The sequence below is a fragment of the Prionailurus bengalensis genome, chromosome A1 (assembly GCF_016509475.1).
Source record: "Prionailurus bengalensis isolate Pbe53 chromosome A1, Fcat_Pben_1.1_paternal_pri, whole genome shotgun sequence".
Taxonomy (NCBI): domain Eukaryota; kingdom Metazoa; phylum Chordata; class Mammalia; order Carnivora; family Felidae; genus Prionailurus; species Prionailurus bengalensis.
Window position 1 is genome coordinate 147,650,174 of NC_057343.1, and position 144,179 is coordinate 147,794,352.

General features: G+C 37.6%; 1 protein-coding gene across 4 annotated transcripts; it reads right to left on the reverse strand.

The window, feature by feature from the left end:
- Positions 1-13,166: 13,166 nt before the first annotated feature.
- On the reverse strand, positions 13,167-86,151 carry HAPLN1 (hyaluronan and proteoglycan link protein 1). Of its 4 annotated transcripts, none has more exons than XM_043593256.1 (5): positions 85,763-86,151; positions 47,769-47,897; positions 27,226-27,594; positions 18,723-19,025; positions 13,167-16,732 (listed from the first exon to the last, which is right to left on the reverse strand). In XM_043593256.1, exons 2-5 carry the CDS (start codon positions 47,869-47,871, stop codon positions 16,443-16,445), a joined length of 1,065 nt encoding a protein of 354 aa, XP_043449191.1. In that variant the 5' UTR covers positions 47,872-47,897; positions 85,763-86,151; the 3' UTR covers positions 13,167-16,442. The 4 variants fall into 4 exon arrangements, with proteins under 4 accessions (XP_043449191.1, XP_043449189.1, XP_043449190.1 ...); XM_043593254.1 differs by having other exon boundaries at positions 27,226-27,597; positions 85,763-86,147; XM_043593255.1 differs by lacking the exon at positions 85,763-86,151 and adding an exon at positions 57,648-57,843 and having other exon boundaries at positions 27,226-27,597.
- Between the last annotated feature and the right edge of the window lie 58,028 nt (positions 86,152-144,179).

Here is a 144,179-nt window from a genome sequence, read left to right on the forward strand (position 1 = left end):
AAATCCTGAGCAGGCTCACAAACCATAAAATCATGACCTGACCCAAGTTGGAAGCTTAACTAACTGAGCCACCTAGGCTCCCCTGACCTTGCCCCTTTCTTAATTTGGGAAAGCCATTAATTCAGGAAGGTCTATCCTAGCTCTTAAATGTCTGTGGGGTTGGCCTAGGCCTCTACTGCAAGTACCCGGCAGTTCAGCTTCTCCTTCTGTCCAGCTCTGCTTGCTGTGGCTCCCTCATAAATGTTATTCCTGAGACCACTGCTCTGTCCATTTCCTGTGCAAATTTGCATCTTAGAATCTGGATGGTTCCAGGAGAAATAGACCTGAGACAGCTGCTGCCAGGACTAATCCACAGAAGTGGACTGTAAAATGAAATGCTAGACCTGAATCCTTCCTGGGCTGCTGGCTGGCAGTTAAAACCCAACCTCCACTTACAGGTAGAATTTGTAGAGCCCTTGGCTTATGGTGTTGCAATTGAGAAGACTTTCACTGGTGTTGAAGTATGGACTTTGGCGAAGGAAATGCACTTGTGGGTGCAATATCTTGAAAGTTCCAGAGATTCGGGGAGAAATGATAATGATAAGGGCTGTGGGACGGGATCACTGTTGCTACTGGCCACTGATACATTAGAGAAAGACAAAGAAAAGCTGAGGGTGATTAATCACCACTTATTGGCAAAGTGTGAGTCAGAAGGTGTTTTTGGAAGCATGAAGGATTGGGCTCAGGACTTAATTAGAAGAGTAGCAAAGCTGCAGAGAAGGAGTGTGGAAATCCCACCCCTAGCAAGTCTGTATGTCAAGGTCTGGCCTGCCAGAGGGAAAGTACCGGACCCTGAGACTTGTATTTGGTTCACTGAAGTACCTTAAATCTCTGAACCCTCTGAGCCTGTGGAAGTGACCCACCCCTCCCCGTAAGAGGCTAGTGCTCTGACCTTGTTTTGGAGATGACACACAGGGGTCTGCCTCGGAAGATAACAAGCACCTCATTTAGGATATAACCCCACCTCTGCTAGTGAAAACCAGATCAATTGCTAGAGTTGAGTCACAACATAACCTGGCCAGAAAGTGCCAGGCCAAAGAAGGCAGGAAAGACACTGTACTTTGAAGAAGCTATAGGACTTAGCCAACACATACCACCAGGAGTCGGGAGACCATGGATTGGACCAGATTCTGAGGGTGCTGGAGCACAGGAATAGAATGTGAAGTTGGACAAGTGGAGTTTTTCAGTATGTGACAGAGGAAGTAACACCCTGACACGGACCTGGGGGATGGTGCCAATACGTTCTGAAGACAGCTCTTAAAAGCTTGGAAGAAGTAATGGCCCAGACTGAGTGAAGGAGAACTGTGAGAACGGCTGAGACCAATGGTGGAAAAAGACGAGATACAGGCTAGAGGTGAGTGTGCTCTGTGGATATATCACGTAAGAGCAGAAAACACTGGCTTAGTTGAATTTGTGAAGAAAAGCAAAACAAAACTTGTGCTGTATTCTTTGAATTCCAGGGTAGAGGTCATTGGCAGTCCATAATTATGCATTACATTCTGGGTTGTCCCTATTAGCATATGGTTCGCAGGCTGTTTTTGTTGGTGGTGGCTTGTTCACCATGTGTGTCCTGAGAAAGAGAGTATGTTGGGGGCTGTGTGTTCCACCTCAGAGCCCATTCTGGGTAGCCCTCTTTGCTCTGGGAAGGGGCTTTCCCTCTTTCACAAGGTGTAACACATCTCCTCTGTTCTGGATGGGATGGTTAGGGGGCTGGGAAGTCTTGGGGTGCAAACCATAGTGGATGGTTGATGGCTAGGCAGTGGGCTGAATGATGCAGATTGGTGGCATCAGTTCTGCCCAGACCAGAGCCTTCCTGTTTTTCTTCATCCGTTGTCTTCCATCATTTTTCTAATCCTGGGGAGCAACCTCTCTGCAAGCATCCATCTGAAGCTCTCAGCTCCTATTTGGCCAGAGTGTTGTTGGAGAGTTGAGTATCTTAGCTTTCTTTTAGGCTCTGCATTGGTGACTCGTGTCTGCCTCCGAGCACTGGGGTGAGAAACACTAGGGGGATGTAAGTGAACAAATTGAGTATTTAGGCAGAAAGATGCAAACTGATACTTCAAAATCTTATTGCACCATTTCACGAAACTCTTGATTGTTTGTGGTATGTGAGGTAACAGAAAATAGTTTGAGAACTGCTGAAATACATAACATTGTCAGACTGGACCAATCAGGAAACATTTCAGTCAAGTTGGAAAAATTGGTCTGCTCTTAAAATTTGTGGACTTTTGTAAGTTCCGCTGGGACAAGTTACATACACTTCTACTCATGTATTTACCAAGCTGAGGAACACTTGCAGACTTGGAAATTTATCTTATGACCCTAATTTCTTCTCCTATTTACCAAGACTAACTCACATTAAATCACCCAACAAAACTTGAACAAGCATCAATAACATTTTCCCCCTTACACAATTTCATTTTCATTAAAGGCTACATCAAGAGGAGAAACTCAATTATTTCAAGATAAAAAGTTAGGTTAGGTGGAACTCTGCATATTTGCCAGCCATCTGGTTCAGTCACAAACACCCCAGGGATCCTGACCATATTTGCAACTGAAAAGAATTTGAACTTGAATGACTTTTAAATTGGGACGTAAAATGTGGCAACCCAGACTATGCACAGATACTTAGCAAGGACTAATGAATAAATCTGTTGTGAGCACTATGCTCCATGATGTTGTCTTTTCTTCAGAGAGAACTAGAAGGATGCAAACATTTGTGAATAATTGAATGAAAAATTCTTTCCCTGAAATTAAACCATAGCTGTAAAATACATTGTAAATCAATCTACTAACTACCTATACTGCATTTACCTCCTCTAAGGTCTTGACCAACACAGGCTGAGACAAGAGATGTCTCAGGATTATCACTTAATGATATCTCAAACTTTTCATGCAATGTCTTTGACAGTAAACAATTTTGAGACCATTGATTCTAATTTTAAGTCCCAGAGAGAGGATCTTTAGTCAATGAAAAAAAGCTTCACTTGCTACAGGAGGATTTGCTAAAGCAGGAAAAAATATTTTCAGTTCAAATGTCACTTGTTTCTTATTTTAAGAAACTTCAGCCAGGTCAGACCATGAGAAAACTTTTCAGAGCACGTGTTTGATACAAATTTGACATTGTATTTGGCTTCACAGTTCAATACATGTTGGTAAAAACACGTATTTATTAAGAATTTTGGTAATTTTTTTGAAAAATATATTGCCAAAGCCAGATTCATTGGGTCTATTAGAAATATGAGTACGACTTGCAAGTTTCACATTTTGACCTTTGGGCAAAAACTGTTTAGGTCTTAAGCTGATCATTGCCAGATTGGAGAAGGAATAACTTGCTTTGTACACGGCTTGGCATATAGTAGACTGAAGGGTAATTATTTTAAGCTTTAAGGCTTGGACCTTGGGAAAAAATTGCTACTTGATGTACTGTGCCTGCAAAGGAAATCACAAATGATGATGATGGTGGTGATGATATTGATGATGAAAATAGCATTAATTGAACAGTTGGTAGTGCCAGGCATTTTTAGAGGCGCTTACACATTAACTCATTTAATTAACAAATAATCTTAACCGATGGGATAAATGCTGAGATGAGTTCATTTCTTTCATAATGGAAGGCACTCCTAAAAGGACTGCCCAGATAAAAGATGAGGGTTGGGTAAAATATCCACGGGCTTCCTGGAGACAGTCAACCTTGACAGAGCCACAGAGAGGTGGCTGGTTGAGGGAGGAGCACTCCCATCCAGCTCTGGTGGACATTAAGGCAGTAGATTCGTTGTGGTCATTTAGCAGATGGAACAGCTCCACTGGGGAACATTACAGTTCCTTTAATCCCCCTTCTGCTCAGATCATCCACCTTGCAATAAAAAAGGCAGGCATTTCTTTAGAAAGGAACTACTGCCTACCTTGGGGATGTACGGAAATGTGTGGTGTGCTTTGAGTTGTTGCAATGATTGGAAGGGGGTAATCCCTGGCAATGAGTGCCTCAAAGAGTGGGGGGTGTTAAGTGTCCTGAGAGGTGAGATAATCCCATACAGTAAAGAATTACTTTATCTAAAATGCCCATGGCCCTTCTTGAGAAATGCTGGAGGTAATTCAGGTCCTTGTGGCTTTACAGTGGCAAAACTGCCATAGAGGATGATGCGGTTGGAGGGGGGGGGGGTTTGTAGAATTAAATGTTGAATGTTTTTCCAGGTTTTTGGGAAATTGTTAGGCTCCAATGACAATACACTAAAATTGTGGCATGTCACTTTGTTAAATAATTTTTGAAGAATATATCTTTGCTGTGGAAACTTTAGAAGTAGTTTTACTAGGCATGTGAACTGACTGATTGCAGCTAGTTGAGATCATAAAGACAACAGACTTTATTAAATCGACATTTTTGTTACTTGCATAGAAGTGAAGAACTCTCATAGCCTCAGATCAATACTGTATGCTTGTAAATTTTGGAGTTTTTTTGAAGGTTTCTATATGTGAAGAGATAGAGGTAAGCTTTAATTATATTTTCATTATTTTATTTATCTCTGTATTATTTCAAATAGATTGGAGGGAATTTATTTACATTACACATCAAAACTGACTTGTGCAGTAAAGCTTTACCTTGTGAGATGAGGGTATTTCTGCAGAAAAATTGTTACCTGATAGCTTTCCTCCGTGGACTCTTAAAACATAGGCAGCAGTTTCTGGATGCTGTGAAGCTATATGCTGGCTCAATGTTTCTGTTTCCAAAGTCCATCCTGAACAGTGTTGTTCCGCCAAACCCTCCAAACACTGATGCCTGGGATTTCCTCCACTAGGCCTTTAATACGGAGTCACCTCTCAATGAATGTCATACTTTGGTGGTTTCCTGTATCTTTTTGGTGGCAACTAACTGTTGTCATATGGTTAGTGCAACTTTCTAATTAACGTTTATTATTTTTAATCCATCCAAGTAATTGGTTATCATTCTTTTCTTGGAAATTTAGTTATTCTTCCCAGTGGAGAGGATATAAAATAGAAGTTTATTCTTTCTTTCTTTTTCATATAGGAAGTATTCTGATAGGAAGTCTTCATGTCTTTAGCCATTAATCTTTCCTTTGTTTTGTCTAAAGCTAGGGATGAAGGGGCAGGCCTTTATCCCCTCTGCCAGGGTCAGATGGTTGGCCTCTGTGCTCTGCAGAAGCCATAGAATTAAGGAGGCTAAAGGGTGGCTAACAGAATTTCAAGCTATGTATTGTTCATGTCTTACATTTGCCTTGGAGTATGTTGTAGCAGATTCAAGTAGCTGTACCAGAGACATAGGCAAATTAGGAAATCACTCAATAGATTTATTAATGACATAGTTTATATGTTTTATAATTTGTAGAATTGATTAATCAATTAAGTGTTTAAATAAAATCTATAATTTAATTTTATTAAAAATTATGACCTATTGACATATACAATGGAAAATACGATACTATAAGGCAAAATTTAACAGTGATTTTGTTTTCTCCCTCTGGGTATTTGGATGAGTGATCTCCATTGTTTGGATGCTTATCTGTATTTTCTGGAATTTTTACTATCAGTACATATTAGTTTATGATAAAGACATTAATTATCAATTTACACCTAATACTAGCCTTTGAGGTGAACTATTATTAAAACAGCATTTTATTGTCCTTGCTTTTGGAAGCTTATAATGTAGCATATTGTCCAAGAGTTATGCAAAAAAAAATTTAAATAATTATATATTAAAAATTTCCATAGTAACAAAATGAACAATAAAGATATTTCATGGTAGTATGTAATGATGGGTGATAAATAACTTTATGCCTTTAGATAATCTCATTTAATTATGAGAAAAAAGAAGTTGTAATGGGTATTGTGACCTTTTTTCTGGGATGAGGAAACTGAGACCCGTTTTTCTCTTTGATTTGTGAGTCTGTGTATAAATTCTAATATAATACGTAATACTTACAGAGTGCTTACAATGTGCCAGGAGCTGTTCCATCATTTTCCATGAGGTTACGTATGATACAGTGGTTAAGAGGGTGACTCTTTGGACCATCTGCTTGATTTACATCTTTTTTTGCTAGTTCTAAGAAACTCTGTGACTTTGTGCAAGTCATTTAACCTCTCTGGACCTCCATTTTCTCTTTGGAAAAATGTAGGTAATAATACATGTATCATTATAGGGTTAAGTGAATTAAACAGATTGTATATGTAAAATACTTTCAATATAGTGTGGTATATTTTGTTAGCCATTACCAAAATATATTCCCTCAATCAAATTCTATAACCCTATGAGGCAGGCATTTATGAGATCATTAATATTAACATTAATATCTGTACTTTAAATGGGGGAAATCAACGCCAAGATGATTTTCCGAGAAACAGTAGTGGCAGAGCTAGATGTGAACTGAGGGACCCTGGCTCTAGTGTCTGTGCTTTTAACCACTGTATTGAACTCTGTCTTCAAATTATAAGTAGCCCAATATGTTTCATTTGATAAGTGAATTCGTGAGGGGGGTTGCGGCAAGATGGCGGCTTAGGAGGACACTGGGCTCACCGCACGTCCTGCTGATCACTTAGATTCCATCTACACCTGCCTAAATAACCCAGAAAACTGCCAGAAGATTAGCAGAACGGAGTCGCCAGAGCCAAACGCAGACGAGAGGCCCACGGAAGAGGGTAGGAAGGGCGGCGAGGCGGTGCGCGCTCCACGGACTGGCGGGAGGGAGCCGGGGCGGAGGGGCGGCTCGCCGGCCAAGCCCCCTAGTCTGGCTTGCAAAAGCGGAGGGGCCTGACGGACTGTGTTCCCACAACAAGCGCGACTTAGCGTCTGGGAGGTCATAAGTTAACAGCTCTGCTCGGAAAGCGGGAAGGCTGGAGGACAACCAGAGGGAGAGCTGCTGAGCCCCCTGACAACAGAGCTCAGTTTGGTGGGGAACAAAGGCGCTCGCCAGCGCCATCTCCCCCGCCCATCCCCCAGCCGAAATCCCAAAGGGAACCGGTTCCTGCCAGGGAACTTGCTCGCTCCACTCAAACACCCAACACTGCGCTTCTGCGGAGCCAAACCTCCGGCAGCGGATCTGACTCCCTCCCGCTGCCACAGGGCCCCTCCTGAAGTGGATCACCTAAGGAGAAGCAAGCTAAGCCTGCCCCTCCTGCCCCCGAGCACCTTGCCTACCCACCCCAGCTAATACGCCAGATCCCCAGCATCACAAGCCTGGCAGGGTGCAAGTAGCCCAGACGAGCCACACCACCCCACAGTGAATCCCGCCCCTAGGAGAGGGGAAGAGAAGGCACACACCAGTCTGACTGTGGCCCCAGCGGTGGGTTGGGGGCAGACATCAGGTCTGACGGCGGCCCCGCCCACCAACTCCAGTTATACACCACAGCACAGGGGAAGTGCCCTGCAGGTCCTCACCATGCCAGGGACTATCCAAAATGACCAAATGGAAGAATTCCCCTCAGAAGAATCTCCAGGAAATAACAACAGCTAATGAGCTGATCAAAAAGGACTTAAATAACATAACAGAAAGTGAATTTAGAATAATAGTCATAAAATTAATCGCTGGGCTTGAAAACAGTATACAGGACAGCAGAGAATCTCTTGCTGCAGAGATCAAGGGACTAAGGAACAGTCACGAGGAGCTGAAAAACGCTTTAAACGAAATGCATAACAAAATGGAAACCACCACAACTCGGCTTGAAGAGGCAGAGGAGAGAATAGGTGAACTAGAAGATAAAGTAATGGAAAAAGAGGAAGCTGAGAAAAAGAGAGATAAAAAAATCCAGGAGTATGAGGGGAAAATTAGAGAACTAAGTGATACACTAAAAAGAAATAATATACGCATAATTGGTATCCCAGAGGAGGAAGAGAGAGGGAAAGGTGCTGAAGGGGTACTTGAAGAAATCATAGCTGAGAACTTCCCTGAACTGGGGAAGGAAAAAGGCATTGAAATCCAAGAGGCACAGAGAACTCCCTTCAGAGTTCTTGAATCGATCTTCTGCACGACATATCATAGTGAAACTGGCAAAATACAAGGATAAAGAGAAAATTCTGAAAACAGCAAGGGGTAAACGTGCCCTCACATATAAAGGGAGACCTATAAGACTCGTGACTGATCTCTCTTTTGAAACTTGGCAGGCCAGAAAGAATTGGCACGAGATTTTCAGGGTGCTAGACAGAAAAAATATGCAGCCGAGAATCCTTTATCCAGCAAGTCTGTCATTTAGAATAGAAGGAGAGATAAAGGTCTTCCCAAACAAACAAAAACTGAAGGAATTTGTCACCACTAAACCAGCCCTACAAGAGATCCTAAGGGGGGCCCTGTGAGACAAAGTCCAAGAGACATCACTACAAGCATAAAACATACAGACATCACAATGACTCTAAACCCGTATCTTTCTATAATCACACTGAATGTAAATGGATTAAATGCACCAACCAAAAGACATAGGGTATCAGAATGGATAAAAAAACAAGACCCATCTATTTGCTGTCTACAAGAGACTCATTTTAGACCTGAGGACACCTTTAGATTGAGAGTGAGGGGATGGAGAACTATTTATCATGTGACTGGAAGCCAAAAGAAAGCTGGAGTAGCCATACTTATATCAGACAAACTAGACTTTAAATTAAAGGCTGTAACAAGAGATGAAGAAGGACATTATATAATAGTTACAGGGTCTATCCATCAGGAAGAGCTAACAATTATAAATGTCTATGCACCGAATACCGGAGCCCCCAAATATATAAAACAATTACTCATAAACATAAGCAACCTTATAGATAAGAATGTGGTAATTGCAGGGGACTTTAATACACCACTTACAGAAATGGATAGATCATCTAGACACACGGTCAATAAAGAAACAAGGGCCCTGAATGAGACATTGGATCAGATGGACTTGACAGATAGATTTAGAACTCTGCATCCCAAAGCAACAGAATATACTTTCTTCTCGAGTGCACATGGAACATTCTCCAAGATAGATCATATACTGGGTCACAAAACAGCCCTTCATAAGTTTACAAGAATTGAAATTATACCGCTTACTTTCAGACCACAATGCTATGAAGCTTGAAATCAACCACAGAAAAAAGTCTGGAAAACCTCCAAAAGCATGGAGGTTAACGAACACCCTACTAACGAATGAGTGGGTCAACCAGGCAATTAGAGAAGAAATTAAAAAATATATGGAAACAAACGAAAATGAAAATACAACAATCCAAACGCTTTGGGACGCAGCAAAGGCAGTCCTGAGAGGAAAATACATTGCAATCCAGGCCTATCTCAAGAAACAAGAAAAATCCCAAATACAAAATCTAACAGCACACCTAAAGGAACTAGAAGCAGAACAGCAAAGGCAGCCTAAGCCCAGCAGAAGAGGAGAAATAATAAAGATCAGAGCAGAAATAAACAATATAGAAACTAAAAAAACTGTAGAGCAGATCAACGAAACCAAGAGTTGGTTTTTTGAAAAAATAAACAAAATTGATAAGTGAATTCGTGGTAATGTGATAAGGAATGCATGCCATGTGCACCCTTAGAGTTTAAAAAAGTAAACAGTTGTCTCTGTACTTTATCAAATAACTGAATTACCAAGTAATTGAACCTTATGTCCTTACTTAGGGCAGGGGTAGAATTCTTTATCTTCTCTCCTCACTTTCCTATATCTTACTTATTCTCTGCCCCCTCCATCCCTGTACCCTCAATTCTCTTCTTTCTCTTACTGGCATTGTGTTGTCTTTTTTCTTTCCTTTTGTTTTGTTTTGTTTTCTTTCTTTTTTTGTCTAAGTGTCCATGTTTGTAAAGTAAAGCTCACAGTGGGCTTAGATCTTTTTTTTTTTTTTCTTCCTGAGATAGAACTGAAATCTCAGAGGCTGTCAACTTCAGGGTGAAGTTTGAATTCTTGTCCCCAAAATATTCTACACAGTTATTGTTATAGCCCAGTACTTTAAATAGGATAGAGTTTGATTTCAGGATGACATATAAATGGCTTCAATTAGTTTTTATAGAAGGAGTGACAATAATAGGGCAGGCAGGCAGACAGATAAATAGCTTACTAGATACACATTTTCTAATATAATTGGAATTAACACTGGAAGACAAAGAGCAAATCTAATGAATAAAATATTTATATTTGAAGAATATTCTAAGTTCAATAAATTCAACTGAATTATACTAGTTTAAAAATTTTTAATTGTGAGTTATAAATATCAATTGAACCATGTATCACTTGAATGGCTTAGTTTCTTAATCGGTTAAGACTGGTAGTTCTCAACCATGGTTGCATATTAGAATTGACTGTGGTTTGGGGGAGGGGGGAGTGGTTTAAAAATTCCCAAAGTCCAGGGACACCTAGGTGGCTCAGTAGATTATCTGATTTCTGCCCAGGTCATGATCTCATGGTTCTTGAGTTTGAGCCCCACATCTGGCTCTACTCTGACAGTAAGGAGCCTACTTGGGATTCTATGTCTCCCTCTCTCTTTGCCCCTCCCCAACTCACACTCTTTCTCTCTGTCTCTAAAAAATAAATAAAAATAAAACATTAAAAAACTTAAAAATAAAAATTCCCAAAGTCCAGACCGCACCCTTCACCATAATCTGTTGGGGAGAGATGCAGATCTTAGTGTTTTTCTTAAGTTCCCTAGGTAATTGCAATATGTGAATACAACTGCTTTAACAGATTACTAAGTTTTCATGTACATTGAACTTAAAGGTTGGATTTAAAAACATTATTCCTATTAAAACAACAGAATTTGCTTCTCAGCCACTTGAAATTTGACTCTCCTCACAGGAATAAGTACCTTCCAATGGAGTAAGGACTTAATTCATCTTTTCTCTGGGCTCACAGCAATCATTATACACAAATGTGCTTATTTATCAAAATAGTAAAAGACTCATTCTGCAAGCTCCATTTTAGATTCACATGCAAGATTCTCAGCATCTTCAAAGAAGAGCCATTCAAAGACTCTAAAACCTCAAACTCACTTGATTTTTATCTTTTTCTGCGCTCTTGCTCTCTCGCTTGTCCTCTCTCTCTCTGTGTCTATATATATCTATATCTATATACACACATATATATATGTGTGTGTATATATATCTATATATACATATATATATGTGTGTGTGTGTGTGTGTGTATACACACACACACACACACACATATATATATGTGTATATATATATATATATATATATATATATATATATATAGGTTTTGGTAGGTAGAATTTTCATTGACCAAAATCAAAAGGAGAAAAATTTTAAAACAAACAAATTTTAAAAACCCAGATATTTCAAGCAGGACAAAGAACTGGCAATGGGGCCCTTTCCTTAGAAAGAAAAATATGAGAAGAAAACATTCTTAGAATTCCTTGTCATCCAAGAATCTTGCATTTGTTGTTAAAGCCACTAGCTTTTCATTGTTAGGTAAATGAAGAATCTGAGCTTTTTCCTATACCTTGGGAATACTCCCCTAGATAAATACAGCTCAGCCTGTAGTCAGATAACAACTAAATAAAGAGCCATCTTTTAATAGCTGAAGCATGTGATACTGAACAGCCCCAGTGGACAGAGATAAACGGAGAAGGAAAATTGGTTGATTTCAAGAAACACATGGAATCATCTTCTGGGCTGACCCAAGTTGTTTAAGATGATGAGTGGCCATGGAGGTGACAAAATTTATTGGCCTGAAAGAAATATAGAGAAAATAAATAAGCTTTGTTAGCTTCTTTAGTGAAAAAAACTGTGTGCAGTGAATTTCCTCCCTAAGATTGGTGTGCATAGCCTGATGTCAGTTTCCTAAATATATCACCTTATAGAGAAGCAAAGACTCCGGAGCCACCTTAAGCTGTGTCTCTAAGCAATTCTAAATAGAAAGCCCAAGACATTGAGACAGGAAAGGAAATATCCTTTTCTTACACTTTTGGTATCAGTTTCTTCTTAGTGCATCCGTAGCTCCCTCATGCTACCCCATAATCTTTTACTATTTTTAGTCTCCTTACATATCTGACCATAGTAGACAGGGTCCCTTTTACTTCAGAATAGTCTCAGTATGAGGTGTTAACACTTGGTAGGGGACTAAGGACATCACATGTGAACAGTTTAACTTGTTTTTTTTTTTTAATTTTTTTTTTCAACGTTTATTTATTTTTGGGACAGAGAGAGACAGAGCATGAACGGGGGAGGGACAGAGAGAGAGGGAGACACAGAATCAGAAAAGTTTAACTTGTTTTTAATGTAAGTACTATGGAATTCCATGGGACCCTTCGATGCTAGTACCAACCAGGCTTTGTGTTTGACCGGGCAGTAGTCATACATGAAATTTGCTGGCAAAGTTGAAGATGATATCCTTCATCTCTGCCAGAAGTTAAACACTTAAAGATTATGTAATTTGATATTTACCCTTGAACTTTCTTTTCCAAGGTTGTTCATTGTATTCCACATAAATAGGGGTAAAATTTTAAAGGGCTCTTTTCTATTTGAATGTCAATGCCTCAAACTATTTTGGGTGTTTGAATTCAAGTCATTCATTGTACCAGCAACAGCCTCTGTATCCAAGAATCTATTTCTATATACTAGCACTCTCCAGAAACTATTTTCCATGTTGAAAATTCAGGGAAGGGATGGAAACATCGAAAAGTACATTCCTTGTTGCTAGAGTATAGAAACTTTACTATGAAAATAAAGGTGTTTCTTTTAATTCAGTACTAATAATTGAAGTCATAAAGTGTCTCAAGTACATTAATTGAATCAATACCACAGATTTCTGCGATTGCTAACCTGGTGAAGAAAATAAAATATTTGAGTTATATAAAAATATTTTTTAAAAAGCCAATAGATTTGGGGACATACTATTGCTGATTTATCATTATTATAGATATGTACCTTCCCCCCCTTAGCTTTGCAAAAATAATAGGAAATGGAAAATGTTACGTGTTTACAATTTGAACTGAAATGTATGAAAACAAGAATGGGTTAAATGTCTTTTCTTGAAATGATGTAACTTACAGAGTTTCACTGAAGAATAATAGCTAAGATTCTACAACTCAGAAGAATCAAAAGATACTGCAGTAACACAAAATTGACTTTTAATGTTTGTTTACCAGTTCATTGTATCTTACAGAAAATGAAAACATTTTTTTTTTTTTAGTAATACAGATTGGTTTTTCTCCTCAGATTTGTACTCAGTAGGTATTAAATGCCTTTAAGTACTGATTGTTCTTTTAATCAGGTGGTTTAATGACTTTTGAATTTTGCATTTCTTTTGTTGTACATCGTTGCTGCTCTGGCAGTAGTGAGCTATGATACAGTTCACTTATCAACAAAATTATGTCAGTTATCCATTGATTGTTCTTGATGCATTCTATGCTGAAAACTGACAGGTCATTCCCTTTTAATCCTCCCCTCCTTAGTGGTCAGCTACTCCATGAGACCACCATATTCTTTGGAGCACTGAAATCAAGAAACCCAGTATGGCTGCCAGCAACCAAATCAGAATCTCTTTTGAGTCTACTTCTAATTGCCAAAATAATAAGCAACTATATTATTGCATACAATAAAACTTTAACAGGTACCGGCCCCCTTTCTATGACAGAAAGTTTAAATTTACAAATACCATATTTGACTAAAAATTACTGTGATAAAATATGGCAGCAGTCATTTAAAGATGGTTTCCAGTGTTAATGTGACTTATTTTCATTTCCATTCCTTCTTTTCATATGAATCATTTCTTTTTGTTTGTGTTTTCAAATGTAGGTATCTCAGTGGAATTTTCAAATCAGCTTTGTTCTTTATATGGGCCACAACTGTTAATTATGGACAAAATGATCAAAACAGGATTTCCTAACCCAGACTCCCATCTCATCCCTCTGATACTCTTGGAACCCTAGTCTGAGGAGTAATTTCTGAATTTGTCAGTGCTATACTGACTTTCTGTTAGGAATTGTATTTGGATAACTTTCCTTTTTTAGAAATTCTTAATGAGATATCTTGGAGAATGAAGTAGGAAAATAGACATTGGTGGAAAACAGCAAAATAAGAACATTAAAAAAACCCTTACTCAGGTAGAAGTCCAAAGGGATAAGAGGATTCTGATCTTTTGAGGGAAGTCAGAAGATAAAAATTCTGCCCAGCAGTATTCATTCTGTTAAGGTTTTTTTTTCTTTCTTTTTTTTTTCTTTTTTTACAAGCATGGAAAAATGGTGTGCAATCAGTATAGATTTTATTTAGCTAACAGTCACTCCAGAGATTTTGATCAGCACCAATTCCAATACTAGTAAGTATTCAAAAGTTAAGAAACACTACTATGCTTAATATTATAAAGGTAGATTTCTGCAGCAATAACTGAAAATAATATATCTGCCTCAACAGAAATTTGTTCCCACTTGGATTTCCAATAAAATTCTTGTAATGTGGGTCATAATCATTCAAGTATGGGCTTCCTCCAATAAGCTAAACCCCATATTGGAGGTGTTAAAGTCGTTATTTTGGAGATACCCCTCTTTAAATAATATATTCATCTTTTCCTAGACCGTTCAGGTATTTTTAGTTTTGAAGTTTGAGTTCTAGTTATATCAGCAGTGTGTTTGAGTTGAACTTCACAATCTCTTTGGATTTATATTTTTGTACAATTTGCATATCCAACCTAATGTAAAAAGTGCATGCATACATTGTCCTCTTTAAATATTAAAGCATCGGGAATTTCCCAGATCTACTTCGACAAAAGAAATGGCCTACTTTTATTTACAATATTTTGTCTAAATAATGTATGGATATAATTATGGTTTCATGGACTTCCGATTGTTCTATACCTTCCACATATGTAACTCTACATTTATATAGAGTGAATTTATTAGAATTATTACAGAGCTTTAAATGCAACCACAATCAATTCAGGAAACAGATTTATTTACTCATGTTCATGGGAGGAAAATCTACATAAAAACATTCATGAAAGCATACCAGCTATGTCATACTTGGATTATTAGACTAAATCCCATTTATTAGAACTCATTGTGAAACAATGGGAAACCATGAAATGTAATTTGAATACAAATATTGGTCCCTGCGGGGTCTCAACAGTCATAAAAATATAGGAAAACAGAGCTTTATTTAATATTGGAGCTGCTAATGTCTAAAGTTGTTTTTCTGAAGCTGGTCTTACCCTTTCATTTACAGCCTTGAAGATTTTAGTGTAAACTCTTTCTTTGCTGAGAGCTTCCACATTTCATTTGAGCCTAATGACGACCAGCAAGGAAAGTGATATCATTGACCACATTTTCTATATGGAGGAAGGTTTAGAACCACTTGTTCACTTTTTTCCTCCCACACAGGCACCAGTTGGGCTTTCTAGTAAACATACAAATAAGAATAGTAAGAATTTTGAATGTCGGGTCCGTATTTGTTTAGGCAAGTGTATAGTTATACATTATTTTGGTGATTTAAATTTTATTCATGTAAGGTAAGTAAGGAAATATTAAATAGTTTAAAGTTATTTTTATAGGACAATAATATTTCATAGGCTAACATAAAATCAAGCTGCTAAATTTTACAATTTTTCTGTCCAGCAGTTTATCTATATAACTGCCCTGAGTAGATGCTAATGCTGCTTAGCAAACGGCCCTTAGAATTTAAATATAATTCAGTAAAGCTACTCAAAAGATAGAACAATTCTTCTCAGGCGTGTGTAATTTTAATTAAAAGAAGATAGGAATCTTTCACTGGTTAAATATTATCTGCTTATTTACCTTTCGTACTTCATATAAATGGGGTTATTAAGGAGTTTTAACTGTGCTTGTTAATATGCATTGGAGTCCATATGAATTTTTTTTAATTTTTATTTCTTGGTCAAAAGGCAGGATTTTTAAGAGTAAAACATTGTGTCTATTGCAGACTTGAAATAATACCTTTTAGAAAAGTGTAGATTGTCCCATGTGTAACTGAGTTTTGTGCAATCTCTCAGAATCTCAGTTTATGTAAAGAAGCCTGTATTTCAAATCTGTTGCTCTAATTTGCTGATTGTAGTACATTTCACAATTGTACAAATGTGTAAAATTTGTGCTTGTGGGAGCTGCTGCTCTGAGTAGCCGTGCTTCCCTTAATTTAATCCTAGCAATTCTCAAGCTATCGCGTGCCCCATTCATGAAAGGATACTTCGCTGGGATGATGTAGCCGAAACAGTTTGGCTCTAAAGCCTCCTTGTGTAGCACTTCCCTTAAAATTATATTAATTTATAATATATACTGAGTGATAGCTTTACAAAAAAAAAACAAATTGATGAATTGGTCTTTATGAAAATGACTCTTTACAGTAAGTAAAAAAGGGTTATCACAGTTTTGGTAAAACTTGCATGAGTTCGTATTGAAAAAAAAAACACCTTTCACATGTTCTCAATGACCTTGACACTGGCGTGCTCTAGGGGCACCCTCAGTTGTATGCTCTGAAGCAGTAGACGCCATACAGCTTATGCTTTTTGTCTGGGAAACCCACAAAGCGCACGGCAGCCTCAGTAGGACTGCAGCGCCTTCTTGGCCTAGAGATGGGGTAGCGGACACTGCCATCCGCCAACCAGCCCGCATCACAGCGGTCGTATCCCAGAAGTTTCCAGGCAGCGAAGATCTGGCCCACTTTGGCAATCTGAGCACCATCGTTGAGACAAGCCTGCACCGCTTCATCATAGGTCAGCTTGGTGGGGTGGATCAGGTAGTAAAAACGGCCTGTGGAGGAGGAGAGAGAGAGCGCGTCAAAGGCCTGTCTGCGACTGCGCCACACAGAGACGGAAGGAGCCCAAACGGAAGCGTTTCTCAAGGAAGGGGGATAGAGAGCAATGTCTATAAAGCTCTGGGAACATAGGATTGTCACTTTAATGTAGTGCCCCTCAGTCATTTGCTGTTAAATTAACTTATTCCTTGCCCCTTAATATGTGTTCAGACATGCCCTTTCATAGCTTGAAAACAGAAAAGGGAAATGACAGTTGCAGTTTCTGTTAGCTAATTAGTGACTCAAAGGGCCCTTCTGTAGCACTAGAGCGAGAATTCCATGTTAAAAGCAAGAGCTATTTAAATTCTAGCTGTAGCAAGACTGAGCCCCAGCACAAGTTTCTGGAGAGGCAAAATTTGAATGTGAAAAGATCAAAACACATTCCTGACATAAAAGTCCATTTAAAAAAACTCAAAAGCCCTCAAGTCCTTTTCATTACAGGTATCAATAAGACATTATTCTTATTCAGAGACTACAGTATGAAAATGCAAAAAATACAGGAAGTCACTTGCCATAAATAATACGGACTCAGAATGTGAATCCAGTCTGTTCACCTACTAGCAAAGAGAATGAATTATTTTTTTCAACTTGTCTCCGTGGGAGCCCTGACACCTAACCATATCTTGATTTCACAAGAAAGAGCAAGTTAGTCTCCACCACTTACTGAGTAAAGTTCATTACTGAAATGCCTTCAATGTGTATTAAATATGCATACAATGTATGAAGTATGACACTGACTGCGGTGAAACAATGAAGATTATCTTAGACTTTTAGTTTCAGGTAGCATACAGTCACACTCTTTTATCTGATTACCCTTTGCAATGTGATGTCTTCTTGCCCTCCATTACCTACAGATTACTGAAGAGTAAATTAATGCTTGCCAATTCTTCCGTGACTAAGACAATGCGATTTGGAGGGAAGGTAGAGGCCATCGCAACATTAGCTACAAGGTTCGTTCTGTCATCCACACCAGAGGTCCCCAAACTGGAGCACAAGAGTCCGCTGAAGTTTTGTTAGAACACAGCCACACCCATCTGTGTAGAATTGTCTATGGCTGTTTTGTGTTACAGTGTACAAAACCACATTGAGTGGTTGCAACAGAGACCCTGTGGCCCACAAAACCAAAAATATTTATTATCTGGCCCTTCACAGGAAGTTTGTTGATCCCTGATCCCTTGCTATTTTTCCTAAACCATGTCATCAGGGAGCAAAAATATAAAATGATGGGGCCAGTGTTGGCTTTATGGATGTGTGACCTGTACAGTTACACAGGGCCCCGTGCTTGCTTTAACCTACTGCTGTCACCATCTTAAAATTCTTAATTTTTGTATGAGGAGCCCACATTTTCATTTTGCACTGGGCCCCACAAACTATGTAGCTGGCTCTGGATGGAGCAAGACAGGGCTGGGGGTTACACGGAACGCAATCAGCAACACCGAGGCAACCTGATCTCTCTTCTTCTGCTTTCACCTCCAGTGTTACTGCTACTTAATTTTTCTTGCCAAGTTCTCTTTACTCTGAGCTCTCTCCTGATGGTGCGCTTTGCTGACCAACCCTGAACATAACTGGCTTTGTAATTTAGAGAAGGAGAGTATGACTCGGAAGCTACCTTCACTTCATTAAGAGCTCTGTATCCCAGGGCACACATCTCTTTTGCGCACAGGGGCAGCAGCATCTTTGTCAATAAGAAAGAGAACCCTTACAGTTTGAACTATTTTATGATAATCTGATGCAATAAAACCTAAGAATAGTGGAAATAAGCATTTTTGCTTGCCCTGGGTGGATATTTTAAAAAACTATGACAGTGAAGAACTTTACATGTTCTAACAGGAACAGTGTATCAAAACCATGTTCTTTTCTAATTGGTAAGATTAAAAGTTGAGTGTGGCGTCATAGTATGCATTGGTCCCCGGGATAGGAAAGAAGGCAGTACAGTTAATAGCTTACCATTGAAGTTAGATGTAAAACAGAAAACATCGTATCTGCTTTTATCTTTGTCCCAAAACCCGTAGTTCCTGACACCGGGCACCGTGTTCTGGCCTCCACAGGGTTCCCTGGGCTTTGTGATGGGATATTGCACAGACCCGTCACTGAGCCAGCCGGCGTTGCACCAATCCAGCCCGCCCCGCCAGGCGTCGTACAGCTGGTCAAAGGAGGCAATCACAGCATCCTGGTCCAGACAAGCCTGCTGTGCCTCGTGAAAATTGAGATTGTAGCGCCCCAGTCGTGGGAAGTAAGGGAACACCACACCTGTCCAAAGGAGAGGCCAAGGGATTAGTGGTACGAAAAGGAACAACCCTGAGCAAATGCCCCTTGATTGGTGAAAACCTAATAGAATCTCCATCCAATGAAGTTGCAGTTTTTGATCAACCTGAAATGGTTTCTCACGGTCCCTTTTCCTCATCAACAGTGTCTCAGCTATGAGCATGTCATAGTCAGCTATGCGGTTTCATAACTTCGGTGATTTTACCCTTTTGCTAAGAGCTCAACCCAAGTCTTAAAATTCTCTTTGCTGGAATGATTCATCCACAGGTTATATTTTTCAAATAGCCCCCCTTGAGAATTTACCTTCTGCTACTAGTCACTAATCTTAAAAAGGGATTTCTACTGAGTCCTTTTCAGCTGGGAAAAAGTCAATATTGAATACTAATAGTGGTAGAGGGTATAGAAACAGTGCTCAGAGAGAAGGTATTTTGTTTTTTCCATGTTTTTCTTAGTAATCTTTCTTATATAATTAGTAATTTGCTTAATATAGCCTTTTAAATGTATGAACAAACACGGTAATAAATGATTCAAATGTAGATATATACTTGCTTTTACACATGTTTCTGAAAACTTACAGAGAAGAAATTTTCATTTAGGAGGTTTCTTATTTGGAGAAACTCTAAAGTGAGTTTACATGTCTAGCAAAAACCTAATTAAGCACCCATACTTCATATTAATAAGATAATTCTTTCCAGTATAGCACAACTTCCATTGAGAGTATCCTGACTTTATCCTTTTTTTTTCTATGTTTATTTATTTTTGAGAGAGAGAGAGAGAGAGAGAGTGCACGCGCGCACGGGGGAGGGGCAGAGATAGAGAGGCAGAATCTGAAGCAGGCTTCAGATTGTGAATTGTCAGCACAGAGCCCAACATGGGGCTCGAACTCTTGAACGGCGAAATCAGGACCTGAGCCGAAGTCAGACGCTCAACCAGCTGAGCCACCCAGGCTCCCTGTGACTCTTATCCATTTCAACTTTTAGTGTAGCCCTTAATCTTATTTTATTTTTTCTGTCCTTGAATGGTGCAGCTAAAATGAAAGGTTTCATTTAAAAATATTTCTATTACTATTTTTCAGCTTTCATATTCGTATATTGAAAATTGAAACTAGCTTTTAAAAACATTCTTTATTGCAAATAGAAAAACAGAAAAACCTTCCCAAAACTTGTCCTATACAAGGCAGATACAGAATAAACATCTTTTGAGTTAACGCCAAAGAATTAAGTAAAATATTTGAGAATGCAAAAGCACTTAACGAAAGTGAACAATGTGACTTCGGCACTTGACTTTGCCTGGGAAGATGCAATTACTTTCCAAAAGCATTCTTTTTGGTCAGATCATCACTAGCAGTCATTGAACCCTCGCATAACTTTCTGTACAATTTCCTTAAAGGATAAGAATCACATCATAAGGAAGCAAAGTTGTATCATTTGCCGGACTTTAAGAAAGACCACTGCATCAGAATGTCTCCCCATATAAGACTGTTAATTTATAAACATTAGAAAAAGGGGGTGCACCTGGGTGGCTCAGTCAGTCGAGCATTGGACTTTGGCTCAGGTCATGATCTCATGGTTCATGAGTTCAAGCCCCACTTCAAGGTCATTGCTGTAAGCACAGAGCCCTCTGTCCCCCTCTCTCTGCCCCTTCCCCACTCATTCTCTCTCTCTCTCTCAAAAATAAACATAAATACATAAATAAATAAATAAATAAATAAATAAATAAATAAATAAATAAAAGACTATTAATTTAGAGTGGTTATTCAAGGCCTTACCTTGGATTTTTTACTATAATTAGAAATGATTAATACTTGAGCATGTGGAATATGAAAAATTGTCCCACTGACACAGTAATTGGTAGGTTATATCACAAGTGCTATTTTATGAGACCGCAGACCCTATTCAAGATGAATCTACAATTGACTAATAGTGTAACCAGGACACAGGAAATGTTTTCTTTTATAAGTTGTCCTGGAAGACTCTACAAGAAGAAATTTCAATAGCCTAAATCAAGTCCTGTCCACCCAGGGCCTCTGCAGGACACGTTTGTCCCTCTAGGGCAGTCCAGCTGGCACTCTTCACTGGAGGCAGAGATCCAGGAAGGCTTCCTGATCTCATCCTGCCTTCTCAGGTTCTTGGCTGAGGGATCTGTAAGCTGAATCAGAGCCAAAAGGAAGGAGGAAAAGACTCTGTCAGTTACCACTGCCCCCTGCAGTGATGGGGGTGGAGGGGAGTCTGAGATGGTTCTATCTAAGAAGACCTATTTCCAGGCATCCAGCTAAGAACCCCAGTTAGTGCTGGAAGGATCTGCTGTAGCCCTGCCTGTCCCTCATGCCTTTCGTCCTCTTTGCTCAGAACTCCAGCAATGCCAATGAAAAGAGAAATAATTAATTTATCCAGTAGAGATTTCCTTGGCAGCTAGACCCCAAGTGAAAGGAAAATCTCAAAGTGTTTCAATCTGGAGAAAGAAACCATTTGGGTTGGATTTCGTTTCCCAGATGTCTCAAGATGGAAATAGTGGAGAATGTAGGATATTTTAATTTGTAATAATTTTAAAGACCTAGACAACCTTTCTGGTTTAAACTCACTGTGGTATATTTGGTGGACTATCATGGACATTAGGAAAAAATTTTCTTTAGTGGTTATTCTTGATTAACAATTGAATGTTACTGAAACACAATTGATTCAGCTCCAAATTTAGTGTACTGTATTTTTATTTAAGTTCTTTTCAAATTTAACATAACTTCATGCAACCCCTTCTTAAAATCAAAGTGAAACCCTATATGACAACTTTATTATTTTTTAATTGTAGGAATAATTGGTCAACTTATTGTTATACCAATTCAAAAGATTTACTTGAATTTTAATGTTTGATGATTATGGAAATAATACATTCCAGGGAAATAAGGGTCATTTTCTATGTGTTAGCCAAAGTGGTAGAAGTTTCACTGTATTGAGCACATTGGGTGCACACATTTCAATAATCTTGATTCTTACAAGCAGGGGCATTTCTTAAACTACATGTTTGTTAGCATTTTATTTATTTACTTGTTTTGCTTCCATCGAGTTAATATTTTAATATCTAAGACTATAATTGCAGAAACCTTGGCTCTGTGGAAAAATGTGTAATTCCTACAGCTGAATTCTGGAGCAAATGGTTATTGCTTTCATCCAGCATTACAAAAATAAGAAAAGTTACACTTACACAGGTGACACCAAGGGTGTGTGATTATTTTCCACGTATGATTATTTTATAGTTATATGTCAAAATGTTATCAAAAACCATATCTTTTGCCATGAAGGGCTGGTATCTATCATGACAAAGGAGATTAATAAGAATGATATATTGTATGGAAAAGAATAATATCAAATGACGTGAGAAGTTCAGTTGTTGAAGTGTGTTTTGAAAACACATTCCTTAATATTTATAATTTTGCAGTCCAATTCACCCTAGTTGTTGGCAAATAACAATTTGTTAGACACATAAGATGTTCATACCATGGCCCATATGAAAGCTAATGTAAATTTCAGTAACTTTATAAAGTAAATATATTTAGTAATAAAAAGACAGAGGGGCACCTGGGTGGCGCAGTCGGTTAAGCGTCCGACTTCCGCCAGGTCACGATCTCGCGGTCCCGGAGTTCGAGCCCCGCGTCAGGCTCGGGGCTGATGGCTCAGAGCCTGGAGCCTGTTTCCGATTCTGTGTCTCCCTCTCTCTCTGCCCCTCCCCCGTTCATGCTCTGTCTCTCTCTGTCCCAAAAATAAATAAACGTTGAAAAAAAAAAATTAAAAAAAAAAAAGACAGAAATCATGGAGTATAATTTTACTGTCTTCAGTGCCTATTAGTTCTGTACACATCCTGTACACATACATATCTGAAATTATTTTTCTATTTGTAAAAGTTCTCATACTATATTTTTGTATATTTGGAGCTGTTGTCACCAGTGGAAAACCAATACAGTGGAAGGTCGGAAGCACAAACATCATGTTCTTTTTCGTATCTTTATTTATATATGTGTTGATTGCTGATATGATTTCTGCAGACCCAGCTATTCATTAATTTCTGGTGACATGAATTTCTTCATTATATTGACATGAGGCTATTCTCTTGTTGGGTGCTGTTTTGGGCATGGTGGGTAATCGGGAGTAATCAGAGGGTGTTACCCTACCCAAGATTCTATATGAAGAAATTGTTTGCACGGCTAACTCCAATTTATATGTAGTTCAGTCTCTCAAAAAAATGTATAATTTTTTTTTATCAGTGTGATTCAAAAAGTTCATAAGTCACAACTAAGAGCAAGGCACTGTACTCGGTTCTCTAGGATACAGGTTTGGGTTGTGCCTGTTACTGAAGACAGCTCATGATTTGATACGCAATTTGAATCCAAGACAGAATAAAATCTTGGAACATAAATACAAAGCATCTAATTTGGACATCTTGAAGAAGAACGATTTTTTCCTAATTAGAAAAATTCTTTGGAGAACATAGCATTTAGTCTCTAATAAAGGGCCAATATAATTTAAGACGTTGTTACAATTACAGTTGAAAAGGCAGCATAGTCATGACATTTAAAATGATATTAGTTTTTGGTGCTCTTATTTATGCACATGAGAACATTGACAAGGAGCTTGAGTGAAAGCTGCCTGATTGGTAGATGGTCACATTAAGAATGTAAATGATAATGAAAAAAAGTCAAAAACTGGGGTGGAGCTAGTAAGTGATAACTGCAAGCTTGCGTTTGCACATGCAGTTTATTTGAGCCTTTAAAACACACCTTGCTCCTCTATCCCAGACTATGTGGAAACTATCAAGTCACTTTCAGGCAGCAAGCAAGCTCCTGAAATTTTATTCTCCAAGGGTTAGCTTAAATTTTTTGTGTGCAATTGCATTTTAAAATATGTGTCCTTATCTCTTCTTGCAGCAGGTATAGATAAAATAATATGCTTTCTGAGTTTTTCTTGAAAAAGATTCAGTAGAAATAGGGTTATATAAAACAAGATAAAATGAGATGCCATTATCATAATTTCTGAAGCTGGACAATAGTATATGGGGGGTCAGTCTTTCTACTTTTCCAAATATTTGAAATTGGCTATTATAAAAATTTGTATCCCACCCTATTATTGAGCTTAGAGCCCTAAACCAGTCCAGGTGGATGCCGACTGTCTATGGCATCTGGTGTTCACATGTTTACCTTTCAGGAGTTTCTCTCTCATACCCACAATGCCCTCTCCCTTGCTTTTTCACACTCTCTACCCTTTGGAAGGACCCTTTCATCTTTCGTGGTCCAAATCAAGTGTTGCTTCCTACTTTCCATGGCCCCTGCATGGCAGGCATTTTTTTTTTTTTGTTCTGTATTTAAAAGTTTAAACGCATTTTATCTAACATTCAATCATTTGTAAACTATTTACTGAGCACTAATTTTATTCTTGGCACTTGATTGCCCTCAAGTAGATTGTAGTTAGCAAGTGGAGACAAGAAAGTTTACAAATATTTACAAGACAAAATGTGATGAGAGCTAAATGGAAAGCTGTGTAAGGTGCTGTGAAAACATCACAGCTTAGGAGAGGAGGCAGAAGGTACAAGATAGAACTCTGATCTTATTCTTTGAAGATTTGTATTTTCTTCACTTGTTTGGAAATGGATTCATGTATATGAGACTAAATGTTAAAATGTTAGCTTTTTCAAGGCAGGTCCGCTGGTTACTGATGGCTCCTACCCTTTCTGCAGCACACAAGAAAGATGGAAAAACACTACCTGCAGTGAGGGGAATTTTAACAGCTACCATGAGTACACCAATTAATGCAGTATGACCAAAAGATAGTTTGTCGGTTATCCCCCAAATAACTCTGGGACCTTTAGGAATCCTCTCACGCTGGGAGCTGCCAAAGACTGCTGTCTTTTTGAAGCCTCTGGTCTTCTCTCCAACAGAGAATTTCTCCTTCCTGTGAATCCCTGGATCATAGTGGATAAAGGCATAGGCTTCTTCCAATGTCTTGGTATCAAATTCTAATTCTAGCTCTTACCACTGGCCATGTTACCTTAGAACAGGAGTTTTCCCTAGGTCTCGTCTCTCAAGTGGGATTACTGCAAGTGGGCAAAATACATAGTGAGCACGATTATAGCAACTGGTTTGTACCCACTTTACCAAATTCTACCTGATTTCATTTATTTATTTTAACTGAAGTGTAGTTGACCTACAAAATTATAACTTCTGCCTTATTTTAAAATACTTACTTTGTAAAGTATATTGGGATCTTTAATGGCCTGTAAGACTTTTGAATTAAAAGAACCAAGACTTGGAAATCTTTATATCTCCTGGCACCAAAACAGTCCTTGGAAAAATATTTATCAGTTAAATTGGTTTCTTGGACACATTTACTTGGCCCGTATGCTTATGGGTTATATGGTATGGAAGTGTTCCAATAGGGCGGAAAGCATGATGATTTGGGATGGTGCAGGGCCTAGGCAGGAAAAAATTATTCTTCTTATAGTTCCTTTTCAGCACCTTTAATTATGTCTTGAATACAGTCTCAGCTTGACCTTAGAGTGCCTCATCCTCTAACACATGAATCTCCTTTTCAGACAAGGGTAAAGCAGGTTTCATGCTCAAAGCTATTAGCACGCAGGTATCCAGGTGGAAGATAGAAGTATCTTATATTAGTTGTATTTATTTTTATGGTGTCCTTCTATTTCTGGTGAGTTATATGGGTTTCTATTCACTTAAAATTTCATTTTAAAATAAATGTGGGGAGACAGTAAATATGGTATGTGAATTACTTGGGTTTAGGAAATACATGGTATAGAAATAGAATTTTAGAAGAAAAAGTAACTCGATGGGTAGTAACAGTTCAACCTATTATTTGTAGAAAAGGAAGCCAGGTACAGTAAGTATAAATAACTTTCCCCAGTTATAAAACTCATACTGGCAGAGCTGGGACTAACCTAAGAGTCTTGGGACTACTAGCTCAAGGCTCCGTCCACTGTCTGATGCCCCTTTGATAAAAGAAATTGGCTGTCAATTCATATTTGATGGTTAACAGTCTTCTCTAAGCCAATCACTTGTTTTATCTTGAATAATGCTAATGTTTATGGATATTAATGTAAATCAATAAAAACTGAAAGTACAAGGTGACATATAATCAGGAGCCAAGAAGTACAACTAAAACACACAAGAGAAGGTCACAAAAATGTACTTTATGATACTGTGCAATTTATTAGATACATAAAGCTAATAAATCTCCATACATGTGATGGGATTCTACGGGATTCAGAAGGTCACATCTTCAGTGATGTGTTAATGAACCAACACACGTGTGGAAAAGGCACAAATCTGTCCTAGGATGTGAAAGGAGCTTCTGACAAACATATACCTATAGTTTATGTGCCTAAGGAAGGAAGTATTCCAACAATATAGCCATTAGTCATCCTTCAGTGTAAAGAAACACTGAAATTCATGAATATGAGATATTTTGAGATATGAGAAACAGAGAGGAGTTTCCCTGTTAGTGGGGCATATAGACGGTGGGCTTTGGGCAGAGGGGAGGTGGGATGGCGAGCACACTTTTTATTGTTTAGCATTCTTCACATTTTGGTTTTTAAAACTTCTGAAAAGATTGCCTATTTAAGAAATAAAATTCCTCCAGAATGCCTTGAGTATGTGGTATTTGGTGTCTAAAGGAGTCTGGACCATTAAAAATGTTTACTTCTTTACTTATTTATTTAAGTAAATCTGGAGGGCACTTTTTTGTTAAATTAAGTTTTCAGTTAGTTGATAGATTGCAATTACATGTATTTTAGCTAGCAGATGTCCTTCACAAAAGTTGGCATTATTTGAAACTGAGATAATTTTAGAAGCATAATAAAAATGCATTCAATCTGAATTTCTCAATAACTATGTAATGAGATTTAAATTTTGAATAGCATAAGGCAGTTTCCAAGTATTGTTAATTCAGTTCCACCGCACGTTTCTCCTACTGGCAAATAGCTTCACTTTTACGTCTAACCATTGTGTGTACATTTCAAACATGAAAGCTGGAATCAGTGACAGACTGCAAAACACAAAAGAGCAGAAGCATTCCATTCATGGGCTTTTGAGTTCTCACATTATCACTGTGGTAACCACTAGACGTTACTCATCATGAAAAATGATTAATTATCATTTCCAAGCTTAACATGATTTATAGGTACCTACCTTGCAAATCTAATGCTACCACAGCAGTATCATCTTCTAATCCTTCAATCACCTCACACTTATATCTCCCATAATCCTCCAGGGTGAGGTCTGCGATCACCAGAGAAGCATCATTATCACTGCCTCCCTTCAGAAACACTCTGCCCTGGTAGCCTGCATAGGCTTTCTTGTGATATCCCATGGAAACAAAAACGTCCACTTCCTTGAGGTAATCTGAAGTTAGCTTGGTCCACTTGATTCGGATTTTGTGGGTTCCTGAGCCAAATGCTGTAGGGTCTCGATAAAATTTACATGGCAGTGTAACATTGCCACCTCTATGTGAGAACACCTTGGTTTGTTCTGCTTCTACGAGTAGACGGGGGCCATTTTCTGCTATTAAAAAAAAAAAGAAAGAAAGAAAGAAAGAAAAGAAAAGACCATTAAAATGCTTGTAGACTTTAAAAAAAAATAAAATGAAATATGCTATCTATATATCTATACAGGGTATCTGACAAAGCTTCTCTGCATTCTTGAACACAATCTTTTTTGAAGCACATAGAAAGGTTCCTCTAATACCTAGAGGGCATCTATAAGGGAGTCATGCATTTGAAACCACTGAAAAAAAGAAGGGTGTTAATTATACTAATTGAGAAGTATTGAATAGAAAACTCCACAGTCATCAAAATTTGATAATTTAATAGCAAATTCCATTTACTTTTCTCTACATTTCAATATCAAAAATGTAGAAACAAGACCAAGAGAAATGGCATAGTTCCATGACTAATTTCATCAATATAAACCAAAACATCTCAAGATTTCAAACAAAACACCTAAGATTTCTGATATAATAAATCTCTATTTTATTTATGGGAAGAATATAAAACTACATGATCAGTTTTCATTGCACTGTTCTGGGCAAAGAACTTGGAATATCCTCACATATGTGGCTTTTATTCACATATACATTTGTAATATGACATTCTGGAGCATTTCAAGCAGTATGTATATATTTTATTTTCATACGAAGACTAGACATCGGAAAGGTACTTTCAGCCAATGCTTTAAAGAGATTCAGGTTTTGAAATATATCCCTCAAAACTTGAATGTTAAAAGTATATCCAAAGTTACATGTTATTTTCTGATTAACCAAAAAATTACTGGTTCTTTTGTACCCTTAAAATCTCCTTCTACTTCTTGTCTTTGCTTTCTGCTACATTTTGTTTTATAGTTTATCTTATCGCTCCCACCTTTCTTCTTCTTGCCCTGTGGTTTCCCTCCTCCCTCCCCCAAGAGCAAGAGAGCCTTCCAGAGAGCACCGCAAGAGTCCAAGCCTGCCAAACCAGCAAGGCTCCTGTTCTCTAGGGAGCCAGCTGTTATTTTCACATCTTGGCTTTCTCTGGGGTTTCCCCTGGTTAGCTCATTGTGCTCTTTGACCTTGACAAGGTCTCTTGAGGACGTGCAACATTTGAAAATGAGAAAGCAATTGAAAAACTCTAGGACACACACGCCTTCTCATCTCCACACAGCTTTCGAAGCTTGCCAAAAGCTACCTTTCACGAAGTTCTGCAACTCTTCCTGCCTGCGGCAGCAGGTAGTGAACAAACCTTGGCCATCAGTCATTTAACATATACAGGTCAGGAAGAGTACCCACTCACCTCTGGACAGATCCATGCCTTACTTATTTAATGGCATACACAGGATTCAGATTTTAAAATAAAAAGCGTGAGGAATAGAGATGGTAGTTTTATTTTTATCATATAGCAATGAGTATTTTAAAATGAATATATTTCATTTAGAAGTCAGCCCAATGCTCAGAAACTGAAAAGTTTAAGCCATTAATGCCTCCACTTGGAATAGATAATAAATTAAGGATAATGGCTTAATTAAAATGAATCATAAATCCAGCTCATTAAGCATTTCCTTTAGATTTTATTCTTTATCTTTTTATTTAGGATCATAGAATCATAAGGGATGAATGGTAAATCTACCCAACTCTACCCTACGTGTAATTTTTCCCCCTACAACATCCCTAATGAGTGCATCCAAGTATCTTCTTTCTGGGAGGAGGAAAGTGCTGTCGACTGCTCAGTAGAGCCTGAAGGGTGTAGGGAATATCTCCTACCTAGTTCCTGGAAGGACACCTGCTCCAGGAGGTTGTAGTCTCATGATTCTTTGAAGGCTTTCACTTTAAAGTTAAAACCAATGTCCACATACACAGGGATAGGGGATATTATTAAGTATTCTTAGAATTATGTCTGACCAAAAGTAAGCGTGCACTCACTGCTAACTCTTCCTACTGCATAGATTTTGCACAGTATTTCTCAAATATGGTATTGCCTGATATTGAGCCTAATTTTGGCATATATTAACCTTCCACAGTTCTACTTACTTATAAAGTTATGAACCATGTGGGGTGACAAATACATAAAATGCCACTTGTGTCATAAAGGAGATGTAGAAATTATTGTGCGGTTTTACATAATCATAAGGTGTTCCAGAATGAATACAAGGTCTGAGTGTTTCATAAATTAAAGAGTTCAAGCAAAGATCAAAACCCTTGTACAAGGGACTGAGACTTTTAATTTTTTTTTCCTGTGGTTACCTGCACATCATCTCGTAGTATTTTAGAATTACAGGTTTCTGATTTTTTTAAGGTACTATTTGTTTGTAATCCAACATTGTGAGTAGGTGATGATTCATGTGGTATAATATTGAGAATTGAACAGTCACCAAAAATCCACTGATTTTCCACAAAATAATTTTTCTAACAAGGCTGCCAGAATGTATAAAATTCTACCATTCTTGTTTTTTGGGAAGGGAGGTTGGGGTGTTGTGGTAATCAATGCCACAAGTCTGTGGCTGAAATTCAAAGAACTCTAAGAAAGATGTGCAATATGTAACACATTGGGTGACTGAGGGCCATCAGTGTTCATTAGCCTACACCCCCAGCCTGGCATTGAGAACAATGGTTTTTTGTTTGTTTGCTTGTTTTTAGAAGATTGACACTGCACATGATACAGCACTGAGGATCGTTGGTGAGAGTGATCTGTTGCAGAACAAGTGAAATGTAGGAAGGAGCACTGGCCAGTGAGTCAGGAGCTCAGGGTGTTTGACTGACTGGTCTGCCTCATGAGAACATTCAGTTTAAGATTCTTGCCAGGCTCCTCGTGACAGGCAATCATGTTAGGGGTCAGCCAGGAAACATCAGCTAGAGAGGGGAGAAGGCAGATACAAAGAACAGAAAAGGGAATCGAGTGTGCGCATGACAAACTTTGCACCCATCTTGTCTAGGGTAAGTCTTGAATCTCATCATTGGATGCAAATACCTAAGTGCCTTGAAATTAATGTTTAAATCAGCCTGTTTGATAAGTAGGCAGTTGCAAAGCAAATAAAAAGCAAGGGATAAAAATAAACTTTGATCATCAGAATGAGAATTGCTTGGTTTCCTTTTTTTTTTTAATAAAAAGTCTGAAAGAATAAAACTGGGCAACATACATATGCTCATTTTGGAAGGACTGGATTTTTTTTTAAAGTTTAATTTGTAAGTAACAGAAATTTCCTATTTCTATTAGTGTCCAAGACAGTGACTTGACAGATCTGATACCCTTCAAAGACCACAGTTGTCTCCAGGGGAAACAGCAGGCTCTCATTATTATTTTACAGATTCTGCTGTGAAATCTAGAGGACATCATTCAGTTTCACCAAATTATGAAAGCATCGGCATGACCAAACAACAGATCTTTGCATTGCTGTGTAATTTATATGAAGTCTTTTAAACAATAGGACAAAAGCAATTAGTTGCAGAAAAACAATTTAGAAATATGGTATTGGACTATTACCCATTGTTTTTCGTTCCTTTAAAAGTGTCATTATTATTATTATTATTTAGCAGTTCATTGCCAAAGAAATGTATGTAACAGGAAAAAAGAGAAGGTGTTACAAACCGAAGTTTGCCTTGTAAAAATTTTTTTTTCACGTTGATTCATTTTTCAGAGACAGAGAGAACACAGTGTGAGCTGGGGAGGGGCAGAGAGAGAGGGAGACACAGAATCCGAAGCAGGCTCCAGGCTCTGAGCTGTCAGCACAGAGCCCGACGTGGGGCTCGAACTCACCCTGAGATCATGACTTAGGCCGAAGTTGCCTGCTTATCCTACTGAGCCCAGGCACCCCTTAAAGTCTGTCTTTTAAAAGTGAATTGCAGATTCTGCAAAATAACCAGTGTTAGTATTGGTTACTTTCTCAATAGGGTACACAGATGAAGTAGCCTCAAGACTTGAGGATTTCTTAGATTAATATAAAAAAAAATAAAACAATAAAACTGGGGAACATATATAAGATGGCTAAACAAGGACATTAAGAATACTCTTCTCCCAAGAAAAAACTCCACCAACATCATTTGAATTCTTTTTATTGTGGTAAAATGTACATAAAATTTGCCACTTCAACCATTTTTAAGTATACATTTCATTGGCATCAATTACTTTCACAGTGTTGTGTAACCACCACCACCAGTATTTCTAAAAATTTTTATCACTTCAAAGAAAAAGCTAATTCCTCCCTGGCATTCCAAACTGGGAGGCAAAAATTCAATTGTCAGCTCCACGATGAGTCATTTGAGAAAATTGCACAGGTTTTAAAAATGGTTCCTTATTTTTGTGACATTTGTCACCACTTGGCTGGTTTGGATCTGTGAGACTAACACTGTGGAAGGTGTTAGTTTCCTTAGGGCACACAGACTGGTTCTAGGTAGTTTCACCATGAGCATCCTTGCTGGAAGTATTTTTGCTACAAATATTCAGCTGCATGAATAAATGGTAATGGCACTTTTGCCATAAAAGATTAAAGAAAAAACAACTGGTTGCACTTTTGGTTTGGTAGTTTGTTGGTTTCATCAACTGGTTGACAGTTTGGTTTTATTTGTTCGTTGATGCAGTACTCCCATTTTATGTTACATAAATTTTAGCCTTCGTACAGTGACACAGAGTTTGAACCCATGTTTCCCATTGAGCTTTGGAATGTCTCAAAGGGACAGGTGACAATATGCCAAGAACAAACAACAACATAACAGGCTTTTCTATTGTGATACAAAGCTCAGTTACAGATGTGCATCCTCATATTTGGAAACTGTTAAGTCTCTTAATGAAGGACGAGATTGTAGAGAAGAAAGAAGAAGCGAGATGCTGAACAAGGAGTTGAATCAACAGGGAAAAAAAAAAAGTCCTAATACTATGAATGAAAGACTTTGGAGACAAGTGTTTAGGAACCATCCACAAAACAAAATCAGTTCTTTGTTCGTATTGCCATGACTATACACACATTTTAAATGTATTCAAGTATTTAGTATTTCGTAATAAAGTCTTTTTAATTTTGTTATTCCTATTTCATATTTAATTATGCCCTTTTTAAAAGTTTGTTATTTTTTTATTTTGAGAGAGAGAGCGAGAGAGAGCGAGAGCACACGCAGGGTAGCAACAGAGAGAATCCCAAGCAGACTCCACACTGGCAGCTCAGAACCTGATGTGGGGCTCGAACTCACCAACCATGAGATCATGACCTGACCTGAAATCAAGAGTTGGATGCTTAACCACCTGAGCTACCCAGGCACCCCTCATTATGCCCTTTTAAATGAATGTGCCTTTAAAAAATTTTTTTGTAGTTTTTTATGGCACAGTGGTCTTACTGCCAGTTAGTTAGGCCATGAAAATATCTGCAGCAAAAATGCTTGTGGTGAAGACGCTTACGGTGAAAATACCATATATAAGCCAAACCTGTTGGAGAATGAGCAACTGAGATGGGTTTCTGTCTTCATGGCTGTGCTTAGCATAATCTGCTGCAAATGACCACTCTGTCTCTCTAGGCCATGCCTTGTTAACATTGTTACTCCAGCATCATGTAGTGCCTGGCGGCAACAAGGGTCTAGGACCGCCACGGGCTGGTGCTGCCTAGTGCCTCAGCCGGCTATGGCAGTGAGACGTGGGTGTGATGGGGTTTGATTTATATCCTGATGTAGCTCCAAGATAAACACATTTTACAGACACAATTAAAGATACCTGTTAAGAGCCCAATATTTAAGCAGAATACGTAATTGAGATCTTGGTTTCTCACTGTACCTCACACATTACATTTGAGTAGCATGCATAATTTCGGAAAAAAGTAAGGAGCATCTTACTCATTTAGCTGAGAATATTTTGTTTCCTTCAAACTGGAATGACTCTAGTTTTTTCCTAAAGTTGCTCGCCAGGAGTCAGAGCCTCCCATTGTTTGGCTATGATTCTGTTGTATCTAGTCAGCTGTGCATCAAAAACTTTTATGAGGGCCCTTTCTGCTGTCTTGGCTGCCCCCCTCGGTCCCCAGACAGCCTTCAGTGTCCTTTCCAAGGGATGGTTGCTTTTAATTTGTCAGAGACAGAGCTTCAGTTTCTTCACCAGCTATTCCTAAATGCAAAGGGTGCTGAGCCTCTCCTCCGGGACTCAGCATTTCAGGAAAAGCCAACCTGAAAAGGCCAGAGGACAGGCTCTAATGATCCATTCTTGCCCTGTCCTCAACTAGCCGATCTGGGTTTGAGACCTTCTTGGATTTGTCTGTAGCCCATCTTTGCTTTCATCTGGAGTTTGAAGTCTGACCTGGTGCACCTGGCTGACTCAGTTGGTTAAGTGTCTGACTTCAGCTCAGGTCATGATCTCATGGTTTGTGGGTTTGAGCCCCGCGACGGGTTCTGTGCTCACAGCTCAGGGCCTGGAGCCTGCTTTGTATTCTGTGTCTCCCTCTTTCTCTGGCCCTCCCCTGCTCGCTCTCTCTCTCTCTCTCTCTCTCAAAAATAAATAAGCATTAAAAAAAATAAAGTCTGACCTGAAGATACATAAAGGTATGTGTGTTTCTTGCCATTTACTTAAATTCAAAAGAAATAGTTCTATTTCCTTAAACTGTATCTGAAAGGATTTATAAGAAACACAAGCAGCTAATAACTTTGGTAGCCTGTGGGAAGGTAAGGTGGATATTTGGGAGAGAAACCTTGAGAGATTTTCATTGTGTACACTTACATATATTTAAAAAATTTGGAACTGTGCAAATATATAACCCATGCCCACACTAAATAGAATGATACAAAAATAAACAAAATAGTCGGGGAAATTTAATTGACAAGTAAATGCAAAGCTTTGCCAAAATTATCTCTGGAGAGATGCACAGGAAGATGGTAGCCACAACTACAGTATATTGTGTGATTGCAGGAGTATATTTTTGTAGACCTATGCGTCTGTTAATAAAAATGTTACCTTTAAATATGTCTTCGAAGCGTGAAAGTTTTACTTCATTTTCCCTATTCCCAAGCCATTGACAAAGGTCCTGATTGTTGTCTAGTTTTGACTATAAAGGGTAAGTCCAATGCTAGAAATCTGGGAAGTGAGGTCTACTCTTTGCTGTAAAGTGATTACAGCTGTTTGTGACCATCTGTGACCCTGCCATTTGGACTCACACACTATAAGAATACACTTCTCCCCACATTGGCCCTGACCTCCTGCCAGGGCCCACTTTGTTTCCAACTACTGTATAGTCTGTGCCCTGCTAGCTCCTATCAATCTGCAGCTGAACCAAATTACCTAGAACTGTGGCTTCCCGATGTCCTTAAACGGCACGTGTCCTTTCTGTCAAGATCTGCATTATCTGATGTGATGTGCTATGGAGCATTCTCTTAGATATTGACCATATCCATCTTCCTTCCTTGCCTTAGAGCTAAATGGATTCTGTAATGGGAAACTGCCCACACCAAAATATAGTATTGTTTTGAGTGATGTTTATCATGAATGTGCACTGTGTTATTGTCTTATCCAAGTTTCATAGTAAAAAATAAGGATAAATGTTGTCATTGTTTTAGAGCCTAGAGGTTGATCTATGGCAATATTTGATTAAAAAAAAAAAAACAACCATTTTTTTTCCCTTGGGACAGTGGAACTTTTTCTTCCCATAGGATATATTAGACAAACCTTTGCCACATATATCTGATAAAAGGTGAGCTTCTCTGTTTGAAACAGGTATTAGGAGCCTCCAAGTAGCTCTAAGGGATCCATCCATTGAACACAGTGTAAAAATCTTTGTTCTCAGAGGTAAACCTGATACTGTGTTAATATCCTGAAAAATACTCTGTCTCTTCTCTGTTTTTCTAGCAGGAAGAAGTAAGTTGTGATGAGAGTGTTTAGCTCTATCTGCTAAGTTCTTTGTGGGCTTTGTTTTTCCATGTTCATGATTTGTTCATGTATGTTTTTGGTAGTTATAATTCTTTGATTAAACATATGGGCTCTTGTATTGTGTTACTTAACCTTTCTGTGATTCTGTTTCCTCCTGAGTAAAATGGAGTCAAGCCACCTTCTTCCTAGATTCTTGTGTGAGTTAGATGAGGTAATTCGCTTAGAACTTAGCCTTGTGCCTCGCACACCGTAAGTGCCCAGTGACTCTTACTAACCAACATTTGCTGAGATCCAAATTGTGCCAGGTATGCAAACCAGCTTCTCTCTTCCACATTGGCTTCTTTCCTGTGCTCTTTCAGAAGACTTTCCTAGAAAGTATTGCTTCCTGAGAAATTGACATCTCATCAACTTTCTTTGATTCTTTTAATCTAGTAGTTCTTAGCAGGACAGGAGTACACCTGGGACCACCACCTTGAAGCCTTTTCAGAAAAACCCAAATCTATCCACATCTATAGAATCTAACTTCTTCCTGCCTCCTCCTCAATTTCCCTGGGGGTTCCAGACAGTCTTCACTTGGGGACAGGGATGGCATGTATTCATTGGCAGCTGTCCCCTGCTCCACCCCACTCCTCTAACTCCTCTTAAGAATCACTATGGTAGCAGGATTTCTCCAAGAAATAGGAATAGTTCATAAGAATAGTTTCTTCAGGGTCCAAGACCAAATGTTTTTTTGTCGTGATTTAATTTCTTCTGAAACATAGTTGTATCGACAGAATACAATAAAACGAGAGCCATTCTCACCTATTAATTCACTCAACAGTCTTCAAGAGTTGGTTCCTGTTTGGGTTAGGAACATGAGGATTAACCTGCCTGAGTCTGAATCTCAGCTTCCCCCTTAATAACCATATGACCAGGGGCAAGCTTTGAACCTTTCTCAACTTCAGTGAGGATAACCACCTTCATTCAGTGCTGTGGTGAGTCCTAAACGAGATGACTGCGGTAGTGCATTTTCTGTTGTGGATCACACATAGTTAGTGGTTTTAAATGTTAATATTAGCTTATATTATTGCCATTGCTTCATCCAATATAACTGGCCCCAGGACTAGAGATAACCTTACTACCGTTGTCAACTCAGCATTATCTACTCTGGTTAACAATTTTCAGATTTTAAATTTATGTTATCAAAGACTTTTATGCATAATGAACTAGTATTTAATTACTGTTATTTTAAACCAAATCATAGTGATAAAGAGATTAAGGAATACATTACAGAAAAATAAAATAAAAAATAAAATTTGAATATTTCACTAATAGGGTGAATGACATTCCTAATAAAAATATACTTTTCAGGGTTTTAAATGTCCTACAGGTTTCTTTCAAAGGGTATGGGGAAACCAAAACATTAGCATGAGTCATTTATCTTCATTAGGCTGTAATTAACCACACACTCTTTAATTAGTGGAAATGTGGCTTTATGTGGTAAAGGGGTAGAGATCAAATCTACTTGTCTCTGCTCAGACCACTTCCACTTTGTGGTGAAATGTAAGGTCAAATTATCCGTAATTTGAAGAAAAGACATTGTTGGTTTTATACACTAGTATGGTTAAAGTCTTCACTTAGTATGCAGGACATCAAGATAATACTGTCACAGAGTCAGCCCTGGAGGCATAAGGGATCTTTTGCTTCTTTAGTTAATAAACAATCATAAATTGATAGTCTAGAATGTGTCAAGTATTAAGTTGAGTGCTGAAACAAATGAAAGGTAAGTTGAACACAAACGCCCAGGTGGGCAAGGCTGAGGGAAATGATGGGAACACCAAGGTGCTGAGAACAACAGGGAGTGGAACGGACCATGCCATTGCGGTGAGCGCATGCTCCATTCTGAAGGGGAGCAGGATACCGATTCCTGCTGATGTTGTCCAACGGGAATGCAGGTTGAAAAATAGCAGGTCTTTGGAATTTTCAGCAGAAGCTAGAAATGAAGATTTTCATGCAAATATCTCCAATTTTAAAATGTTTGCAATTAATTTAGATTTTTAAAGAAGTTACATGAAAAAAAAATACCGCATTTCAGTGAGCAGGATTCAGACTCTGGGAAGCAAATATGTGGTATCTGCATCCTCTTTCCCCCTACCTGTTGGTATTGAGCACCTCCGAAGCTCAGACCGGGGCTGTCTCCTTATCTCTACCTGCATTTCCTCCTTCTCTAGGTGTTCTCAGCTGAGCCATGGCTATAAATAGCACTATGTGCTGATGATTCCAAAACTTTCTAGCAGTGTAATTTTCCCTGAGCACCAAATGAATAAATCCAACTATCTGCTGGACATGTATTGGATGCCGAATAGACAACTCGAGTCCCTCTTCCCCTGCCCAAACCTGTTCTTCCCCCAATTTTCCTCCATTTATTTATGCCTCTACCATCTGTTCATTTGTTCAAGGCAAAATCTCGAAGTTGAGCTTGATGTGCCTCTTTCACTTCATCTCTATATCTATCTCTGCTTCTTTTGTTTTCTAATTGGTTCATCTCCACCACCATAGTTTCTCATCTAAAGTACCTCAAGACCTTCTTAAATATCTTACCTTTGCACTTGGCACGTCATAATTCAGTATTAATGTGGACTTTTGTATTTGTAAACCATATGACATTACTGTCGTGCTCAAAACCTTGTAACCACTTTCAAATGCTTTTAGAATAAAGTCTGAACTCTAGACCAAATACAAAGCAATGTGGTCTCATTCCTGCCTACTCTTCCAACTCATCTTAAATCACACCCTCTTCACTGTGAGGCTGCAGTGCCTCCAGCTTCTTTCCAGCCTAAAGACACCATGTTAGTCCTATCACAGAGAATTTTCATTTCTCACTCTTTCTACCTGTAGTGCTCTGTCCCTGGCTTTTGATGTGACTGGTTCCTGCTTACTATTCAGATCTCAGCTCACAGAACCCTGCTTGACTCTCCTCTACAGCATTTCATTCCATGCCCCCCTGGAGGCCCCCTCACAATCTTAGTATATTGTAGGCAGTTTACAAAAACCCATTACTTTATTCATCTTTTAAAATAAGGTATTCTGTTTCCTTGAAAACATTTCAGGGAAGTACAGTATTAAGCATCTAATCAGCTTTTCATTATTTTACACTACAAGACTCCTTGTTAATGATTGTGTGATAAAAGAAAAAGCAAAGTGAGAATTAAAAATAATTATATGCAGATTTTGGAGATTTAAAACGTATCAGTATAACTTATGATACTTTTCAAAAGAAAGTAATAATTATTCATAACCCACATTACACTAGGGAAGAAAACTTTAAAATTTACCCATCTACTCTTAAAAAAACAAAACAGGAAAAATAAACTTGTGTGAAGATGTTAATTCTTTTTTCTTACCAACATAATTAGCCACAGATAATCACAAATCCATAGTGAAAAAATAGAGTCCTGTAACTGAGAACATAAGAAATTTACATAATGCCTATCGTGACTTATAAGGAAACCTACCTATCTCCAACCTCCACATCTCTTGTTCACCTGTGCTTTCACTATAATTCAGTGAATAACTCTGTAACTCTGAGCCAAATACACAGACATCATTTCCAATGCTTTCCAGGAATAAGGCAAAGCAAGCACGATTACAAATAGAATCATCTAGAAGTGGGAATCTCCATACTTCAAGGATAGGTTTTCAGTGGTGTTCTTATTTAAAGTTTATAATCCCTCTTTAGAAACAAGGTAGGACACTCCTTTTTTTCCTTCTTCACCTAACTGACCCACTTGACTATAGTGAATGCTTCCTGTTCTAACATGCCTTGTTAATTTCATATGTGATGGACTGTCGACTTTATGTGTTTTTATCTTTAATGTCCCTGACCCTTCTGAGTGGGCAGGGTTGGAAAAGGCAGTTCTGGAGAATTCTTGTTTAACTTCAGTTGTTCAATATACTTCACAGAGTAATCCATAAGTGTGTGAAAACATACTACTCAGAGCTCATACATGTGGTAACTAGTCACTGAGTAAGCATAAAAGTCAAGTAACCAACATATGTAATTTAAATAAGATTAAAATTAAATAAGATTAAAAGATTTAAAAAAAGATTAAATAAGATTAAAATTAAAATAAGATTAAAATACCTTTGTATTGACTACATTTTTGAGGGCACATATGTTTAGTGCTACTACAGTATACACAAAATATTTCTGAAGGTTTATAGAAATTTTACATTTCTGTTCTTTCATTGTCTTCATTTTGAAATAAAAATATTTCCATAACAAAGATTTATCCCCACTGGATATTATCAGTTTGATAACCCCTAATTGAATATTTTAACTTTTTACCATTTTGGTAGATTTTTCTATTCCAAAAGACTCTCCTAAAACAGTAATTTTCTACCTCACATTTAAAATAAAGCGCCAAATCAATAAAGAAATCTAAATCTATTTTTTCTTGATATCTAGTAAAGTCAAAGAAACATAGCATGTTGAAATTACTTTAACATTAAGCCATTAAGCTATAGGTCAGCGCTTTAGCTGAGTCAACATTGGTTCTTGCAAAACTGCAACCAGAGGGAAAGGTTTCTGTATTAAATGGATTTTCTCAGTATTTGGGAAAGTTTCCAAATAATTATTGGTTTCCTGCATGATTTGTGCATATCAGCACCCAGAATGGAACAGAGAAAGCAATGGCTGTTGGTGTGAATTTGTTGCTACCTGAAGAGATTTAAAAAAAATTTTTATGTTTATTTATTTTTGAAACAGAGAGAACTGGGGAGGGGCAGAGTGAGAGGGAGACACTGAATCTGAAGCAGGCTCCAGGCTCTGAGCTGTCAGCCCAAAGCCTGGACATGGGGCTCAAACCCACGAACTGTGAGATCACGTCCTGAGCCAAAGTCAGACACTTAACCGACTGAGACATCCAGGCGGGCCCAAGAGATTTTTAAATGTAGGTTTTTATACCTGGAAATATTATAAAATGTGTTGCTTTAATGTGCTTTATAGAATAACATAGAATCAGCATTCTAGGTTACTCAGTAACAAGTTTAGAAATATTCTTAAGATGTATTTTATGAGTTTAAATCTACTAAGTGATAAAAACTTTAGTGAGTATGGATACAAAGTTCTAAACAATAAGAGTTTTTTGTTTAGTAGCTCTTTACTCTTTTCTCCATGTTTCCACCTCTGTTTAACACTTACTTTGTTCTTTTTTGGTTACCTTTTGTTGCCATAATTTTGTTGGTAATCTCACCGAGGACATGGTCTGTCCTTCCTCAGAGAATAACCCAGTGCTTTGCTTGAAAGAGGACAATGTTCATCAAGTGCCTGACTGCAGATTTTCTCAAAAGGACACACAAATGCAGAGAAGGCTAGGGCATGGGCTAGCAGATGCAAAGTTGGTATGAAAATATACGTATTTCTGAATCAAGATTAAGGAATTTATAGAAATTATATATTAATCTATAATCATTTAATCCCTTGCCTTATCTATTCATGACCATTGAGTACATATGTATATATGTATAATTATACAATGTGTGTGTATCCAGGACTATATAGTTGAAGAAAGGTGTTGCCATGTTTGACTTTTATCTGTAATTTAAAGAAACTACTTTTTTGAAGGCTTCTGTTTAAATAAAAGTAATAGCAGGTAGTGGTGTTCTCTCTGTGGCATTCCATAATTTTTCCATCAGTTATCATAGTCCTTAGTTCTATATTCATAGTAATGTCTGTTTCATCCTCTTACTGGATGAAAAGCTGCATGAAGACAAAGACTGTGTGTTCTGTTCATCATTCTGTCCCCAATGCCTGTAAGAGTAGGTGCTTGCCACAGACGGAATGTCTGTATGCTCTCAAAATTCCTATGTTAAGGACAGCTGGGTGCCTCAGGCAGTAAGCATCTGACTCTTGATTTTGGCTCAGGTCATGATCTCACAGTTTATGAGTTCGAGCTCTGCATCGAGCTCCACACTGATAGTGTGGAGCCTGCTTGGGATTCTCTCTCTTTCCCCCTCTCTCTGCCCCTCCCCACTCATACTTTCTCTCTCTCAAAATAAATAAACTTAAACATTTTTTTTCATATGTTGAACACTGATCCCCGAGTAATGATTTGTAGAGGTAGAACCTTTAGTATGTGATTAGGTCATGAGTATGAGTCCTCATGAATGGGATTAGTGCCCTTATAGAAAAGAGACAGGAGGGCTACCTTGTTCTTTTCCACCTTGTTCTGTGAATCATGAAGCTAGCTCTCATCAGACAGCAAATATTCCAGTGCTATGATTTTGGACTTCTCAGCCTCCAGAACTGTGAGAAGTAAGTTTCTGTTATTTATAAGCCACCCGATTTATGGTATTCCCTTATAGCAGCCCCACTAAGTGCATGTACGTTTGTGTGCAGTACATGATTATTTTCCTTCTTTTGATGGCTCATTTATTATATTCATATTCTTAGTTTGACCAAATGATAAGCCTGTGTTTAATGTAGTTGGTTCTTATTATCGTATTTGGCTTTATGTCCTATCGTAAACTAATAGATTTCAGAAAGTTCATTCAATACTCATGATGTTGCTAAGTTTTATAATTTTATGGTTAACTTTGCTGATATTTTATAGCTAGTAGTTTCTAGATAGAATTATCAATAGTATATATATTTCTGTAAGTGCGACTTGGAAAATACACTTAATCTTTGTGGATTTTAAATTTGTGCCAAAAAGCATTATTCTGCCTCAAAACTACAAAAATGAATTAATTTAACTTTTCAAGACAGACTCAGAGTCCAATTGAGTTTTAAGTGGAAGAGAGAAAATTAAGCTGGAATAACACTTATCCCGTTCTCACATTAAACTTTGGCTCTGCAGACGGTTTGTGATCATACATTATTAAATTCATTCCACCTATTGTGATCCACTCTGCACCACCAGATCCCAACTCTGCAGATATTACATAAGGAACAGGATAGCACTGCAGTGACCAAACATAAATCGAACACTCTTCAAAGCTGCCTACACACATCAGGAAGATTGCTGCCTCCTGCCTCTGGTGGACTCTCATGGAGCATAACATGCTGTGTGCAGTATGGGAGCCATGCATACGAGCAAACAAAATTTGCTACCACACTCCCAATCCTCCTCCTCATCGACTGCCTGTCATTCCACGAACTAGAAAGACACCTCATGGCTTTGGTAACACTTAATAGGGCTGGATTAGAAAAAGTACCTGGATTCTGGTCTTGCATTTATTCAACAAACATGTATTGATCACCTACTATGTGCCAGGTAGTGGTTCAGGTGACTGGATATATCAGACGAAGATCCCTGTCTACCCTTGTGGAGTGGATGGACACATGAAGCACAGATGGATACAATTACATAAAAACAAGTAGAGTAGAGGGGTGCCTGCATGGCTCAGTCATTTAAGCACCTGACTTCGACTCAGGGCATCGTGTCCTGCTTCATGGTTCGAGCTCCGCACTGGGCTCTGTGCTGACAGCTCAGAGCCTGGAGCCTTTTTCAGATTCTCTGTCTCTCTCTCTCACTCTGCCCCTCCCCTGCTCATGTTGAGTGTATCAAAAATAAATGAATAAATGTTAAAAACAATAAGTAGGGTAGATAATCAGCGCTACAGAGAAAAGGAAGAGAAGGTGTGAGAGAGATCGGGGTGTCCGAGGAGGGGCAGAATGCTGCTGAGAGAGAAATTTCATTAAGAAAGTGAGAAATGAGCCCAGATTTGAAGAAAGGGAGGGCATTAGCTGAGAGTCAATTCCCTCATCAGCCATGCAACCTGGGACAAGCAAGTAAAGGCTGTGAGTCTTGATTTCCTCATTTGTACAATGGGCTATTGATCTACATGATCTACACTAGTTCTTTTGAATTCTCAAATTCTATAAACTATGATTTAACTTATGCCAACATTACAGAATGGAAGCAATCCTATAGTGTAAAGTGTCACATATGCTAAATGCTGTGGATGACACAGGACTTAAATGTTCATTACGATAGCAATAATTTGGAAGTATCTCATTACACTCACTCGTTTTTCAACAAACGTATGTTAAGCACCTACTATGTGCCAAGCACTACTATACAGTTGGGGCATTACAAAGCTCACGGTCTGATGAGGCAAGGGAGGCACGTTAGTTAGCAAAAAGGAACGCACATTAAACTGGAACAGAGGAGTCGTTTGGGACACACAGCGAATGGAAGGACCAACCACAATGAGTGGGAATGTCCATTTCTGTCAAGGGTTCCTGGTACACATTATCTTTTCCTTTTAATATTCTTTCAAAAAATTTAAAGTAGCTTATCTGTGTTTACCTAGTAAGTATGTTGAGGGAAATATTACTTATGTTTGGAAAGCTTCAGTTTCCATAGGAAAGTAAAAATTATAAGATGATGTTTAACAATGTTGAACAAATCTTAAATTGTGAAATTAAGGAGGACAAAGAGGCAACTTATAAAATGTTTACTCCCTGAGAGCTAAGGTAATGATATGGTTCTGTTAACAAATGAATTTGAAAAGATAACCACTGGTTTTCCACTGGTATTTGTGCTCCTTTTTCTATTTAAAAGTCAGGGTTTTGTTGTTGTTGTTGTTGCTGCTGCTGCTGTTATTATTTTTATTATTTTTTTCACAACTATTTATTTATTTATTTATTTTAAATGTTTGTTTATTTTTGAGAGACAGTGAGAGACAGAGCACAAGCTGGGGAAGGACAGAGACAGGGAGACACAGAATTCAAAGCAGGCTCCAGGCTCTGAGCTGTCAGCACAGAGCCTGATGCGGGGCTCACACTCACGAACTGCAAGATCATGGCATGAGCTGAAGTCAGGGCGCTTAACTGAGTGAGCCATCCAGGCGGCCCTCAACTTTTTATTTAAATTCCAGCTAATTATCATACAGTGCAATATTAGTTTCAGGTATAGAATTTAATGATTCAACACTTCCATACAACACCTTATGTTCATCACAAGTGCCTTCCTTAATCCCCATCACCCATTTAGCCCATCCCCTCCACCCATAAAAACCAGTTTTCCATGATGGTTAGGAAGTAATAACCACAACGACAACAACTATTATCTAGCGGGAGCTTATTGTGTGCCAGGTTCAGTACTAAGCACTTTTCCATGTATTACCTCATTTAATTCTCACAAAACTTTTTGGAATCAGTGATCATGCCCAGTTTCCTAGATGTGATAACTGAGACTGGAAGAGATCAATTGTCCAAGCGCTAAAGCCAGTAAGTGGCATAATGGGTAAAACTCTTGAATTTGCCATCAGAAGACCTTCTCTTGAACACCAGAGGCAGGAAGTGCTGGCTCTCTGACCTGGATACGGTCAAACAGTTACATGTTCAGGATAACTGTACCTGCTTTGCTTTTCACATTGGTCAATGGGAAAAGGACCACAACATTTCTCTTCTGTCTTAAGACTTGTACTTTAAAAAGCATATTCATCATCTCTGAACTTCTACTAGTCATTGAAAGTCTACACAAAGAGTTTTTGGGCTTGATCCAAATATTTAAAAAATTGTGCTTCTGTGTATTTTGGATTTCCATACAAAATCCTTCCCAAAGATCTCAAGTTTCAAAGGATTTGGAAGTTGTTTGACTAGGCACATTATGAAATGAGGAATATAATCCATTAGTTGAGAGGGTTATGGAGAAGGCATTAACGAGAACTGTCTCTTCCTGTACAAGTATTTGAGGAAATGGCCCTCTCCTATATTGAGAGCAGTGTATGACAGCCAATGTAATATCTTGACTGGTCATTTTTAGCAGACTTTATGAACAAGTGACATTTGCTTTCTTGTGTAACCAAATTGATTCAAGAAAAAAAAGAATAAATTAGTATGCGTGCAATTTTATTTAAAGCTGTGTTTCCCCCCATGGGAATCTGGGAGACTTTTCATCACCAGAAAATTCTTTTTACTAGAAACACTTTGCACAGGGACCTACCCTTGCTGTTTTTTTTTTTTCCTAGTAATCTGACTTTTTTAAAAAAAAAACCCAGATTAAGTTTTTTTGTGCCTATATCTCCATAGAACCTTCTAAAACAAAATTGGCAGGAAGCCTTCAGAAAATTAATTAGGTAACTCTTATGCATGAGATTCAAGGATGTATTAAAGTGTTGAACATCTTTACCATTGCAGCCAAGGAGAATTTGAGGGTGATGAGCATTATTCCTCTGGGTGTTACTTAGGCCTGGAGAACTTAGAATACAAAAATCGATATTTAATGAAAAATGGGAGATAGAAGAAGTATTTTTGCAGTAACATGAATCTTGAGCAATTTTCTATCCCTGAGAGAAGCATATACTGCTCTTCAGTCCAGTTCAGGAATCTGAGATTTAGATTCCTAATTTAATCATATGACTGCAAAATTCATAGAAAATTCACAAGGATTTCAGCTCCCTTGAATCCTTTCTGGGCCAAGTTTGATTAATAACAGTTCCAAATGTGAGAAAATAATGTAGTATTTCAGCAAATAATGAAGGTTGCCTACTTCAGTGATTATCTATTTTGCTGTCTGCTTTACTTTTGTATTGTAAAAGACAACGGAAATTGTGGCAGACCACTGGAGGTGTTTCTTGGAAGGATTGAAAAATATGAAAGTTCCATCTGAGTACAATCATAAAGGAAAAAGAAAACTTTCTATTAAACAAAAGTAATGATGATGAATATTTAGAGCAATTTTAAAATAAATTCTGACTTATGGACCTAGCATCAGAATACTGTCCCAAATCACCTTTCAGTAACAACTTCCATAAGCAAAGTATAGGCCTATGAGTGTTATTACTTGAAAGCTGTGACTAACTTTCTAAGAATAGGAATTTACAATTAAAATGAGGGGGACTACCAGGTCACTTAAAAAAGTTGGGTAGTGTATGCAAATGATCTGGATAATTCCGATCCCTGTGTAAGAAATTCCTTTGCACTAAATTTCAGCAGAATATATGGGTTGGAAAGGCAGGAGCAAACCAAGTTTTCCTTGCTGAGATAACTTGAGTCTTAGAGACTCCCCAGAGTAATTTTTAACATGTTAACACGTTTTAAAAATAATATTTGCATACTCTGGGTGCACTTTAGACTAAATGGTTTGTACATAGTTCATAATGTCACAGGAATTTAATAATTACTTGAAACCACAGCTAGAATTTATTTTATAGAGCGCTTCAAACTGCTATTGTTAATGACTAGGTATTCCTATTTTGGCTGCATTTAATTCTGTGATTAGATGTTAAAGGATGTTATCCCTCATTAGAAAATCTCTATGTGTAAATACCGTATAGTCTTTGGGAGACAGCCTGGATTCTACTATACACATTCAAGGGAACAGCTGAGTCAGCAGCTTGCATAGTAAAATTTATGATTATATAATTCCTTTTCATGGTCCAACATTGGAAAACTTAAAGCTGCGGGAAGCAAAGAGAACTGAAAGAGAGATGTCTAAAATAGCTAGACGTCATCAAATTCAGAATTCGATTTGTGTAGTCATAATATAATACAGGAAAATACTTCTAGCCAGACTAGCATTTGACCTTCACCAACCATACTTTCCAACAGTGGATGCGGTTTTTGGAGGCTATGCTTTTGACCTTGAAGATGTAACTTAATGTTTTGTGTCTCTTAGCAAACTTACAATACCTCTGGTCCTCAAACCAAGCTCATCTAAAATTAATATCTTCATGTGTTTGAACTGTTAAAGTCTATAATTCTTATTTTAATTATTCAGCCTACAAGGGCAAAGAGAGAAGCTGCAAACTATCTTTTTCTTATTGCATAAGTCTGTCGGCTTTCTTAGTGCAGGATGTCCCTCGTCTGAAGCTGGGACTGAGGAAACAGCTGCATTCTACTGCAGCCTTAAATCCTGCTACAGCTCTCAAGCTTAGGATTCAGCTGAGCTGCAAAATATGCAGGAGCAACACATTGGTCTATGGGAACTAAAGCTTTGCCAGAGGAGATTGTCGTAAAGTGAGTTACTCTTTCCTGAACCTTAGCTTGTCCCACTTTCATTTTCACATGGTTTTTCTTAATGATTATTCGAACAGAATGACGTTCCATTGTGAGTTTTACTTCCTATTTCTCCCTCCTTTCGCTTACATTTAAATAAACTTTATTCCCTTCATTCTACTTGGAAGACACCAACCGTAGTAAAAAGCCCTGAACAAATTGCATCAGCCCCTTGCGGTTGGACATTCCTAAGCCATTCTGCTTTAATTGTCCTCAATTCTTTACTGTAATGCAATAGCGTTCAAAAACCAGAAAAGCATGTTCACCAATTAACAGAAAGGAAAAGAAAAAGCCAATGCAGCAGAGCTAAAATTAAGAAACACCAACCAAGCACCCCAACTCCAAGTAACTTGAAATTAATTTGACTTTCATGAGAACCTGCGTTTTCTTACCTTGGATGTGAATAACTCTGTCATGATCTAGAGTATAGTTGTCTGAATGATGATCGGCCCAGCAGATTGAAATCAGCACCAGGAGAAGTAGACTCTTCATCATCTTTATAACCCAAAGAATCTTCTTCACTGTGAGAGCATCACATACAAAGAGGCTTGTGAGATTTGGAACCCTTTGGAGTGTTGCACTGCACAACTTATTACCGCCTTATCATCATAGAATGGGTCTGTAAAAATATTTAACCCAATCTGTTCAGAAAGTTGCTGTAGCTGTCTTTGGGAGCTGAAGACTGCAGCTTTGAACAATTCCAGTTTCCCTTATGCAGCCAGAGTCCAAATAGTGTTTAACTCTATCTTTGCAGAATTGTAAATCTAGAGATGTAAATCAGTATTGTTTTGATATAAAGAGTTACAGTTAGTTACAAAAAGATATGGCAAGGATATAAAAAGACTTTAAAAATTATTTTGATCTCTGAATTTGAAGTATTACTTAACAAAACCACCATCTGACATAGCTGCCCTGCACGTGAGTATCACCGGGTCTAATTAGAAACTGAATCTTAAACCGGAGCAAATGAAAAATATTTGCATGAAACTTGACATCGTCATTCATTTTACATGTGGATTCCTAAGCAAGTTGGATTTGCTTGTTCTAAAGAAGAAGAAGAAGAAGAAGAAGAAGAAGAAGAAGAAGAAGAAGAAGAAACAAACAAACAAAAATCCCTGATTAAGTAAAAGCAGCACATTTATTACAGATTCACTTACCATCTTAAACACTGCTTGGGTCGATGGTGAAGAGTTGAAGATTATGGACAAACTAGGTTAGAGTTGTGCATGGTACCACTGCAGTCATCCTGATTGATTTTTCATTCATTCCTCCCTAAAATGCTGACGCACCAACTTAGAGTGCCAGGTGGGGTCTCTGCAGTCAGCAGAGGCACGGCTGCAGGGAGCGTCCCTGCCAGCCTCCCAGGGCAATTATGCAAATGAAGGGCTGAGACGACAGCTAAGCACAGCCCTGGTCCTAAGTGAAAGAGGCAGAGCCCTCACTTGGCTGTTCTTTACTGCGAGACCAATTTGATCAAAGGGGACACAATGCCCCCAAACGTTGTCATTGGAAGGGCCAAAAAGTGACTCCAAGTGATACAAACCTTATGACCTTGGCAATAGCTGCCAGGGAAGAATTTGAGTGTAGCTCCTCTGTTTCCATGTGAAAGCCGAGGCAGATAGTAACAAGGGCTTTCTTTTTTTTCCCATGCACATCGCAGCCTTAACAACACTTGGCTATTTTTAAAACTGAAATTGCACAGTACTGGCTTCTCACACTAATTTGTTTCTTCCAGGAAAGCCTGACTCCCTGGAATACTCATTACAGAGCGCTGAGTCTGTTCCTGGAGGTCCTTGCAGGCCTGCCTTGACTCCAGAGCCTGATGACACACGAGACACAGGCGTCCCCGTCTCTCCTGGGACAGAAATCCCTCTTTGCGTTCTCCTAACACTGGGCATTGCTGTGGTGCCTGTGGCTTCAGTCTTTCATGTTAGCTTGAACCCTTTTCTTTCTCTTCCTTATGACACAGAAAGAAGACAGTGGATGAGCAAATGAAGAAACTTACTTTTCCAGGACACTGAGGGTGTCACTTTTAAAATGTTATTTGATTTGCTCATCTTATTTTCTGAAGTTCACTTGACTGTGTCTCTGAGGGTTTTTTGGAAATGCTTGTTGTTGTTTTTTTAATTTTAAAAATATTAATTTTTGAGACAGCGAGACACACACAGAGCATGCGTGGAGCAGGGGTAGAGAAAGAGGGAGACAGAATCCGAAGCAGGCTCCAGGCTCTGAGCTGTCAGCACAGAGCCCGATGCGGGGCCTGAGCTCACAAACCGCGAGATCATGACTTGAGCCGAAGTCGGACACTTAACCAACTGAGCCACCCAGATGCCCCAGAAATGATTACGTTTTTGAAGATACTGACTTTTGTCCATAGGAATATTATTAACAAATATTACCTCTTTTCAGCCCACAACTGTACTTTGGGTGAAGACACATAATAAAAGTGATCTTTTCGAATTTGGAATATAATGGGGACAATTCCATACTCAAGCATAAGACAGTGGGGAAACCAACACAAGAGGTATCATGGGCTCTCTCCCTGCTACAGGAATCAAAGGAGAGGGAAATGTGGGGCCACCTGGGTGGCTCAGGTGGTTAAGCATCGACTTTGTTTCAGGTCATGATCTCAAGGTTTGAGAGTTCGAGCCCCGTGTTAGGCTCTGTGCTGACAGCTCAGAGCCTGGAGCCTGCTTCACATGCTGTGTCTCCCTCTCTCTCTGCCCCTCCCCCCCACTCACACTCTGTCTCTCTCCTTCAAAAATAAACAAACATTTAAAAAGTTTTTTTTTTTTAAAGGACAGGGAGATGTTGAAGAGGGAGTGGGAGGAAAACATATATAATTTCATCACTTAAAGAGCAGAAAAATTCTAAGTGAGGGATCAGATGAGCAGAAGCAGAGAATTTGCTATGTTAATTTCCACATTTGCGTGGTCATTTACAGCAGAATTTATGCACACACACACACACACACATACACATGCACACTGTTACAGTTGTACATCCTAGACCTACAGTCATCCTCATTTTTATTCACTTCTACTTAAAGCATATTCCACACAAATTTGTGCATCTCCTTTAATTCCATACCAGAGAATTAGAAATTGTATCACTGGAGGTTCTTTCCATTGAATTAACATATTCATTGTCCAACAGCTCAATTTTAAAATGCAAACATCCCAGGTGGGGTGAGGGGTATAAATAATAATAACAATAATAATAATAACAACAGCAGTTCCTTTTAATTGAATGTCTACTATTTGCCAAGTGCTATGCTAAGCACGGTACCTACAATGCCTTGAGACTGTGAGACCAAAATTTCCATTTTTCCTAACACGGACAGTTACCTTGCTGAAGGTCACACATCTAGTAAGTTGTATTTGCTTTCAAGCAAAAGCAACCCCTACCCTGAGCTACGCTTGTTGCTCTGAAAGTGAAACTTGTTATTTGTTTTATTGCCTTTTTTATTTAGCCTCTTTAACTTGAACCTACCAAGCTCTGAAAACCTTAATTTGTGTTATATGTGAATATAAACTTTTTTTTTCCACAGCTTATAGATGAGAAGTCAGATGGCAGTTTTTGTAATATGACTGTGCCCTGCCTCACTTGTGATACCAACCTAGGGCCACAAACACTGCCTTGGTGCTCACGTGTGTACACACACACACACACACACACACACTGACACACACACCATCTTCATTTTAACAAGGATATGGCACATCTTCAGTGATTTTTGATTCAAATACAGGCGTGGGTCGGTGCACACTTTCAAGCACCCTCACTGGTGTTAACGCACTCCAGGCAGGATAGCGTGGGACTATGACATGCTAAGGTCCCCTAGAACGAACTTTAGGGCCACAGTGTTCAGGTGTCGAAGCCAACTGCACTGTGACGTGAGGTCCTAGGGTGCGTTTCCTAGAGCACAAGGGCTGTGCCAGAGGCCTGCGTGCTGGTGCTCAGTGGAGAAGGATGCCTTGGAGGTAGCAGGCGGTCATGTGAGGGAATGAATTGAATCCTGCTTATTTGCATTTTGTAACAACATTTTCTCTGAATATCCAGGTGTGTTAGGTAAAAAGTTTCAGTTTTTGATATGAGTAAAATTTAGGAAATCTAGGGGACCTTTATACCACCACCTATTTACCAACCTTGAATTAGCACTCAGTTCACCTGCAGCTCACACCATTGACGTCTCTTTTTATAGCTGACCAAGCCTGGCTGCCTGATGCTGCAGCCAGCTTCAAGATGGGTTCAAACAGAAATGCCTGTGTTCTTGGTCAAAGACATAGGATAGGGCTGTAATTTTCCAGTGCTGCTTTGGTGATAATTAAACCGCTATTCGGAAGCAAGATAGTGTGGTCAACATAGAAGTCTAGTAGTTTGATACAAGTATAGATATACCAATACCAGTAGTCTAATAGCAAAGTGGCCAATTGCTATTTCTTTTTTTTAATTTTTTTTTATTTTTGAGACAGAGAGAGACAGAGCATGAACGGGGGAGGGTCAGAGAGAGAGGGAGACACAGAATTGGAAACAGGCTCCAGGCTCTGAGCTGTCAGCAGAGAGCCTGACGCGGGGCTTGAACTCACGGACCGCGAGATCATGACCTGAGTTGAAGTCGGACGCTTAACCGACTGAGCCACCCAGGCGCCCGCCAATTGCTATTTCTTAAACACTGCTAAAATTTGTGTTACGATGGTAGCTACACTGTGACACAAGGTAACGTATAGGCTTGTCAAATCACTCTTGTACACCTGAAGCTAATGTAACACTGTGTGTCAACTCTACTTCAGTTTAAGAAAATAAAAAATAAAATTACTATATGAGGTAGTAGGTTAATAAAACCCAATGGAAGGCATGGGTGCTGTTTTCTGTGCCAAGAGGCCTATGCCACACATTTCCTGAACCCATTTAATTATTATTTCTCAAAACAATGCAGTTGAAGAATTGTGTTATTATACACATTTTACAGTTACAGAACCAGAGTCGGAGTGGTGGAGTCCCAAGCACATAAAACGAGAAACTGGGGATCTGGGCAGTCTGACCCCCGAGCTCTGGCTTGCACTCTCCAGCGCCACTCACGGCGTCTGTCCTTTGTGCCTTGAGAAAGGCCTTCAACTCTCCCAGTCAGGTCTCCCAGATCTCTTACAGTTCACACAGGTTGGAATGCTGTCTTTCATCCCTTTCTCACTGGGTTATAGGAGTAGCACTTAATCCCAGTCCTGTTTGCACAAGACATGTTTGAGTGCACAGTATGAATGCTTTTCTCACTGCACACCCAGCACCCAGAACCTCCCTGTGCCAAGAGGAAGAATGAATGGAAAATTGAATCTGGGAGAAACAGCTATGAGGACTAAAGCAGCTGAGACTGAGGAGAGTTTAATACTGTGTAAAGAGTTACACTTATTATTATATGGAGAATGGTAAAAGTTACTTCTTCTCCACTGAGAACTTAATGAAGTAAACCAGGTTTCAGTTTAGTACTTGAAACTTAGTTTAGAAATTACAAGAATCAATATAAAGGTTGCTAAAGATTGACTAAGAATCTCCTTTGACAGAATTACTTCGAAATAGATGGAATCTTTTCCTCTTCGGTATCTTTTAAATCTGATCTAGTTACAGGCAGAAGAGGGTTTATGATCAGTGTTTCTTCAAACTTCGTCAGTGGTAAAACTTGGTCAATGAAAAAAAAAAGAAAGAAAAACAAAAGAGAAGGGACTCCAAAAGTGTAATTTTTCATTAGGTAACGTTAATCCATTAAAAAATTAGTTCTTTTTTGAAGTAACCTTTTTTTTTTTTCTTTTACCCTTTTGGTATTAGAAATGGCCTTTATTTCATGGAATTAAGAGTTGTAGACTTCTCAAATTGTATATTTTTTGTGTGTTGAGCAATTTTTTTTAAAAAAAGAATAACCTTATGTCAGTTTCTCTGTTGTTTTACTGTTGTTGGTTGGCCTTGTTTTCTGCTTTTAAAAATTTTTTTTAATGTTTATTTTTGACAGACAGAGAGACACAGAGTATGAGTGGGAGAGGGGCAGAGAGAGAGAGAGAGAGAGAGAGAGGGTGTGAAACAGGCCCCAGGCTCTGAGCTGTCAGCACAGAGCCTGACACAGGGCTCAAACTCACAAAACTGAGATCATGACCTGAGCCGAAGTCAGATGCCTAACTGACTGAGCCACCCAGGCACCCTTGTTTTCTGTTTTGACTCTACACATAGGTGCAATCCAGTATCCAGACCTTTGACCCAAAGATGGCTAATGAATTGACCCTAATGATGCGTTCGAGTTTTTCAGTGTGCAGAGGAACACTTGGATTTTTACCTAAGCCCTGAGATTTATTGCACACATGGGGGCAGTAGAATGCAGAACTGCTTGGAATATACCCATTGCTCAAGAGAAAAGCCATAATTGAAAAAAAAAAAAGAAATCTTTGTTCAATGATACAACTCCCCTCAGGGAGTGAGTCTATATAAACTTCAAGTGAACGTGGCATTTTCGCCTGTCATCTTGCATTGTTATATGAAAGCACAAGCTGTTGGAGAAGCTAAAGAGCATTTATGATGCCCTGAATTAGACGGCCAGCCATGGTCACTTTCTAATCTGGTCGTGGTCAGTCTGTTGCTTCCTAGGATCCTCATGACTCTCAGAATAACTTGCGTCTTAAAATGTATTAGTTACTTCTTTTTCTTCCTCTGTAGTTTGAAATCACCTACTTTATTTCCAATTTTTCTCTACATTTTCCATCATTGTTTTATCTCTTCTTGTTTCTCCTCTCTACTTCTATTTCTCCATTCATTGAATATAAATCTTACCCTACCTCTCCACTCTTCTCTTCTTCCTATATTTTATTATATTTATCATATTATTCGATATTTGACACAGTCATCTGATTTATCATACAAAGCAGGGCATAGAATGTACAGGAAAACTATAATTACACGGAAAAACAGTAGCGTGTAAATTGGAGCTCTTCTAGGCAGATGGGGAGATAGGGTAGAAGGGTAAAAAAGGGAAGGCAGAATTTAGTTTCATTCCTTGCTCTGCCACTATCTAGTTATGTGACCCTGAGAGAAGTCATGCAGCTGCTTTGAAGGGGTCAAGTTCTTTATCCATCAATTGGAACAGCTGATGACAAATGTCAATGCTTTATACACATTTTTATTATTGTTTTTCTGTAATTTTTTTCCTACTGGAGAGATCAGGCCCTCCTCCAATCTACTTATATTGCATTTTAGGACTGTCCTCCTCAGCAAACAAATTCATGGATTTTTAAAGGGATGATATCAATAATACTTGTTTAAATAGCCAATTCAATTCACTTACTGCTTTTGGCTGGTTATTCTTTGCCAGCTCTCTCTGAGAGAATATTGATGGAGTTTGGGACAAACTCAGCATCCCTTCACTTAATCAAAGTGCATTTGCTCAAGCTGTTCATTGACCCACCTGAAACTGCTTTAAATAATTCTTGAGCTAAGAGTTAGACTTCCCCCAAACCATTTTTATGAGAGTTCTACAGTGGTTTTGTTTGCTGATAGGTTTTCCCAAATAAATTGAAACAAGGCGTGCATGAATAAAAGTAGGAACTGTATTTGATGTTTATAGTGTTCAATTCTGCAAGCTTTTGTTGAATATCTAGGGGGTGTGGAGGAAGCAGTGCATACACATATTAATAAGTTTAAGAACTTGTTTCTGAGTAACAGTCTGGCATTGCTGGATGAATAAATGAATGAAGCACATGTAGCAGGATTCTGATATGTCTAGGTCATAAACTATGTAAAACCCTAAACTGAAAGTAATACTTAAAAGTTGCAAACATGTCATTCAAAGTTTATTGGCATGCAATACCTTCCTTTGGAATTGTGTTATCTATCCCAGCTCATATTGAGGTTGGAGATGGATTTATAGATATAATATAGTATTTTATATTTATTTTACATCTTATTTGACTCATTTTTCTTCTATGAAAAGAGTAAGCAGAGTAAACTATGGCTCTCCAATGTTGTAGTGTGTCCTCTTCACCCAAGAATCTCTCCAAGTGGGTTAATACCACAGGACAGGTAGTTGTCAAAATTCACTCACGTGACAGGAAGGAAAGAATGTACATTGTAACTACAGTAAAAGATGACTTTCTCGTGATCGTATGTTCTTAGTGACTTTTGCATGTGTAGCCACATCATATGGGTGGGATGGCATGTGGACACAGACACACCTATTCATTCTGAAATTACACACTTAAAAATGTGTTTCTCCGCACATTTATATGGACAGTCAGTAAGACCCTCCTTTCTGGTCATTCAAAGGAAATCACAGACATGCTGCCAATATATTCTAATATTCTGGTTCTACTGTTAGCATATAATTCACAGTTTGTTGGAGAAAAAAAATGGTATGATAGGTGGACAAGAAGACTTATGGTTTCAAAGCCCTAGAGTGTAGAAGAAATTGCACAGTAGCTTTAGTGTATTTTTGCCAGCTCTGGCTACATACTATCTGCAGGTGTTCTCACTGTCTACTCAAAAGCTTTCCTTTACATGAGGTTTCTAAGTTTTCAGGTTCAGGCAGGAACATGTCTTCTATAATTAATAGTTTGTTTCTTAACCAGACAGTTCTTAGTAGAGGAAGTCAATAAGTACATTGTTAACATATTAACAAAAATACATTTTGATGATGGCGATGCTAAAAGAAAATCTCTTCTCTTCCCTTCTATTTATCTTTGGCGAATGGATCCTACTTTTGCTGCCCTGAAAACCATAATTTTACCATAGAACATTAAAAATCAGAGTATATTTGATATGAATATTATATTGCTTGTTCTTAAAAGTGCATCCTTCATGGAATACAGAGGAAAATATTCATTTCCTATCATTACACATAAAGAAAATGGTCAAAAATCAAATCACATCATGAACAATTCTTAAAAGATAATTCAGTTTGTTAGAATATAAATTAATGTTGCTGCCACTTCTCAGGCCATCTCATAGTTTCTTTATTGTTTACTAGGCTAAATGCTGCATTATATTGACATTATAATAGTGATATTACAGAAATAGTAAGTCCACATGCTAAATTTTGACTAAAATAAAAATTTCACTAAAATTTTCTTCATTTCTAACCTAGAGTAATTTCTTCAAAAACCAAACACTAAAGCATGTACCTATGTTAGCATCGTTCTGGGGAGAAAAAAAAAGCTTTCTCTGTAGAGTGAATAAGCATGCTCTAAAGAGTATTCTTGTTAGGCACACTTGTGCAAGAAAGACTTCATTTTATAATTCATTCCTCTTTGATTCCATGATCAAAAATCTCAGTAGCATCAACAACTTACACGTTGAGTAATAGAAAATTAGACTTCAAAAATATTTTTTTCTTAATGTGTGAAATCAAATGACTTATTGTCATTATCAGTAACAGTAAATGATTTTTGAACATGGAACTAGGAATTTGGCACTAAATTAAGAACTCTACAAAGGTAGACAGATTCCCTAGTGAACGGCAATTCAAATAGAACTTAATTAAACACAGCATTTAAAAGAGATTGAAAGGAGCCCTTTAACCAACAATGTAGACATATAAACACTATAAAACATTATAAAAGAATCAATATATATATAAAAGATTAAGAATTTAGATTGCTACCTCATTTTGTCCTAACAAATAACAAATCCAAAAACAGACAATAGCACATAAAATAAAACCACTTCCATTTTTTATTACTCATTTACATCATCTTAAAACCATGGAAAGTAACTCCCTTTTTAATACTTTAATGTGCAAATATGAATAAAATTGAAAAATGTTAGAACTGCTTTTAAGTGTAGGTTACATAAAAACGAGTTTAGAATCTAGCTCACACGAATACTAGTAATTGGATGCAAACGTCCACAGGCCTTAGAATTTGAAAGAAAAATTTTTAAATAAAATATTTAGAAGCAGGGTTTATATGGGTAAAAAACTCATCATAACATCACTTTCAATTAAACTATCTTTGAAAGTATGTCTAATTGAGGTAGCAAAACAATATTTTAGGACTCCGTTTCATTTAAAATCTTAGCATTTCTTTAAAAGCTCAAAAATTTCAACATCTCTCAGTTAAACATTATATTAACACTGGATCTAAAAATACAACTGCACATCATCTACAAGACAGCTTTGGTGGCATCACAGATGTAACAGTCACAAGTTTTCTACACAATGCAAAACCCAACTCTAAACTCATCACAGCATCCCACATCTAATTCTAAAATAGTTGACAAACAACAAGAATCAGGCAACTCACATATATTTTTTACGGTGATCAGACTCTGAGAAGGTGTAGAAAGATTTTAAATGTATGTCAATTCTGATTTTTTACTAAATACAAGGAAGAACTTTATGATCGATGATTTACTGAGGTATCTGATTGTACTAAGTCATGACAAAAACAAAAAAATCCATTAATGATCGTTTGCAGCAGAAACTTCTGTCTCCTTCTTGCTTGGTGCAGTCCCCACCTCTTTTGGCTGCCACTTTTAAGGTCTCTTCCAAGACCCTGAGGCAGGTTTAGTATTGGTTCACATCCTACGTCAAAGCACAATTCTCATCAGAATTCAGTTCATTGGCTTATGAGTAACAAAGCTTGTTCCAGCCCAAAAGGCTGTGTCTACACTGCACAAAAAGGGAGAATACAATATTCTTCAATTAACTTGGCAAATATCGACAGTTAAGCTCATTAAATTAAGTTTCCAAATTGATTTTATGATGCAAGATACAGCCTAAGAATTCATCTTGATAGGTTTTTAAGTTATAGTAATCTTTGAAAGTATTTTTTAAGCTTTTAAAACAAAATTATCCTCATTTACATCTTCTTTAGCTGAGGAATTTGTTCATTCTGAAAGCAACTAAAATCATTAAATAATCTTCTTTGTAGGCGCTGAAGCACTGACTTAGTCACTTAGAACTGACTACTCTAGACTCTAAAAATATCTACATAATTTATAACTTTCTTTTATAAATAATAATATCAGTTAAAACTTTTGTAGTATGTATTAGGCTTCCCTTTGACTTAGAACCAAATAATCATCTATGAGTATAAAACATAAAAGTGAGTTGTATTCTCGCAAGAAGTAAGGAAAACATGTACACCTGAATCTCAAAGGTTTTCAGTGTCCTTGAACACCATAAAATTACCACCCCCACCCCTTCCACAGACCCTTCCTTTCGACCTGGCTCCAAATTCCCACCACTGGAGTTACCAATGCTAAGTTTCTCAGGGTCTTTTCCATTTCAAATGTGACCGTGGCTTTGTAAATGTTAATGGAGGGTCTCAAGTCCCTGCAAGTGAGAGCCTAGGAGAGGTGCCTTTGTTCCTGGGTGGGTTTTGCCAAAGTTCAGAGGAAAGGAACAACTATAAAAACTATGTTTTTTACTCTTCCATAATTTTCATAGAAAGCAGCATTCATTCCACGAACATAAAAGTCCCAAATTCTCATCAATGTTGAGCAAATGACAGTTGAGAATTATTTGTGTACTAAGGACCTATGAGTAATCTCTTTTACCTCGTTAACTTTAGCAGGTATGCAGATGTATTTATACCTCGGTGATGAAATGTGATCCTGAGAATACACAGTACCTAGAAAGCAAGAGAAATGGTAACATTTGCACAACTCTTCAAAAAAGAAACTGCTGTCCAAAAACAGCACATACACAGCTCTCAGTCACTGTGCTCAGATGTTGGTAATAACTGCACACCTGAAAATAATTTGTAGTGCATGCTACAGAACAAATACCGAGAGGACCACTAAAGCTACAAATGTCATGGGCAATAAAATGTCCAGGGCTGATTCAGAGATTGGGTTCTAGAAAAGTGTGCTTTTGTAAGCAGTCTTTTAAAGTGCCAAAGCCCCTACCAATGAGAAGCCTACGAAAAGAACAGGAGAAGAGAAGAGAACAGAAGAAGAGAAGAGAAGCAAGAGGGGAATGGGGAACTGGGGAGATGAGAGAGAGAAGAAGGGGAAGAGGAGGAAGAGAAAGAGGAGGGCGGAGGAGGAGGAGAAGGAGAGGAAAAACCCAGCCGCTGGAAGAGAAGGAGCAGTGCTCCTTCGTGCTAATGGACACCTGAAAAAGGCGGCCGGCAGCAACAGCCACTGGAAATGGGAGAAATGACTTGAAGTACAGAAATCACAACCAAGAAAAACCCACCAGATAGGCTAAGTGAACAATCTGAGCAGATCCAGAGAGGGAAAACCCAGCTTTACATAGCTTAAGGGCCCCTAAATTATGTACTGTGCCATACGAAGCCACAATTCACGTAATTATCCACTAAGCACCACTTTATGCCAGGCAAGTAGAAATAAGGCTTCAGATCCCAAAGTCACCCTTCAGGGAGGCTGCAAAGAAGTAGCACGGAGCAGAATGCTAAGTGCATAGAGATGACTCGGGATACTGTTGGAGAAAGAGGAAGGGCTCCCCAGAATGCAATGGGATGGGCACCCTCTGGAGTTGTAGGACGCAGCAGCCTTGGCAGGCACCTAAACCAGCCTGGGAGGGGACAGGCGTGGTTTCACAAAGAGGATGATGGCACAGCTGAATCTGCAAGACAAGGAGATAGAGAAGGGGGCAGAGGATGTTGCTGTCTGTCAGAATAGCACGCACAAAGGAAATGAGCTGGGAGAGGCGTTGGGGCGCTGAACGGTTGCACGAAGCCCCGCGTGACTGCAGAATAGGATAATCAGAATAGCGATGTGGATAAGCTGGCGCGTGGTTGGACAGGCATCCAGGGCACGGGCAAGAAGGCCTTGCACGGCACGCTAATTTGCATTTTTCTTGATGCCAGCCGGTTTTCTAACCAAATCCTCACCACCACTGCAAGTGGCTTAGTTTATCTTTACATATCTCAAATTAATACCCTAAAAATATAACTGCTAGAGCGCATCACAAACAGGGATTTTCTTACACGTGTCGTGTTCTATTGACTAAGGAAGATGCATCCATAACACACTTTCCAAAGATTTCTAGTGTTTTACAAAAGTATGATGTAAACATTTCAAAGCCTATTAGGCTAACTTTTAGTATTGGGTTTCACTTACTGTTCCGAAATGCCAGATTCACCCAGATGTTACTCTACGTTCAACATCAGTGTAGTCACAGAGCACACCAAAAATTTAATACATTTTCATACTGGGTTATATCAAAAGAGTGTCAAGCCACATACTTGAAAGTAGTTCTCTGAATATTGTGTGGGATTCAAGAGCAGAATATACGCCATTGCATGGGTGCGTAATTACTGGAATGCAAGCTCCAGAAGGGTAGAAACTATCTACCATGATATCCCCTGGGACCCACTGGGAGTTCAGGGGGCATTGGTGTTGCACTGTGCACTGCAGAATGGATGGCAACCCCCAGTGTTGTACAGTACACAACCTACACAACCATATGTTTTAGCCTTCTTGATATGAGACATAACACACACGCACACATACACACAACTAACCTATTGAAACAATCATCCCATTTTATACACATGAAACAATCATAAAATTTTCAAATGATTAATGAACCACCTCAAAGTGATTCCATGTTAATGTTACAGAAGTTTAAGCCCCACTGAGTACAAAAACTGGATTTCAGAATTTTATGATATTTTATAAAGATACTCCTAGCATCGTGTGAGTTTCCTCTGAGTGTACGTGAATAATAACGAATGAATTATTCAGTACTTACAGCTGATGTAAGGGTGATCCAGAGTTAACTAGTTACCAGAGTAACTCAGTTACTCCATTGCTTGTGTGGATTGCTACGATCCTTTCTCGCTTACCTCAATCTCAACCTGCCATGGGCATATCTTGCATGTTTGCTGCTCATTTGAAGCACATAATCTAACATAAAAGACCACTTTTGGCCCAGGGCCTACGTCTTCCCATGCCTTCTCTCAAGTATGTCCACACAAGTTTTTGTAGTCCGTTTGTGGAAGAACATAAAGCATAAAAGTTACTGAAGCATTTACACAGGCTCTCGTTGCTAACTGCCCACCTCCTCTACCTCTGTCACCAATCCTTCAGCCATCTTCTTGATAGAGTATTCTCACACTGGTGGAAAATAAACATAGCATAAGCCTCTGAAAGCTTAGTGTGAGTGAGCCAATATTTCGTCAGTATTTCCCATTTTATTTCTTCACACTGGTACTTTGGAGATTGTCTGAAGTTGTACCTCCAGTGAAGGCAGAGTCAGACAAAAATTAGGGATGTAAAATGCAGTCAAATAGGGGGAAGAACAGGAAAGGAAAGAACAGGACTTGAGGCCAAATTTTCTATCTCATTTCCTCCTACCTGCTAATTTAAAATTTACTTAAGAATCATGCCCTCTGGCCAACTCCTTGCTTGATTATCTGACCTCTGTGTTAAAAAGGGAAAGACATGACCAGGAAAACAAAGAAGCAGCGGTTATGAGTGGTGAAAAGGTAGCATAGGGAACAAGACCAGTCTGTCCAATATAATCACCTTAGTGAGGGGTTCTGAACTCTGTCGGTCTCTTCCTGCACAGCTTCTAGAACCCTCCCTTGGCTTATATGAGAGGCAAAGATAGTGAAAGCCACGTACTTTAATTCTCATCTGAGTTGGTAATAGCAAGAGCAGCAACGAAATAAAAAGGCTCAGTGTGGTCGGACTTCAGGTGGTAATTTCTAGCAATGAATTCTGAAGCAACCATGTCACCTCTTCATTCTGCTGATGCTGACTAAAAATGTAGTGCAGCAAATCCAGTGCCAACACAGGCACAGGCCCCACCCCTCACGCCATCCCAGCCATTTCAGAGACTCAGCATGTCGATTCAGGAAAGTCCTTGAATCTACACTGCCAGGCCAAAGGGTGGGAGAGGAGAGTAAAACAGGTGGGGTGCAAAGTGACACAAAACAAAAGAAGGTCAATTAAATTTCAGGAAGTTCAAAGCAGGATAAGGTTTATTTTCTCCACATCTGGGAGGGTGTGTTGTTGTTTTTGTTTTTTCATTCCTGATTTTCAAGGGAAGAATTTCATTCTGTAAAAATTCCATTAGAGAAAAAAAAAGCTAATAGGTTAAGTTGGCTGTTTGTAAGTTAAGATAGTCAATGTGACAGGTATTTTAAAATATATGCAAAAGAGGAAATGTACTTGAAACTACTGAAAGGACTTCAACATAACTGGCATAACAAGGGCAACTAGTTATTAAAAAGCAAAACACACCCACACCCACATACACACACACACACAGAGGAAAAGACAATGATCTCACTGAATCATTAACCTCAATGATCTAGTCCAGTCAAAATCAATTTTTTAAAAACTGCACAATTGGCAAATATTCTCTCAGTATGTAGCGAATGGCCTAAGGATGCATCTGCTGTTTCTCCCATTGAGAGGAAGGGCTTGCCCCTCATTTAAGGAACCCTTGCCCAAAATTTGCATTTTTAGTGATACTTTAGGCACATCTTTGCAAAATACCCTGTTCAGCAAAAGCATAAATTTCTGTTTAGTCTCCTGCAGAATGACAGAATAAATATCTACTCACTGGCATAGTATTCAAAGCATTTATTCAACAATGTTTTAGAAGTAAGCATATAAAATGCAATCCATAGCCCCAAATATCTTACCATTATGGAATCCAAACCAGCAATGACCTCTTGAAATCCCATTGGATTGCATTGGATGTGACACTAATGTGATTAGATGCTCAGTTTCCCCAACTAGAATGTAACTCCATTGCCCTTATTGTATTATCAGCCCTTGAATCTCCAGCATGCAGGCTGGAAGAATGTCTTCAGACTATTGTGTAAGTTATCTGTCAATTTTAATATTTTAGGACATCCTACTCTTTAATATGGATAATGAAAAAAAAAAGAAAGTATCAGGAGAATTGATTAACTTTGTATTTTTGTTCTTTGGTGTTACAATATCTAAATTATGGAAGTGCATTTATAAGAACATTCCCCATTACTGCTCTTCAACTGACACATCAAAAGGCTGTTTTTACCCCCTTGGTTTCATTAAGAAACAAATACTGGATAGACAAGAATTTCTAGTCACAAAATAAGCCAAATGGGATGAAGAAAATGTGTTCTCATATCCCTCAATTCTTTCCTTTGTTTCTTTTCTTTCTTCTTCCTCTTTCTAGAATACCCTGATGTCTGAGACATTTTACCTATTCATGGATTTACATTTCAAGGCTCTCTCCTCAGACCTGCCATCCCTGACTCAAGTGATAGCTATTTTCTGACCCTCTCTACCCTTAAATCCAGTATTTCCTTTGCCTTTAGTCTTCTGTTGGTCTCTTGCTTCTTGAACAATGCCTTTGATTTTTATCTTCCATAGTGAACATTTTAGGCAGTGGGAGAAATATTTTGCTCAGGAAGTCATCCCAGTGACCACTGAATCACACCATCCACCTTGGCTGCCTTTTCTGAGGCACAGGCTATGTTTATCTCTATATAGCAGAATAGTTCCTGCCATTCTTTATTTGGTTCTCTTCACCAGTTAAACTTTTCAATATCCACAATGGATCTGGCATGAAATCACTGGCATAGTCCCCACTTTAAGAAGTCTTCATTCTTAATTGTAAAATGAAGTTGCTTTAAAATACTACCATAATTGGCAAATCAAATTCTCTCCAATAATTAAATGCACATGAAAAGCAAATGGTTGTTGACCTCTTTTGTGGGCGCCCACGATTGTGGATAATTTCCTGGGATAGTATTTGCCAAATGCGGGCAGGTTTGAATCTTTTTTTTTTTTTTTTTTTTTACTTTGGAAAATGGATATTTGAGGAAATGTTATTTAAATGGGAGACATTAGTATAGACTGAGGAGACAATAACGCTGTAAGATGATGCATTCAGGGCAATAGTGGACAGAGGCAGAAAACTTCTATCACTTTCTGCTTATGTACAATGAGAAATAGCTACTAATAATTCTACGAATAAAGCCTTAAACTAAGAAAACTGAGCTGAAGGCCAGACAATATTCATTTGCTCACTGGTGCCCATTTGGCCAATAGAAGATGAAGCCTATCAGCCCCATGGGGGAACTTATTCACGCTTATGTACAATTCTTAGTACAGACACTGTGTTGGTACAGACAAAAATGCCATTTAAAATGAGCTTGCCTGGAGGACTTGCAAAGTCTACAACAGGTACAGATAAAGTCTACTTTATTGGAGTTTTCTCAGTCCATCCAATCATTCTAATTATTAGGCCCCCATTTATATAAGATTTTCTTTTTTCATGACAGAATTAATTTGGCCACCTTTTCTGTTTGGGGTGGATGGTGGGGAGGGTTTGGAGTCACTGGATTTAGCCAAGTCTCTAACTGAATATTCTGAGCCTAAATGGTGACTCTTTTCATTGTCAAACTGTTAGGTAGACAAAGCCAGTGTAGTAATGAAAACCACAGTTATGGGTATTTGAGTAGTGACGATTACTAATATTGTCAGCCTGTCTTATGTTTCTCTGGAGGGAACAGCTGCCCAAATGGTTATTTTTTGGGCAATAAATGTCCTCAAAACGGAAATACAATTTATTTTTCACTGTCCAGCCAAGAAGTGTAAAAAGGAAAAAGGAGACTTTGGAAGAATGAAGTGCTGACAAAAACCTACTTCAACTACTTTAGTGTTTTGCCTAGGGCAGGCTGTAATCGGGGGGGACAGAGGGTGGATGGTATCTGTAGAACACATGGGGTGACTTCAGACCTGAAAGTAGAATCAAATATGCAAACTAAGGTCAAGTAATGGAGCAATTTTTCTCAGAAATGGAAGAAGTTATTTATTTGCCAAATATCCTTAGATATTCTAAATTTATTGTATGCTGATTTTAATATAGAATGTAGTATGCATGTAGGCATCTATTTCCACATAAAAATAATAAAACCAAGTAGTTTACACACACACACACACACACACACACACAATTACACTCAGTTAATTCTAAGTCCAAATATATATGCATCTTTAAACTTTTTTCTTCCACTGGATTTACATAGAGTTTTCCCTCTTAAAAGTCAGAGATAGGAAATTCTATATTAATAAACATAAAACATTAAAATTCATCCTTCCTTAGTTTCAAAGTTAAATAACTAATATTATTTTACATTTGCAGTATTATTTGTTCACTATTTTCTTCAAAGAACTATTTGTTAAGAGACCACCCAGAAGTTTGAACTGATTGAGGAAGCAATCTTCAGCTTACTTGAGAAGAAAGACTGCATGGAACACATTCCTGGCACTAGTCCTTGGTCATATCTACTTGGATATAATGCAAAGGACAATCATTTTGAAAATACCTTGGTCTTTTCTTTTTGCCCTTAAAAGCCCAAGACATTCATAGTTAAGAATCTGATACTTATTTTTCAGAAAAATTCCTTCATCATTTGAGGTTTAGAAATGCCAGGAATAAACGAGCCACCCAAGGAGATCATAAAAGCCAAAGTCACAGATGTAGAAACAGGTTTTTAGTAGTGTGATGAATCTGAGTTTGGGAAAAGTGAAAGATGTAATTCAAAGTAGAGCATTTAGGCCTTGGAATTCTCATTAACTATTTGGTCATGAGAGAAACATCTGCAAATGGGGACTAAAAGGTTTATGAAAAAATATTGAGGGAACACATTGGAACCTAGAATAAGAAAAATGTTGGGCAACTTCTATTTAGAGCCAAGTTAATGGTATTTTCATCAGTACAATTGTAGCATTTTAGGGTTATTAATATGAGTTTGATATTGCGACAAGAGCCACAAGTCCATTTTTTTCAAGATTTCGCCCCATTTTCCTCTCTTAAATTATGATATTTGTTTGCCTTTTCTCCACTCAGGGAAAAGTACCTGATATAATTTGAAAACCATTTATGTAACTATTTGTTAGATATTCAAGCATGTTAGTATGATTAATAACTAAGTAAATCCTTTAGTACTGTCCTGTCTACTTTATTAAAATAAGTCATATATTTTTATTATCATAAGTTTCTATTTATGCATATGTGTATTACTTTAGAAAAACTACAAAAATAAAGAAAAGCAAAAGATGAAAATAAAACCATGTAGAACTTCTGCTTCTGATAAAGATGGAGTAAGAGGGGCAGGATCTATAACCTCTTGTCTAAAATAACTAAAAGGAAAATGGACAAAATATAGAAAAAACAGCACTCAAAATGTGCTTTGTGTGTGATTGTCCGAGGTTATTGCCAAAAGAAAGTTTCCATGCTACAGTGCAGGATGATGGAGTCTACATCGATGCCACTGGAAAACTTGAGATGAGGGGATAGAGCCCAGAGTTCTGGAAATCCAATGAAGTCAGAGATCACAGGGCAGAATGTTGGAGAGGAGAGAAAAGAGAAGAAGAGAGGAGACGAGAGGAGAGGTGTGAGGATAGGGGAAGAGAGGGGAGGGGTGTGGGGAGGAGAGAGTGGCTCAAAGAAAGAACTTAAGCAATCTATACACCCAATGTGGGGTTGGAATTCACAACTCTGAGATTAAGAGTCATGCTCTACTGACTGAGCCAGCCAGATGCCCTGAAAAATTTTTAATGTTAAATTAATCCAAAAAAGAAAAAGGAGGGGGGCAGGGAATGGAGAATAGAAGAAGCGAGTAGCAAAATTACCAAGATGATAGATTCAAAACCAACAATATCAATATTTATCTTAAATGTAAGTGATCCAAATAAAACAATTAAAATTCAGAGATTGTCAGATTTAGTTGTAAAGAAAGACTTAACTGTATATTTCCTAAAAGATAGTCGCTTTAAATGAAAAAGACAAAAATATATTAAAAGTAAGAGGATGAAGAAGTATATAACATGCTAATACTAATAAAAAAAAGATGGGGAGACTATATTAAAATCAGAAAGTAGATTTCAGAACCAAAAAATATCAGCAAGGAGAAGAGGATAATTTCATAATGATAAGTTGATAAAATCATTAGTAAGACATTACCATCTTAAAAAAAATGTATGCCACTAATAACAGAGTTTCAAATACATGAAGGTTTTAACCTGATACAACTGTAAGGAGAGAATATCTCTTTATCAGTAATTTATAGAATAACTAGTCAAAAAAACAGTAAACACAAAGAAGACTTGGACACTATAAATCAGCCTGATCTCATTTATATTTATACAACATTCTATTCAATAACAGTAGAATGTACATTCCTTTCATGTGTATACCAGGCATCTACCAGGATTCTACAAGATACTACATTCTGGGCCATAAAATAATTCTTATAAATGTAGAAGGATCCAAGTCATGCACAATATACTCTCTGACCATAGTAGAATTATGTTAGAAATCAATTGCAAAAAGACAGGTGGATACATGGGTCAGTGGAACAGGATAGAGATGCAAGAAATAAACCCAAACTTCTGTGGTTAATTAAGCTATGCAAATGAAGCAAGAATATATAATGGGGAGACGACAGTCTTTTTTAATAAAGGGTGTTTGGAAAACTGGACAGCTACATGCAAAAAAAGAAAGAAAAGAAAGAAACTGGATCACTTTCTTATAGCATACACAAATATAAACTCAAAATGAATTAAAGACCTAAATCTGAGATCCGAAAACCTAAATCTCCTAAAAGAAAATATAGACGATAATCTCTTGGACATTCCCCTTAGTAACATATTTATGGATATGTCTCCTCAGTCAAGAAAAACACTAGCAAAAATAAACTATTGGGACTACATCAAAAATAAAAGCTTTTGCACAGCAAAAGGAACTATCAACAAAATGAAAGGTAACCTACTGAATGGGAGAATATATTTGCAAATGATGTATCTGATAAGGGTTAGTATCCAAAATATATAAAGAACTTCTACAATGCAACACCATAAAACAACAAATAATCTGATTAAACATAGGCAGATGATCTGAATAGACATTTTTCCAAAGAGGACATACAGATGTTCAACATCACTAATCATCAAGGAAATGCAAACCAAAACAACAATAAGCTATCACTTCAAAATAGTCAGAATGGCTAGTATCAAAAAGACCAGAAATAAGTTTTGGTGAAGATGTAGAGAAAAGGGAACTCTTGTGCACTTTTGGTGGGAATGTAAATTGATGCATCCACTGTGGGAAACAATATGGAGTCTCCTTGAAAAACTAAAAATAGAACCACCGTATGATCCAGTAATTCCACCAGTGGGTATTTACCCAAAGAAAACAAAAATACAAATTCAAAATGATATATGTACCACTATGTTTATTGCAGCCTTATTTTTATAATAGCAAGATATTTATTGCATACATATCTGAACATTTTAGCAATAACAAGTGCTATTTTTATTTTCACCGAAATAAAACCAAATTATACAGTGTCTTTAAAAGTGATTTTTAAAAATTGAATATATGATCGGCATCTTTCCATTTCATCAAATCTTCTTTTACATGGATATGGATGTTTATGTGTGTATAAAATATACATGCCAAAAATATTTTAAACAATCATGTATTTTGTATATTTAAGTATGTTTTTATTGTTTTTCTAATAAAACATTGTCATCACATAGCTATAGGTAAATTTTTAGCAATCTAAATTTATTTTCTTAGGCTCAATTCTACAAAGTGAGATGAGTAAGTTAAAGATACATATTCACAAAGTTGTGCAACCGTTACCACTATCTAATTCTGGAACACTTCATTACTCCTAAAAGAAACCTTATACCTGTGATAGTTACTCTCCATTCTCTGACAACCACAAATCCACTTTCTGTCTGTTTCAATTTATCGTATTCTGGACATTTCATATAAATGGAATGATACACTATGTGGTTTTTTTTTATGACTGGCTTCCTTCATTTGGCATCATGTTTTCAATCTGTAGCATATATAAGTGCTTCATTCTTTTCAATAATTCTTTGCATGAATATTTCACATTTTGCTTATCCATTTAGAAGTTGATGGCTATTAGGCTTATATTGTCACTTTTTGCCTCTGATGAACAATGCTGCTATGAACATCCATGTACAAGTTTTTGTGTGGACTAGTAACGGGATTGCACTTCACTATTTTACGTTCCTACAAACAATGCATGAGGGTTCCGATTTCTCTACGTCCTTACCAGGATAGGTTTTAATTAAACAAATTATTGTCTGTCTTTTTAATTATAGCCATCCTAGTGGGTGTGAAGTGGCATCTCATTTTTTTTTATGCTTATGTATTTACTTTAAGAGAGACAGAGAGAGAGAAGCAGAGAGAGAGGGAGAGAGAATCCCAGGCAGGTTCCACATCAGTGCAGAGCCCAATGTGGGGTTCGATCTCACAAACCGTAATATCAAGACCTGAGGCAAAATCAAGAGTTGGATACTTAACCGACTGAGCCACCCGGGCAGCCCTCATTTTGGTTTTTGTGTTTCCCCAGTGACTAATGATGTTGAGCAACTTTTCATGTGTCTGTTGCTCATTTATATATCTTCTTGGGAGAAATGTCTATTCAAATTCTTTGCCCATTTTTAAATTGAGTTGTTTTTTAATCATTGAGTTGTAAGTGTTCTTTATATATTCTAGATATGAGACACTTAATAGATGTATGATTTGCAAATATTTCTCCCAATCTGTGTATTGTTCTTTCATTTTCTTGATATTGACATTTGGAGCACAAAGGTTTTTAATTTTGATGAAGCCCAGTTTATCCATTTGTTCTTTGGTTGCTTGTGCTTTTAATGTCATCTCTAAGAGACCACTGCCTAATTCGAGGTCATGAATATATACTCCTCTGTTTTCTTCTAAGAATTTTATAGGTTTAGCTCTTATGTTTAGGCCTTTGATCTATGTTCAATGAATATTGTGTATAGTATGAGGTAGAGGTCCAGACTGATTCTTCTGTATGTGGCTGTTTACTTTTTCCAGCATCATTTGTTGAAAAGAGTATAGTTTCTCCATTGAATTGTCTTGGCACTCTTGTTGAAACTATGCTATTGATTTTTAAGAACTTTTTGCATAGTAGGGATACTGCTCTTTTTGTTTTCGGTGCATAATGATGATAAGGTACATCACACTGAATATTTAGTATCTGTTTGGTTACTTCAGCTATGGGCTGTGTAGAGAGAAACTTGAAGTTATCAAACAAATGTAAAATATCCAGTGTGATGAGCTTACCTTCAATAAACTACTGAAGGAACATTTTTGTTTGTTTGCTTTTTGGGATTTGGGTTTTTTGGTAGAACTTATTCTTTCTGTCCTCTCTCTCCTTCCATACTGTCCCTTGAAGTAAGCTTCCAATCCCTATTACACTTTGTATCTCAGCCAACAAGCGTGCTTTCCAGCATCTAAACGTAAAGATCTGGCTTTATAAATAAAGATACAGTTTGTTTTTATCTCCATTCACCACTTTTCAATTTGCTGTTTAACCAGTTAATAATCCTCCAAGAGTGGAGAATCTTAAAGGACATTATTATTTTTTTCATCAGGTGTGTCCAAAATATTTTTGGTGACTTTATATGATTACTATCATTAGGGTAAGTTATATAGAGCCTAGTCATGCTGAATAACACTCCTTTGGTTGTCCTTAAGGAGCAAAATAGTTCAAATTGTAAATTATCAAGGCCCAGGATGCCTTTGTTTTACTTCAAGAGAAATCCCATGGGCTATATAGAAAGTTGCTCTGCTCTGAACAATCTTCTTTAATCGAAGGATCCTAAGCATTACACAGAGCACGAATGCAATTATATCAAAATCTCAACTTCACAGGCAGTCAATACACTGCAAGACATTTTGTGTATGCTTAGATAATTTTCAATTGTATAGCAGGGCACAGATGAAGGGAAATGTTTTTATATAGTCCATTCAAACTTGAATTTCCTGTAGTGTTCACCCATGCACCAAAAATTTGGATTTGCAATTCATGAGAACATTCTGATACATAAATGAAATACATAAACAAAGAAAGAACTGATTCCTGATAAATTTCATAGTAAACCAGTCCTGTTCCATAATTTAGGATAATAGGCTTAATTAACAACCAATTTAAAGTGTTGATAATAACAGGAGCATAATTTCTATACTTCTACTTTAACATTAGGAGAATGGAACAACTGGAATCCCTTCTGTTGGTTGGTTAAAACACATGCTTTATTTAAAATTACACTTATCGGGGCGCCTGGGTGGCGCAGTCGGTTAAGCGTCCGACTTCAGCCAGGTCACGATCTCGCGGTCCGTGAGTTCGAGCCCCGCGTCAGGCTCTGGGCTGATGGCTCGGAGCCTGGAGCCTGTTTCCTATTCTGTGTCTCTCTCTCTCTCTGCCCCTCCCCCGTTCATGCTCTGTCTCTCTCTGTCCCAAAAATAAAATAAAAACGTTGAAAAAAAAATAAAAAAAAAAATAAAATTACACTTATCTACTACTATGCTGCATAGAAACCAGGATTTTTAAAAAGAGGGCACCCTGGCATTCTAGGTATTGTAGGTATGTCATATCTGAATGACTTTCTCCCCTTCTGAGGTGGCAGCTACTGGCCTATAGCAAAGCCATGGAATAATTATTATCCAGGAGTCATAGACTGTTTACTTCTGATGCTCAGCATGGACATTTTCATGCTGGTGCAGACAAAGAGGGATGAGGGGAGGCAGTGCATTTTTTTTCACAGAATGCATAGTAACACACATTAAGATCACGTTTTGCTCTATACTAATTTTTTTTTTTAATTTGGGAGAGAGTGTGAGTGTGAGTGTGGGAGGAGCAGAGATAGAGGGAAAAGAATCCCAAGCAAGTTCTATGCTGTCAGTGCAGAACCCTAACCGGGACTCGGCTTGAACTAAGGAACTGTGAGGTCGTGACCCGAGCCAAAGTCAGGAGCTGGATGCTTAATCAACTGAGCCACCCAGGTGGCCCTCCTCTATATCAATTATAGTAAATTGGTATTTGCCTTCACTGTTTAGACCTCAAACTCTTCGAACTATTTTGTTTTATGTTTGGGCAATTAATGCATTACCATGAATGATTTCACTATGAGACCAAGCTAGGTTTCAATTTTTGACATAACCTAACCTTTTATGGGATGCAGATGTTTAAATGATGATGCATTGTTCTTCTCATTCTGCTATCTGAAGATTAATTTGAAATAGTAATAATACATAATCAGATAGTCACAATAAAGGAGTACAGAAGATCAATGCCTTCCATTTTGAAAATAAAGGTTTTCAACTCTGCATTGACATTTATTTTCCATTTTTCTGGTGCACCAGCTATTTGTTTAATAAAAGGAGACCTTTCCAGTGACAAGGACATTATCTTACTCATTTCTATAATTCTGTGAGCACTATCAATCAGGAGGTTTGCTTTCAAGTCATGGTAATACAAATTGGGTTTTTCCTTTCAGTCATAGAGTTCCAAGGCTCAAAGCCTGTACGTGGGTTATAAAGCTAATACTAAGAGCGATTGCAATGTGGCTGGGAAGCTAGAAGAAATAAAAGGATCTGCAGAGTTTGGAATGATGTGCCCCAAATAATAAACTTTTATAGAACAAAACATATTGTTTTGCATTTAGGAATAAATTGCCCAAATACGAACTAGGAAGATAATAAACTTATTCAAGGTAGCTTCACAGGACAAAACCAGAACAAATGGATGACAGTGAGGAAAGCTGATTTCGCACAATGTCAGCAAGAACTTTTTGGTAAGTCCTCTCAAAGTGAAACGAATTGCCCTGCAAAATACATAGTGCTTTCTGAGGCTGCAGGTGTTGAAGTAGATCAACAAATTATATCACACAAGGGATTCCTGTGGTGGGTGGAACACTGGAACAGATCAGGTTCTTTGAACTCTGATTCAAACCTTTCAGGTTTGAATCTGACCTAACCTTTCAGGTCAAAAGTCTTAAGAATATCAGGTGGATAAAACAGTCCATTAACAAGGAGGCTATAAATGAGTGAAAGACATGTCAATAATTAATTACAGCATAAATACATAGAAAACTGTGCTACGTAGAGTAATGGTGATGCAAATAAAATACTAAGAGGGAACTGAGACAAAAGTGACTAGTTTCAGAGGGCAGGCGGTACAATGTAAGGTTGCATGAGGAAGTGTTCTATTAATGATCCTATTGGGAGCCATAGTTCAGGAGGGAGGGATCAAGGGTAAGCGATTCCTGCCTGAGAGAAGTGAAGGAGCAAAGGGTGAAAGAACTGCATGAATGTTTGGGAAGAGAAGATTTGGAGAATGAAGTCTGGAGACTGTCATTGTCATCATCTTTGTGATATATTTGCATTTACTTTAGCTACCAAGATCTGCCTCTTGGTGCCTTAAACAAATAGTTACAATATTGTAAACTATCCTATATAAATCATAAACTTTACGATCATTCTATTGATTTCCTCTTTGTAATGTAAGATAACATTGGAGAGTGATAAAGTTACAAAGTTAGGAAGCTTCTTCCCTCAGAAGGAAAAAAAAAAGTAAATAATGTTTTAAATCATAGACCTAGTCTGATCTGCTCACAAGATCCATCGGGTCCCAATTTTGGGTCAAATAACTGTAAAATTCATGTGGCAGTTTATTTTTAGCCATACTCTATTTATTGAGTTCCATCTTTTAAATGTTCTCTTTAGAATGTTTTTCTGAGTGTCTGATGTTTGCACTTTCCACTTTTTTGACAACAAAGTATCCCAGATAACCAAAATAAATACATAAATAACATTAGATCATATTACAGATGGATATGAACCTCCCAAACATGTCCATAATTTTTCCTAAACAGCAATACGACTGGACGACATCTGAAAACAGACTGCAGGAACTGAGTCACCACTAAGTCTCAGTATCTCAGTTTAGCTCCTTCAGGGAACTGGTATCTCTCTGATACCCTTCAAGCCCTCTGGGCTCAAAGACTTTGCTCTCTCAGAGAAAGTAGGCTCAGCAGATAAGAGCCACCCAGTCAAGCCAACCTGCTGATTTTGGGCATTTTCTAATGTGGAAAAAAAAAAAAAAAAGGAAAAATTTCCAGCTGGCTAATTTTGCTATTTGTTAGTCTACCTGAAGCCTTTTATTGCCAGAACATATTAACAGTCTTTGTAGTTGTCAGCAGTTTTTTATGTCCTGTGCCTGGGTGTGGGTTGTTGGTTTTTTGTTTTTGTTTTGTTTTGTTTTTTGTATTTATTCTGTTGTGGCTTTGTAGTATTTCTTGAATTTGTGACATGGACAGTCACAAGCTATTTTTTCAAATGTTTACTTTTTTTATTTTTAAGAGAAAGAGAGACAGACAGAGTGTGAGGGAGGGAGGGGCAGAGAAAGAGGGAGACACGGAATCCGAAGCAGACTCCAGACTCTGAGCTGTCAGCACAGAGCCCAATGTGGGGCTCAAACCCACCAACTGAGAGATCATGACCTGAGCTTAATAGACTGAGCCACCCAGGCGCCTCACAAGCATTTATTTCTAAAACATTGTTTCTGCCCCATTTGCTGTTTCTCCTTCTGGGATGGATGGCAATGTCCACGATGCCCATAGATGTTTTACTCTCCTTTCCCCACACACCTAGCTTCCCAAGCCCCAGTACTTTTTCCCCTTCTTCTCTTAGGTTTCAGTCTGCTTCTTATTGTCATTGTTGCTTTTCAGACCTATTTTCCATTTACTAATTATCTCTTCAATGTGTCTCAACTTTTCAGAAACTCCTGGATTGAGTTTTTTAATTTTAGTTATTAGTATTTAATTATTAATTGTTTTCCCAGTTTTAGAATTTCCATTTGAATGCTCTTTTTTTGTTGTTGTAGTTTCCAGTTCTTTGGCAAAATTCTCTCAGAGTCTAATTTCTTAAACATATTACTCACATAAAATCTGTATCTGATAATTCTAATATTTAGATCTCTTATTGATCTGTTTCTATTTTCTGTTTTATTACCTGGATTTTTTTGATTGCTTCTTTTTTTTAATGTTTTTATTTTTGAGAGAGAGAGAGGGAGAGAGAGAGACAGAGAGAGTAGGAGACAGCAACAGTGTGAATGGAGCAGGGGCAGAGAGAGAGACACACACGCACACACACAGAATCTGAAGTAGGCTCCAGGCTCTGAGCTGTCAGCACAGACCCCAATGCGGGGTCGAACCCACAGACCACCAGATCACGACCTGAGCCAAAGTCCTACGTTCAACCCACTGAGCCACCCAGGTGCCCTTTTGCTTGTTTGTTTTGGTCCTTTGGGCCTACCATCTGGTATGCTGCGTAACTGTAGATGAGAAGAGGTGAAGCTAGAAAGGTAAGCTAGCACTGGTCCCTGAGAACCTTGCAAATGATATTAAATAATTTGAACTTAATGTTCACAGTAATAGAAAGGTGTTGAAGGGGTTAAGCGGGCAACTTTTTTCAGATTTACACTTGAGAAACACTAGCTTCTGTGTGGGAGAGTGCATTAGAAAGTAACAAGACTGAAGAGGCAGACACCAATGGGTAAGGTTTGAAGGAATTTAGACAAGAGGGGATGGTCATGGAAGGTAGGGTTTATGCTAATTGAGATAGAAAAGGAGATATTTATGGGATAGAATCAACATGGTGACTCTGTTTTTGGAAATAGAATGGAGAGAAAACAGTATAATTTACTACACTAGATAAAACTGGGAGCAGTTCAAATTTCAGAGAAAGAAAATGTATCAAAAGAAATCATTAGTGACTCTGATGAGGAGCGTTCCACTGGTGTAGTTGAGGGAAAAAGCACATTGTTGTGAGTTGAAAAGTGGATGCGGTGAAAGGGTAGAGAATGACCACATGTAATTAATTCATGAAGCTTGGCTCTGATGGGAAGGAGAGAGATTGGTAGATAGAATGTATGTGAGATTATGGAGAGTTATATATTTTTAAGACAAAAAGTTATGACCATGGTTAAATGCCAATAAATAGGAAGAAATAACCAGAGTGGAGAGGTTGAAGATACCAGAGAGAAAAACCTTAATTAATAGGGACTGTTTCTGAGAAGAGGATATGGGATCTTGAGCTCAGGGTGCAATGTCTGCCTTAGACTCTTAGAGGTAAAGCATAGCTTTTTTTTTTTTTTTTTCTTCTTTCCCTAATAGAAAGGAAAAGAGAATCTATGGAGGTGCCGGTAGTCAGAAACAAGTTTTGGTGGCAGAACAGTGACAAAATTCTTTCCAGATGGCTTCTATTTTTAATATGAATTAGGGAGGCTTAGATATCTGCTACAGGGCGTTCAAGAAACAGAAAACCTTTAAGAAATCTGATAGAACTGCCACACAGCATTAAAGATCCATCTGAGGTCAGATATGATGATCTGTGGTCCAGATATGATGACCCATTATGCAAGGTGTTAGGAGGGTTTCCTAGCAGTCCCCAGCAATTTGGATCAAGTATAGAAGAGGTGAGGTGTTAGATTTTCCTGAAAAAGCATTTCTGGCTGGTGGGTCCCTCTGTAGACAACAGGTCAAAGACAGTGAGAATGTTGGCAAGCTGATGGACAACAGAAGAGAAAGCAAAGGCTGAGGGAGCAAACAGGTAGAAGAAAGACAGGAAGTCTGGGATGGAAGTTTCAGGTCAGTCTGATGGACCGGTCGTCCAAAAGTCCAAACATTCTTGTTAGGGTGACTGGGATGATGACAATTTTTGACTTATGTATAAGAAAACCAGTTTGCTTGAGGCAGTCTTGATTTATATTACTTTTCTGGAATAATTAATAAGTCACCTTACTAATTTCACCTTCAAAGTGTTCCCGGTTGGCTCATAAATTATATGGCCTTGGTATCTATGTAGAATTGGAATGGACCAGGCTTGGTAGAAGGAAGATAATGAGTTCAAGTATGGACATGTTGAGTTCAACTAGTTTAAAGGAAATTCAGGATGAAAGGTCACGTAAACTTTACATGCACATACAACCAGAATTCTATCATAAAACATAAAACAGTACTAAATGACTTCTAATCGATTATCTTAAGAATGATATACTAATTTGCAGACAATAAACTTCTAGAAAATATTTGCATTAAAAATTTGAGAGCCCTTTCGAAATATAAAAATAAATGACATTTTTTGGTAAAACGAAAAACATTAATCACCTGAGGAATAATTTTAACATTGACCAAATGGTAAATGGACTGAGTTAAGTTGAATCATACCTCAAAACATCACAAGGTGGCAGCACAACTACAAAATGACATAGTTAAGAAGAGAAAAGATCCCTTTCAGCTATTTCTGCAGTTAGAATATTTGGGAGTTTGTACCCATTCTACATGCTTGTATGAACGTATGCTTTTTCATTTAAAAATAATTGCTTGTTTTATCATTATTGCTGACTTGCAAAAGTGAAAATTAAAAAGTTTGTTTTTAACATGTGCATTATTTTGTAACATTCTGCATAGACCAAAACACATGATTACTAATATACATTATGTCATTTTTATAACTGTTGGTGTATAGTCTATATATACAAAACACCATAGTTATAAATGTTTTATAAATTTGCATCAATTGGTATATTGTAGTTAGACAATTTTATTTCGATGATCTTTTTAATACATTTAACTAGTGAAAATAAATTCAGTAACTTCATTTGGTGACTTTTAGAAGGAAAGTGTTCAGAAGTCTCATGGAGAAACTCTTGTTTGCCATATTCTAGTAGTAAGAACTTCAAGTGTAGGGTAGGGTTATCCAATTTAGTCAATGAAAAATACAGGACACCCAGATAAATTTGAACTTCAGATAAACAACAAATAATCTCATTAGCATAAGTATGTACCATGAGATCTTTGAGACATACTTCTACTAAACGTTATTTAGTTATCCTTTGGTTTTTATATGGCAGCCCTAGTGGGGAGGACAATGGGAGGGAGAAGAACTGGGGTGGGGGGGAAGCAAATTGCTGGAAAAACCAGAGAAATCCAGGATTCTGGGCTCCAAATCTGATCTAAGATTTAGAGGTCTTCAAGATCAAGGAACTAGGAAAAGAATTATAAATGGACCTGAACTAGGCTGCATTCTGTGGCGAACTCATTTGTATGTTAAGCTAAACAACATGGGCTAAGGTTAATCAAGTACTCTGGTGAATTACCATCTACACCACACATTGATTACTGATCTTTAAACAACAAAATGCAACAACATATATTTAAAGCTAGCTCAGTATCAGACAAAATTGAATAAATAACTACAATTCAGACATTTTGGGGTCTTACCCATGTTCAGAGTTATCATTATGAAAATCTGTCATTAGAGTATCAAGGCTCGGAAATACCATTTTAATTTCATTTGATTTAACAAACATGTCTGGCACCTTCTATAAGCAGAGGACTGACTAAGACTCTGAGACATAAGGATTAATAACACACTGATGTTATCCAACTCAGTGGACATTTATGATTGATAAAGTGAGAGTTAAAATCACACACAATGGCAAAACTCATTCTTACCAATTTTTTCCTGGGTTTCAGTTCATGGTCAGCTGTTTTCCCCTTTGTTCTTCCCTGGGATGATGTCTTTCCCTCTTCTGTATGATTTTCAACTACCATTTTAATACTAAAGACTTCCAAATCTATTTTCAGCCCTGAGTTCTCTCCTGTGCTTAAAATATATACATTCAACTCACATGGGTTCTCCACTGTCCTGTCAGTCTTTCCTAAATTATATTCACAATATTCTTCAAGAAACCTTTATTCTTCCTTTATTCTCAATCTTAGTCTATTGTATTTCTCTTCATGTTATCGTCTGTCCTTGAAAAAGTCACACTATCCTTGACTTCTTTCTTTCATCCAATAAATGCATCCTTTTGAGATCATTCCTACACTGTTCCAAAGCCTCTCTAAACTCATTTCCAGGCTTTAGTCTTGCTTTTCTTAAATTTAGAGATTTTTTGAAATTATCAATTATTTCTACTTACATTATTCATTTTATACCGATTATTATTATTAAATCTGAGAAGATTTTATGCACTTAACAACACTGAATGATGGGAAGAAGACTAAAAAGGAAACAAAGACTGAGTCAGGGAATGGCCTGAGTTTGGGAAGTGTTCAGACATCTGGAACATAGGCACTTGGGATAAAAGGCCAGGAGATGAAGAAAGCCCCATGTTCTGCACTGTACTGTACATTGACAACAACAGTAAGCATTTATAGGGCACCTACTGAATGTGAGCATCTATATCTTCTAGCTAGGTGAATAATGCAGATAAATGTTCCTTTTCCTCTAGGCTGCCGGGAAGAAAGGGAAGGAAATGGGACTTTCTAAATATGGGTTATCTGACCTGGCAATTTAAAAAGTGGTGAGCATATCTTTACATAAGAACAGATAGTATCTTACAGGACTAGCAAACTATGGTGGCGTAATCCAAGGAATGTAATCAATGAGAACATAAATCTGAAACAACCAATAAAATATGACTATTGTTATACTGTATGTTAATTAAACATAAAACGGGAATTTACACAAATGACTATGATTAGTGTTTCTTATATAAAGCCAAAGCAAATGTTCAATTTTTTTCCTGTAGTTAGTTTTCCAGAATCTAGAATCAGCATCAATGTCAAAATTTCTCTGTAGCTAATCATAGTTAGGTACCTGAGCATAATTTAAAAGATATTGACTTCGACCCATCTTTTCAACACGAGGTCTCATTCCTATGCTTGCCCTACACATATTTCATCTTCTTCCCTCAGCCCCTTCACTTAGAGGAGTCCTTGGACCAAATATGTGGATTCCTGTTGCTCTTTCCCTCTATACCTGGACATTCAGGATGACCTAAGGGCTCAAAGAGTAGAACATAAGAAGCTCTAGGTGCCCTCTTTGTCCAGGGGCAGCGACCCAAGTGCTGCAGAGGACGTGAGGGCAGGTTTTGGCAAAGTAAAGGGATGGGCTTTGGAAGCCCCTCCAGGTAGGAGAGGGGAAACTTGGTCTGGGCAAAGCTCTGGGAAGAGGATGAAAGGACAGGTTGATCCGGCTCAGCTGGAAGGAGCCAATCATTAACAGGATCCAACATCCTTCAAGTTTCTAGAAATGGCCCTTGAGGGAGTCCCTCTAGCCTCACACACGGAATGGGGTAACTGAGAGATTGAAGACCATGGAGGACTAAATCAGCTTAATTACACCCTTTGGTGTAAGGATAGGAAGGCCCCCAAATGTTTGAAATTCTTTTTACAGAAAACAAAACATTTGCTTTAGGGACATAAAAGGCTTGAAATGTAAATGCATGAGTGAAACTCATTCACACTGAAGTGTAATCAGTCAGTCAAGAAATCAATAAACCAGAGAAGTTGCAGATCTTCCGGAGTGGGGGTAGAGAGCAGGAGTCTTACTTTATGAGGTAGAGGCGAGGTGGAAAGTTTGGATAAAGGCAAAGAAAAGAGACCCAGGAGACTATGAAGCCAAACTTCACCTACGTGGCAAATTTTACTAGTGATTCATGATGTGCGCCCATCTGTCTTCTCCACTAGCTTGTGAACTCCTTGAGCCAATTACTGTGCAACCCCTAGTATGGTGCCTGGTGCAAATGGTAAGCACTACATCATCCTGTGCTCAATCTGAATTTAGCCGCAAACTGGCAGACAGCAACTGTGTGCAAATGAATTTTTGCTTTTCCTGTCCATCCAAGCAGACGGATTATTGGAACCCTAGCTCTCCTGGAGTTCTGGAGTGTCAGAGCTGCCCTCCCAGGCCCATCTGTGCCCACACAACCGAATAAAACAAAGCTCTTATCCACTCAGCTAGATAGCAAATAAGGAAAATGATTTTGAAGATGTATGCCCCAAATTCTCTTAATATAAAAACTACGAGGCTAGAATTTTTTAGTTGTTTCTGTTTCTCAGTATACCTTAGGATCCTGTGCATTTTAGATTCATTATCATTAATTTTGACTTTCTGATTTTTTTAGAATGAGTTTTCATGGAAGGGTCCCAGCACATAGTGCTAGCATAGTACCTGGCAAATAGCAAGTATTTGATAATTTCATTGAATGAACAAAATGAATGCAAGAATGATCAAATGAAGTGATCCCCAATTCAAAATAAGAGAGTCAAAATAAGAAAAAATCAGACAGTGTAGGTGGAGACTGATCCAAGATATCCATGAAACTTTAAAAGTTTAGGAAAATCCAGATTTACCATAAAAATAATTTGAATTTTATTTAACTTAATTGGATTTTATTCAATACAGTAAATGTAACTGGAGTATAGTCATTGGAATTTAGTAACAAATCAAGTGATTTGTGTTCCTTGTAGGGAAATTTCTATGGCTTCCAAGACTGAGAACCAACCCCTGAACTGTAGTCAGTTTTCTGTTACTTTTATTTTGTTTTGTTTGTTTGTTTTTGTCTTGCCTTGTTTTGCAAATGGCCTCCTGGTCTTCTAGCAACCCCTGCCACCCCTACCTATATCAGGTGTCACTCTCCCACCCCCCCTGTTAGACTATAAAACAATGAATAGAAGCTCAAAATAGTCCAGCACCATTTGATATTTTAAACAAATCCTGGCTTTATCTGAACATGGCTAGGAAGTCTTCAATCCCAGGAGCCTCCTCATCTCCATCACCAGGAGAAGCCATTCTGTGGACCTACTACTTATGATATAGCTGAGAACGCAGTAGCAACAGAGCATTTCAGAGAGCTTGACTGGGTCTTTCTCATAAACTCTAGTATCCTTAAGTCATCTGAAATCATTAATGACAATTTTGCAATCCATGTCTGAACTTCTTCTTTCACGGCCTCTGACTTTTAGGTGCTTAAACTACAAGTATGGGATTCATTCTAAATCACGAGGATGGTCAGAGGAAATTGTTAACAGAATGGTTTGTTTCTGGTGGATAACAGCTTATTGGAAAGAAGAATTAAGATAATATGCCTTATTTTACATGATTGATAGTGTTTTCAGCCACCACTTCTGATCAACTCAGGCTATAATTTTGTGGAATTAATGAAAAAGGACTTAATGAGAGGCTGTCCTTCTTTCACCGTGTAGGTCTCACGGCCATACACAAAACCAAAGTTCCCTAAATAGGGAACTTCCATTCCACACCAGCATGCCCTAACTCGATTTGTGGATGACACCTCTAGAGCTCAGCAAGTAACAAATTAATCATTTTTTTCTTGCTGAGGCATTTTACCTTCTAATGTGAATTTCAGAACTTGTCTTGATGAATGTCAGTGTGCTCAACACTGTTGCTATTAAGTCATAGATCTTGCAAAAAGCCAATTGGAATAATAATTCATGTATCTCTTGGAGAAAAGGTTTTCCAAATTCTCAATGCAGTATTCTGATGGATTAATCTATGCCTTCCTGATGCTCCTTTCAAACACTGCCTTTCCTTGCAATAGTTCTTTTTTTAGGATTTTTTCTATTATGTCAATTTAATGAAAACAATGTTCCTACTTCAAAACTGCATATGAGCAACAGGTATTGAAGACGTTGTTCTACATGAATTATTAGTGTTTGAGGGCAATATTCTGTAAAATATTCCTCCAGGACCCCCAAACAAATTTTACTACTCTCTTCATTTAAGCCCCAAAGTGTTCAGAAAAAATGTCTAGAGAATATGTAATAATATATGCTCGTATATGTGTGCTAGTCTTTTAATCTAGTATTTATTTACCCATTTAAACTCAGTAACACTGAACTTTACAGAAATATATTTCCATGTGAGAAACAGTGATTCCAGACAGAAATATATTTTCATTTGAGAAGGAGTGATTCAGGATTCCAACTCTCCAGTCCTTTCTTGAGCTAGGTAGGTCATGGCATCCTTCTACAAAACACATCCTGTGTTGGAAGTGAGTTACAGTTATTAAACTATACCCTCATGGAGGCAGAAAGTTGATGGTAAATTACCCAGTAAAGATTAAGCTGATTTTAAATGCAACCACTGGGAATTTAATCAACTGTTAAGTGGTGCCTTGATTTTTAAATTATATGAAAGTCACTTACTGTATTTTCTACTCTGAGCTCCAACCCCAACATCTGGCATACAGTTAGCGTTCAGTGTCAACCCAATGGAAGTCTCAGATTTTTTTTAGGGAGAGAGGCTAGTGAAAAAAAACCTTCTTTGACTCATCCACTAGGTGGCACACAGGGACCGTACTTCACACACACCATCACAGAGTCTACCTTTCATGGTGTAAATAAAGAGCTGCATTATTAATTTATGCTATCACGGCCACTCTACACCTAATATTTGCTTAACCAGCTGTTTCCTCTAATTCTCCTTAAACACTATTGATTAAAATCCTAAGCATATTCAGGGTTCCATCCCTCCCCATTTTCCTCCAACAATATTTTGTTACCTTTAAATAACAAACTAAGTACATTTAAACAGCACAAACCAAGTACCATGGTTACTAATAATGAATCCAGGATGTTGGAAAATCAACTAAAGGCAACAGAAGACTCTGATGTAAAAGTTATTTTCAAATTTGCTTTGCATTTTGTTGGAATTTTAATTGGTGGAATACCATTCCCTTAAAAATGTAATCTGGAAAATAAAACATGCATGGGAAACACGCAAAAGGAGATGAAAAGAAAGCTGGCACTAGCATTTTCTGGAAATGAGAGTTATTTTCTGAAAATGATTCACGTTCATTTTTCCTGAAACAAAGTCCAGTGTTACCTTAAGATTCAAAGACTTCTTCAACTCTTCAGAAAATACCAGCATTCCACAACCAAGATGTTAAAAGGCACGACTGTTCCGTAAACCATCTACACATAAAGTATCTTTCTGCATATTCCGCCAAATGTATTTATCCTGGATGTGTTACTTGCTCCCAAAGGAAGGAAGAGGAAGTGAAACTACTAGGGATATAATGAATTGATTCTTCTCTGTGAAAGTCTCTTCAGTACTTCTAAATTACAGTGTCCGTCATTCCTCTGAAAGACAGGGCCTGCTGACAATAAATAAATGGCTCACTTTATAAGAACATGATGCGCTCCTCTTTCTTCTTTTCTCATGGAAAGCCCAGGCCCACTGGACACTTCTGTTTGGAATACTGGCTTCTGGGCATGTTCTCCCAGGGGGCCAGTGATCTTTTAAGTTTGTTGGTTTTCTCTTGCTCATTTAATTAAGCTTAAAGAAAATTACTCCTCCTTATCTATTTTTTCCCATTTTTAAGCTGTTTCCAATTTTGTGAAGAGGTTACCAAAAATGTAATGTCAGCTCTTAGCTTAAACAATTAAATTATTAAGAACAGATAGCCCGCAAATGACTAAAGACTAATAAATGTTCAATAGACCTCTGGCATACATTCTATTTCACTGAATGGAATTGAAAACTTTTTTATTAGTAGAAATAAATGCAAATGAGGATAAAAACTAATGTAAGAATTAAGAACTATCACACTAAAAGTTATCCAAAAAGAACTTGTGTGATATATTTTTGGTACAACAATATTCCCATTTTATGATTCCATTAAAATATTGAAGTCACTGGAGTATGTATAAAATTACTGCAAAATTTAGTACACTGAAATAATCAAATAGAATGATTACCAGAAACTACATTTGTAATGAATAAATATTACATTTCACTTAGAAATTAATTCACAGGCTTTATTTCTTAAGAACCGTTAGCTTCCAAGAAGCCAGCCAGTATGTTTGATTTTATGACATCACGCTGGAACATGTACAGGAACACTTTCCACCCTAAAAATTCCCAAATGTACTAGCCACTTTGTGTATTTTTCCAGTGATAAATGAAAATAAAATAACTTATTTTCAAAGTAATAAACCATCTCATTTTGAACACAACAGTCAAATTCAATGGAAGAAAACAACTTCATTTAAGCCCCAAAGTGTTCAGATTTGCTTAGGGTGGTGAACAGTCTCAATACATAAATCGTTTAACCAACTTTTAAAAGTAATCTTAATAACTATGACTTTAAAATATTTTTCAGTGCCTTAAAATTATCTAGCAACATCATTCTATGTATGACACACATAATTCTATAATCTTAATTTCACAATTAATCGGAGAAGCTGGGAACAAAACTGGCAACACCTCAAAGATTATCAATCTAACAGGTATTACCTACATGATTGCCGTATCTTTCTTTTCCACACAAACTTATATATTCCCTAAAATAAAACTCATAAGTCTGGAGTGGTCATTCCCATTCCTCAGCATTTCCTTCAATCTATACTATCTTTTTTTTTTTTATAATTTCAGGTGCAATAAAAATGCTTGTTGAAACACAGATGGAAAAGCCAAGAGTTGGAAACCACATGCCTACCAGATTTATAGTAGCACTAGCAAAACCCAGGATACTAGAGTTAATCCTTACCCCAAAGTAGACTGAACTTTTTTTATTGCACTTCAGCATTTTGTCTGACAATATGACTCTTCAAAAAAAAAAAAAGTGGAGATGTCATGTTAAACCCAAAAGAAAATTAAAGAAAATAAGAAAAATTGTTTTAATGTATATATACATCATAATATGTATTGCTCTCTGAAATCTTAAAGGCACAAGGTTTGAGAGGAAGAGTGAAAAATTTATGGAAGTTTTACCTTGTCCTGAAATCCAGAAGTTCAGATGCTCTCAAGTCCTGCTGAGGTTGGAGCCTGGAGATCAAGTGAAGCTAGCGCTCTTTCTCCTCACCTTAAGTTTGTCTCTGGGCAAGTGTGTGTGTGTGTGTGTGTGTGTGTGTGTGTGTGCGCAGAATGTGTCTTTGTGGCGCTGGATGGCAGAGGTCCTGGTCCTGGGAAGAAGGAGGCACTTTCTCACCAAGAGCAGAAGAAAAGCAAAGCGTCACCAGGAAAGTTCTCCTCCCAGATCCCCTAATTACAGCCTAACGTGCACTTCATGCAAACTTCAGGGAGGAAGGGAGGGGCAGCTCTGTGCCCAGATCTTGTGAAACAGCAGCTTCTTAGATGACTTTCCACTCTGCTCAGATCCCTGAGTATCCCGCTCAGGGGTTCAGGGAAAGCAGCAGCTACAGCCGCAACCCCCACCCACACCACACCTCCTGAACTCTCACCACTCCTAGGTCTGTACAGAGGGGCTGGGGTAAGGGGTCTGGAGGATGGTCTATGGGGCAGCAGTGTGAGACAGAAACTCCAGGACAGTGCATTTTCGGGTGCTAGCGTGTGTGTGTGTGTGTGTGTGCGTGCGTGCGTGTGTGTGTGTGTGTGTGTGTGTGTGTATGTGTTTGCCTTGGTTAAAAGAAAAATCCAAAGGTAGAAAAGGTCCTGGCTTTTCCACCTCCCTCTCCCCAAAGTAGACCTAGGGTGAATAGGTAGAGAGGCAATCATGACAACAGGAGACAAAATTTCATAAACTGGAGGTACCCTTCCACCCAAATTGCAAGAAGTGTATTTTCTTGTTAACTGGACTCAGTTATCAATCTGGGTTTGACTCTCCCTTAACAAACAACTGCTATTGTATCCTTGGATGACAGAGCTCAAAGAACCTGGATTTATTTATAGAGTGAGGAATGCGAGGGGCAGACGAGATGGGTGGGGTTGGCTTATGGATCCATACCCAGGATTAGAACCAGATGGGCACAGGGTGAGCGCGCGCGCGCGCGCAACACACACACACCCCTAAAATAACCACTGGGGAAGATGCTGGGACACGCGGGAAAACGCCTCCTGAACAAACAGACGTTTATTTATAACTCCTGGGAGAGTATATAGGTCCATTGATTCCCGCCTTGAGTAACCAAGGGTTTTGGAGAGGAAATGGCTTCATATTTCAATAACAGAGCCACCTTTGATGGAGCCTAGGAGGGGAAAAAAAGAAACACACCGCAGGAAGCAAACGGCTGTTGAAGCAGCCGGGAGGGAGCGGGGTTGGCCCGGGGATGAGGACAAGCAAACAAGCCTGAGGGGCTCCGGGCCAGCGAGGAGGCGAGACGTGGGCTGGCCCGCCCGAGAGCCCGGGGGTGCAGGGCACCGTGGGCGCGGGGCGCTGGGAGGCGTCCAGGGGCTCGCGGCCTCATGCCGGCTCTGGCCCGAGGGCCGGGGAAGGCGCAGGCTGGACTGACTGCGGGCTCTTCACGACCACCGCTGCAGCCCAGCTGGGGCGCTCGTGGGGCGGGGAGACCTGTGGGGCAGAGGGTCCGGCGGGGCCGAGGACTGATGAGCAGAGGGATTGGCGCGGCTGGGGGACTTGCGGGCAGATGAGTTAGTGGAGTGGCGGCGTCAGTGGGACACAGGCGCAGTGAGGCAGGGACGTCCGCGGGGCAGGTGACTCGCGGGGCAGATGAGCTGGCCGGGCGGGGGTACGAGGGCGCGGGCAGGGCAGGGCAGGGCTAGAGGTCTGAGCTGCGCCCGAGGCGGCGAGCGGCGCTATTGTCTCAGAGATAAAGTCTAAGCCTAAACCGCGGTGGTGGCTTCCCCTTTGGAGAGAGGCGGGAAAGAGATCTTAAAATAAATTAAAAAAAAAAAAAAAAAAATCACCCCCCCCCCCCCCCTCAAGCTTTCCCTTGACGTATTTCACTGATTCTTGCCCCAGACTCGTCGTCCTTGCCATTCAGGTGCTTGGTAAATTAACACGTGCCTCTTAGAAAGATTTTGTTCCAAAAACAAACCCAACACCCATAAATCCTCACTAAAAGAAGACAGTTCTATTCAAACTGAAATAATTAAAAATGAATCTCCCAACAGCCAATCCAACACCTTTCTTGTACAGTCGTTCCAAAACCCCGGGAAGACGCCGTTTTAGTCATTTTTTTTCTATTTCTCCCCACAGAAAACAGGCCGCCAAAGGTTTTGCGATTTTAGGTTGTTAATTTAATGGCTGAGACAGCTGTTATAGTGTAGGCCCCCACATTAACTGCCAATAAAAATAAGATACCTCTCTGCTTTTCAATCATGAGAAGAGTTTTTGTGCCATTTCTTGTAAATGTTCATGATGATCCGTATTTTAAGGAACATAAAGGAATTAGACCTAAAAACAAGTATCTTACAGTTTTTATATCAAAGCTTCATAACGATGGCGAGGCTGGTAGTGTGTGGTTATGAAATCGTGTAAAGAGAGCTTAGACCCTAATCTTGTTCTTTGAGCTTAAAAACCTAATTTCTGGGAGGTGCTTGGAGAGTCCATCAGATGGGCTGGCCCATGGATGGCACTTGTTCCCTTTATTTTGTGGTCTGCTCCATGAATTTATTCTCTTCAGAAATTGTCTGTTAGGCACACAAGACCATCTGTTTTGCGATTTGGTTGGATCGCAGTGAGTTCTTCTAGAATTTTTGTTTGTTTCAGTGTCAGGTACAACTCCACCAAGTGAGATAAGCTTCAAGAAATAACCACAGCTACTTACCTCTACTGTTCCAGACAAGAGTTATCCTACCCTTATTTCCTAGATCCCTTTCCAAGTTACCTAGTTACTAGTCTTTGTTAAAAGATCTCCAGTATTTTTAATCACAGATACTTAACCTGCCAAAAGTGTGTGTTTTAAGTCTTATTCAGACTTAATTTGACATTATATACATTTCCATTCATTTTTAATTTCACATATTTTAGTGATTATTTAAAATTTACACTGGAATCAGCTTTAAGAATATTAAAAATATTTTTATGTTTAAGTTAATTAATATTCACCTAAATAATGCTTTATAGAGGTAGACATTACTTTCATCTGTTACTATAATTATGCATCAGGGCAAAGTCACATTAATAAATTTTGGTTAAAAAGTCTAATTAAGGAACTAACTAAATAAATTCAAATCTATTTCATGACCAAATATTTTGTGAAAGTATAAGTTGTGAAAAAAAATGGAAGACCCAAATACTTGCATTCTGTGTATGAATCTTCTAATTATTAACATTAGTAATTCATGTGGAAACACATGCTTTTCATGGCATATTGAGGTATTTTTGGTTTTGTTTGGGGAAGGCAGGGCAACCAGCTTTTTAACGTTTTAAGAAAAGCCAAATCTTTTCTCCAGTATTAATTTTTAAAACGACTATGTGCTTAAAATGTATGTCAGGTTCTACCTTAAGTTACTTGGCTAGTGCTCGTGATACAAAACCTAAAAATCAAAATTGAAAATCCAGGCCAGTGCGAGGAAAAGCAAATACAAATTTAGAGCTAATGGATACACACACACACACACACACACACACACACACAAACACAAATCAGCACATTTTGAAAAGATCTTGTTTAGCATGGTGCAAAAATACTTTTTAAGAATAAATTAGGTCAGGATGGTGTTATAAAATGTAACTTTGCATTCTTTTCCTAATTGTAAGACAACTTAAATAGTCAGGTTGAACCAGATAAAATGGAATATTCAACCATTTTTGACCTACAAAAAAAGGCAATTTCATCCAGCTAACGTAATACAAACTTAAATATGTGCATAAACATTGCAGAAACATCCTCACCATTTAAAAAATATCAGCCTAAAATATCATGAATTTTTAATATGTGATACATTTGCAAGGAGAATGGCATTCCTCCTGGCATATTATATCACTAATGAAATATACATTTGTATTCAAATGGTGATTATCTAAATTCATCTGCTCTTCAAACTCTGAAAGAGGCTGTTCTATTATCCACTGAATTCCAAAGAACTCTTAACCCTGTGAGTTCACATTTCCTGGAATTTTCGCCTCTGGCTAATATTATACCTGGTTGAACATCTGTGAGGATAAAGGTGCAGCTATGTGCACTTTGAGGTACCAGGGGAGGAAAGCCATTTGACCTTTCCTGTCTGAGGGCTCAGAACTTCATTAAAACATCCCTTGGGATTGCGGGCATAACCATGAGAAAGACATCGTTTGTAATTAAGTCCTTCCCACTGGCTATATTCCTGTTGAACTCCAAGATTAAAATACAAATTCAATATTCGAAATGGTCACAAAGCATTTGATAAAAGGTTATTTTGCTTTTAATGCAATGGGGAGAGGATAACTTTCCAAGGGCCCCCTTTTTGTGCTCTCACTCCCAGAAAGTGTCCTGTAGAGAGCCTCTTCAAAAGGGCAAATGAAATAATTAGGCAATAAATTGTTCAAATGTTAAGAGCAGAGCTGTTCTAGAAGCTAGTGAGGCCATATGAATATCATACCAAGTGATAAATATCCTCAGCTCCTGAGAAGTGAGCGCCTACATTGTCCCCTGCTTGCCTGTTGGATTGGTTTTTGTGTCATAGCAACTTTATTCTAATCTATTGTTTTCTCAGTGTGTTTCTTTTGTCCAGAATGCCCAAACTCTTTCTTCACTTTTTCAATACATTGCTGTCTATTTCATTATTAACCAGATTCTCCCAATTTGGAGTGAGGCCCAGATTCAGTCCCATGACCTTTGTCATGTTGTCTTTGATTGTCCTAGTATCAGAAAATTTCTTCATCTTTCACAAATGCATACTGTGTTAAGAACACCCACTTGCCACTTTATGCTGCCTTGCATTTTATTGGTATTTTCATATATTCAGTTTTTTTAATCGGCTATGTCATAAACTTCCTGAAAGACAATATTATATCTTTGTATATTCAATTTCTAGCACACAGCCTTGCTGTTAGAACCTGATCAAAAAATGTTTATTGCTATTGTTGAAGATAACGATGAGAGTCTAAATTCAGCAGAGAAAGTAAAAAAAAAAAATGAGGAAAGCTAGTTATTGAACAAGCTAGTTCAGAGTATTCTGTACCTAATAGCCAATGGCATAAAGAATAAATCATCGAAGGTTGATTAATAATTTGTATCATTGTTATTGATCTAATAAAATTAAGAGAAACATAATACATATTTTTCTTCCATGCTTGGCTGCTGAGTGATTTTATAAATGATAATAAACAAAGGTAAACTGTTTTATTCTTCTAAGAAACTAGGTTGAGGTTAGGAGAAAATAAGGTTATTGTCTTAGAATTCTAATGTTAACCATTTGAATTGATTTTTTTTGCTTATATTGTTATAATATTGTTATTTTAAATTTAAACCAATTGTAACTATCAGCAAATGTAGTCCTTTTTGTATTTTTTTTCTTATTCTCTTTTCTTACAACCTTTAAAGAAAAGGATGTCAAGTCTAATTGGGCTGGAGTGATTAATATGTAATTCTTCTTAGGCTAAAATGGGTGAATTAGCTAAGGTTGGCATAGAGAAGACTACCCAAGAGAGACTGGAGTGTAGGGCTTTGATTATTTGAAGTGAAGGAAATGGTCTAGAGGTGTCAGACAGATGGAGGGAAAGACAAGATTATATTGTGTCAGAAGCCTATGAAGAATTTCAAAAAGGAGAGATTAGTCAAGTGCCAAGCTTCAGGACAATTCTATCAGAAGGCTGGAAGAGAATATTAACGTAAATACTTAGAGCAACATGCCTCTTAGTAAATTGTGATTTAAGCTTGGATTGGAATAAACATTGAGATGCTTTGAAATTTTATATACAAATCTGTGCTAAACTTGATAGGTAAAAGCTAATTTTTTCCTCATATGACCAAATATACAGAATTAATTCTCTCTTTATATCCAAGGCAGGCACTAGACAGTATTTAAAAGAATAGCTAAGACTTAATATATATACACATACATCTATCATATATAGACAGATATGTATCCTTTTTTGCATCAAGGTCATTAGAAAGCTCACTTGTGGTTTATTTTAAGTGCTGAGGAAAGAAAAGGATTTTAGAAGGAGCCTCTGAACAGTGAGAGTAGAAATAGCTTTACATACATTTATCTTCAATGCTTGCTCTCACAGCCTGGCTCAGCCAATTCATTCCATTGTAAATAGGAAATCTGAACTCCTTTCTTAACCATAATCTAATTTTTCCAACATATGGCTAAATTAAGTTAGGAAAGGTTAAACTGGAAGAAAGACTCAATTTGTAAACAAAGAAAAAAAGGAAGTATTTCCCCCATTTTGTGTCTACTTGATACTAGCTTTGCTGCTGAACACACTGTAATTTTTCAGTAATCCTGCCTTAAATGTCAACTAGAAAATGCTTGCTGGTGTAAATACCCAGTGTCACATCTCTTTTGAGCTTAAAGGCAGGTAATTTGGGAACATGAAGTCTTCTGAACATCAGCAAAGTTGAGGTGACTACCTCTCAGCTTATACAGGGAAAACCTCATCAGTAACTTCAGAATCCTGTAAATGTCCTCTACTCTAAGCCCTCCTTACTGCCTTCCAATAATACTTAAGTAGAAGTAGAAAGTTTTTAGAATTAAAAGTAAGCTAACATGATTTAACTCAATCCTTTACTTTCTTGATAAGTAAACTGAGTCTCCTGAGATTAAGGAATTGTCCCAAAGTCACCCTGGTATCATGTGAAATGTTCTCAGCCACCTATTTCTGTAAATCAGAGTACTTAGAATACGGTTGTAACTAATGTATTTCTTCTAGAACATAACTAGGAATTAATTATTTCCTCCTCTGTTTATTACCTCATAACTCTATTACAGAATTTTGCATAGTTCAACTCATTAGTTAGGTGTATACCTATCTCCCTCATTATACTATAAGCACATTGACTGCTTATGTCAAATGTATTTTGAAACCTTCCTGTGTTGCCTACTACCCACCCCAAGCACAATCCCTTCTACATGTAGGAATGAAGGAAAGTTTGCTGAACTGAATCACCTCAAAACCACAGAGGAAGTATGTTAGCAGGAAGAAACTGGAAAGTGATTTCTTTTTTTTTTTTTTTAATTTTTAAAAATGTTTATTTATTTTTGAGAGAGACAGAGACTGAATGAGAGTGCGTTGGGGCAGAGAGAGAGGGAGGAACAGAATCCGGAGCAGGCTCCAGGCTCCGAGCTGTCAGCACAGAGCCTGACGTGGGGCTTGAACTCACGAGCTGTGAGATCATGACCTGAGCCGAAGTTGGACACTCAACTGACTGAGCCACCCAGGGACCCCTGGAAAGTGATTTCTGACTGCACTCTCAGGTTTATCTTCTGTTAAAAAATAACAATATGATTTGATTTGAGACTCGACTCATTTTTACGGCCTCTTCCCTCTTAGTTTTTCTCTTCATCATCTCAGTGCCTTGCCACACAAATGCCTGAGCATTCCTGCAAGTTGAATTAACATGTCAGGATTCTGTTGCCCCTAGAAAGAAGTCTGAAGTATTTTTCATACCTGTCACCTCTTTCTCATTTTGAATATCCCTTTCTTATTTGAACCTCATTCTTGTATTAGCATCCTGCTTGCCTTCCCTGACTCAGCTCTCATCAGGAATCCATTTCTACTTGCTCATGATACCATTTCCCTCTGTCATGACTCTGAACATAACACTGCCTTTATGAAAACCTTTCTGACAAAGCTTGCTGGATAGCTAAGGTCTAAAAACCTGAGATGCGTTTTTGGTTTTGTGATCTAGATGTTAAAAACCACATTGCTTTACTATACTTGGCCTGAGTGTGGCATTCTCTACTCTTTGAATTAATTAAGTTGTTTGGAGGAAGTAGAAACTATCTTTGGATAAAGTTGAGTGAATATAGTTGTTCATCAGACTCCGGCAGCTCCTAAAATATATTTTTTGATTCCTTCTATAACTATGCATGAAACTTAAACATATAGGTCACTGCTGAATGGAATTTTGTACTCCAATTTCATAGACAGTTACTATGCTACATTTCTGCGTATCTAAAAACAATAGAGAAATATTTGTAGACCAAAAAATATACTTGATCATTTAGTGTTATAGTTTGATCCCTTTGTGGATTTACTTGTGGCTGTAAGGCTTGAGCTATTTGAGTATTACTTATTATTTGAGTATCGCTATTAGAATAGTGTACAGAGTTCAGAAGCTACCCCCCCCCCCCAGCTGGAATAAAAACAGAAAATAAAAACAGAAAACTGTGTACATTGCCTTATTGAGTCTTATTTTTTAGAGCAGTTTTAGGTTAACAGCAAAATTAAGAAAAGGGTATAGAGATCACCCAAATTTTCCTTTCCCCTCACATGTGCATAGTCTCCCCCATTATCAACACCCCACTGGAGTGATACATTTATTACAAATGATGGATCTACTACATTGACATACCCTTATCCTCCAAAGTTCTTAGTTACTCTTGGTGGTGTACATTCTTTGGGTTTGGACAAAAGTGTAATGACATGTACCCGCTACTATAGTATCTTACAAAATATTTTCACTGCCCTAAAAATCCTCTGTGGTCCACATATTCATCCCTCTTTCCACCTAACGCCTAGCAATCACTTGACTGAGTTTCCATTTTTGATGCTTCTTGATAATTGAAGAAGCTAAGAATGAGTTTCTATGAGATCCCATTCTGAATGAATATAAGTACTAGCACCCACTTAGAAAACACAATAAGGCACAAATTTGGGAGCTTAAAATACATGTTATTTATTTTAGAATATGTCCTAATGTTGTCTAGCTTCTATATAGGAAAGGATAAATATAAGTTTTAAGGTAAAATCAGTGCAGTAGGAGTATATTCCTGGCCCTTTAATAAGGGTAAAGCTTTTTTTTTTCTGTCTGCTAGACTATCATTAAGGCTGGTTCACATTCCTGATAATTAATTCATTAATTAACCTTTGATGGTATTATTTTGTTTTGTAGTTTTGCTATTAAAAATCATGAATCATTTTTAGTCAACTTTAGAATTTAAGGTAAAATTAAGGTTCATGGCTTTATTTTCATTTCAATGTAAAATATGTATGTCATTTTGTAACTGCCCTTTGAAAAGTTAACTGTGAAAATGATTTCTTTCTACCATTTCAAAAAAATAATTGAATTTGAAGGATATTTTATCTCACTGATTCTTCAAAGTTCTGGTTGTCAAAAGATATCTTTTTTTCCTTAGGGTTTAGAGAAAAAAGATGACTCTTAAATAATAAAACACTTAAATTTAATGCCTGTAATCTTTCTGATATTATGTATGCTAGTATTATCAAATAATAAGAGAAATAATAGATCCATGGCTATAATTTCCATTCTTCACTTGACCTCTAGAAAAGGGGTAATTTGATACAACCTATCTTTGTTGTTATTAAAGTGATGACTATTTTGGTTAAAATTTTTGTTGTTTTCATTTGAAAATGGAAGCAGGTTTTACCCCAAACCATGGATTGGGCAATGACATTAATCAATTGATCAGTAAAATAAAATAACAATAGTCCGTTCTTTATGTTGTGAGTCATCTAGTTTGTATTCTTAATGAATTAATAATTCATTAGCAATTATTGAGACTATTTGGATTATTCATGCAATGAAAATAATAATTCATAGGGGTGCCTGGGTGGCTTAGTTGGTTAAACATCCAACTCTTGATCTCAGCTCAGGTTTTGATCTCAGGGTCATCAGTTCAAGCCCCAGTTGGGCTCTGCATTGGGCATCTCCATTTTACTTAAAAAAAAATTCATACAATAAAAGGCATATAAATATATGTATATTGGACAAGTGAGCATTACAGTACCTCTGTCTAGTTTTGAGGCTACAGGCTTAGATGGACTTGTACTTTATTTATTGGTAAATCATTCTCTGTAGAGGTCTTTGTGTTCTCCTGTTCAAAAGAATACATGTTGTGTCAAGGACAGAATCTGTGAAGATTTGATGCTTGGAAAAGTTGTAATAGGGCAGTAAGTTTAGAACCCCAATTGCCTTGCCAGATACAGTTCTGTTGGTTTTTCTTAGAGACATTGCATGATTTTCTCTTCTTTAGAAGTGTTTACCAGCACAGTGGTAAAAGGGGCTGTAATCACTGCTATTTTTATTTGTACTTGAGGAATAGTTTTTGGGAAAAACCACTCACTTGATCTGTCAAAATACTGGAAGACTTCTGCTTATGCTGTCTGAATTTCAGTCTCTTTAAAATTATACTCTAGATTAAGCTGTTATAGTTAGAATATGTAAGATTACTACCTACCAAGTTCTAACCCTATTTAGAAATTAAAAGTGCAGTTATATATGAGCAGGAATCTGAAAAGGACCTCAATTGAATTCTCTTTTGCTCTCATTTCTTCTCTTATGATATTTTTCACATGAGGAATGATAAAGTATGAAAACTGTAATAGATCTAGAAGTAAATGATATCTAAATTTTTCCTCTTAAGAATTATAGCTTTATTATCTAGAATAATTATGCTTATTAATATTTCTGTAGGGATAGTGGCTTAGAAAATTTTCAGTTAAATGGAACATTGTGCTGCAGTCAATACCAATAAATTTTGGAACCAAAACACATACACACACACAGACACACACACAGAATTATAGTTTCAGTTTCTGTGTCATATACTTCCTTAGCAACCTGAACCCCTTTACATCATGTTTTTATGACTTGTTTGATATTTGTCTTCCTTGGTCTAAGCTACCCTAGGACAACAACTAAGTCATTTTGTTCACCACTTTATTTTCAGTGACTAGCATGTGGAAAGTTAATGACAAATATCTGACAAATGTTAAAAAATAAAGTTTATTTTAAAGGTAAAAAAAATAAAGGGATGCCTGGGTTGTTCAATCGGTTGAGAGTCTGACTTTCGCTCAGGTCATGATCTCACAGCTCATGAGTTCAAGCCCCGCATCAGGCTCTGTGCTGACAGCTCAGAGCCTGGAGCCTGCTTTGGATTCTGTATCTCCTCTGTTTGCCCCTCCCCCACTCACACTCTGTCTCTTTCTCTATCTCTCTCTCAAAAATAAACACTAAAAAAATTAAAAGTAACAAAATAAAAATAAAAAAGATCAAAAACTCCATAACTAAAATTAGATTTCATCTCCAGAGTGTCCTTATTTTTTATTTTTATTTTATTTTATTATTTTTTTAATATGAAATTTATTGTCAAATAAATTAGAGAGGAACTAACACCCAGTGCTCATCCCAACAGGTGCCCTCCTCAGTGCCATCACCCACTTTCCTCCTCTCCCTCCCACCCCCCATCAACCCACAGTTTATTTTCAGTTTTTAAAAGGCGAAAGATTTATGCAATCTGAAGAGAAACCAGAGCATTATTCTCAGTTTTTAAGAGTCTCTTATGACTTGTCTCCCTCCCTCTCTAATTTTTTTTTTCCTTCCCCTCCCCCATGGTCTTCTGTTAAGTTGCTCAGGATCCACATAAGAGTGAAAACATATGGTATCTGTCTTTCTCTGTATGTCTTATTTCACTTAGCATAACACTCTCCAGTGCCTGCAAAAAGCCATATTTCATTCTTTTTCATTGCCAAGTAGTATTCCATTGTGTATATAAACCACAATTTCTTTATCCATTCATCAGTTGATGGACATTTAGGCTCTTTCCATAATTTGGCTATTGTTGAGAGTGCTGATATAAACATTGGGGTACAAGTGCCCCTATGCATCAGTGCTCCTGTATCCCTTGGGTATATTCCTAGCAATGTTACTGCTGGGTCACAGGGTAGATCTATTTTTAATTTTTTGAGGAACCTCCACACTGTTTTTCAGAGCGGCTGCACCAGTTTGCATTCCCACCAACAGTGCAAGAGGGTTCCTGTTTCCCCACATCCTCTCCAGCATCTATAGTCTCCTGATTTGTTCATTTTAGCCACAGAGTGTCCTTAATTGAATCTTTGAATCACATTGACAGCAGAGAGAAAAATATTTTCCTATTCTAATTTACTTGTTCCTCTTTACAAATCTTCTTCCAGATCTATTAATAAGAAATGTTAGTGAATTTGTTTGAGGTAGGGTGATCCCACTTATAAACAGAGTGGGAGGTGATGCCAGTGGTATAATTTGAGGGACAGAGAGAGGTGTGTTTGTTCAAAAATAGCCCCCACCTGGCTACCGCATCTTTGGAATCCTCATCATTGGAGTTGTGTGTTGTTGTTGCTAAAGTGTCTCCAGGAGGCCCATTTTAAACTTATTTATTCTGGTTGTTGTGAAAACAAAAGGGCATACTACCTCCTTTATGGGGCAGGACTTGTTAAATGACATCAGATGTGCTATCATTTTGTTGAATGGGCAGAGATTTTCCACCTGAAAATTTGAGGAAGGGTCAGGGGGAACCTCTAAAAAGACCTGCTAAACTTCAGAAAAGGATTAGAAGGTATTCCTGTAAGGAGGGTGAATGGATAAGAGATTAAACAATGTCAGCTACAAGATTATTTGTGTAAAATTTAAGGGAAAAAAAACCCTAAAATATTCTTTAAGTGTGGAAGAACCTCGGAATGTGGAAATTCAATGTATATGTATGTATTTGGCTTATGGAATGAGTAAGACGACAGGGCCAGAGTTCGATGAACAGTGATGGGGACAGACCTGGGGATGAGAAAGGTAAGTTGCTTAGCAACTCAAAGGCCATCAAAGCAATGAGACCTTGTGAGAAGAGATGCTCTGGCCTAGGAAACCACCATCTGCCCGTTCACCCAAGCCAGGAGCTTCTCCACGCAAAGGAGAGGTGGGGCAAGGGATGGTGCAGATTTCACTTGTTTTACATAAGCCTAAATGGGATACTGTGATTTATAATAACAAATGTAGATTTGTTCTTCATCCCCGTTTCTGGCACAGAGCTCCTAAAACCTTTGAAATTTCCAAAGTGAAGAGAGCAATGAAGATGTCTTTTTTTATGTTAATGAGGTGACTTTTGGACAGTGCCTAAGGATGGGGCTAGTTGCCAGAACCAACCATGATTTGAGGATTAGAACTTTGAGTCCCACCCCAGGGCGTCCCGCGAGAGGGGAGGGGCTGGAATTTGAATCAATCGCCAGTAGCCGATGGTTTAGTCATGCCTATGTAATCAAGCCTATGTAATGAAGCTGTAATAAAAATCCAAAAGGAGAGCGTTTGAAGAACTTTCAGGTTCGTGAACAGGTAGAGATTCAGGGAGAGAAGTGCACTCTGAGACGGTATGGAAACTCCATGCCTTTCCTTCATACCCTGTTGTACACACCTCTTTCATCTGGTTGTTTCTAAATTTTATAATAATCAGGTAATCAAAGGGGGGGAAGGGAGGCAAATCAAGGAACAGATTCTTTTTTTTTTTTTAATGTTTATTTCCTTTGGGGGTGGGGAGAGAGAGAGAGAGAGAGAGAGAGAGAGAGAGAGAGAGAGAGAGAGAAAGCTAGGGAGGAACAGAGAGAGAGGGAGACAGAGGTCCCAGGCAGGCTCCATAGTGTCAGCACAGAGCCCCAAGTGGGGCTCAAACTCAAGAGCTGTGAGATCATGATCCGAGTCCAAATCAAGAGTCTGGATGCTTAACCGAATGAGCCACTCAGGCACCCCAAGACTCTAACTATAGACAAAAAACTGATGGTTACCAGAGGGGAGGTAGGAGAGGGGTTGGGTGAAACAGGTGATAGCAATTAAGGAGCGTACTTGCTGTGAAGAGGACAGGGTGTTGTATACAAGTGTTTAATCACCCGAAACTAAACATTAAACTGTATGTTAACCAAATGGAATTTGAATAAAACCTTTTTTTTTTTTTAAATAAACAGGTAGTCAAGTAAGTAAAGTGTTTCTGAGTTCTGTAAGCTGTTCTAGCCCTGGTAACAACCTGTACTTATGACTGTCATCTGAAGTTGGGAGTTAAGGGGGGCCATGGTTGTAGGACTGAACTCTTAAATCTGTGGGATTTGCTGCTCTCTCTAGGTAGAAAATGTCAGAATTGAGTTGAAATTTGAGTTAAATTGTAGGACACTCAGTTGGTCTCCTGGGCATTGCTAAGAGGTGTGGAGGATCCTCTTGCCCTCCGCACACACGAGAATTGAGTGCTGTTTGGTAGTGTGGGGAAAACCTTCACACATCAGGTGACTAGAAGTGTTCTGTGGGAGTCTGGTAGCGTGAGAGTAAAAAAGAAACACAGGAAGGACTAGGTTTTTCCTTACACCTGTAGATCACACTGCTTTTCCTATTTACTGCTTTTCTTTTTCGAGATTACTTTGGCTATTCGGGGTCTTTTGTGGTTCCATACAAATTTTAGGATTGTTTGTTCTAGCTATGTGAAAAATGCTGGTGGTATTTTGATAGGGATTGCATTGAATGCATAGATTGTTTTGGGTAGTATTGACATTTTAACAATATCTCTTCTTCCAATTCATGGGCATGGAATGTTTATCCATTTCTTTGCGCCGTCTTCAATTTCTTTCCACACTGTTGTATAGTTTTCAGAGTACAGATCTTTCACCCCTTTGGTTGGGTTTATTCCTGGGTATCTTACTGGCTTTGGTGCAGTTGTAAATGGGATCGATCCCATAACTTCTCTTTCTGTTCTTTCATTATTGGTGTATAGTTTTTATTTAAATTCCAGTAACATACAGTGTAATATTAGTTTCAGCTGTACGATATAGTGATTCAGCACTTTCATTCAACACCTGGTGCTCATCACAAGTGCATTCCTTAATCCCCATCATCTATTTACAAAGGTTAAATCACCTGTCTGGGAATTTAGAGGAAGAGGGCATGCTCAGATTTAAATATAAATAGAAATCCACTGTGGTTGGTTTTTTTTTTTTTTCCACTTCTTCTCTGTAGGTGCACCTCTCATTTATTCATTGGAAGAATAGTTAGCTTAAGAAAACAGGTAAGGGGTGCCTGGGTGGCTCAGTTGGTTAAGTGTCCGACTTCATCTCAGGTCATGATCTCGCAGTTCGTGGGTTCGTGGGTTTGTGGGTTTGTGAGTTCGAGCCCCATATTGGGCTCTGTGCTGACAGCTCAGAGCCTGGAGCCTGCTTCAGATTCTGTGTCTCCCTCTCTCTCTGCCCCTCCCCCGCTCACATTCTCTTTCCCTCAAAAATAAATAAACATTAAAAAAAAAGACAGGTAAAAAGTGACTCAAATTCTTAATGATTCAGGAGACTGTTTATTATGGGAATATTCATTTATTACTTTACTTTTTTCTTTTCTGATTTTGCTGTAGCCACTACCGAAGACATTATTACCTTTAATGAAGACAAAGAAAGCGAAACATACAAAAGGTAAACTAAACCTACTTTGTTGAGGGGTTTTTATCACTAATGTATTTTGTACTTTGTCAAATGCTTTTTCTGTGTCTATTGAGAGGATCATATGGTTCTTATCCTTTCTTATATTAATGTGGTATATCATGTTGATTGATTTGTGGGTATTGAACAACCCTTGAAAAACAGGAGTAAATTCCACTTGATCATGGGGAATGACTTTTTAAATGTATTTTTGGATATGATTTGCTAGTAATTTGTTGAAGATCTTTTGCTTCGATGTTCATCAGGGATATTGGCCTGTAGTTCTCTTTTTTAGTGGGCTTTATATGGTTTGGGTATCAGGGTAATGCTGGCCTTATGGAATGAATTTGGAAGTTTTCTTCCCTTTCTTATGTTTTGGAATAGTTTGAGAAGAATAGGTGTTTACTTTTCTTTAAATGTTTATTAGAATTCACCTCAAAGCTCACTGCCCTTACCAAAACTTAAGTATTTTTTCTTGAATAAACACTCCTTGGATTCTGGCGTGTATTAGTTAACTTTCAGAGGTCTGAGAAAGTTGGTTTTGTCCGTGTTTTCTTTACTTGTATGGAGGAGTGGATTTTTGGAGATCCTTATCCTACCATCCCAGAAACCTGTCTCTTCAACAGCATCTTTATAGTCTCATTTCCTGCCAACCTTGATCAAGCATGTTATTTAACATCAGTGAGCCCTAATCTCCTCATCTGTAAATTGAAAACCATAACATAAGCCTCACCGGGTTGCTGTAGATAATGAAAGAGAAGTTACCAAGCTCTGTTCCTTGATTGTTAGGAGAGGTTGTTTCTCCCTTCCCTCTTTTGTACTTCTAGTTCATTTTGCACCATTGAAATATTTCCAGAGTCTCCTTAAAAACCAGAAGTGATGATTCATACTTGCTAAAATCTACTACTCTGTTTATCTCTCTGTGCCTTCCATGTTTGAATCCCAATTCACCTTTTCATTTAGAGTTCTTTCCATACCCTGCCATTAATGCTTGGTTCCTGCCAACCTGTTTCATCCAATTGTGCTTGGAGTACATATGGAGTACATATGGAGGTTTTTTTCAACTATTTATCTGTTTATTTTCTGGGTTTTCTTCTCTTTTATCTCTGCTTTCTCTCTGATACCCTGCACACTAGTTTCCCCCCTCCTTGCCAAACCAGAGCAGAATCAATGAATCAAGGCATTTCTTTACTGAAAGGCAAAAGAATTTGGTCCCTGTTAGCAGAGCTGTTTCTGGATCTCCTATGCCTTCAAAGCTCTTCTGTCCTTATCCTATACACACTTCAGGACCTAAAGTTCCACCATCTCCTTTAGCTCTTCATTCATACCCATTTTGACACTCAGTCTATTTCTGTACATGATTGCAATCAGTTTATTTAACTACACTATCTTTTGGTCTTTTTGATTGCTTTATGACTAAAGCTTTGGCAAGGTGTATATATTAGCATATCAGTCCAATGTACAAACATGAGAAGAAAATAGAATTTTAAAAGGTTTGAGTATGAAAATAGGCAGTATTTCAGAGAGGCATTAATAAAAAGAATTTTTCTGCAGTTTGTTCCTGCATAATTTTGCTCACGGCTTCTAAAATAAAAGTGAGTTATCTTTTAAACAATGCCATTCGGAAAATGTAACTTTAGATACTATCAATTAAATGACTGCTGTAAATGATTAGGAAATGAATTGCGCACATAATTTGCTACTTCCTATCAAACAACTTTATACTGCTTTTGTCAAGCATATTACTACTTTTTACATTTTCAAGGTTTATAGTCTATCCATTCTTAAAGTGACCGAAATATGTAACATGCTTTTAAGATGATAAATACATTTTGCAGCATTTGTCCTATGGATGCAAAGTCGACTCCATGGCAAGGCCATACCATAACTGATAAAACCTATGTCCTGTTATAGGACATGTATAATAGTTTCCATTTTTCTTAAACAATATTCTGATGATTTTCCCTAGCAGGTTTTGCTCACTAATTTTCCCATCCTTTCTTCCTTATCTTCATGAAGAAAAAACAGAGAAAAGTTAAAAAACATTAAGTCTGGGTAATCATTGGCTATCATGTTGACCAAGCATACAGGAATTTCAATTAATGTATACTAAACCTACCATAGTTCACCCATAAAATTAAAATGTAAATGCCTTTCTCCCCGGGGTTTTGAAAGTTGCATTTAGATAATATCTGAAAAAGATAGACTATCAAACCATTGCAGTATATTACTAATTTCATTGTTGAGGCAGTTTTACGAAACCACTGCCACCATAACACCACTTTTATGCTTTATTACTTTTTGACGTAAATGACTACTTACAAAAACTGAAAACACTATGAAAATGTCACGACAGTCCTGGGCTCTACACATCCCTAGCTTTATAGACTCCAGCGGATCATGAGGTTGCAAAGTATGCTGTCATTAGGAATTCCTGACACATCTTTTTGGAACAATTCATGATAATGATTTTTTCAAATATTTCATTTACTAACTATTGTGTTATGAATTATAAACCTAAAAATTTAATATGCAGATTATTTTTCCTGTAATTGCAGTGCAATCTCACCAATTGTAGTGATGGCATTTTGTGCGCTTAAAAAAAATAGTCATAGTCTCTACATGTACCTTGTAAATACAGATGTTAAAATAATCGCTTGTAGCTTGTTAGTGCCTTTCATGATATTTCCAAAATTTGCACTGAAATACATGACTTCACAGAATGGATTAAAGTTGGAGGATTTTATTTCTAAGAATCCACCTGAATATGTACTTACGTTAAAGAAGAGATCATGTGCATTAATAATTCAAAAGGCTACCATTTATACTTGCCTCATTAAAAAAACTCTTCACTGAATCTGTTGAGTGGAATGTCTGTATATTACTGAAGCCTCTTCACCTTTAGCTTTCGTCTTCTGTTTAGAAGTGTTTAACAGAGAAACAAATGCTACTGTAAGTATGCCACAACTTTGCAAGGGATAGGCAGTTAAGCAAACGTGTAGTAAGATCCTACTATGTAGCAAGCACTATAGTGGGTGCTGGAAGCCCCAAGATCAATGGTTGGTGGTTTTTGTGTCCAATGAGTTTATAGTTTGGAGAGAGAAACAGATCCACGAACAAGTTATCTTGATATAATTGTCTTAAATTAGTATTTAGGCAGAAACATTACAAATACTTTGAGGAACAGAGTATTGACTGTGTCTGGTAAGGTGAGGTAATGCTTAAACTCAGTTTTCAGGGATAAAAACTAGCCACATAAAGGGTGGTCCATGAAGTTAGAAGTCCCACCATGGCCAACATGTTGGATGCAGTTGCACAGGCTGTGCCCTGAAGTCCAGCTCCTGATGATCTGCCTTGCTCTCATACGCTGTTTTGTAATTCATCTGCCCAGAGGAGGCACCTTTCTGTAATCTCTCTGTTGAGTGTGGTTCCTTCTTGTGTTGGTTCACTCAGAAGGGGCACTTACACATTTATACAAAGTATTTATATAAATTATGCCATTTATGTGACGGTACTGTACTGTTAACCTTCCACTGTTGGTCAGAGGACTAGAACTTCTCTCGGTATCCTCTTTAACTCACAAATTTTCTAAGATCTAACATCCTTTACCCTCTCTTCCGGAAGCTTCCCCAAATCCCGAGATTTCCTGCTAGCAAAGAGCTAGCAGATTCAGAAGCTGACGGAAAGGGCTGGTCTGAGCTCTGGGCTGTCTCTCTGGTCTAGATCAAAGTTAATACAAACTGAAGGAAACTTGGGCAACTGGCTGACTGCTCAAGGGCATGGTTCTCAAAAGGCAACAGCTGCATATTTAGTTAGATTCCAGAAAAGTTAGCTTCCAGGGACTAGTGGTTTCCTTACTTTCTTTTTCTTTCTACGTGTTATATACCTTCCTCCCAACAGTTTCCTTCCAGAGCTTCTCCCAGTGGAAAACTTCTTCTGCCGTAACTGAATCTTTCTATCTTCCGTTGTTCTCAGGTTCTGTTTATGTTTCTGCATTGGATGATTCACAGCTACTTTTCCCTGTGCAGCCTTGGGAGAGGGAAGAGGCCCCTGGAGGAAACAACTGGAAAGGTTCAGGGAACTAAATTCAGACAAGGTGTGCATATAGGGAAAACAGATTTAAATTTGGAAATATTATACTAACGTGTGTATATGCTGGAAATCACTTAGAAAAGAGTGCTTTGGAAATACCTAGGATAGTGGCCAGTACATACAGTCATGAATGAAGGATTCAGATAGAACGAATCTCTGAGAAATAGGTCTGTGGTACCGGTAATGAATAGTGTGCAGTACAATATCAGAACTCCAGCAAAGACAGAAGCCTGGTCAGTCACTGTATTTGAAGTTGTTAGGCAAATATTAACCTGATAGATACTAAAAGATTGATAGTAAGTAGTTTGAATTGCTGTTCTGCTCCTCAAGGGAGACAAGAGGAGACCCTTAAGAGTATTCAAAAGCCTTTGGGGCACCTGGCTGGCTCAGGCAGTAGAGGGTGCGACTCTTAATCTCAGGGTCGTGAGTTTGAGCTCCATGTTGGGTGTAGAGTTTACCTAATAATTTTTTTAAAGAGTGTTCAAAAGCCTTTAAATTTCTTACTAGGTGTCTCTGAGGAGCTCCAAGGAAAAGGTTGCAACCTGCGAAGCATGATTTTGAACAGAAGTTGTGTGATCTTTGGGAAGTCCCAACCCAGTAAAGTCTTTTTTTACCTAAAGGTTGGACACATAAGTCTGATCCTTAGCCAAGAAACCCAGCAGTAGCTGTTCAGCAATCAACTGGCGAGTAAAATATACATTTTGGAGAGGAAAAGTGCTGGGATAGAATTATCCAGACAAATTGGAGGAGGAGATAATTTGATCAGGGCTCCTAGAAGAGAGGTGATTATTTTTTATTTTTATTTTTTTTTCAACATTTATTTATTTTTGGGACAGAGAGAGACAGAGCATGAATGGGGGAGGGGCAGAGAGAGAGGGAGACACAGAATCGGAAACAGGCTCCAGGCTCTGAGCCATCAGCCCAGAGCCTGACGCGGGGCTCGAACTCACAGACCGCGAGATCGTGACCTGGCTGAAGTCGGACGCTTAACCGACTGCGCCACCCAGGCGCCCCAGAAGAGAGGTGATTATTGACATGTAAGCATGACCTAGAGAGACGGAACAAATACTGCTCCTTAGAGTAGGCAGGTTCAAGTTAATTTTTGGCAAGGTGACCAAAATTCTGCAGACACTCTGCCACCACCTTCTACACCACCTTATGGCAGTGTTTCATAGGTGCAGGCTGAGGATCACTTGGAGCACAAGCACTGGGGATACTGTGAAATGTCTGGCCTCTAGATCGTACCCTAGGCTTGCAGCATTGGTATCTCTGAGAGTGACATGGGAAAATCTGACTGTTTTTGTAATGACCCGAGTAATCCCAAGTCTATTAGCACTTAAGAATCCATGACTTACAGCATACTGTGTGCTGTACAGTAAGAGAGGTGAACATTGAGGAGTCTGTTTCCATAAGGAAGCTACAGATGTAGACTCTGAGATGCAGGTATTCCATGGTGTGCAGATGACTCTTTGTGAGAAGACTACAGAGACCTATTGCTACTTGAGAATAAGAGTACTTCTACTAAGTCAGTATGCTTTTCACTTCGGTTTTTCTTCCTTTAAAAATCATCAGAGAGTTTTATAGAGATGTACTGGGAGTGCATAGATGAGAAAAAGGGAGAGTTCTGGTATTTACATAGTCGCCTGCCCATAATTAAAGTGATACATGTGCATAAATTACACTGAATATTATGGTGATACATTTGCAAATGTGGAACCACTAGCTCTTTGGGAAAAAGTCCTAATGTGTAAAATTAGCTTACTTTTGCGGTGTAAATACTTGCATGTTGATCAATTTCAAACTACCACAAAGTTCCTAAAATTTTAATAAGTCTGTTCTTACAAACCAGTATAAGCCAGCTCTGCTGATTTTATATGTAAACTATTATATTTATATCTGCTATTTCAAAGTTAACTCTGAAACTTACTGTAGTGAACAGTACCTACTTGCTTCTCCAGGTCCCTGCCAACATTCATATTTCCATGCATTTTCCCCCTTTTGCTGCTCTTTGTGCACCATTATGATTTTGATGTGTTAGCGTGGCCAGTACACTTCTCAGATAAATTGTTTTTCTAGAGTTACACATCTTGAATGTGATTTGAACAGGAACAAAAAGACCTTACAATAGTGATGGAAAACTAACAACTGCCAGATGAAGGAAGTTGAAGTTATTTTTTAAAAGTATTTATAAAGCTAAATGGCATCAATATATCAGACACGATCTGATTCTTTAAAAAAAAAATCTCTTCTGAAAAATAATTGGGTTCCTAGACTTGGAGAATAAGAAGGTATCTGGCTCATTGCTAGAAAACTCTAAATAACTGTGTTTGATATTCGCTGAGAATTGGAGGCTGATGGGCTCTGGCAGCCAATGGGTCTGGCAGGGAAATATTTGTTGTATAATTTTCTGGAGAGAGGGAAGTCATGGGAGAAATCTGGGGAGTTCTTAGAACAGTATCTAAAGATAACTACATAATACTTCGCAGAGTTGGAGAGGTTAGTGAAAAAGGTATATTTTGAGGAAGCTCCAGAAGATAATTGTGACTTAATTATTGTGGTACCATCTATGCGCTGCTACCCCTTCCTCTGCCCAATCCGCCCTCCCTTATGAAGTATTTAGGTAGGATATAGGCAAATATTGGATTAGAGGTATGATTAATTCAGTTCTACCTGAAAATGTCAGTTTTATAGGAAGGTAGCAACTAGGAATTTAATTTTACAAAGCATCATTAAATTGTTCTTCTATTGAGTAATTCAGCTAAATTAATGTGGGATAATTAGTGGGGAGGGATATTCTGGTGAGATTGGCTAAAAAATGTGAAATACATGGATTATATGTAAAGGACTGAATTGTTGAGGACTGAATTGTATACCCTTCCCTACCCCCAAATTCACAATTTGAAGCCTTAACCCCGTGTGTGACTGTATTTGAAGCCAGGGCCTATAAGGAGGTAATTAGGGTTAAATGAAGTCATAAAGAGGGGCCCTAATTGAATAGGACTAGTGTCCTTAGAAGAAGAGGATGGAAGAGTTCTCTCCCACTCTCCCTCCCTCCTTTCCTTGTTTCCTTCTCTCCTTGTTTCCTCCCTTTCTCCCTGTTACCCTCTCCCACTTTCCCCTTTTCCTTTCCTCCCCATGTGTTTCTATCTCTCCTTCTTTCCCCCTCTCCTTTGCTCCCTGTCTTCCCCTTTTTGCCTGTGTGTGTGCGCACACAGAACAAAGGCCCAAGAAGAGAGCCTTCACCAGAACCCAACCTCTGAGGCCTTCATCTTGGACTTTGTGATACCAAAACTGTGAGAAGGTAAATTTCTGTTGTTTAACCCACCCAATCTGTGATATTTTGTTATGGCAGCCTGAGCAGATTAATACATATGTATTATAAAATAATGCATATTAGTACTTGCAAGCATAGAAAATAATTACAGATGGGCTGCATATTTGTTTAACGCTATGAAAACAATAACAGCTTATACTTCCTGAATTCTTCTACGGCTGCTTGTTCGTCTTCTGTTTTGGCCAGGCACAGTCTCAACCTCTCTGCTAGTATCAACCCATTTAAGTGTCACAAGGCTATTAAGCTGGTACTCACATTTTTGTTTTTCCTGTGTTGCAAAATGAGGAGATGGGAGGCACAAGAGTTTTAGGAACTTACTGAATACCACGAACTAAGTAAGTGGTAGCATCTTTGAACCCATCATTTGGCTCAAGAGTACAAGCTCTTACCTACCATGCTGTAAGAGCAATTTATTTGCAAATTATAATAATTCTGTGCTTCTATAAAGTTTTATTTTCCTAAAAGCAAATTACCCACCTAAATTGCTTATCGTTCTCGACCACTAACCTACCATTTGTACAAGTTATTTCAGGGGAATTCTGGTGAAGGGTGATAGTAAAAATTCATCTAAGCTTCTTTAAAAATCCATCCCTGTTGGTCCCTACCCTTACTTGAGCCAGAGCGAGCCCCTGCTATTGATAGGAATTATCACACATCCCAAGAGTGCAGGGAAGGGAGATGTTTCAGAACAACTGGTTGATACCATTAGATTTTTTAAAATAATAATGAGGGGGCTGAATGAGTCTCTAGCCCATGAGCTCTACTTACTTGACAGCACATGCAGTAGAGTCTGTATAAACATAATTACTTGAATAACAAAAGTGTTTTTGGACACCCAACAGTACCTAGGAGTGTGAGTCAATCAGAAAAGTGAAGTCAATATCCATTTTTTAAAATTTTTTTAATGTTTACTTATTTTTGAGACAGAGAGAGACAGAGCATGAACGGGGGAGGGGCAGAGAGAGAGGGAGACACAGAATCAGAAGCAGGCTCCAGGCTCCGAGCCATCAGCACAGAGCCCGACGCGGGGTTCGAACTCAAGGACCATGAGATCATGACCTGAGCCGAAGTCGGACGCTTAACCGACTGAGCCACCCAGGCGCCCCTCAATATCTATTTTCAATGAGTTTCCATGATACTGAGAAAACTCTAATATGCCTTGGAGAAAAAATGTAAATGGGAAGAAAATATATTTCATAGTGGAGATGAAAATAATTTAAGGCAGGACTCTGTTGTCTAGTGATCTGTGTTGTTATAAATAGAGATTTTACTCTCCCAAATATAAGGTGGGTTTTAAAATGAACAAGTACATAACTATGTTAGGTTCTTGTGTATATTCCTAAATGTGGTAGCATTAAAAATAAAAAGTGAAGCCAGAAATCACATGGTAAAGAAAAGTAGCTTATTGTCCAAACTCTGGTTAAGGTTCTGCTATTGAACAGAATTAGTTGATTTCTAAGAATAAATAATGATGGATCTGTAGGGTTCATTAATTTACTCTGGTGCAGGTTTTCTCTGTGGCCTGTAACTTTCTCCTACAGTTCGGTGACTGCAGTATGTGATAGGTTCTGGCTTCATAAAAAGGAAGAAAAGGCTGACTACTGCCCAGTTCTTTTTTTTTTTTTTTAAGTATCTATATCTAATACCTCCACCCCCACCCCCCAACACACACATTTCCTGGCTAGAACAAAGGGTAACTTTGGTAGTCATCAAGATCCTTCCTGTTTTTGCTATATTTGGTGTTTTGCTGCATTCTTCTCTCTGGCTTGTCAGCTCCTTCAGATCCTCAGTCTTGCCTATTTGCTTGAACTTTGAACTTCCATTGGCACCTTGTTGGAGTAGTTCTGTTCCTGTCTCTGACAGTGTAAGATGTTTAGTATTTCTGACGATTCTTCTTTTTTCATTGAATAACTACCCAAAGGTTAACTTATGGTTCCAATAATTAGAACTATTTTTTAAAGTTATGTGAATTCAAAGACTTGGTAATTCTTTAACTTCTTTTTAGCTTACACATCTTACTATTGTAATTTGTAAGTCTAGCAACTTTTAACCATCATTTTAAATTACTTTTGAAATAATATTTGGCACCATTTGAAACTTAATTGACATCTTCAAATATACTTAGCTGAATTTATAGATTATATACTATATGTTGAATATTCTTCTTAAATATTTCACTTGTGCAAAAGTACAGTCGTGCAAAATAAAAAAATCATCTTTCTGAATAGTAAATACTTCCAATTAATATGACAAACTTACAAATACCTTCAATTTTCTTAACAATTGCACAAAATGGCATAACTTTAATTGAACTTTGTCCTGTGACACCTCCTCCTCAAAAACCTTCTGCTTTCTGCTTGGTTTCTACTTTGCTCTGTGTGCTGGTGAGACTCTCCTATAGAGGAAAAGCCATGTAAATGTGGATATCCCTCAGTGCAGTTCTTTTCTCCAGTTTAATAATTTTTTTCAAAGTTCTAATTGTTTTATGTGGGAGAGTTACTCTGATACCAACTACTTTGTCATTACTTGAACTGGACCTCTCAGACCAGAGACTCTCAATAAATATAAAATAGAGACTGAGGAAATAAAGATATCACAGATAATTACCCAACAACAAATAATATCTTCTTTCATAGTCAAAGGTGGAAGATTTAAATGCAGAATTCACACATGTCTTGGGTCATACTGATGAAGTAAAATGTTTGAAATTTTGTTTTGCGGGCAGCGAAGCTCTTGACTTCCTGGCAAAACAGAAGGGAAGCTGCCATTTCATTTGTGTGACCAGTGGTGCTCTGGACTTGGCAGTGGCTCAAAACTGGTCTTCCAGCTCCTTGGCCTAGAACCCATGCTGTGTTTTGTTCTTCCTTAAGTGGCTTAGATACCTGACAAATAGAAGATGACTGGTCTTTTAGCCTGCAAAAAAAGAGTGCATACGCCTTAAGCATATCAGGGCTCTTACAGACTTTGATAACTATAAATTCTGTGAGTTTAAACTTGGGAGAGAATTTGTCATTACTCCATTTGAAACTTATATTCTACTAAAATGCCTCCTTTAATGCTATGGATACAAAAATAGCAAGGAAGAAGTACAGAGAAGGATGGTGGAGAAAACAATTTTCAACAAAGCATTACACATAAAATGTATCTGAGAAAAAGGAACAAAGAAACCTAGGGAGCTGGGATAACCATCTCAAACAAAAGAGTAACCACTTTTGTGAACCAGTCTAAGCCAGTTTGGCTCAACAATGTCACATCAGATAAATAGAGATATGTGGGAGGCTACCTTTGATGTTACCGGGTGATACTTGATGTTGAAAGCAAGTCTTAGCCTAAACCCCAGTTCTGCCTAATGTATAAACGTTTATTAATGAATAGGAAAAAACATATGCATAAAATCTTTTCTTGATTTCTCTGGAACATCCATCTCTCTGTCCTTAGCCACTCTGACAGGTAGCTTACATGAAAAATTTAACCTGAAGCCAATGCTACAATATTTTGATGGCCATGTCAGCCACTGGTTACTGGGGTCAAATGACTGAGCTGTTCCTGAAATGGAGTGGCCAAAGGCCTTTGGAGTCTTGAATATCAAGTGATTGCCAATTTGGGTTTGTTGAATTTTTATGCCATCTTCATTTAGTCTCGCATTTAGCCAACCATATATTTCAGAAATCATTCATTTTAGCAATGAAAATTTACTGCTGAGTTTCTTTGTGATTAACAAAATTTCTTGTAAAGATTTTGATAAAATATTTGAAATGCCTAAGTGCACTTTCGGAGTGTGGATTCCTCTTTAATCTATTTCAAATGCTAACTGGATGCCCTTGCCTTGAGTATTAAAGTTAACCCATACCTGTATATATTACACTGCTTACTGATGGATTTTAAAAGCAATTTACTTCACAGATTATATAACAACTCTTGATGACAATCAGATTTGTCTAGAATCCCTTTGCCCAAATGAACAGATCTGAATCACGACCCATGCACTGAGGGTAGACATTGCTAATGAATAATTAACAGCTTTCTGCTAGGATTAAATACAGATTCACCGTCTTCAGCACAGGCAGCCATTACCAATCCAAACGTTCAGTCCAGATAAAACTTGTCATCCTGGCCTTCGTCTTCCTCAGTTTAATGTCCAATGTTTATTTTATTTAAATTTTTAGGCAATAACTGACCCTCTCCATTTCACATAGTGCATGACAGCAGCTTCAGGCAATACACGTTTGACATTTGTAGACAAATAAAGTGGGAGGCAATTCTGTCCTGAGTATTACTGCTTTGAGAAGTCAACATTGCAGATGATTGCTTCAGAGCTGTAGGAGCAAGAGACCGCCTATCAGGAAAATAGAGATAATTACAAACAACAATCACAGCTGCTAGCAGCAGCACTCATAACACATCATCAGAGTGAAAAGATTGCAACTAATGCATCAGACATTGAGCCACACTCAGTCACCTTGATGGACCCAGAGCAGAGACGATCTAAAGACAAAGCCAGCACTAATAGGGGAGGTGGAAACTAAAGTCCAGGGTTTGCCTTGCATGAGAAATTCTTACTCATTTCAGAATTAAGGCCCAAAGACTTAGCTCATTTTGCATAAGAGATTTATTATCTAAAGATTACTTATCAGTCAACTCTGCAAGCTTTCTTAACATACTTGAACATTTCCTATAGATGGCACTTGAATCATTATGCTTATTTTTCCCAACTGTATAAAGAACCACCCTTCATGTAGGTATTGTGCCCTGCACTCTAGTTCCAAAGCCATTTAGGAAACATTTCATTGCTCCTTGACAGAGACATAGAATTTTCAGTAGCCAAGGTTTAGTTAAGTTTGACTCTTCTCCAGAAAAAGATAATTATGATTTATTAAACAATATTCATTTTTGGAAATACTCATTTCATTTCCTGTGAAGCATTTTAAATATTAGGATTATTTAGTAAATGCATTTTTTCCTTTAATTTCTTTTGCATCAATATCTTACCAAACTCCCCAAAATAACCAGCAACCATGACAAGTCAACTAATAAAACAAAACATGCATAAAAATAATAATAGCATAAGTCGAATAGATTAAATTCTGATAGAATCGTATTCTGCTTTGAAATAAGCAGTATAATCAGAATATATAAAAATTTATAAATGAGGTAGAGGAGGATAATATTGCCATCATTCTTTTTCTTTGTGTTCCAAATCTGTATATCCTATTAACATAAATTATATGCATTTGCAATGTTTATTGTCACTCACAGAAAAGATGTTTTGATTTTAGCAAAGTGTTAGTAATGTGTTTGCTTAAGGGACACCAAATGCAAAAATATATAGATGAATTTAGTTTTTGTTAAATATGGGTTAACTGGTCTATAGCGAGATGTAACTGGAAGTTTGTATTTGAGAGTTGAAAATACACATATTAGTTACAGCCTTGGCCAGAAATGAGCTTGCATGGGGAATGTATACAGCATCATCTCTGATACTAAGGCAAGCAAACAATGGTGTGTGTGGATTTAGGTAACTTAATGAGAAGGGGGGATATTAAGGTAATTCCTGCATCATTACTGCTTCTGTTTGCTCTTAGAAGAAAGGTGAGGTTAGTTTCAAAACTCCTAGTGACAATTCCTTTTTAGAAGTGTCAAAAGTTGCCCCGTTTCTTTTTCAAATCTTACTGTGTTTTTTTTTTTTTTTTTGCCCCCGTAAACCTGATTTCCCTACCGTTGATGTAGATTTTGGAAGGAACTTTCTAGAAAACATACTTTTTCCATGCTCCTGGACTATGCTCCATGCTCCTGTGCAGATAGGTCATGAGTAAAGTGATGACCATGGGAAAAACTGCACATGTTCCTTTCCTACCTTTTGTATGGGTGCCAATTCATCAACAAACTAAAGAAATTTTACATATATCCAAGTGCATTCTACATATAAACTATGTTTAGCATTGTCACATATAATATTTACTTGATCTGAATGATAATCCCGAAAGAAGAAAGGGAAGACATTCTTACCATTAATCAGACTCTAAAAGCATCTCCTATTTATAAAGCATCTTATAATATGCAAATGTTTTCATACAGTCTTCTTATTCCAGCTTCAAACAAATTACCATGGTATCAGGACAATTTGCAAGAGATATAAGTGTGAGTAGTTAGTATTCACAAAAGTTGTTCAAGGTCACTTATGACCAAATAAGTACAAATTAAAATTGCCAGAAAACATTTTCACCTGTCAAATAATTGAGGAAATGATATACTCCGTTTTGTCAAGGGCATGTGTTGGTAAAAAGGGTACTATTACAGGCTGATGGTGAAGTTATCATTTGTTATACCCTTTCTGAATGATTATTTTGGCACTAGGAATTCACTCAAGGTAAATGGGAGATATAAACAAAGGTTTCTGTGTAAATGAATTCATTACAGAGCTATTTATAATACACAATATGAGAGACCACATTTATTTGGGTAAATGTAATTAGAGGTAGCCATTTTGGACCATGGGGAAATCTTGCCGATTGAGACCTTACAAAGGGAAACAAAAGTTGGAAGAAGGCTGGGAGCAGAGTGGCCCTAATATCCACACTGCCCTTCCTTAGAGTTTTATATGAGAAAAATAAAATGCTTGTGTAAGGTACTATTCTTTTGGGATTCAGTTGTTACAGCCCAAACTAATTTTGACTGATGTAACCATACTTGCTGGCTTATGCATATATTAATGCATGTATTTAATATTTAAAAATATGTTTTAGAAAACCTCAATCCCTTTATTGTAAGCACAGATTGGTTACTAGGGAAAAGGTAGGAATGAATCTACATAGTAATCACTGACTCGTTAGCCAATAGAAATTGAAAATCTGAAGTTCTTTTCACAAGTATAGAAATATACATCTCTGATTAAACTGCTTAGGTAATACTCTTTATGCTTCTTCTAGGACTTGATGATCCTGAGATTTCTTTTAGCTTTATGAGTCTACAGTTGATTTAGCAGCCACATTTATTATTTGAAGAAAGCAGGAAAGCTGGTGTTAAATGTTCCTCAAAGTAGTATTGAGGTTTTAATTGTTACAGGACATATGGAGGAAAGAGACCCTGAGCAGCTCACTTCCAAGCCTGAAAATTTTTCAGTGAATATTTCAAAACACAATAGTGTGCCTGTTCAATTAGGAAGCTGTTGGTGTTTCTTTGCTTTCACTGCACAGAACTTTGGCTACTCAAGTCATTGTAGTCCTTCCAAATTAATAAAGAGAAAACTTTTTGTTCACTGGTGAATATTCTATTAATTTTCACTTATGCAAAATCAATGCTACAAAAACTATGGAACACTTTTGATGATGGATTCATATTTTGGGATGTAATTTTGAGGGCACCATTACAGTTAATGAACTCTGCCAAGTTCAATTCAGTATACTGAGCTATAGGAAATTCTCAAATTTTTTCTCTTTGTGAATAGTGAAGGCAGCAAACTTTTTGACTACTAAAACAGCTTTCCTTAAAAAATAAGGTGTTTCTCTTCCTCAGATGCCTTCTCAGAAGACTTTTTCTAATCCTTTTTTTCAGCCGACAACCCTCATACTTCTTAATTTTTCTATAGCATCTTACTTTATGTAACATTTTCTCCTTTCTCCCCGTCTCTTGCCTTTAGACTTCCCTTTTTTCCTTCTCAGTGAGAGATGAAAATGTTAGTACTACTATAGATAAGGCTCATGGGAAATGGTGGCTTTATTTGGGCATCCGAGTGGTACTAAAATACTCCCTTGAACGAATTAGCCCACCTGGATCCTGGCATAGATGACTCTGCAGGGCCATCTGGAAGTGCACATAGTGGAGAGCAGAGAATGGTTATGTGTTCTGAGGACATGGGGCTCCAAAGGAGAGCTCTGCCCTCCTGGAATCCGTGCCCATGCCCCCCGGCCCTTGTTTTGTTCTATTGCTGCTCAATGTTCGGTTCCTTATCCCCCTGTACATGTCTTGTCCACCTAATTTTTTTTTCCCTTCATTGCTGCCTCTTCTTCCTTAACTTGTTATCCTGAAGCTTGGCTATCCCTGGGGTTCATTCTTCTTCTTTATACTCACCCAGCTTTGGGGTCACCTTTTGCAGTTGTGGCTTCGCTTATTTATAAAGGCACTAAATTTATTTCTCCAGTTCTGGCTTCAGGACTCCTCATTGGACATCAGTACTAAAACTCGTTTTTATAACCAAACCCATTCTTTTTCCCCCTATACAAACCATCCCTTTGATGTCACATTTTTGCTACTGTATCACACTTCTCTAGTCACCCAGACGCAGAAAGTCTGATAGCCTTTCCTCTAATCAGGCATTCCTTTGCTGTATCTCCTGAATCCATCCTTTCCTTTCCATTCCCACTGATACCACGCTGGCTCCATCCGCTTCGAGATCACTTGCACCGAATTTGAAAGGCCACACAAAGATTAGCTTATGCTCAAAGCGTTTTTAGCCTCTCCCTGGTCCAGCTCACCCTGCATACATCAATCTTCTTTAAGGTTAATCTCCCTTGCCTTTGGGACTAAATCCCTTTATACTGCATCTGAGGGCTCACACAATTTACCCTTTATATACCTTTGGAGCTAATCTACTTTTCTCACACAAAGCTTCAATTCCAATCCAATTCCTTTAACATTGTTTTTCCTCCATGTCTTTGCTCACTCTGTTCTCCCTACAAAGAGATTTTCAACACATTTCTCTATCAAAATCCTACCTTTTCTTAAAGGTCCAAGTTAAAATTTCACCCTTTCATGAGACTCTCTCAACATGAAATTATATATGCTGCCTTTTCAACTCAGTGATGTTTTTATGACAATTTTGATTGTCAGTTTTATGATGCTTTGTTACTATATCTCTTTAATATCTTTTATCTCTAATTTTAGATTGTAAACTACTTGAGGGGAAGGTGTTTATTTGTGTTTTCCACTGTTAATAGTAAGGAACAGCATACCAGTTTACTGATTGCTATCTGGAGATGATATCATCTATTATAAAAACTTTTCACCTTCTGTCTCTCCACGAATGGTGACTAATTCTGAAAGTTATCATTCAAAATAGCCACCTACAGAATAGGGATTGGATTTTTCTTGGTGATATATGTACTTAGTTTTTTTCCTCACTCAAATGCCAATGTAGGTTTTGATCTACCATTATTTGATTCCATTCTCGGGGTTTTTAGAGTTCCATGCCTCTAGTTATTGTTGGTAAGTAATATCATCATGCACAAAGAAGTCAGTCTCTGGAAGTTAACAAAACCAATTTCCTCATTGTATAGCCACATGCAACATTGCCAGATTTAAACTGAGGACTCAGGGCTCTCCTATAAGAAGGTTTCTCTGTGACAATCCATAAACCTTGAAGAAATTTCCAAGGCTAAAAGTAACACATGGTCAAGTTGGGGGCCAAGAAAACTAATGGAAAGACTTTTCCCAGAAAGATTGTGTGGTGTCTTTGTCCTGGGAAATGATCCCCCTTCCTCCTCCAGGGTGTGTGTTGACAATTAGGCTAACAGCAGGTTCCTCTCCAGCTTTTGGAAATAAGGTTGGTAGTGGGCAGTAAGTAAACCAGTACAATCAAAGCAACTGCTTAATAAAAAAACCACACTACTTTAGTTTCAGCACGAAATCAAAAAAGTTTAATACGTGAAATTCATGCTCTAAAAAGCAGCTCACATAATTTGTAGTACTTACTCTCCCTCAAAAACAAACGAACAAACAACAACAACCAAAAAAAAAAAAAAAAAGTAGGAGAGCTTGACCAGAAAATGATCCAGTGGCTGTGAGAGAGAGCTCTTTTTCTTCTCAAATGTGAAATAATTTTGACTTTTTTGTATATTGAAAGGAGCATTGAGTTAGAGCCACTCTGGAGTTGTAAAGGTCTATAGAATCCTCTCTTTAAAATAATTTTTATTGATTCATCTATAAGCAGAAATATTAGAATCCAATTTTCTGTAAACTGCTTTCATCAGATATTCTTTAAAATGTGTCATGAATATTTCCCATAGCTTCTTCTTTGTGTTCTCTTTTCTGCGCAAACTGTACTACTAAGCATTCACTTGGTATAATTTCCCACCTCTGAATCTCTGTTCTTATTATATTTGCATCAGAAATCCCAAAGAATTGCAGTATATAAGCACCCTATCTTAAGTTAGTTACTATATAACTAACCATACTCTTCTTGTAGGAGACAAATAAGGATTTAAGTTCACCCATAAATTATATCACACACAGTTGTCTGGCTACCTGATAAACATCATCTTATAAGTAGCAAAGGGAAGACCCTGAAAGGGTTAAAGTAGTGTGTATACAAACCACCCTTGCAGTTGTAATGGTGACCTTAGAAAAAAAATATCACTGTCTCTAATTTTTGGGTTTTAAGATACATGCTGAAAGAGCAAGAACATACAGTTTTTAACATCTAGATCTCACTTTCAGGACTGCATTCAGAATTTTTATAACACACCAAATTTGCAATGATTTCTATGGGTGTTTATGGCCTCTCTGTCAGCCAGTTCAGGTGGAGGTTAAAGTTGACTGTGGGGCTATTTTCTGGTTTTTGGCAGTGTGTGACTTTTAATATTGGTTGCAATCTGTACTTTGCTTAGGTTTTCAGACTTTGTTTTTGAAGCAAGAAGTTTGTTTGAAGGTTCTAGCTTTAACTAATCATGTTTAGCATGCTTAGAAATTAAAGAAACAGCATCTGATTAGATGCTTACGGGAGACTACTGAGCAAAAGGCACATATCTAGCTTTCAAAGAAATGGGTAAAACACCTGGATACAATTAGCTTATCTATATAAGTAAGGTTTTAAAAAAATAATTGCCAAAAGTCATTATGTCCACTGCTTTGCTGAAGTTACCTTGTGAATTTGTCATAGTGGTTCTGTAAAATAGGAATGGGTACACCATGTTGTAGACTTGTACAATTTTTAAATTGCTTTTGTCTTTTTCTTTCTGGAACTACGCCTCCATGTAATTTTGATGGTACAGAAGGTAATTGTGCCTTCATTTCTATGTAACATAGATCAAATCTGCCATTTTTAAAAACTAATCTCAGTAGCCAAAATTATTGTCCCAAGGGTGAAAACCGACCCCCAAAAAAGTCATCCAGAATCCATGTTGGAGATTCATGGGGTTCGTGGGGAGAGACACCTTGCCTTTTTATCTGGGTTTTCTAGTATTGGGGATATCTGTATACTTGGAATGATAAGGGCCCATTTTTGCTTCTCCATGGGAAGAATCTTCCCATAAATGAAGGCAACCCAAAAGAAAGCAGAGCCAATAAATCATGCTAGCCAATGCATTTTTTTTTTGTTTTTAGTTAAGTCACCTTAAGTAGGGTTTTTGACATGAACAATCAAAAGAATTCTAAGATTCTTTTCCATTTTATATAGAAGAGTTTACCTGACTTCCCCCCAAATACACAGCTTACTGGTGGCAGGCCCAGGTTTTAATCCAAATCTCTGATTCCAGAACCACAGTCCTATAATGACACTGAGAATAGCTTGGGGAATTTGGCACCAGTCAGTTACTTAAGATATCAAGATGGCCATAGGCTCTGACTCCAATTGAACTAACCATTTTCTTCCCAAGAGGTTTTTGTGTGGCCTAAAATGATAAGGGGAATAGTTTTTGAAGGATGGATGTAGCCCAGAAGATTCAGGCACATAGCCTCTGTTTTTGTTGAGACGATTTTGAAGAATAGTTGTTTATCTTAACCTTGGCAAGTGAAAATGTTTTGTAGAAATTTTTTTTCACCTCTATCAGTGTTGACTTGAACTGGTTACAAATGGTGGTTTATTGTGGTGCACATAGTCAATATAACCTAGTATTTATCAATGGGAGCTGCTGCAAAAATCCCTGGATTTGATCACCATCCTGTCCTGAGACGAATCTTCCTTATATGCTCTTCCATAAGCTGAAGAGAGGCTGTTCTCTCTAGCCCTCACTGTGTTTTGATGACCTAGTTAGTAAGAGGTCTCTGCTTGGACGGCATGGATAACTATACTGTGGGTAAGCTACTTCTTAGATGTCTGAGACATTTAGTGAAATATTAAAGTCTGGTAAATATTCATGGACCACTGAGTATATCCTTTGGTTGAGATAAAAACAAGTATAGGAATTCTTGTCAAATAAGATTTCAAAACTTGTTCTAGAATTTCCTCAAATTAACATGTTTGAAAGAAGTTTCAGTATTAAGATAGATGGCACACTTCTTAGGTGTAGGGAAAAGTGCCTTCACTTCTTCCTGAAATTTAAATTTCTGAACAATAATTTATGGGGATAAGGCCGCAGGTATTCAATAATTTAAGTATCTCAGACTTAGTGGATACAATGAGAATTTGTGACTGGTAGATGTTCAGGTCTCACAGATGTTCAAGTTTTTGTTTCATTTTTGGGACCCTTTTGTTTACTCCAAAACAGAAAGAAAACTTTCAGTACACTGTTTCCAAAAGTTAGGATACAAATACACAATATGTGTCAGAGTGCACATTTTAAACTCTGTTTACCCAGGTCCCAGGACCAAGGCTGAGTTAAATATCATATCAAATGATTTTAAAATATATTTGTACTGCCTGCTATCCCCTTACATACAGTTGGAGGGGGGAAAAAAAGAACTGACTCCAAGTTTGTTGCTAGAAAATCTAGTGTTTGGGGTTTACAATAAATAACCAGACATTGCTACTTGAGGCCTAATTTTTGAAGTCTTTAAAAAATAAAAGTCTAGTATAAAATGCAAATTGGGAAGTTAAGCACAGTGAGTTGAATAGGCAGTAGCCTCTGCTTCCTCCTGAAAATTCAATAAAATGACAGTACAGGTATTTTTAAAGATGATAGATATCTAAGGACAAAGAGAAGAGGAAATGTCAGTAATGAAACATTGGAAGCCAAAGAACAGATGGAAGAATTAAAACTGACTTAGCAGATCCCAGAATGCTGAATCCTAATTACACAGTGGAGAAAGCAAAGAAGCCAACTGATTTATACCATGAGACCTGCAAAGGGCTCCAGAATTGCTGATGCTAGAAAGTGCTGGAAGTGGAGACAAAAGTGGGTTGAAAACAAGAATTTTGGTTGAAAGTCTTTCCAGAAAGCAAGTCACCCAGTTTGCTCCTCTCCTCTGCTCAATCAGCCACTGCTTTCCTCCGATGCTGGCAGGTTTATCCTCTCTAGAAGGTCTTTGTCCTGCAGAGACAGAGAAGCAGGGGAATGAAGTAAAGATTGATATATCTATGTTGACTCTCCTAGCTTGCCCGTTAGGATTATATCCACAAGCAAGAATTGAAGAAACTGTCTCTGAGGAATGATTGATCCTCTAAGTAAAGATGCTGACTACCTCCAGTGGATTAATTTAGGCAGACAACCCTAAAAAGAATATACATTCAACAACCATCTCTGTCCACCACAGGTAGACTTTCTAATCAACAGTTTTTTGGCTGAGTCATAAGTGGGAGCAGACTGTAGAGGATCACCGGGCATTTGAAAAAGCCTCCAATGTGAAAAGCAAACACCAAAAATAAAGAAACAAAGAAATAAATAAAGTAATTTGGAGGGAAGAGTTTCTGTTGTATAGAAAACACAAAATGATCATAGTATAGCGAATAGTCCACCATGGCTGAAAATGAACATTGATTTAATAAAAATTATGTTTTGTTATCTTAATAGGAAATGGGAAATATGAATGCATGGGCGGGAGCCTCATCTTCACAGTGGGAAGTCAATAGTGTCTAAAACTCAAAGGTCAAGAAGAAGCAATTAAAGTAAATTACTCAGAAAAATAAAAATTAATAAATTGTTAAAGGATTCAGAAGTGGTTGCCTCTAGAAATCAGGAAGCAGTGGCATATGGGAGGTCAGAGGCATGCTGTTTTTTTAAAAACAAGAGCTATTAATTCTGAACTGTGTTCATGTATAACTTTGACAAAAATAAAAATTGAAATACATGGCATAAAAATTTTTCAAAAGATACATAGGTATCTGGAATACAATTTTTACAGATCTGTTTACCATTCTATGTCATAATGTGTTATCATTATTAACTGTGCATATATATATATATATAATAGAAATATTCATGTTTCTTTTTACTAATGAGAATACAGCTGCACTTAACATCCCTACTCATATAACTTTATTCTTAAATTTTTATATGTGTGTATATGTATGCATACATACTCACATACTTATGTATATATCCAAATAACTGGCTTGTGATTTAGAAGTGAGGGTCTCCAGAAGGGAAAACAACAGAGAAACTTCCAAAATTGCACTAAAGTCCCTTCTGGCACACATAAAGAATGAATGTTCAATTCTTATCCATGTGTTAAGACCCAGTTTGAATGCCGCTTCTCCAAGTCTTCCCTGACCCATCCATCTGAAAGCAGTCAACTGTATGTTCCTTTACCTTTTGACATTTGTCACAAGCGATTGTCTTTCTGTTTTTGCCTCTATTCTTCTGTTGCCATTGATAACTCCCTAGCTTTACTTCTCACAAATTCAAACTCTTGGTGAGACTGCTTAATGATTTCTTTAGTTCCAAACCTGAAACCAGCTTGAGTCAGGTACTCCTCTTTGTGGCCAGGGCTTAGGGAGGGTTTGGTTGAATGAGGTGCTGTCTTCTTCTTTCTTCTTCTTTTTCTTTCTTTTTCACTTATTTATTTTGAGAGAGGGAGAGCATGCATGCACATGCACTCATGCACACACAAGCAGGGTAGGAGCAGAGAGAGTGAAGAAAGAGAGAATCCCAAGCAAGTTTCAAGCCCAAAGCAGAGCCTCATGTGGGGCTCAATCTCATGACTTTGACATCTTTACTTCACCCGAAACCAAGAGTCAGATGCTTAACTGTCAGACACCCCGTGAGGTGTCTCTTCTTAAGACATCTGACTGTATGAAGGAGAAAGGGTATTTCCAGAAGGTACTGGACAGATGCCTCAAATATTTTCTACACCAGTGTTTATTATTACTTCTTTGGGTAAGAGGATGAGTAATTATTGGTAAAATCGTGTTGAGTCAAAACTGTTAAAGTGAGAAGGGAAAGCTGTCTTGAGGTTTGTTAAAGAAACTGGCCCTTCTCTCCTGGCCCAATTCTGTTCTGTTCATTGATTAATTTATTCTGTTACTAGATTTGATATTGTACAACATTTTTAACAATTTTTATCATATATAGATATGGTAGTCAAAACAATAACTTGATGAACTATTAACTCTCTTTACTGATAACATTTATCCAGCAATGCAGTTTTCAGATGCATGTTCTCAAGTGTTTAATTCTTCTTAATTTCTATAGAAATTCCAGTAAAAAGTTAAGATGAATCATTATGGAAAAATTAGATTAAACCAGAATCTGATCAATAGAAAAATGGATGTGACTATAGGAAACAGAAAATATTTGTGCAGTTGACCAGTTTGATGTAGCAATAAAATTGTGCAACACAACTCAATGATTCAGGTACTGTAGTTGAGGATTCTGTAGCTGAGCAATTATGTACGGCAACAGGGATTTTAGAAAATCTAGGTGAGGTTTAGATTATGAATATCCACTCATAAATATCAATTCATTTAGGGGTAATGACCTCACTAAGAAATGATTCACGTGAATAACCATATTCTTTTTAAATATTTTTTAAGCTTATTTTGAGAGTATGCATGTGTGTGTGCGCGCGCACACACACACACACACACACAAACACACGAGCAAGCGAGGGACACAGAGAGAGGGAGAGAGACCATCCCAAGCTGAGCACAGAGCCCAACACGGGGTTGGAACCCATGAACCATGAAATCATGATCTGAACTGAGATCAAGAGCCGGATGCTTAACTGACTGAGCCACTCAGGCACCCCAACCATATTCTGATTTGTTGGCATTACATGATTCAGGTTTTCACACTGAAAATACATTGTCGTTTGTCTAAACACATGTCTGGTCATTTATCTTTAGTCTGGAGCAGGAAAAAAAAAAAGCATTTTTCTACGAAGAAATTTTTATTCTTTGGGAAAAGTTGTATTTTTATGCTTGATTCTTTTGTAATTAATGGATTAATTTTGTGTTCCTCTTTCTTTTGCACAAACGGGTATCTTCTTGCTTATGTATTCCAAGTACATATTCCTCATTTAAAATACAAAACCTAATCACCCTATTTCCCTTGCTTTGGGAGCCTTGCTCTCCCAGCTAACCATTCATCATTGGCCTTTAAATTGCTGTAGGCAAGCAGAAAAGGATTTCCTTCTTTATATTTTCTTAGTATAATTTCACAGAAAAGAAAATTAATAGAAGTGTAAAAGACTCCCTGAGAACTTCTGCGGCCACTGCAATTTAGAAATGTTATTGAATTGGTACAAAAGTATGAAATAAAAGAAACAAAAATATTAGGCTAAAGAAACCTGCAGTTTTGCTTTTTAAAATATCTGTAACGAGGTTCAGGCTGACCACCGTAGACTTTCAAAGCCTGCTGCTCTGCAAAGACTGATGCCGCCTCATTCACTGTCTCATCAGCCCAAATGTTAGACGATGACCATGACAGAGGCAGACACACCCAGTCTCATTCTGAATGAAACACAGGTAAATCACAACCGTAATGAAATACTGTTTCCAGCTACCAGACTGGCAGAGATGAAAAGGTTTGCTAATACACTTGGAGAGTAAGTGAGCTTTCTGCCCTCCAACCCTATTGGGAATGTGGGTTGATATGACCTCCACAGAGGACAATTTGGCATATTTACCAAAATTAAAAGTGCTCATGGTCTTGGCCTAGAATTCTACTTCTAAAAACTTACCCTTTAGAAAATATATCCATATGTACAAAGATACTCGTTGTGACTTTTATTTTTGAAAATAAAATGATAAGCCAGGGAATACTTTAAATAGGGGAAAGTCTGTACCATATACAAGAGGTATTATTAAGTGCAGAGTATTGTGTGCAGGCAGAACAGTACCATTTTGGTTTTTCTCCCTTTTTTCTTTGTTTTTAAAGACTTAGACAATAATTCAGAAAGGTAGCATAAGAAGCTGAATACATGGGGTGCCTGGGTAGCTCATTTGGTTAAGTGTCTGACTTTGGCTTAGGTCATGATCTCCTGGTTTCTGAGTTCGAACCCCGTGTTGGGCTCTGTGCTGACAGCTCGGATCCTGGAGCCTGCTTCAGATTCTGTGTGTCCCTCTTTCTCTGCCTCTTCCCCACTCATGCTCTGTCTCTCTCAGAAATAAACAAACATTAAGAAGCTGAGTTTAGGATTTGCCTTGGGAAGGGAGGTTTGAGGGGACCTTTGATATTGTGAAAAAATTTCACCATGTCAAACACAACATTTTCTGCTGAGTTAAGAAAAAAATGGCAAGTCCGGTTTCATAAGCTCCTATTCCTACTGGTCGCTGCAGCTCGAACCTGTCATGGACCCCTAAACGTTAACAGCAGGCTCCAGAGAGAAAAGTAGGAAACAGATGGAACAAATCCTGTGACAGGGGTAACAATAGGAATCGTGATACTACTTCGCGTCCTTTGAATACTGACAATGTGCCTGGTATTGTAAGCATTTTACGTGGATTAACCTACTTAACTCTTACATCTATCCTAGAAAGTATATATTGTCATCTTATTTCTCAGAGGAGGTAGACCCGAGAGACAGAAAGGTTGAGGAACCCGCCCAAGATCACCTAATTATGAAATGCCCACTATTTCAAGGACTGCCCTCAGCAAAGTGGAGAGCTCCCTGCACTTAGAATCAGCACTATTTTGCCCTTTATGTTCAACTGGATTCCCAGTCCAATAAAAAGGTATTTTTCTCCGTGTGCTCATCCTCAAAAAAGGAGACCTGTTTTAGTTCACTATTTGAATTTGCAAATATTTGCAGAGACTGTGTGGGCACTATTAAAACTATTTAGTTCCCTTGGAAATTGAAAGGCTAAACAGACAAAGAAATGAGTGGAAGATAGGCCAGGCAAATGCCAAGAGAAAGATAGTGGGTAGTCAATATTAATATCAGAAAACACTATAGGAAAGTCATATTTTGGAAGAAAGATTTTTAAAAATATTGACAAAATATTAAATAACCACAGTAAAATATCATAACCATGAACATTGAGTCATTAGATATATGAAATATATAAAACCAAAGGTAGTAAAAATTCAAGAAGTAGACAAAACCAGTCTTAGTGGCAGAATTTAACACACATTTCCATCTGTCATGGTCACATCAAATGATGATATAAATACTAAAGAAATGAAAAAAGAATTAAAATAAGCTTAGTGAAGTAAATGGTTTACAACTCTGCATCTCAAAATTTGCATATGCATTTATTAAAATTTTTAATGATATGGGATTTTGATGCTACTGTAAGATGGTAGGATGTCTTTCCCTATACAGTTTCTTTTCTTTTCTTTTTTTTTTAATGTTTATTTATTTTTCAGAGAGAAACAGAGTGGGGAGGGGCAGAGAGAGTGGGAGACACAGAATCTGAAGCAGGCTCCAGGCTCTGAGCTGTCAGCACAGAGCCTGACGCAGGGTTCGAACTTGTGAACTATGAGATCATGACCTGAGCCAAAGTCAGAAGCTTAACCGACTGAACCCCCCCGGGGGGGCCCTCCCTATACCATTTCTTGATGATAGTATAGGTTATTTTAAAAGATAGGAAAAAGATAGGACCATATAATGGGAAGTGTACTCAGATGCAGGCAACAGTAGCGTTCTTAATAAGGTAGAGAAAAGAGATTCTGTTAATAAGGTAACTGGAGTCATGCTATTCAATACTCTCAACTTTTAGGGTAAAAAGATAGGCTTGCTTTGTGGCTTTTTCATCCTGATGCTGAACTAGAAAAAGTGGATGGATGGATTTATTTATTTAAACTGTATTTTTTAAATGTTTATTCATTTTTTTGAGAGAGCATGAGCAGGGGAGGGGCAGAGAGAGAGGGAGACACAGAATCCGAAGCAGGCTCCAGGCTCTGAGCTTTCAGCACAGAGCCTTATGTGGGGCTTGAACTCATGAACCATGAGACCATGACCTGAGTCAAAGTCAGAAGTTTAACCTACTGAGTCACCAGGTGCCCCTATTTTTGCCAATATCATTTTTTGAAGAGACTGTCTCTTGCCCATTGGATAATATTTACTGATCTGTCAGAGATTAAATGACCATAGAGTTGTGGGTTCATTGTTGGGTTTTTTATTCTGGTCTATTGATATATGTGACTGTTTTTGTGCCAGTACCATACTGTTTTGATAACTAGAGCTTTGTAATAGAACTTGAGGTCCAGAATTTGATCCCTCCAGCTTTGCTTTTCTTGTTCAATGTTTCTTTGACTATTCAGGCTCTTCTTCGGTTCCATACAAAGTTTAGGATTGTTTGTTCTAGCTCTGTGAAAAATGTTGTTGGTATTTTGATAGGGATTGCATTAAATGTGTAGGTTACTTTGGGTAATATAGATATTTTAACAATTTTCTTCCAATCCATGAGCATGGAATCTTTTTCCATTTCTTTGTGTTTTCTTCAATTTCTTTCATCAGTGTTCTACCGTTTTCATAATATAGGTTTCACCTCTTGGTAGGTATATTCCTATGTATCGTATGGTTTTTGATGCAATTGTAAATCGGACTGATTTTTAAATTTCTTTTTATGCTTCTTCATTATTGGTGTATAGAAATGCAATGGATTTCTGTATGTTGACTTTGTATCCTGAGATTTTACTGAATTTGTTTATCAGTTCTAGCACTTGTTGGTAAAGTCTTCCGGGTTTTCTATATAGAGAATCATGTCATCTGAAATATTGAAAGCTTGAATTCTTCCTTGCCAATTTGGATGCCTTTTATCTATTGGTGTTGTCTGATTGCTGTGGCTAGGACTTCTAGTACTGTGTTAAATAACAGTGGTGAGAGTGGACATCCCTGTCTTGTTCCTGACTATAGATGAAAAGCTGTCAGTTTTTCCTAATTGAGGCTGATAATAGCTCAGGTTTTTTTGTTTTTGCTTTTATTTATTTTTGTTTGTTTCTTAATTTTATTTAAATATAAGTTAGTTAACATATAATGTAATATTGGCTTCAGGAGTAGAATTTAGTCATCACTTTTATATAACACCCAGTGCTCATCCCAACAAGTGCCCTTCTTAATGCCCATCACCCAGGTAGCCCATCCCCCCACCTGACACCTCTTCAGCGACCCTCAGTTTGTTCTCTGTAATTAAGGGTCTCTTATGGTTTACTTCTCTCTCTGTTTTTATCTTATTTTTCCCTCCCTTCCACTATGTTCATCTGTTCTGTATCTTAAATTCCACTTATGAGTGAAATCATAAGATATTTATCTTTGACTGACTGACTTTGCTTGGCAGAACACATTCTAGTTCCATCAATGTTGTTGCAATGGTAACATTTCATTCTTTATGATAATCGAGTAATATTCCATTGTATATCTATACCACATTTTCTTTTTTTTTTTTCTCCTTCCTTCTGGTACAGACTATTTCCCTTCATTTTTTTTAAATTTTATTTTTTATTTTTTAAAGTTTATATCCAAATTAGTTAGCATATAGTGCAACAATGATTTCAGGAGTAGAGTCCTTAGTGTCCCTTACTCATTTAGCCCATCCCCCCCCCCACAATCCCTCCAGTAACCCTCAGTTTGTTCTCCATATTTATGAGTCTCTTCTGTTTTGTCCCCCTCCCTGTTTTTATATTATTTTTGTTTCCCTTCCCTTATGTTCATCTGTTTTGTCTCTTAAAGTCCTCATATGAGTGAGGTCATATGGTGTTTGTTTTTCTCATTTCACTTAGCATAATACCCTCCAGTTCCATCCACATAGTTGCAGATGGCAATATTTCATTCTTTTTGATTGCCGAGTAATACTCCATTGTCTATATATAAACCACATCTTCTTTATCCATTCATCCATCCATGGACATTTGGGGTCTTTCCATACTTTGGCTATTGTTGATAGTGCTGCTATAAACATTGGGTGCATGTGTCCCTTCGAAACAGCACACCTGTATCCCTTGGATAAATACCTAGTAGTACAATTGCTGGGTCATAGGATAGTTTATCTTTAGTTTTGTGAGGAACCTCCATACTGTTTTCCAGAGTGGCTGCACCAGCTTGCATTCCCATAACCACATTTTCTTTATCCACTTATCAGTCAATGGACATTTGGGCTCCTTCCATACTTTGGCTATTGTCGATAGTGCTACTATAAACACTGGGATGGATGTGCCCCTTTGAATCTACATTTTTTAAAAAAAAGTTTTTAATGTTTATTTATTTTTGAGACAGAGAGAGACAGGGCATGAGTGGGGGAGGGGCGGAGAGAGAGGGAGACACAGAATCTGAAACAGGTTCCAGGCTCCGAGCTGCCAGCACAGAGCCCGACCCGGTGCTCAAACTCATAGACCGCGAGATCATGACCTGAGCCGAAGTTGGATGCTCAAACGACTGAGCCACCCAGGCGCCCTGAATCTGCATTTTTGTATCCTTTGCATAAATGACTCGTAGTGCATTTGCTGGGTTGTAAGGTAATTCTATTTTTAACTTTTTGAGGAACCCCCATACTGTTTTCCAGAGTGGGTACACCAGTTTGCATTCCCACCAGCAGTGCAAAAAGGTTCCTCTTTCACAGCATCTTCACCAACATCTTTTATTGCCTGAGTTGTTAATTTTAGCCATTCTGACAGATGTGAGGTAGTATCTCATTGTGGTTTTGATTTGTATTTCCCTGATGATGAGTGATGTTGAGCATCTTTTCATGTGTATGTTGGTCATCTAGATGTCTTTTGGAAAAGTGTCTATTCATGTCTTTTGCCCATTTCTTCACTGGATTCTTTGTGTTTTGGGTGTTGATTTGGATAAGTTCTTTATACACTTTGGATACTAACCCTTTATCAGATATGCCATTTGCAAATATCTTCTCTCATTCTGTCGGTTGCCCTTTTAGTTTTGTTGATTGTTCTTTCACCATGAAGAAACTTTTTATCTTGAAGTCCCAATAGTTAATGTTTGCTTTTGTTTCCCTTGTCTCAAGAAATTGCTGTGGCCAAGGTCAAAGAGGTGGCTGCCTGTTTTCTCCCCCAGGATTTTGATGGTTTCTTGCCTCACATTTAGGTCTTTGATCCATTTTGAGTTTATGTATGGTGTAAGAAATTGGTCCAAGTTTATTCTTCTGCATTTCACTGTCCAGTATTCCCAATACTATATGTGAAAGAGACACTCTTTTATCCATTGGATATTCTTTCTTTCTTTGTCAAAAATTAGTTGGCATACATTTATGGGTCCTTTTCTGCATTCTCTATTGAGTTCCATTGATCTGTGTGTCTGTTTTTGTGCCAGTGCCTGTGATTACAGCTTTGTAAGCTGTGGGTTTTTGATGTTGAGGTATGTTCCCCCTAAACCTACATTATGAGGGTTTTTATCATGAATGGATGCCGTACTTGGTCAAATGCTTTTTGTGCATCTATTGAGAGGTTCATATGGTACTTATTCTTTCTTTTATTAATGTGGTACATCATGTTGATTGAGATACAAATATTGAACCATCCCTGCAGCCTAGGAATAAATCCCACTTGATTGTGATGAATGATTCTTTTAACGTACTGTTGGATTTGGCTTGGTAGGATTTTATTGAGATTTTTTTTGCATCCATATTGATCAGGGATATTGGCCTGTGGTTCCCTTTTTAGGGGGGTCTTTATCTGGTTTTGGTATCAGAGTAATGCTGGCCTCATGAATGAATTTGGAAGTTTTCCTTCCATTTTTATTTTTTGGAATAGTTTGAGAAGAATAGGTATTAGCTCTTCTTAAATGATTGGTAGAATTCTCTGCTGAAGTCATCTGTACCTGGACTTTAGTTTTTTAGATTTTTGATTACTGAATGCATTTCTTTGCTGGCTATTGGTCTGTTCTAGTTTTTATTTCTTCTTTTTTCAGTTTTGGTAGTTTATATGTTTCTAGGAATTTGTCCATTTCTTTCAGGTTGTCCAATTTGTTGGCATATAATTTTTCATAAAACTCTCTTACAATTGTTTGTATTTCTGTGATGTTTGTTGTTATTTCTCGTCTGTAATTTGTGTTTTTCTTTATTTGGGGTCCTTTGTCTTTTCTTTTTGATAAGTTTGGCTAGGAATTTATCAGTTTTATTAATTTTTTTAAAGAACAAGCTCCTGGTTTCATTGATCTGTTCTTTTGATTTTTAGTTGCTATATCACTGATTTCTGCTCTAATATTTATTATTTCCTTCTTTCTGTTGTCTTTAGGCTTCTTTTGTTTTTCTTTTTCTCATTCCTTCAGGTGTAAGGTTAGGTTGTTGGAGATTTTTATTTCTTCTGGATCTATTATATTCAAATATTAACTCTATTTCATATCCAAATATATTTACATATTTTCCAGTGCATTTTTTGGATTTATTTTTGTGTAGGTTTTTTTTGTCTACAAATGTATGTATTTTGGTATTTTGTTTGAAATGTGTTTATTATCTCCATAACCATTTGTAGATCCTTGTTTTATTATGTAAAATTTAATAGTTTCATTTAGTGATATTTTTCCAAAATGGGAATTTTTAACCTCTATCCTAGTAGGCCAATTTTTTTACTTTCAAGGTATTTTAATTAGTACATGGATCTTGTTTACCCTGTATTGGTTCCTTACATTAACTTGGGAGTTAACCCTTCCCTCAGGGTTCAGTTTGGAGAATCCTCTTGGTGACATCTTTAAGAGAACTTCTTAGTCCACTACTTGGGTGCTTTACTTCAGTTTTCATTCATTTCAGTTTTCAGTCTTTGCTCTCAGTTGTGCAGTCTGTGCTCTGCTCTGATATTCATTTCCTAAACCCTACCAGCAGGAAATAAGTAACTATAATTGCTTGATCAATAATGAGGCATGGAATATCTTTATTTCTGTGTCAGATTTTACTTCATCCATTACTATTTATAATTTCAAAACGTCTACTATGTAAGCAACACATCAATAAAAATACACTCCTATTAAAATCTCCTTTATTACTCTCCCCCTGTGAGACATCTACCATGCCATTATGCCTCACTGATTCATGGCCCTCTTTACATGGCATCTGTCACCCCAACAGGGTGGTGAGTGCTGCCTCTACCCTTCAGTCTTAGTAACTGCCTTGCAAGGGTTCTGTTCTCTCACTGCTCTATCAGATACATGTTTCTCCTGGTGATCACCTTGAATCTTCTTGGTGCCAGAGCTTTGAGATAATCTTGCAGAATCGGGGAAAAGTGTCTTTTCCTCCTTTGTATTATACCTTTTTTAATAGAATTCAAAAGCTGAGTTCTTTGGACCCAGTGATAACACTGTATTCGGTGAGTAACTTAGAGTTGATTCCTCAAAAGCTGACTCTGAGATGACATAACAACAGGTGGTTTGTTTATGGAGTATTCCAGGAAGCACAAGTAAAGGGGTAAAGAAAGAGATGGGGAGGGGAGGGAAGCACTGATAAAGGTTCATTCATAAGTGGGTTATGGGCTCAACCTCACTATGGGCTATTTGAGATATTGGGTGGAATACATGTCACAATTGTCCACTGAATGTCTAGGAAACTTGGTTATTTATCTGCTGGCTCCCATTTCTCATTTGTTGAGGGGGTATCACTCCTGGGGAGTGATAAATCTCGAGCTACACTGGGCTATTTCTGGGCTACCCTGTAACACTGGGCAAATTTGCATGATTCTGGAGAAAGCCCAATGACTGAGAAACCAAGAGATGCAGGCTCTGAGGTGAGCTGGCATTGCTGCCAGGGCATAAACAGCACCTGCCTCTGAGAAATTCCACTTTTCCTTTATACTTAAAAACTCCTTGCACCATCCATGCAAATCTATTTTTTCTGAGCCAAGTTGACCATGAATGTTGCCATCCTTTGTGGAATTCAGTTGCTGTCTGCACACTCTGCCACCTTCTCTTCCCCTGATGCGCTCTGTCAGCTACTCCAGTTTTCCATGCAGACCTGAGGACAACTGAACCCCATAAATGGATACAAGCTCAGTTATTTCCAAAGAGCCCCAGTAGACTTCCTTACAAACCAATTTCCCAGTAGTTCACAAGCACGATGCCCATGACACATTTGACTAGTGGACACAGCAGCCCTCAAGGTGAGAATCACACTATACAGTCTCAAAATAAAATTTTATCTTTTATGTCTTTTTTTTTTCCAGACCTCTGCTGACTGGTACTTGACTATTCTATATAATGTAACACAGATTTACTTATGGTGTTTTAACAATTTTCTCTAGATACTCTTAGCAACTTAAGACTTCTGAAAATTTGCCTTAAGTGCAGAGTTAAAGTGACAGCATTCTTTTAAAAAGGAAAGAAAATTAATGGGTTCCATCGTGCTTAGAATGCCACATAATTGTTGCCCCTTCCTTGCTATATACAGTCAGCTGCATTTATTTAATTTTGATGATTTAGAAGGAAATACCTCAAGAAAGTTTAACTTTGGCAAGTGACACTCGGTCAGAACCATGCAAAGACAGAGGGGAATGATGAGGACTTGGATGATTACTGAAGTTCTCTCTCATTGATTTATGTTGAAGCTCAAGACAAGGAGGCCAGCTTCTCTATCATGCACGTCCTTCTGTTTTAATATGGAAATACTTGTGTGCTAAAGGATTCCAGGGAAGGCAAACAGGGAGGGTAAGATGAGTTGCCCATGGTAGAATGGGATGTGGAACCTCAGGTTAGGTGAGATTAACTTGTGTGTGGGACATGCTCCCAATTAGCAACGTATCTGAAGGAGTATCTTAAGCATTTGTTGTTTGGGTTGTAGGAGCTCTGATGCTATTTCACATGGGTTGCCATCTGACTGATGTCTCTCTAGACTCCCTGGTTTAGCGCTGTATCCATGGTGTGCTTACTAAATGCCAAGTGACGTATTGCCTTATGTTGAGACTATATTAAATAGCCTCAAATTTGTATCTAATACTTTTATCCATATTCAGGGGAAGGGCGGGATAAATTTGTGGAGAAATAAAGAACTTCTTCTTTATTATAGCCATAGAATTGAGGTAAGACTAAACGATCAAGTCCTGTTTTCATTTCTCTCCAAGTTCATCTCTGTGTCTCTGTCTTTGTCTACCTGCCTCGTTCTCTATTTCACACACATGCATGTTTGTGTGTATACACATACTATTGAGATTCTCTCTTCCCTACCAAGGATATTCGCTACACTTAAACTTGACCTGTACATTTGAGATAAATGAGTGTGGAAATGTGGTATTAGTGTAAAAAGTAGAGGTTTTGATAATGAACAGTTTTGAACCCTGTCCCTGCCACTCAGCTCTATGGCTTGCAAGTTATACACATTTTTGAACGTTAGTTCTATGAAGTTCTAGATATTTGCTACCCTCAACAGTGAGAGAATGACATGTCTCTTCCCATGGCATGTGGCTCATGGTAGATTTCCATGAGAGTATTAGACTTCCAGCCATTACATCGCATTTGACCAAGTGACTTGCTTTAGCCAACATATTGTGAATAAAAGCTTTAAGAGCCATTTTGTGTTTCCAGTATTGGTCTTTTCCTCTTACAAGATTGGTCTATACCAGATAAGGGCTGTTTCTTCAGTTTTTGTCTGGAAAAACAGAAGACATGAAGCACAATCTATCCACATTGGAGACCCGTAATGTGAGCAGGAAATAAACCCTTATTGCTATACTACATAGTACCTTAGCCTAAAGTGATTTACACATTTTCTTATCTATAAAGTGGGGGTAACATTACCCATTCTGCAAAGCTAATGTACGACAGAGTGAGATATACATTAATACATACATTAAAGCTTAGCAACTGGTAACCAACACAAGGTTTGGAGATGGCAATTGAAAAATTTTGGGTGGCAACAAGGAGAGATTTTAAAGGTGCTTCTAACCAAGAAAAGACACTTTCTTCTGAAATAATCTCTTTCTTCCCTTCTAGGAAAATAACTGTATTTAATTCAAGTCACAGTTCTAATTTCACATCTTCTCTAAAGCTTTACCTGACCCTCTGTCCCTATGCAAAATCAATTGCCTGTCTGTAGCCGTAACAACATTGTGTTACAAATGTTTGCATGCTGACTTTCCCAATAGAATGTACAGGCCTTTAGGGTAGAAGCTAATTTTTATATTCAAACATCCAAAAAGCAATGCAGTAGGTAGAAATTATAGTGGAGTCTGAACATAGAAATGATTTTAATTTATGCCAACAAGCCACAACAAAATTTGATAGGACCCTATTATTTGTACAGTAACAAACACATCTAGTAATGTGCATTCACATGGTCAGGTTTATAGTATAACCAAAAGGAGTAAACACTGAACATAAGAATGTCTTGAAATTTTTCACCCTGCTCTTGTCTTCATCATTGAAATTAGAAGCAGAATGGTTTGAATGCCCTAATATCTGTGTACACACTTTCCTTTGGTCCTTTTTTAGTCTACTCTTGTGGTTCTCACAGTGGTTCACCATGTAAGAATTTACAGTGTATGTAATATGTGTATGTTTATTATAGTGTAGGGGCAAGCTAATGGGTTTTCAAGACATTTTTTAATTCAAGTATAAATAATGTCATAGGTTTTCAAAGGACATTTTTAAACAACTTCACTGAGGTAAAACAGACATGTAATAAAGTGCACAGATTTAAATTTTACAACTTAAAAAGGTTTTAAAATTTATTTATTTATTTATTTATTTATTTATTTATTTATTTATTTATTTTGGGGGGAGGGGAGAGAGAGAGAGAGAATGAACCAATGAATGAATGAATCAATCAATCCCAAGCAGACTCCGCGCTGTCAGTGCAGAGCCCAATGTGGGGCTCCAACTCACTAAATGGTGAGATCATGACCTGAGCTGAAGTCAAGAGTCAGAGGCTTAATCAAATGAGCCACCCAGGTGTCCCTAAAACGTTCTGACACATGTACACACCTGTGAAATTATCTCCACAATCAAGATAGTGAATGTTTCTGTTACATCCAGAAGTTTTCTTGTTCACCTCGGTAGTTATATTCCTATGTATCTTAGGGTTTTTGATGTAATTGTAAATGGGGCTGATTTTTAAATTTATCTTTATGCTTCTTCATTTTTGGTGTATAGAAATGCAACGGATTTCTGTGTGTTGACTTTGTATCCTGAGATTTTACCAAATTTGTTAATTAGTTCTAGCAGTTGTTGGTGAAAGCTTCTGGGTTTTCTATATAAAGAATCATGTCATCTGCAAATGTTGGAGATAATTCTAGATATCTTTCTAGAGCTTTGTAGAAATGAAATTATACAGTGTTTACTCTTTGTTTGGCTTCTTTCACTCGGTGCGATTATTTTGAGATGAACATTTGGGTTGTTCCCAGTTTAGGGCTGTAGCAAATAAAGCTTCTTTGAACATTCAGATACATATTTTTGTGTAGACATATGTTTTTATTTATCTTGGGTAACTAGCTAAAAGTGGAATAGCTAGATCATATTATAAGTTTCTATTTAACATTTTAAGAATTTGTCAAACTTTTCCCAAGTGTTTGACAATTATGCATTCCATTATCAGTGTATGAAAGCATCAGTTTTTCCACATCCTTGTCAATACTTGGTATGGTCAGTCCCTTTAAGTATAGCCATTCTATGATGTATGTATCTCATTGTGGTTTTAATTACCATTTCCCTAATAACTCACAATATTTAGATTTTCATATGCTTATTTGTTACCTATATATTTTCTTTGGAGAAGCATCTGTCATTTCCCTCTCTCCCCATTTTTATTGTGTTATTTTCTTATAATTGCATTTTGACAGTTTTTGTATTTTTACAATACAGGTATTTTATCAGAAATATGCTTTGTCAATATTTTTTTGCAGTCTATGGCTTGTCTTTTTATATTCTTAATAATGTCATTTGGAGAGCAGAAGTTTTCATTTTTGACAAAGTCTATTTTATCAATTTTTTAAATGGATATACTTTCAGTGTCTAAGAAATTGTTGCCTAATCGAAGGCCATATAGATTTTCTCTTAAATTCTCTTCTGAAAGTTCTGTAGTTTCAGGTTTCACATTTGGTTCTATAACTCATCTTGAGTTAGTTTTTATTATAGTGTGAGTTAAAGATCAAAGTTCATGCTTTTTCATACAGACAGTTATTTCTGCCACTATTTCTTGACCATCTTCTCTCTACCTTTGCAACTTTGTTGAAAATCAATTGTCCATACTTTGGCTATTATGAATAATGCTGCAATGAACATGGGAGTGCAGATAGCTCTATGATACAACGATCTTGTTTCCTTTGGATGTTTACCCAGAAGTGGGATCACTAAATAACGTGGCAATTCTTTTTTAATTTCTTCATGAAACTCCATACTGTTTTCTATAGTGGCTATTCCAGTTTATATTCCTACCACTAGTGCAACAAGGTTTCCTTTTCCTGAACATTCTTGGCAACATTTGTTATCACTTGGTCTTTTTGTTAGTAGACAACCTAACAAGGTGGGAGGTGATGTCTCATTGGGGTTTTGATGCGCATTTCTCTGATGCACAGTGATGTTGAGCACTTTTTCATGTACCCATTGGTTTTTTGTTTATCTTCTGTAGAAAAATGTCTATTCAGGCCCTTTGCACATTTTTTAATTGGACTTTTTGTTTTTTAGAGGTTTTTTTGCCATTGAATTTTACGAATTCCTTATATATTTTGGATATTAACCACTTATCAGATAAGTGGTTTGAAAATATTTTCTCATGTTCCATGTATGTCCATGTCATTTTGATGATGGTTTCCTTTGCCAAAGTTTCTTAGTTTATGTAGCTCCACTTGCTTATTTTTGCTTTTGTTGCCAATTAAAAAAATTAGTGCCAAGACCAATGTCCAGGAGTTTAACCTCTATGAAGAAAATGTGGTAAACACGATGGAATATTATTTAACCTAAAAAAAAAAATAAAGGGAAATCCTGTCATTTGTGACACAATGGATGATACTGAAGGGCATTATGCTATGTGAAATAAAGCCAGAGAAAGACAAAAACTGCATGGTATCTCTTACATGTAGAAAATATACAGTCAAAGTTAAAGAAACAGAGAGTAGAAAAGTGGTTTCCTGGGGCTCCTAGTGACTGTAGTTGATAACACTATATTGTATAATTGAAATTTGCTAAGAGAGTAGAATTTGAATATTCTTACCAAAAGTGAAAAAAAACCCCACAAAAAATAGAAGGTAAATATGTGAGATAGTTGACTCAATGGGGTTAGTCATTTCACAATGTATACGTATATCAAATCACATCATACACTTTAAATATCTTACAATTTTATTTGTGAGTTATACCTCAATAAAGCTGAAAAAAGTCTGTTTTCCATAAATAGGGGTCTATTTATGGATTATCTATTCTGTTTCAGTGATCGATGTTCGTGCCAATAACATACTGTAGTGATCAGTGTAGGTTTATAATAAATCTTTAAAGCAGATATTAGCCTTCCAACTTTGTTTTTCTAGTCAAAATTGTTTTTGATTGTTCTAGGTCCTTTGCATTTCCATGTGAATTTTATATGTAGGCTGTCAGTTTTATAAAAACAGCTGTTGGAATTTTAACTAAAATTGGCTTCAACCTATGGATTAATTTGGAAGGCATATAATCTTGAGTATTTTTCCAATCCATGAATGAAGTATGTCTCTCCTCTTATTTAGGTCTACTTTATTTTTTCTCAACAACTTTTGCAGTTTTCAGTGTACATATCTTTTGCATTTTTTGCTATTATAAATGTCATGAGTTTTTAAAAATTCTAATATACAGTGCCTGTTGATAATAACTATAGAAATAAAATTGCCTACAGAATATCTATCTTCTATCTTGCCATCTGGTTAATCTCATGTATTAAATCTAGTAGCTCTGGGAAAGATTGCATTATATTTTCTGCATAGTGGGTCATATTTTTTATGAATAAACAGAATCCTTTCCTTTCCAATCTGGATGACTTATTTTTCTATTTCATGGAAATGACGAGACCATCTAGTACAGTTTTGAACAGAACTGGTAAGGTTGAAACCTCCTTGTCTTCGTCCTGCTCTTAGGAGAAATGTATTTAGTCTTTCACCATTAAGTATGATATAAGCTATACCCATATACACATACCCTTTATCAGGTTGAGAAAATTCCCTCCTGTTCCTATTTTGCTGTAAGTTTTTGTCAAGAATGGATGTCTGATTTTGTCAAATACTTGGTTTGCATAAATTTGGATGTCACAGGATTTTTATTAGTATATGAACAATTACAGTGAATTTAATTTTTAAAATATTTTTAAAAATTTATTTATTTATTGAGAGAGATAGTGAGCAAGCAGGGGAAGGGCAGAGAGATAGGGGGACAGAGGATCCAAAGTGGGGTCTGTGCCGCCAGCAGAGAGCCTGATGTGGGGCTTGAACTCATGAACCATGAGATCATGACCGCGGCAGAAGTTGGATGCTTAACCAACTGAGCCACCCAGGTGCCTCACCTTAATTAATTTTTGACTTAAGTCAACCTATATTCAAATGTTCACAACTATATTCATGAGGGATATTCAGCTCAAGTTGTGTTTGTTTTTATGACATTGTTGGTTTTAGTCTCAGGGTAATTCTAGTTACATAGAATAATTTAGGGAGCCATTAATTGTCTTCAGTTTTCTCAAAGTTAATGTAAAATTGCTATTTTTTTCCTTACATGTTTGGTAGAATTCACCAGAGAAGATACTGTGTTTGTAGTTTTCTTTGTATGAAGGTTTTTAACTAAAAAATTGCATTTCTTAAATAGATATGGGGTTATTCCCATTATCTCTTTTTTTTTCTTTTTGAGTGAGCCTAGGTAGTTTGTATCTCCAAGTTGTCAGTTGTCATATTTATTTGTATGAAGTTCATAATATTGCCTATATATATATATATATATATATATATATACATATACATATATATATGTGTGTGTGTGTGTATATATATATATATATATATATATATATATATATATAATCTTTAGAGATGTTATCCCCTCAATTTCTAATATTGGTGTATTTGTCTTCTTTTTTCCGGATTAGTCTGACTAGAGGTTTATTGATGATCTCAAAGAACCAGTGAGAGTTTAATTGATATTTAGTCTAGCTAGTGGGAACTAGGACAGTATCCTGTCCTGTATGTGCTTCATGAAATGTTGTCACTTGTCCTTATGGATGGTTCTGGCCCTGGCTTTGAGTAGTTTCTCCATATGCATGCAATGACCTAAACTCTCCTGAATTTTGAAGGGAAACCTTCTGCAGATCTGCAGTGCTCCCTTTTCTGTGCATCTGACTTCTCTCCAGTACTCTGGCTTGAGAACTACACCCTATTGGTCTCTCTTAGATTTCATCTCTTCACCTTAAAGAATCAGCCAAACTCTACCTGGTCTCCCCTCCCCAAAACACTATCTGGGAACTCTCTCAAGGCAGTAAACTGGGCAATCAAAAGGATCACTTCATTTGTTGCCCATCTTCAGAGATCACTGTTTTCTTTGCCTGGTATCCAGAGTCCTGAAATCCATTATTTCAATATGCTGTCTGGTGTTGGGGTTGTTTCAGAAAGAGGGTAAATCTGACTCTGTTACTCCATGTTCTTCCAAGATGGCAGAAGTCCCTTAAAGCTAATTTTGATTATGTGATTTTTTTTTTACCTCATTAAATTAAGTCTCAAACAGTTAATTGATTTAAGATTGTACTGCTAGTAAATACAGGCTAGCTAGAACAGCTAGGCCTAGGAATTGTAACCCAGTCTTTATGCCATTCAGTAGTCAATCTCCGACAAACTTCAGTTTACAAAATTTGTATGTAGTCATGTGTATGTTGGGCACATATGCACAACTATACCAATTTCTGATGCTTGGTAACTTAATTTTAAATAATTCACACATAGGCCAGTAAAAAATAGCAAGTACAATAATACGATTTTTGCAAAGATTTATTCCAGTCTTCATGCCTACTGTTACTTTAGTGTAAATTTACCATTACCTAGTGTGTTATGGAGCTAACAGATCTAATTTTACGGAGTTTTTCCAACACTAATCCTACAAAGCTGTCAGCTGTCAGTTATATGTTTATTTTGCATCGAGTATATCCTAGAAGGTGAAAATTTCTACTTATATATCATGATTTCTATGCAGAGATAATGCGTAAATTAACACATAGGGAGATTTAATTTCATTTACGTATTTTAACATAACGAGAAATAATATCTGCCAGATTTTGTTGGTGAAAGCTGTGTTGCAGATTGATTATTTTTTTTTATTAAAAAAAATTTTTTAACGTTTATTTATTTTTGAGACAGAGAGAGACAGAGCATGAACAGGGGAGGGTCAGAGAGAGGGAGACACAGAATCCGAAACAGGCTCCAGGCTGTGAGCTGACAGCACAGAGCCCGACGCGGGGCTCGAACTCACAGACCACGAGATCATGACCTGAGCTGAAGTCGGCCGCTCAACCGACTGAGCCACCCAGGCGCCCCAGCAGATTGATTATTTTTGAAGTAGAGTTGGCTTATTTTTCATTGTTATTGGCAAGTACATAATATTAAGTGCTTCCACATGGGAACAACCATTAGAGCAGAATTAAATGTATCATAGGACAGTTTCTGGCAAGTGATATATATATACTCAAGAATATTTATTGAATATATGAGTGAATACTTGAATGTTTCTTCAAGCCCCTGACGATACTTTCTGTTCTTTTATTTTTAACTTTACAAATATTGACTATGTGCTTGTTAAGTACCATAAAGATGAGTAAATTTTATTTTCTACACTTAAAGACCTGATGGTCTAGCATATGGCATGATCCAGGAGGCACATACTATAGAGTACAAGGTGATATATGCAGGCTTAATGCCATAAAAGAGTACAAAGAAAGTTCTTTAAGGACTGGTCATTTTAAAATCAGCAGTCACCTCCACTCAGGAGGAATTGGGAAAAGAGACAAGGCATTGGAGATGGAACTTGAAATATCGGTAATACTTTGTTATTAGTATTTGATGAATTAGGCATCAAGGAAATTCTAAGCAAGAGAACAACATGTACACAGCTAGGCCTACTTGGGTGATGATAATGTTCCATTTAACCTGATGAACGGGGAAACTACAGAAAGGGTTAAGGGATAAAGCTGGAGTGACAGGGGAATAAAGTCATAGTGATATTGTTAGCAGCCATGAAAATGTGCAGGATCAGTTTGTATTTGATGTCTCTGGAGAGCTAGGAGCCATTCACTGACTTTAGTAGGGATTTGGTCTATTATCAGAGCTGTGTGTATGAATACAAACTAACACCCGAATGTATGAAAGAAGTGGGAGGTGATAAGTGTGGAAGTGCAGTCAGAGCATAAGCAAAATAATTCTGGGAATGGAATAGGTCAAGTAGGAGATAGGAAATATTGTACAGACATTTCAGAGGCAAAAGTCTATGTAATTTGGTTAAATAGGAGTTGTTAAAGTGAAAAAAAAGGAGGGGATTTGCTCAGAGAAAGAATTTTAAAAATATATTCAAACAAGAGACCAAAGAATACTGAATATGAAGTATGTGTGACTAGAGGGCAGTCTGAATGTAGCTGTGTCCTTAAGATCTGTACACAGAAATTGAGGTGTGAAATATCATGCCAAGACATCAGGGTAAATAAAGTTTTGAAAAGCACTCCCATTGGTAGGCTCCCCTACCCTTTTTTTTTTTTTTTTTTTTAACACTTACAGACTTAGAGGTTGTGAACTTGTATAGCAAGTGGAGTAGGCCTACTATTAATGGAATCTTGGAATTCAGGGAGAATATCACAAGAAACATTCATGGAAAGCTTCTGAATAAGGAACTTCTCAGTGAGAAAATACATACAGCTCACAACTGACCAGCCTCTCTTGTGGCTTTTATTTGAGATCTCAGGACTTGGGGACCTTTACCAGGTTCAGGTGGGTACCCTGTGAGGGTGGGGCAGAGACTTCTCATCTTAACAAGTCTGTGCTGGGACAATCCCCTGTTGTTTTAGCACTTGCCCTACCCTGGAAGAGTGCAGGTATCTCAATATTCTCTGTGATTTATATTCTTCTTTGCAAATTCCTTTTATTCTTCTGCCCCCCCCCCCCACACTACTTAAGGTTTACTTTTCTTTAAATTCCATCAGTTACTGATGTACAAAGGAAGGGAGAGTTTAGAGGGAACTTCTGGGTTTAAAAGGCATCAGTTAGATACCCAGAAATTAAATGACAACAATAGATAAGTTGTGAGGCTAGAAATTGGACTCAAAATAAATAGGAGAATAGTTTGCATGCGATATAGCATTGGTTAATTGTCCTTTGTTCCAGAAAGCAAAATTTTACAAAGTTACTTCTATCTTTGCAACAATGGAAGTTGGGTTTTCCAAGTACGGTATTACTGATGGTTTCTGAGAATTGGGTTATAATATTTATAAAAAAAACCTATTTTTTAATGTTTATTTACTTTTGAGAGAGAGACAGAGTATGAGGGGTCGGGGAGGGAGAGCAGGGAGAGAGACACACAGAATCAGAAGCACGCTCCAGGCTCTGAGTTGTCAGCACAGAGGCCCTATGTGGGGCTCAAACTCACGAACTGTGAGATCATGACCTTAGCTGAAGTCAGACGCTTATCCGACTGAGCCACCCAGGGCCTCGCCTGATATTCAATAAGATTTCACTTTACTTATAAAGCTTAGTGGAAAATTTAGAAAATGCCTCTTTTTTAAAGGTCAGATTTGTTGGGTCACCTCGCTGGGTCAGGTGATAGAG

What these genes read in the sequence shown, in the direction of transcription:
- HAPLN1 (XM_043593254.1), bottom strand. Translation starts at nt 47,871, where the DNA reads ATGATGAAGAGTCTACTTCTCCTGGTGCTGATTTCAATCTGCTGGGCC. An exon ending in GGTAGCATTAGATTTGCAAG is followed by an intron (nt 19,026 to 27,225) that starts GTAGGTACCTAT and finishes TCCTTTGGACAG; the next exon opens with GTGTGGTGTTCCCTTACTTC. An exon ending in TTTTACATCTAACTTCAATG is followed by an intron (nt 16,733 to 18,722) that starts GTAAGCTATTAA and finishes CCTCCTCCACAG; the next exon opens with GCCGTTTTTACTACCTGATC.